Source organism: Nesoenas mayeri (genome assembly GCF_963082525.1).
Source record: "Nesoenas mayeri genome assembly, chromosome: 4".
Classification (NCBI taxonomy): Eukaryota; Metazoa; Chordata; class Aves; order Columbiformes; family Columbidae; genus Nesoenas; species Nesoenas mayeri.
This window is the reverse complement of record NC_137540.1, coordinates 29155958-29300136: the sequence shown is the minus strand read 5'-3', so window position 1 is coordinate 29300136 and position 144179 is coordinate 29155958. Positions and strand designations below refer to the sequence as shown.

General features: G+C 41.7%; 1 protein-coding gene across 1 annotated transcript; it reads left to right on the top strand.

The window, feature by feature from the left end:
• Positions 1-51377: 51377 nt before the first annotated feature.
• Positions 51378-108612, top strand: TECRL (trans-2,3-enoyl-CoA reductase like; the record flags this gene model as incomplete). Its single annotated transcript, XM_080343804.1, has 12 exons — positions 51378-51611; positions 67547-67598; positions 88055-88099; positions 89325-89428; positions 100408-100523; positions 102350-102455; positions 103321-103393; positions 103941-103984; positions 106167-106224; positions 107066-107151; positions 107563-107608; positions 108485-108612. The coding sequence occupies 12 exons, from the start codon at positions 51378-51380 to the stop codon at positions 108610-108612; spliced, it is 1092 nt and encodes a 363-aa protein (XP_080199930.1).
• Positions 108613-144179: the final 35567 nt, after the last annotated feature.

Genomic DNA, 144179 nt, shown 5'->3' with positions numbered 1-144179 from the left:
TCCTAGTGAGTCAATACTCAGGTTATATGCAGTAAATCCCCCAAGTGGTGCCAAATCTGCAACGAGCCAACATGTCTCAGCACACTGCCAAACTCTCCTTACCCTCTCGCACTGGAAACCCACCAAGCTGATGGAGCTAGTGTCACTCAACATCGGCAAACCAGGAGCTGGAAGATGGCTCATTGCAGTCTCTTAAATATCATCATGGGGTATATTGCTTCAGGGGAAAGGTCTAGAAAAAGCAGCACATTCTCTAGACAAGAAAATGGCACCAACAGGTATTTTTGAGAGCTGCAGTGATGCAGGGCACTGTACCAGGCAATATGTTACTCAAACAATGCCCTGTATCAGAACTAATTCAGGAGTCTAGTATAATGACCAGAAAAGAAAATCAAAAAACACACACAACACCACAACACAGTATACAACAGCAGGCAGCCCTGCTGCTCAATACCAAGTAATAAAAATAAATTGAATTATCAATAGGTTACCCTGTCCACCAGGGCTTTGAAGATTCTACTGTCATGCTTTCTGCTCTAATTAGCACTTGATGAACTTGGAACATTTAATGGCTGTGAAATTGCATCCCTATAGAGATAACGGACATCTAGAATAACAGCATGCAATTCAGAGATCTGTGGAGACACACGCCATTAAACACAGAACTTCAAATAGAGTTTTCATGGAGAAAATTGAGCTGGCTCTTTGATGGGCTGACATCAGCTCTGGTCCACTTGTTTCTCAAATCGTGGGTGGAGCGACGAACTTCAAAGAGCTCAGGATATGGTGCAAAGCAACTATGGCATTTGCATGTTTAGCAATGAATGTATTATACTCTTCTGGCAGTAGATTAAGAGAGACAGACCACCTGACCTCAATTTCACCTTCATGCTTAGAATGAAGGCAAAATGAGGTATATAAGAGAAGAAGAAAAAAAAAACCTCAGTGACCCGTCACCCCATTCCAGCTTCAGTATAAAACATATAATGTATGATACAGACTAGAACACAGAACCTTTTGGGGGAAGAAAAAGGAGGAAATGCATTGCATTGTAAACGTGGCTCCAACTGACAGTTTTGCAAAGCTGAGAACGCAATAGCGATGTACAGGAAAGTAAAAGTTTTCTTCTCAAGAATCAGAGTATCTTTTCATCATATGTATTTCTGCCTTGCACACTATATGAAAGCTTGAGCTGGGGGCACATACCTAAAAAGGGAAGTTAAAGTGGCAAAAATTAAACAAAGTGCAAGGAGAGGATGATGTTTTTCCTCCAAAGTTGAGGAGAAACTTGGCTGCAAACTCAATTTAGACTTAATCCATTTGTAGGGCCCAACATTTCTAGCTCAGCTATTCACTACTCATCTCCACAACTACAAACCCCAGAAAAGCAGACCCATTGTATCAGACAGCAATTTCCAAAGCACATACACACAAGACAGATCAGGTGATGTCACCAACCTTGCTGTAAAGGCCAACTGACTAGGAATCCAGAATCCTGGCTTTCTAGTATCATGCTGGGGAGATATTAAAGGAATCTGAGACAGAATCGCAACGAGAATTCTCTCGTTTCATGCTCTATCCTCAACCATGGAATAAAATTCTGTTTTGTCCCCCTACACCTTCCACCATTGACCCCAGAGTCCCAGGTAACACAAATATAAGCTTAAACACTTGTAAATATCATTATTTCCCTCTGACTACATGTGTCTGCACAGAAATTCGATAGGGATTGCTGTTTTAAATGTCATGCCTGATCTCTTCAGTTTTTAAAATACCACTATGGAAGGCTTATTGTGAATTTATTATGAAGAAAAAAGTAAAATTGCTAGCACTATACTACCATTCATCATGTGGACAAGGTTAACACATGGTAAGATTAGGGCTGGATATGAATCTACAAAGCTCGATCTCAGAATTCACACTGAACTGCTTAAAGTTTGGCCTGTGTGAACGCTGACAGAATTAGCCAAGTCACTCTTGTTTTCAGCCTGTAAGGTCAAAAAAGCTAATGGTTCTCTGCCACACAAAAATGTAATGAAGGTCACTGTTGCTGAAACAGAATAGTATATTTAAAGAAACTTGCAAAAATACACATGAATATGATTTTTTTAAAAAATCCCTTAATATATCACATGAGAAGTACCAGTGTGTATTTTCCTTCTGGTTTTGTAAGATGCATGTAGAACCTTTTAAAGCTAGGGGTTAAACATTCAACCTTTACTTTGAGCTTTCCCACCTCTGGAGTGTTTCCATAGATACTTTTATATTAATAAAAGACAACTGGACCTTTGAAGGCTGCTCTGTTGAGTTTTCAAGTATTCTCTGACTGTAACACTTTATCTCGATCCTGTTCTTGGCTTCCGTTTCCTACTAGCAGGATGACTCTACAGTTTTCTTTCTGCAGGGGAAAGGTCTTTGTTTTTTTCTTCAAACTTCAGTAGTGTCACACTGGAGTCAGCCTTTGCCTCACCTGAGTTCTCACAACACAACTACGGCAAAAGCATAAGCACTAGAAAAACTTTGTGAATCCAAGTCCCTACTGTTCTTACATGCTCCCTTTTTTGGTTTTGTTTTGTTTTCCAAAATAAGTTCAGGTGTAATTAGTAGATTTTTCCCGTTTCAGCTGTGACAAACAGCAAGATAGCACATCTTCACTCGGCCATTCCTTAACTTGTTACATGGATAGCAAAGGCCATGCCAAATTCGTACCCTGTTCTAAGAGTATCTCCCATCACACAGCCTGGGACATTAACTACTTATTTACTGCACTTGAGTTATGGTAACCATCTCAAATGACTGGATTTGAGTTTATATTTCAAGGAAATATCCCCAGTTTCAAAAGCTGGAGGAGCTGGGCCACTAACCTCAATGAAGGCATGCTGATTAACATCAGCCAGGCTAGCAACTTGGTGGAGCTTTGCCAATTTAAACCAGTGGAGAATTACCCCCTTATCCCTGGAAATGTTTCACAAAAATACAACATTCCCTCTAGTCCCTGTTGTCGTTCTGTTAAGCAATTACTGCACTACATTCCCAAGAAAGGGTGTAGCTATATGTATTTTAATCTCAAGGTGACTTACTGCCTGTTTTTCCACAGCAAGAGATGACTGCTTTACTCCAATAGCTTTTATTAGTGGCGAAAAAAAGAAAAGGCAGTGATCAGATCTTGTAATTGAAAAGAGAAGGTAATTTACACTCCAGTCTTCTTGGAAATTAGGCTTTTTATTAGAAAAAGGAGAAGGTCTGAAAGGAACAACTCTCTTTCATGCATTGTGGTACATAAAAAAAGCCGGAGTAGCAGTTGCCTGAAGAAGCGGAAAGCCTCAATTTTAAATACAAGTCTTTGATTTTAAAATAGTGTCAAGAACTTCATGAATGAGACTGAAATCAGCAGCCCACAGTGAGCTATGCTTCCACTTGAGCAGAGTGGAAGGTGGTTGAAAGGCCGAAGACTTTTGTTTCACAAAAAAAAAGTAACTATTTTCACACCCTTTGATAAAGCTTATAGATAAAGCAGAAAAGCCTGCTTACAAGTTGAATTTGCATTTCCATTTAATTATGGAATGGCAATTTCTTTTCATTTGCTTACTGGAATCCAGAATGAAACACAAACAGAAGGTGAAAATGCCAACTTTTGGTCTTCAAGAAAAAAATAATAACCAAACTGCAAAAGCTGTTGACAATAAAGACTCCACTGTTAGAAAAAAAATCTGCTCATCTCCTGATTAAGGGACAAAAGTAGGACAAGTCATATTTTTAATAGATTTTTTTTTTTGGTTAAGAAATGGAAATATTGTTTCCTGACTGCATTTTATTCAATAGAATGGATTTTCTTACTGGTTTCACCCCAGACTTTATTCTGCCTGCATGCCATGCCACACACCTGCAAAAAAACCTGATAATGGCACCCATACATAACTAGAGATGAGCTCACTGGATAACAGAGGTGTGAGTGGTTGAACCAGGCTTGACAGGAGCTCAAAAGAAAAGGACTTGTTGCTCAGACATGTATGACATGGTTGTGTAAAATGGGGGTGGCAGGATCAGCTGTGATTTTAGATTTGAATCTGTCACAGGTCTGGAATAATCAGAGACTGTGTGACTGCAGCAGAAAAAACCAAACCAAACCAAATCCCAAACAAACAATAAAAACCCAACAACAACAAAACCTGCAAAACAAAACAGACCACCACACAACTTCTTTAGCAACAACTTCTCATTTAGAAATGCTAGGTCACAACCTCCAGTGAGACAGTGAGGTTCTTGAGATTAACAGAGCCCAAGAACAGGCTGTCTGGACTTTTTGTTCACGTTTTCAGAGCATGGGAAATTCAACAGCAGCAGTCATCAGAGGCTGAGCAAGTATATTTTAAGCATCACTTGTGTGTATGTGAAGTTCTACAGCTCAAAATTGCTTGGGCGATCTTCAAGAGGGGAAGGGAAGATGAACTGTACATTTCAATAAACTGATCTGCTTTTGGTTTCTGCATCTGCTTTAACTGCTGCTAAGTATATGGCAAGAATAAATGAAGACAGATAACTGAGGGGGGAAATTGCAAAAACAGTTCAGCTAAGCTTTATTTTTCAATTGACCAAAGAAGCAGCTTCTTAAACTTAACATGACCTAGAGACTGCACATTCTCCAACAGTCCCAGCAGCCCTAATTAGTTGAAGAAACTGAGCATTTTACTAAATAACCTTCAAATCATTTATTTGAATTCACTCTTTGCCTCTAAACCTCACTGGTTTCCCAAGTGTTTTCTTGTCTAATTTCATACAGCTAATGAAACAACTCAATCAAGGAGCAGGTTTTTATATGGGAGCGGGTTTTTATATGTGAGCAGAATCTGTCAGCATTCTAAAGGGCTGAAATTTGAAATAGATGACCACTCTTTGCTTTGTTCCTTAAAATAAAATCAGTGCCAGCACCAAATCCTCTTTCTGACCCATGAATGGTCAGGTACGTCACACATCCCTACTTAAGAAGAGTACTTCCACATCTCAGAAGGAGATGAGTTTGGGCCCAGAAATCCAAAATGCTTTATTTCCCATATAGAGCTGCTATTTGAAATGTGTGCACTCTCTCCAGCTTTACCTTTTGAGATGGAGTATTTTGCTCTGTACCCTGTGAAAGATCTTGTGAACAGAATGTCGTTTATACTTGTCAAGGCACAGATGTTGCCAGACCTAGCACATATGTATAGAAATAAAATTTTACCCAGGGCAGAGTGGTTCACTGAAGGCCTCTCTTTTTTTTTCCTTCCAACAGCTGTTCAGAAATTGTCTTTCAGTGACCTTTAACCCAACTTCAAGGAACAGATCTCTAACCTAAGACATCTGATCTAAATTGACTCAAGTAGTGTGATCCCATTCCAAAGTCTTGAAAAGTAACTCATATAGTGGAAGTTTGGAATTTATGCAGCATTTCTGGAGCTTATTCTGCCTTTCTCCTTGTTTTCTTTCACTCATTTTCACTATGACTAAGTAGGACAAGTACAGAAGAAATTGCTATTTATTAGTTATTGCCACTGACAAATCCTATACTAGGAGAAGAAACTGCTGGAGTTTAATCCATTTTAATTATCAGTCATGAGAATTCAGATGGTTCAAATGTTTGCACCCTATAGTATCTGATTACATTAAAAATTTGGAGTCTAGGTGGTTCAGTCAGCTACACTAGAATCCTCAACCTCATTGCTGTTTGCCTCTCCTTCTCACTTTGAACTGACGCTAGCTACAAATACACACTCAGTCAAGAGATTTGTAACCTTAGCTAATTAGTGTTCTGAGGACAGCTGGTAAATGAAAGAAAAGTCAACTAAAAGAATTTTTAACACAACTTTTTTTTTTTCTAAAAACATTCCATTACAAGCTTGAATAAAATATAAAAAAAAATATTACTAGGTGTTCAGTTATAAAAAAAATAAATAATCAAAATTTGTTCCTAAAGTTGCAGGTTTTTTTAGAGTAACTTGAAGAACACTGTGTATGTGAAAGTGTTTAAGTGAAAAAATCTGTCCAGCCCTGACAGTGTCCTAGAGAACTCTTCCTTTGTCTTGCTGTTACTCATGTGGAGAAGTACATAATGGGGTAAAGGAATTACTTATCAGCAAAGGCCTGTCTGCTTTCTGAAACAAGCATGATTTGTAGTTTTTATAGTTGTCAAATATACAAGAACACAAGCCCACAGTCTGCAGCACAATGACCCACTAATGCCAAGGCACCATGAAGAGAACCAAGGAAAACAAAAAAAAAAGCTGGCCATAAAAATCTCACCTCAAGGACCAGCTAGGAATTTTCCAGCAGGAGGATGTCCTGATGGAAAACAACTTCCACAAAAAAACAGAAATTGCATTTTTTACAGTAAATACTTCAGCTCCACAGTGGGGAATATTGTAATGAAGCTACCCAATTTCAACAGTTTTCAGCATTTTCAAGTCCTACTTTAGGTCAAAGATAAATGCTCAACAACTGGAATATCCCCTAGGAAAAAAAATAATCAAGACAATGCTCATCCACACACTTTGTCCTTCCTGTGTAAGCTTTTCTTTTGACAACAAAATTCTCAGCAGGTCGAAGAAAACCCAACAGTTCAGTCATTCGGCTCACAGCTTTGACAGCTTCTGGTTTCCTGGATGTTCTTGGAGGAATGTTATTCAGAGGAAGTCGGCTTCAGGTTGCAATTCCTTTCAGATGCATTGCCTTCTCAGATTAACTGGGGATCACAAACAGAAACCACCAATAAACGGCCTACACCTGTTGTTCTGTACCACGTGCTGACGATGGGGTAACAGTTATTTGCTGGATCTGTTCAGTATCACACATCACATAACATTTCATATACCTCTTCTGCTGTAACTGTTATTCCTTGTCTGTAATAAGAGCTGCTCATTTTCTTCATGTGCAAAATTGCACAGCTCCTTCAAAATGTGCTTATCTGTTTCTGACACTGTTTTTGCCTAGTAAGAGATCACCTCACACGACTAGCTTGGAACTTTGTGAAAAATGCAGCTGATTCTGGTTTTGTGTCAAAGTTCAGTAGTATGCACCTTCCACAACCATTATACTGAAGAATTAGAAACAGTAACATCTAGAATTATCAGACACTTTGTTTACATATCTAAGAACCCAGGTCTCTTGGAAACCTAGCTCTAACTATGATGGTTAATTAACAGACCACAAGACATTTCTGCCAGACAATAAACTGATTATGCAACTCCAGTGCTCACCATTCTGTTGCCTGATACCAATATCTTTAAGCAAATCAAAGTATTTCTTTAGACACTGCTTCACTTAGCCTTATGGAAAGTTTCTAACCCATTTAAAAATATATCTGTAGTGTAAAGCATGACCAGTTCAAGGGTACAGAGCAACGCAGCTCTGTTTCTTTCTCAAACCAGTTGGGCTTCACCTACCTGAACTTCCACAAGGCTTGTCCTCACCCTGAATCACCCCATTCCATCTAGGGCTGCGAGCTAGAAGCTGGGTTTTCCCGTGGGCTGGGATAGAAGTGCTGGTGGACTGCTTGCACCACCTAGTGACGGGCTTGCGCAGTTTCTCCTTCCTGCCTGAAGCACTACTGAATCCTGGCTCAGGATGCTGGAGACCTCTTGAGAGAAAAGAAATAAAATAAAAATTACACCATCCCCCCCCAGACAAACACCCCAAACTAAAAACACCACCACCACAAACAACCTCCCTCCCCCCCGCAAACAAACAAACAAAAGCAAAAAAACCCACCAAACACCAAAACTACTTACAACACAAATATTGTGCTCTCCACAGTGTCAACATTTTTTACCTGGCTTTTCCTCTGACACAGCACACTAGGTTAAGTATATCTATAGCATATTTGTATGGATATCAGGTGAACTATGCAGGGTTTACAGGGCACAAGACAGTGGTACTGGATTGGAGAAAGCAGGATGCAATAAGGAGGATCAACAACACTTCCACAGGCATTTTTTTGTAAATGCAAGGTTTTCAGAAAAAAACAAACCAAAACAAAACAAAAACCCCACAAAACCAACCAACCAACCAACCAAAAGAAGAAACAAACACAAAAAAATAACACCTAAGGAGTCATTTATATCCCCCAGAAACAATGCTTTCTGTATTAAAGAAACTGGTTTCTGTGTAAAAATGTTTTCATCTCTTTCTTTATGCTCGTCTATGAAGTGACCTTGGTCTTGAGATTTTCCATGATGCAGCACATTGTGAGGAGGAAGCAACATCTACACAGATATTTGACTCTGCAAAGAGCTAAACTACAGTGGTGTTCAGAGGATAAAAAGTCAACCCCATTGAAGCAAAACCCTGAAGACTTAATTTGGTCCAGGAATTCACATCTATATTTGCTATACACTTCGGCGGGAACAGCAGTATGTTATAAAAGGCAGTTGTTTGGGGTTTTTTTAATTAGAAGTGGGACACAGGAATCACAAGTCTCAGGTTCTGTGCTAGAAATTGCCAAACACTTATTTTAACTTGAACTGTATTGCCTTTTCTCAGTTGACCTTTGTGTAAAATAGGAATAATTCTTACCTGTATTCTCAGAGTGTTTCCAGGCTTTGCTGCTAAGGCTTGAAAAAGATGTAGAAATCTTTGAATGAAAATCCTGTAACACAGAAATTCAGGGTATCAGAATTAAAATGGAACAAGAGAAAAAGCAGATTTGTGTAAATAAACATTTCTCTAGTTCTGCCATGGGGAGCAGGGAAGCTATTAACTTAAAAGTGAGCTTATAGGTTATCAGTGACTTCTCATTCTTATTCTGTCAAGTCAAGTTTGAGGGCAAGAAGGATGGGATGTCAGGAGATGTGAGGTGCACTCCATTTTTCCTGGTACTGTGTTAAAACCCAGGCTGAATTTGTGTTCCCAGAGATTAACTCAAGGACCTACTCACAGTCCAGTCTTTCATTATAGTTCTCCAAAGAGGTCTCACCTCAAGAGTTAAGTTGCTGAGTGACATCTCTATATGAAGTGAGAAATGCACTTCCAGAGTCTGCATTGGTGTAGTAAACAACCACGGAAACTTTTTCACTGAACTTTGGGCTATGAAGATACACATTTCCTTTTCTCTACCCGAGCATTTCTCTGATGACTAGTCACTTAATTCCATTATCAATTAATATTAGGCACTCTCCCATCTGTGGCTGCAAAAATGAAAATTCTCTTACTTCAGGCTGGCCATAGGTAACCAGGCTTGAACAGGAGTCGGGGGAGCATGTGTACATGAAGGTGGATTTTTCTGGTCTTTGTTTTACTTGGTTGTCTTTTCCACTCTTAATTTCTTTGGTTCTGGCATTTAGAAGGGCAAGACTGTTGTGAGTTTTAAATCAAACCTTTTTAATTATTAACTTGCAAATCCATTAAGGATATCATATGTTATTTGCTTTTCAGTGAGGGCATTATTAAGAATTAAACAAAATCTCCAAAAGAGCACACTTTTCAGGATCCTCCAGCAAACACAAAGCCAGACAATACTACTATGCTTCTCTCAATATGAAGTCAATCCACTGCTGCATTTCAAACTAATTGAATGCGTATGTGGAAGCCTCCATTATGCTAATACTGACAGGATCCATCTTGATGCCCTCTTCTACTGAGATGACTCACTTTCATCTAGGTTGTTTGCAGAGCTCCACTGCATAGTAATATGATTTTAATGACAGAAGGCCTCAATTAAATCTCTGAGGTTTCCAGGAACATCTGCAGTTCTTCAAAAAGTTATTATCTCCCAACCACATTTACTGGCCAAAATATTTTAAAGGCAGCCTCCTCCCCTACTTCATTATGAAGGCCTGAGCAAAACTGACATCAAAACAAACAGTGGTTAGTCAATCAGCCTTTTTTGTAGTAACAGCAAGAGTTAGTGGCATCTGGACATCTCAATTTTAACATGTACTTTAAGGTTAATCTTCGTTTTTCTCCTGACTTCACCACTTTGACACTGATCTTCCCTTGCGGTCATTGTATTTGCCTTTCTTCCAAATCTCCATACTCATATAACCACACGGGTGTTCCCACAAAGCACGTACTCCTTCCTGGTACACGTCCTAAGTAGTTTTTGTGCCCTGGAGTAAATGCCTGAGCAAGGTTTGCGGTGACAAAAGAGGGTCCTTGACCCCACTCTTCTTAAGCTCCAGTGTCTGATTACTATACTAATGCCTCCTGCTCTTAATGCTTACCTCTCCGATCCAATGGAACAAGCTGGGGACCTTGAGACCCATCTTCTGCTGGCATAGCTCTTGTGAAGATAGTGGATCTGTGCCAGAAGAAAATTCCAAAAGTATTAAATAGCAGGGAAAATTAGGTCCTTTCATTTCATCTCATTTACAAACTCAAGGACAGAAAAGAGCACAAATATTCCTATTATTTAAGAACACGATTCTCAAACAGACACACACACAATCTGAGGATATCAAGTAATGGAGAAACCCATCAAAGATTCTCATACATTTTCAGTTGTTAATTTGCCTCACTATTAATAGCTGATTCTTATTTTTAAGCTTGTTTTGTGTGTGTGTGGTGTTTTGGGTGTTTTATTTTTTTTCTTTGTTTGTTGGTTTTTGTTTGTTTTCATCTAGAAGTACAGTGTTTTCCTAGCCTAAACAAGGTGCTTCCCCCAATACAGTTATTTCTGCATTATTGCCAAATCACATCCCAATCAGCTTTGTGTTTAGCAGAAAAAATTGCATTCCTTCAGTCTCCCACTTCAATGCCCTATGGATATAATTATAACACGCAAAAATAGTATTCCTTGTTAACATTGCTGTGTCAACAAAACATTGGTGTGCTTGACAACTACTGTGTTCACAACACTTGACAACTACAACAACTGGGATCTGAATCATAGAATGGTTGGGTGGGGGGGGCTATGAAGGGTCCGTGGATTCCCTGACGGAGGGCATGGGAACAGAAATTAGCCTTGAAGATATTAAGGTCTACCCAAGAGAAAGATGCGAGTAAAGAAGTATCCGGAGATACTAAGGTGTACCCGTGAGAGAGAAAGGAGTAAGAGAGTAACATTGATTATAGCAAAATTAGCCAATGAGATGTTACTACTGTAACTTGTAACCAATAGCAAAAATACACATGAACTGGTAAAGACTATATAAAAAAGCATTTGTGGCAATAAATGGAGACTGCTGTTTGTACAGAAGAACTCGGTCTATGTCATTTGTCCGTCTCAACCGCAACAACTGGGGTTGGAAGGGACCTCTGGAGATGATTCAGTCCAACCCACCTGCTAAAGCAGGTTCACCAGAGCAGATCACACAGGAAGGTGTCCAGGTGGGTTTTGAATGTCTCTAGAGAAGGAGACTCCACAACCCCTCTGGGCATCCTGTTCAGGGCTCTGTCACCCTCAAAGTAAAGTTTTTCCTCATATTCAAATGGAACCTCCTATGCTTCAGTCTGTGCCCCTTGCCCCTCATCCTAAAAGGAGTCTGGTCCCATCCTCTTGACATCCACCCTTGAGATATTTATAAACATAAAATCATTTCAGTTGGAAGAGACACTCAGGATCATCGAGTCCAACCATAACCTAACTCTAGTGCTAAATCATGTCCCTAAGAACCTTGTCTAAACACCTTCTAAACACCTTCAGGAATGGTGACTCTACCACTTCCCTGGCCAGCCTGTTCCAATGCCTGACAACCCTTTCCATGAAGAATTTTTTCCCAATATCCAATCTAAACCTCCCCTGGTGCAACTTGAGGCCATTTCCTCTTGTCCTATCACTTGCTACTTCGGAGAAGAGACCAACACCCTCCATGCTACAATCTCATTTCAGCTAGTTGTAGACAGCGATGAGGGGCCCAAAACTGAACACAGTATTCAAGGTGGGGCCTCACCAGTGCCGAGTACAGTGGCACAATCACTTCCCTAGGCCTCCTGGCCACACTATTCCTGATACAAACCAGGGTGCTGTTGGCCTTCTTGGCCACCACAGTACACTGCTGGCTCATATTTAGCCAGCTGTCAATCAACACCCCCAGATCCCTCTCTGCCAGGCATATTTCCAGCCATTCTTCCCTGAGCCTGTAGCACTGCCTGGGGTTGTTGTGACCCAAGTGCAGGACCCAGCACTTCGCCTTGCTGAACCTCATACAATTGGCCTCAGCCAAACAATCCAGCCAGTCCAGATCCCCCTGTATGGCCATCCTACTCTCCAGCAGATCAACACTCCCACCCAATTTGGTGATCATATGGTTCTCTTGTAAGTGCTGTGTGATGTTACTCAAGATCATCTGCTCCATGACCTTGCCCGGCACCAAGGTTAGACTGACAGGTCTGTAGTTCCCCGAATCATCCTCCTGGCCGTTCTTATAGATGGGCGTCACATTAACCAACTTCCAGTCAACTGGGACCTCCCCAGTTAGCCAAGATTACTGGTAGAAAATGAAAAGTGGCTCAGTGATCACCTCCGCCAGCTCCTTCAGCACCCTTGGGCGTATCCCGTCTGGCCCCATAGACTTGTGGGTGTCCAGGTGGTTGTGGCAGAATGTAACCCCCCCCCCCCTCCCCCTATCTGCCTCCACTCTCCCCTTCCCTCCTTCAGTATGGAGGAGTGGGCACATCTCCCCCTCTCCTGGCTTCCGTGGGGCTAACAGCTTCTTTTGTCTGGCCCCAGAGCACCCTGACCAGAGTCATTAGTGACGGTAGGGAGTGCTGAAGCCGCTGGGTGCCCACGCCCAGGGTGGGAGATGTTTTTGGGAGGCTTCCGGGGGCAGAAGAATGCCTACAGTCAGGTCAGGTCAGATAACAAAAAAACGGGATTCTCGTCGAAACTCCGCCCATTGTCACGAGTTTCTCGGAGCACGAGCTTAGCCACTGCCGCCAGGAGCCACAGCTCCCCCAGCTCCCCAGGATGGAGACTCCGCTTGCCTCGCCGCCACGGCTATGAGTAAAACTCTTGCGGGATTGCGAGTATATTTATACTTTTCGTGCACATATGCACGTATAACTTTCCGTGCTCCATATGAGCGCATGTAAAATTAATTCTTGCAGGATTGCGAGTATATTTATACTTTCCGTGCACATATGCGTATGTAACTTTCCGTGCACATTTGCACGCGTACTTTAAATTATTTCCTTGCACAATCGCGAGTGTATTTTCCTCCCGTGCTTCCACATAAGCACGTGTAATATTCCGTGCACATTTGCACATGTAAGTAAATTAACCCTCGCAGGATTGTGAGTGTATTATAAATTTACCTTCGCGGAATCGCGAGTGTACACTTTCCGTACTCACTACGAGTACGTGTATCTCGTTAAAAATAATCCTACTCCGGATCTGGGCAAGTGTGTTCTTCTCCCGGACTCAGGGGCGACTCCGGCATTGTTTTGAGTGAAGCCACGTGCATGCACTCTGTGGACCGCCTGTTGTAGTGGTTGCTGCCCCTAAATAATTTTCCTCAACTGCTATCCGAACCTTTATTTAAGTCACTTTTGGAGTGCTAAAACCCTGTTTCTCACTGGTTTAATAAAAGTTGTTTTGGACCCTGTTGTCCCTTAAAATAACCTCCAGGGTGCATTCCGTGACAGTGGTATAGCAGGTCAATAACCATTTCCCCTTGGATTATTGGGGCTTCATACTGCTCCCCATCCCTGTCTTCTGGCTCAGGGGGCTGGGTACCTGGAGCACAACTGTTCTGACTGTTAAAGACTGAGGCAAATAAGGTATTTAGTACTTCAGCCTTTCCTTCATCCTCTATCACTATGTTTCTTTCTGCATCCATCAGGGGATGGAGATTCTCCTTAGCCCTCCTCTTGTTGCTAATGTATTTCTTGTTGTCTTTCACAGGGGTGGCCAGGCTCAGCTCTAGTTGGGCTTTGGCCCTTTTGATTTTCTCCCTGCATAACCTCCCAGAGTTCTTGTATTCCTCTTAAGTGGCCTGCCCCTCCTTCCAAAGGTTATAAATTCTCTTTTTATTCCTAAGTTCCAGCTGCAGAGCTCTATTCCGCCAGGCCAGCCTTCTTCCCCACGGGCTTGCCTTCCGGCACAAGGGGACAGCCTGCTCTTGTGCCTCGAAGATTACCCTCTGGAAGAGAGACATGGATGAGATCCCCTATCAGCCTTCTCATCTTCAGGTTGAACAGACCCAGCTCTCTCAGTCTCTCCTCGTAAGAAAGATGCATTTTCATGGCCCACCGCTGGACTCCCTCCAGTAATTCGTTGTCCTTCTTAAACTGGGGAGCCCAGAACTTGACACAGTAGTCCAGATGTGGCCTCACCAGGGCAGAGGGGGACAATAAACTCCCTTGACTTGATGGTCACAGTTTTCCTAATGCACACCAGGTACAGGCATTCTTGGCAACAAGGGCACATCGTTGACTCATGAACAACCTGGTTTTGACCAGAACTCGCAAGTCCTTCTCTGCAGTGACGCTTTCCAGCAGGTCTGCCTGTAACCTGTACTGAGACTGCTATACCTGAAGATGAAGCTCGGTGCAATTCCCTCTCAACATTAGTGGGATTTGTCTTGAAGATGAAAAATTCCAAGATGAGCTCTGCTGTCACTGTCCCTACACCTTCTAATGCGACTGCCTGCATTGAAATGCCAAATTGTTTATTACTGTGCTTTGCAACCTGTGGCAGACATGAGAAATTCCACATCAGTCAAGAAAAATATGAATAAATGCCTTGTCACCACTGAAGGTAAAGCCTGATGCATTCAAATTCTTTTTCAAAGGCTAGATTAATGTATAAATCAAATCGAATAAAAGATTTATCACATCTATCTGCATTATACATACATCTTCCAGGAGTTACACTACTTTAAACATATTTGTCGAAGTATTTCTGACATATGCAGGACTTTTATATCAGTAACAATGTCTTAGCAGCATATGTGGCAGCCAGGTAGAGACATGATGGGCTGGGCTTCTGTCAGTCCTTGGGTGGCAACTTGCAGAGAGTCTTCAGATGGCATCCACATATTTACTCAGCTGAGTGGCCCCAGCTCCCCCAGCTACTCTCACAGTTCAATGGCTGTTAAACACAACCTTGCCTTTCCTATACATAGGCAGCGTATATTTTCAGAGCTGCCAGGTTTTGGAGGAGCATCAGGACCAGTACTTAGAGTGCAGGTTTCATGGTTTATATTACCAAGAAGTCTGAGACACAAACCTTAGCAACTGCTCAGTCTGTACAGAAACTTCATTTCTGCATCTCTTGTTTGTCTGCCAGTTGGTTTGCTTTAACATGTGGAAGAAAAGGTCCTCGAACCACAAGTTGTGCAAGCAGTCCAGCAGCAATTCTCAGTAAGCATCTTTGCAGAAGCACTGATCTCTTTTTGCCTTTATGAAGTGGACTGGCAGGGACCTGAGCATGCAGCAGGTCCTGTTTCTTACAGTCTGTTTGAACATGGTTGTGAACTCTTTCAGCACCTTCAAGAGCTCTGAAAGTTTCCAAATCTGTGCCTCTGGAATATTTTAAATTACTATAGCAGTAACAGCTAAAAAAAGTTCTCAGGCCAAAGAGCTGCTAGTTGTCACATGCCCATATTTTTCAAATGGTTCTGGGGACCACTTATGACCAGTGTCTTGCAGTTTGGCATGGACAGCAGACTGCAGTTTGGGAACTACTGCATCTATGCCAACAGGCATTGGTTGGCTCCTCCATTATTTCAGCACAGATACTCTGGTTGAACTGAAGAGCTCAACAATGACAGAAAACAAAGAGCATCATTGTAGTACCCACAGACACGATTGACACCTTTGAAAGAATGACAACCTGACCTTCCCTTATCCTTAGGAAAAGCCATGCTGGAATGCCATTAATCTGTTTCACTAGCAATTTAAAACTGATTCTACATAACCATAAAGTACTCAGCAAGCTGTGAAAGGACAACCGTAAAGCAGGATTGGAGATTTTTGTGCCAAAGCCAAAAATACTTGGTAGCTTTTAAGCCAAGAATTTGACACCTGCTCAAGGTATTCAGTATATTTCTGAGCAGCCTTAAATTCTCCTGTTACCTGCTTGCGTTGCTGCTCCAGGTAGAGACATCAAATACCCTGTGGCACTAAACACAAAACATAAAAATTCCTTCCCAACAAGCTAGGAAGGGCCTACATATCCAGAAGAGTCCCTAAGAAATACAGGTCCTCTCACAGTGACTGAAATTCTGCAGCCCAAAGCAAGCAGCCTTTCTGCAACACTTTCTGAAACTCTGAGACAGCAGCAGATGCCTTAACCGCACTAACCTGCCTTTCAAGAGCCTCTGTGCTGCCAGGGCAACTGGGTATAACTGGTGCAGTTAGCAGCACTCCTTGATTGCAGAAGATAAATCAGTAGTTGTGCCCTGCACCCCCAGAATAGGGAAAAAGGGAGCACACCAACTTTTCAGAGAATCCATCCTTTAGGCATTGGTTAGACATGATTTTTCCCACCCTGAGGATCACAGGACATGCTGATAAGGATGACCTGAAATGATTGTACAAATAACAGACGAGTGATCACAGTAGCTACAGTCCCTTCCCTTGCATGGTTGAATAAAACAAACCAGCAGGCATGCATCTATTGCTGATTAGCACAAAATACTATGTTTTGGAAGTGATATTCTTACGCATTAAGGTACTATTTGGCACATAAGACATCCTGTGGAACAAGACCTGTCTATATACTGCTTTGCTCTACAAGGTAATATAATCCTTTATGATTTGTTCAGTGCTTCTTCCCCACACTCAGACACGTGACTATGTACATAACAGCTTTTTAGATTCTCTAACTAAATCTAATTTCCCCTCCTGATGATTTGTTACACTCGATACCTGCCAGCCAAACAGACAAGCAGTGTTTGATTTTTTTTAAAGCAGCTGGAGTTCTCTCCTTCTGCTTTCTTGCTGCCACATGAACCAAGCTTCTGCTATAACCCCGAATAAGCACAGAGTTATTCAACTGAGATGGAATGAAAACACCAAGTATCTCTGGAGAAAGAGTTTCAGGTGTTTTGTTATCTAGATGTTGACAGCATCCATTCCTTTTAAAAATCACAATATTTATAAAGTAATTTCCAGCCTATAAGCATTCACATGAATGCTTGTAGCATTTTTAGAATCATCAGTTAAAATGCATAACAGCTTTACACATCTTTTCTTCACAAAGAACATAAAAGCAGTTGGGTTACTTGTCTATGGTCAGATAGCAAACCCATATTTGATATGGGAATGGAAAAAGTCTCCATGCTGGGTGATTTTTGCCTTTCTTAAAAACAAAACACAATAACCAGGCCATAAATATCACCAAGGGAAATACAATTGTTCTGGAAACATTTGCTCAGAAGCAGGCCCTCTGGATGAAAGCTTGTCCCAGACCTTTTCTGGTGAACACCACCATCTCCACAACCCACAAGGTCGGGAAGGACTGGCCACCATGACAGCCCCGCTACGTGCTGACCCTGCGCTCCTCTGGAAGCTTCCTGCCGCCCCTCAGGGCTTGGTCTGGCTTGGGGTAGCTGGAGCCGGCAAAGATGCTCTCCGGGGCCCCCTGGACATGGCAGTACAGCTCTCGACATGCAGCTTGAGCTGGTGGCCATGTAAGCTCCTCTCCCTGCGTCCCCCAAGCAACTTGTTCCCCTCTGCCTCATTCGGCATTTTTTATTCCCAGAACAGAATTAACGCCAGGGCTGTAGCACAAGTGTTTTACCCAGCTGTCGCCCCCACAGAGGCTAGAGGTCACCTCAGCCTCATGACAGGGCTGCGACGGGGCTGGAACACAACTGGCTGGCTGCAGCTGGGCACGTGGCAGAGCGGTGGCTATTCTGGGTCTCGGTCCTGAGGGCTGTTGGAGAGCCCAGGGAGAGGGCACTAAGATGGTGACGGAGCCTGGTGACCCCGCGCAGAGGGAACTGAGGCACCTTCAGAAAGGGCCTTTCCTCCTCCATTGCACCTTTGCGCAAGGGCTGTCACAGACCTGAGGCAGTTCAGTGGAATTTATTCCTCTGCTAAATGGAGTTTTCCTTGCTAGGCATGGTACAGCCATCCATGGGAGAGCCAGCACCTAGATCCCAGCTGCTGCCATTTGCATGTCCAAAGGGCATTTGTTTAACAGTGGACTGTAAACTGAAAGGAAGTTTGGGAACTGGATCAAAAAAAAACGCAAAAGGCACTGATCCTTCATTTTTTCTCATCACCACCGAGCTGCCGAGTACTGAGTGCCACTACATCTTGATGTGATTAAGGTAAAATGTTGTAAGCTTAGCATGAGATCAAAGTGACCTAATGTAACAAAGTTTTGTGACAGTATAACAATAAGTTTTTGATCTTCTAAATACCAGAATAGATCCAGATTGACTTCAGTGGAGGACTCCAGACTTCACTGGCAGAAGTGACAATAGAATTTGGCTAAAAAGTTTAATTTCAGTTCCCCATCAGAAGCTGATAAGGGTTTATCACCAAATCCATTAACACTAGGGAATGCATTGTGCTTATTTTTTTCAGTTCTCACTAGTGAGCCAAAGCATGGGGCTCAAGGGAGGCCATGGGAGGAAGAACTGTAGCTTTGACAGGTGCAAGGGAAGTAAATTTGACATTTGGTAATCATGAAACCATCAGAAACAATCACCATTCTTAAAAAAAAATGCCAATGGAGCTACATTTTCCAAACAGAAAATATCCTTCTAAGGTTTCCAACTAGTCAGGATGATGGATATTTTAACATTACTCACAAATAACTGCAGGCCAAGTATTTCCAAACCTTTGCCTCTCAGCCATAAAAATAAAAATAGCCAGTCACGGAAACCACCACATGACTCTGAACAGTTTTTCCAGTTCAGTGTCTTCACTTTCTTCCGAGTGGCTCATGACAAAGTCAAGTTTAAAATGGCAACAAAAAAGATAGAAGTGCAGAACTGACCATAATTCAAAACATGTCACTAAAGATAGACATAGGAGGGACTCTCAAAAGAGACAGTGGCAAAGGACTGCCATTTGTGGTTCCTAGGTTCTCTGTGAAACATTAGGGTACTCTGGATTGGTAGAGACATTACTAATGAAGAGGGAAGAGAAAAAGGTGAAGCCTAGAAACAAAATCTATCAAGGCCAAGGTCATTAAAAGTACAATTGCTCCTCCTTTTGTACTTGGTCTTTCAGAACATTAGCTGTTGCTATTAATTCAATCCAAAATGACATGGTACGTCTCATCAGTCTAATAAAGCAGCAAAATATAAGGAGCCCAAAATATGACTGTGCCTCAGAAGTATTCTAGGGATGGAAATGATAAAACAGGTGCAGAAACAATACATTATAAGGGGAGTTTGTCTACAAAAAGAAGAACAGAAAGAATTATTGCATAATGTGGCTGCTGAACAACAAGGATTTGGGATAGCTGAGCTGGTAAGTCTGTCTCATGAGAAAATTCTGCTTTTATTCTAACTTTATTCCATTTTAGGAGTATTTTAGGATGTGCATAAATGTAGCAAAGTCTTCTCCAATTTCTGGAGCTAGAAAGCTGCCAGGGAGGGGCTAATTAGCAGAGAAAGAGCAGCTGGTTTACTGCAGGTCTCCAAGACCTTTCCAGTGCCTCTTCACTCTTATTTTCTGCAGTATGCTATAATCTTGACTGTTACCAAAAAACCAAACCAACAAACAAAAAAACCAACCCAAGCCACACAAAGCAAACCAAAAAAAACCCCAACCAACCAACAAACCCAAACAAACAAAAAAACACCACCACACCCAGAAGTCACTATCTTAAGATATTGGGTAGGGTTTGAGATGCTTGAAAGGGATGTTCTGCAGACTTTTCAGCATTGGTAGGCTGGCAGCAATCCACACACCCAAGTTTCCACTCCTGTGCTGTGTTGGGACTGCTTTAAAGAGGGAAAAGAGGCTGGAGAATGGAGATATTGAGAATTAGGTTCACACTTTAAAACCAGTCTAGAAAATTTATTATGCTGGACAGTTTGCATTGCTGGCTGGGATGGTCCTTACAACTTCCTTAAGTTGAATACTGATACTTCCATCAAGGAACTTGTATCAGCCTGGAGCTGTAAGGCACATTTCAAAACCATTTTCACTTTTTTTCCTAAAAAAAGTCTTGAAGAGCTCTTGAGTCTCCAATCAATGCAGCAATTTTATTCAACAACACTTTTCAAAAACGTATGAGGTCTACGAAAGGAAGTACAATCCTGACATTTGCCTTTCAAATATTTGGTGAAAATGGAAGCCCATTCTGAAATACCCATAGCCTTGTGATTAAATTCATGGAGTGTGTGGATATATTTTAGATCTGTAGATATTTGCATAATTAGCATAGCTGATAAATAATTACTAAGTTACAGTTAATTGTCCCAATAATTTTGAGAAAATCAGTTTGGAAATTGGAGAAGCCTCACAAGTTGCAATAAGACGACTGAAGAGCAGATAAAAGAAAAAGATAAATTCAATTAAAACCTGATCCAAGTCACCTTAGTATTTTTTAAGGCAGTGAAGACAGGTGGGCAATTTCCATCCTGCTGCTGTGAGATTCTTCTCTGCCATTGAGATCTCTAACACCATTAGCCCTGATCCTCTGAATTTTTGCACAGTAGCTCAGCCTGTTACATAGAGACCATTAGCCTCACTGGACTCTGAGCTATACTTACCCGGAGGAAGGTTCACATACGTAAACAGAGACGCTTGAAAGCTTCTCTGTTTAATAATACATTATTGGGAAGTAGCTTTCTATGATTTGGAGTCTTCATATTTGCAGGCTCAGCAAAGAGCTTAGAGTAAATACAGCCAGAACGTCAGTGTATATGCCATGCTGCCTGTAACACTGCCTTCAACTTCGGTGACCCTTCTTTGACGGATCTGTTAGAAGCAAACTTCAGAGTGACTTCTATAGAAAGTGAGTGCCTGGGCGAATCTGGGTGTATGGGACTGTACATCATGTTATCCACACTTGGGGGAAACAGAAAAACTCATTTAAGGTTTTGTGTTTTGTTTTTTTTTTTTTTTTAAGAGGAAAGAAAAAGTCAGGGTGCTACAACAGAAGAACTGAAGACCAGGAGGTAAATTGCCTTTTGTATGAAGCAGTATTAGAGTCACTCCAGCATTACAAGACAAAAGGATTGCTAACCACAGTAGGGGGGAGGCAGCATCTTGGAGGAGGCTGGGAATTTCTGTTGCTTGCGTTCTTTGAGCACTTTAAAGCATAGCCTCTACTTTTCACATGTGATTTTGCAATTCTCCCATGTTTTAGCCATGTCTTCACCCACCAGCCAGTTTACTTTGCAAACACGAGAGAATAACTGCAGTTTTAATAGAGAATGCTTTCAGATGTGTATTTATTTTCAGTGAACAGTCTGTTCCTCTCTCTTTTCCTTGCTTTCCCAGGTAACTGGGCACACATCTCCTACTACATCACCTTTTATTCTTGGCCATTGTCTTCAGATGAACATTTTTCCCTGTCACTCACACTTGCATGGCAGTTTAGAAGGTCTGCCAGTATGTAATGTGTTTTACTGGTTGTTTTACAATACTAATACTGAAACTCCCTTTTTCTTTCTTTTTTTTTTTTTCTTTTTTTTTTTTTTTTGTACAAATTTCCTGGACTACAAATTAAGTAGCATGCAAATATGGTTACTTATAACCCTTGCAGGTTTTTTTTTCTGATTTTCTGTCTAGTCATCTAACTACTGGAAGCAGACTTCATCTGTTTCACATGGATAGTGTATTCCATTTCCTCTCCTCTTCCTCTGTTTTACTATCCTTTATCTCCAGCTCTGTGTAAATACCAACAGTAAAGAGACTAGAGCTTCTGTATACTTCAGAGCATTGGTATTACAAGTACTCCCCAAGGAGTAAGTTAATGCCCCCTTTATGCTCCTGAGCCTTTTTTTTTTGTACCAGGGGAGGTGGGCTGTGAGTGAAAACACAAATACAGACAGATGTTCCAGCTCAGCTGGCCATGGATAAATGTAGTGAGTCTTCATAATCAGTGAAACAGAGGGAAGCTTGATGTCACCTAGTGCTTTTGACAGTGAGAACAACCTGCTTTGGGAAGGAGCTTTGTTTTGTTAGCTTTTAGAGAATAAACAATTGTGGTCCTGATTCAAATATGTGTGTTGCTAGTCACAAATTACTGATGGTCTCCAAAAAGACTTTCAGTTATTTATTGCTTGTATTGTTTCTCCTTGACATTTTCCTATTCTGTTATTTCAAATGTCCTCAGCACAGCTGTGATTACCTGCTAACCACACACTATTTTGCCTTAAGGAGTTTCACTCTGTGACACAATTGCATTACCTTTTTTCATCAAAGGAAGGAAGTAGTGTTGACATGTGTTTGGCATTGGCCAATATCCAGGGAAAAATTTTAGAGTGAAGTTCAGGGTCACCATAAGAGAAATTCAGCCTGCCTTTGGAAGGTAACTTTGTCTCAGTCATTTTAAGGGATGTTTACCTGAATGTTAGTCAGACTCTTATTCATGGTGCAGGGCTATATTAAAATGCTGAATGCTCGCTCTTAGAGTTTTTCTGTTTCATTCAGCAAATACTGGACAGTTCTAATTAAGATGGAGAAAAAAAGAAACTGGCGAAAATTGTGCTGTATTCATCTCAGCTGCATCAAGCAAATGCTGAAAATCTAGCACAAGTTCAATTGCCAAAAGTAGTTCTGCATAAGGTGATATTTGCTGTTCAGCTCCACCAGAAGTGAAAATGTAGTGCTAACACATAAGTGTTATATAAGAGGTAAAAGTGAGTATATGCCAGGCTAGTCTGAAAACTTTTATGATGCTCTTGGTCTTACCATCCACTAAACCTAAGACTATGGAAACAGTGGGTTTGTATAGTGGCACAGACTTGTTTGCTCTGAGGCATGTTCCTAATGTCATGTTTGTAAAGATATTTAGGGGCAGTTAACTTTTAGTGATTTTGCTGAGTACAGGTGCCTTAGCAGCTCTTAAAGAGTGACCTTTCCACTGTATGTGCTCAAGTTACCTGGATGTAAAAGAAAAACCAACACAACAACAACAAAAAACCCCCAAACACCACCAAAAAAATGGTAAAAGATTTCCTCATAGTAACATAGGTATTGATATATTCAAGTTTGAGGATACTGAGGTAGTTTGGCGATGAAAGATGGAAGATGTCCCTGAGAAGTCCCCAACAGGGATTCTCCATGTGCCTAAATTAATCCCTTCATATCCCTGACCCCAGTCAGACATTTCTGAGCCTAAACTCCTCAGCTCCAGCATGGCTGGAAGCAGCATGAGGAGTAGAATGGAGGATCTTCTGGTGTCCCCACAAAGGATTGTTCAGTATCTGCTGTGTTCTGTAACATGGGACAAGCACCACATGCTGTATAACCAGGGATTTTGGCAGACTTCAAAAACGTTAGGTTTTCATTTAAGCCTTTTATAAGTGGATCAGCTCTTTTCCAAGTTCTTTCTTACTGTACCACTTGATGGCACACTTGCATTAGCACACTGCAGGCTGGAGGCAGGACAAATCAGCAAGCAAATCCTGTCCAGAATTGTTCCACTTAATTTGTTATGCATCATGAATGTACCTGTTTAATTGACTAAAGGAATCTAACAGTGAAGTATTGAGTAGGAATAAGCAGGGCATGCAAAATAATTATACCAAGAAAGCCCTGTGTTTTGCAGTTTTCATTCCAAATATTACCTGGATAATTCATTAGTTTTTCATTGTTTCAGTAAGTTTTGTAAGAAACTTGCCTTTGCCTTACTGAGTCTTTTCTTCCAAGGACAGTAAATTTTCCTTGCACAGTATTTTCCTTTTTATCAGAAAGTTTGTAGCAGGTTTGTTTATTAGATGTGGTCTGCCCAGTTCAGTGGTTTTGTCCTTTCAGTTCAAAAGCAGCAAAACAATAAGTTGCTACTGAAACTTAAAGACATCTTCCATTTGGGTGGACTGTAAATAGAAATTAATGTCATCTGAGTAGTAAAATTGTGATCCACCCTTTTTTTCAGAGGAACATTCTCCAGTGGACTGGATAAGGTTAATAAATGAGTACAAGGTGTTATCACATAAGCCACTTACCTCTAGATAGCTATAAATACATCAGCAAATGCTGCAAATGGTTAAAGGCCACAAGTAGAAACAACTTGCTGGTCTGCTGGATTTCCGACTTCATAAAGAATGTATTAAAACATAGATTAGCTCTTTATATGCAGAATCTTAATGGAAAATATAACTGACCAGGATCTGTAGGTAAAATATTTCAGGAACTGGGGTGAAATATTCAGAGTGTGGCTGCCTGTCATAGGAACATCTGTTCAAGAGCTGGGATAAAACATCTGAAGGAGAACCTTGAGGGGAAAACTGGAAGCATCTCTCAGTACAAATAACTGAGTGCTGGATGACCCTTCAATTTAAAAAAGCCTAAGTCCCACAAAAACACCAAAAAAAAAACCCCAAAACCGCAAACAAAAAACCCCACAGAATCCAAACCAAAACCAGCAAAAAACCCCACACAAACAAAAAACAACCAAAACCACCAAACAAACAAAAAACCTTGCCAGCCAAAAAACCTACAAAAAACCCAAAACTACCTGGTCCAAAGTGCAGTTGCTAACAATCTTCCCTATTCATGACTTGAAGTGTCAAAGTAAGGGATGAGACAGTTATTCAGCTCCCCAGAGGGCTAAATGAGTGAATGCAGACTTCTTGCCTATTTTGTCAGCATCCTTGTTTAACATTTTGGATTTGTTCCCCTCCTTCTTCAAATGCATGGATAAAAGATGGGCTCATGGTTTAAACCAGGGAGAGCTTGTGTGTTTTATTCTGCCTGGAACAATGGAGGAACAGAGTGGGAGCCTCACAAATAAGTATCATGGGTAGGTAGCACCAGAGAGGTTTTGAATAATCTACTGTCCTGACATCCTCCATTACCCACTGAATTGCATTAGCAGTGATAATTGCAGCTTCAGGAAAAATAACTGCTAAACAGTGATAGCAGTAAAGCCCTACAGCCTTTCTCAGTTCTATCAAGTGGAAATTCAGTCCTGGAGTACTACTGTTGAAACTGGCTGAGCAGAATAAGAGCAAGTGCCCTGGTGGATTGGAAGACAGTTTAGGGCAGGAGAAAGACTGCTCAGTTTGCTCTCTGATCAGCCTCTCTGTGCCACACCACCCTCCCACCAAAAAGTCAGTGGCCACCTCTGCCCTGTATCTTATGTTGGCATGAGAATAAAAACAACAGATTGGAAGTTGAATCTGCTCTAATGGAGGCCACATAAGGTGGTGAATTTAGGGGAGGGCTATTGTCATCTCTGTAGCCGTCATTTCTCTTCTGGTTTTACATCAGTAACTTGTCCTTCCACCATCATTCATCTGTCTCAGCCACAACTTCTTGATCTTCAAAGGCTATTTTGGTATTGTTAGTATGTCCTTTCTACCTCATTTATTTTTACCCTTTCTGGTTGTCCTGTTTTTTTTTTAATAGCAGTATCTGCAAACACCTCACATCTACAAACTTTAGTCTTACAAAGTAGAACCCTTTGTCTCTATACATTTCTGTGCTAAGGAGAACTGGAGTCAATTTTGTTAACAAAGGAAATACCTTTACACTGATTCGATATAAACTACCCAAAGTGAAAGAATGAAGCCAAGTAGGAAGTCTTTGTCGTAATAACTCAGTGAATCCAGGAGATTTTTTTCAAAAGGTATCAAAGAGAGCTTTTACTTCAGCCTTCATAAAGGAAGGGGACTCTGCCTTAATGAACATTATTTGGGATAAAGACAGAATAGGAAGGACAGGGTTTTATAGAAAAGAACGGCCCACAAATTGATACAGTCTTTTAACCTTTTTCTGCAGAGCTGAGAAACAATAATTCAAATAAGCAGAAATGTTTATAGCCAACCTTTACATAACAAAACTCTTGAAGAAGTGCTGTCTCAAAGATTCTACTCATCAGTTTATCTATCCAAATTGTTCACAGTGCTTAGAAAAGCTATCTGAAACTTTGGAAACCAGATAGACACAGCACATGGCTCTAACCTAAGAAAAACAGATGCGTTCACCTTTGTCTACCACCCAAAGGTTGTTCAATGAATTGAATTTGCACCAATCCCCCCCCAGAGGTGACTAGGCTCTTCACAGCACTTGGGTCTTGCCTGAGGTTTCCTTTTGCTGTTTCATCATCACTTTTGTGCCCGTTCCCCATTGCTTCTGGTGTATTTTGAGCAGCACTTGACCCCAGTGCTCTGTGACAGGCACTTTATCAGCGTAAAAAAGCATCTTTGGTCTTGTGGGAAACAGAAGTCATCCTCTGTCTGGAAGCAGCCCAGACTTACTACAGGTTGTCAGGCAGAATCAGAGGCTGAGAAAAGAGAACTTGTCAGCTTTCCCTTGATAAGCCTATGAGTGTGAAAGACACGCCACATACAATTTCCATTACAGAGATCACCAGGAGTCCATGAGAAGCAGGAATCAGTGCAAGGAGTCAGGCATGCAGAAAATTATTCAGACCAGAAACCTAAAGTTGTTTCAGGTGCTTTTCCAGGTTTGCATGCCTTCCATAGGAATCAAAGGGTCCTCAAAGTTGTCTTACAATCTCAAGAGAAGATCATCCATTAGAAAGTACACCAAGATAGTAAGGTAACATTTTCAGATTACCCTTCCTATAGTTTCCTGCACCCCCCCGCCCCCTAGCAAAAAAGGTGATAAATTCTCTCACAGTAGGAAAGCAGTTGTAGTGCCATCCAAAGATATTTCAGTGCTTTTCCACTTAGGACCATCTATACACATACCACACTGCTGGCCATGGGACCCCCTGCAACTCAGCAGCCTTCTTGTAGCTGCCACGAGTCCAGCTAGGAGACGAAGGTTCCTCTTCCTGAAGTTGGCTGTTTGGTGTCACCAGGGGTGTAGGGAGGCATCTAGGAAAGCTAAGGCCTCCTTAGAATTAAATCTGGCGAGAGGGGTCAAGGACAGCAGAAAGAGCTTTTTCCAATACGTGGCAGATAAAACTAACACCAGAGGCAATGTAGGCCCACTGGTGAATGAGGTGGGTGCCCTGGTAACAGAAGATACAGAGAAGGCAGAGTTATTGAATGCCGCCTTTGTCTCTGTCTACTCTGCCGAAAGCTGTCCTGAGGAGCCCTGTACCCCTGAGGCCCCAGAGGAAGGCAGGACAATGGAGGAGTTTGCCTCGGTTGATGAGGACTGGGTTAGGGAGCAGTTAACCAATCTAGACATCCATAAAACCATGGGTCCAGATGGGATGCACCTGCAGGTGCTGAGGGAGCTGGCTGAGGTCATTGCTAGACCACTCTCCATAATCTTTGCCTAGTCTTGGGAAATGGGAGAGGTACCTGAGGACTGGAGGAAAGCAAATGTGACTCCAGTCTTCAAAAAGGGCAAGAAGGAGGACCCGAGTAATTATAGACTGGTCAGCCTCACTTCCATCCCTGGGAAGGTGATGGAACGACTTATCCTTGGTGCCATCTCAAAGCATATCAAGGATAAGAGGGTCATTAGGGGCAGTCAACATGGCTTCATCAAGGGGAGATCATGCTTGACCAACCTCATAGCCTTTTATGAGGACATAAGGACGTGGCCAGATGTTGGCAGAGCAGTGGATGTGGTCTACCTTGACTTCGATAAAGCATTTGACAGTCTCCCACAGCATCCTCACAACTAAGCTGAGGAAGTGTGGTTTGGATGATCGGGTAGTGAGGTGGACTGTGAACTGGCTGAAGGAAAGAAGCCAGAGAGTCGTGGTCAATGGGGCAGAGTCTAGTTGGAGGCCTGTATCTAGTGGAGTCTCTTAAGGGTCAGTATTGGGACCAGGATTATTCAATATATTCATCAACGACTTGGATGAGGGAATAGAGTGCCCTGTCAGCAAGTTGGCTGATGACACCAAGCTGGGAGGAGTGGCTGACATGCCAGAAGACTGTGCTGCCATTCAGCGAGACCTGGATAGGCTGGAGAGTTGGGTGGGGAAAACTTTAATGAAATATAACAAGGGCAAGTGTAGAGTCTTGCTTCTGGGCAGGAACAACCCCAGGTTCCAGTATAAGTTGGAGAATGACTTGTTAGAGAGCAGTGTAGGAGAAAGAGACCTGGGGGTCCTGGCAGACAGCAGTCTGACCGTGAGTGAGCACTGTGCCCTTGTGGCCAGGAAGGCCAATGGTATCCTGGGGTGGATTAGAACGGGCGTGGTTAGTAGGTCGAGAGAGGTTCTCCTTCCCCTCTACTCTACCCTGGTGAGACCACATCTGGAATATTGTGTCCAGTTCTGGGCCTCTGAGTTCAAGAAGGACAGGGAACTGCTGGAGAGGGTCCAGCACAGGGCAACTAATATGATGAAGGGAGTGGTGCTTCTCCCGTACGAGGAAAGGCTGAGAGAGCTGGGTCTCTTTAGCTTGGAGAAGAGGAGACTGAGGGGTGACCTCATTAATGTTTATAGATATAGAAAGGGTGAGTGTCATGAGGATGGAGCCAGGCTCTTCTCAGTGACAACCAATGATAGGAAAAGGGGTAATGGGTTCAAACTGGAACACAAGAGGTTCCACTTGAATTCGAGAAGAAACTTTTTCTCAATAAGGGTGACAGAACACTGGAACAGGCTGCCCAGGGACGTTGTGGAGTCTCCTACTCTGGAAATATTCAAAACCCGCCTGGACACCTTCTTGTATAACCTCATCAAGGTGTTCCTGCTCCAGCAGGGGATTGGACTAGATGATCTCTTGAGGTCCCTTCCAATCCCTAACATTCTGTGATTCTGTGAGATGCCAGGAGATGTGCAACTCAAAAGTGTCTTTGTCAGTGGATGAGCTGACCCTGATAAAGGAAGGTGCTTCCTCTGGACCAGGCAAGCTTTGTCTCTCAACAGTGCCACAGGTGCCACCCTGGATTTGGACCAATACCTAAATTAAACAATATAAATGTGCCTAACAGTATGTTTTTGAATAAACCTAGCTGCCTCTTCCCAGAGCATCAGTGCTATGTTTCTGGGCAGCAACTTTGTTTAAAAACTGATTTCAGTTAAGGAAGGAAACAAGCTTTTGTTGCTTACATTCACCCCCTCACACAAAAAGCTTCTGCACCTAGAAGCTGGTAACAGCATAGCATATTTGTGCAAGTTGAAAACACTATTTTACTTAGGAAAAATAAAATGCCTTTGAAAACGGCAATTTCAGACCGACATTATCCCCCGACAAAATGTTTGTTCATCAATACAGTGCTAAAGTAGCATCACTGTAGAAGTTCCCCAGCCTAGTCTCAAGAGCAAAAGTCAGATAATGGTTACTTTTGCAAAACAAGTAGAAACAAAGCTGCTTGTGTCAGTCAGTATGAAAATGTAATTTAATTCAGTGCAACAGAAACCAGTTTTTCTCCTAGAATCTATGATAACTAAATATCACATAGTCAGCTTAATTAGTTTCTGATACTTTTACAACCTCACCTTTAAACTCTAGAAAAAGCACAGTCTGTATGTTGTTTACAGTTCTTTCCTGTTCTGCTTTACTGCTTAGAAAGCTTTACAGGGGCAATAAAATCTTACTCCCATTCAGATGTTCTTGTGGCAAGCAGGAGATGGAATCAAAGATCCATCAGGGCCATCTGATTAGAATCAGAGGAGGCCTCAAGCCTGACGGTATTCAAGAGACTGGACAACGCCCTCAGACACAGGGTGTGAACTGAGGAGTTGTCATATTCAGGGCCAGAACTTGAACTCAATGATCCTTGTGGGTCCCTTCCAACTCAGGACATTCTATGATTCTATGAGTATCACTAAAGCAAGCTCAACAGAGGGGAGAACACAAAACCAGAGGTTCTGAAACCTTTCAAAAAACCCCTTTTCTCATCAGTTGCCTTCCCTAGAGAAGTAGCAGCACATAACAGATGGCACAAATTCAAACTGTTTTCCATTGCCCAAAAAGATATATCTGTCCAAGTCTTTTCAACATCAGTAGCCTCTTTTACAGCGCCTGCTCTGTCAGCCTGCAGTCTGAGGCACCCAGATCCTCAAGTTTGGTCTAGAAGCTCTCACAAAGCAACCGGAATCTCTCTGATGCAAACAAACTATTCAGGGTCCTGTACCTTCATCTTTCCCTGGAGAAGCGGATGAAGGCAGTCGGAGTCTATTAGCACTCTCAGGCCATGCCTGGCTCTCCCCAGACTGCTTTGAATCAACAGTTTTACCTGTGGTCCATGAGACATAGTAGACACTGGTTTTATTTTTTTAATTTGGACTGCATTTCCTAAAGTTAAAAGAATTTTCCTTGTTATAAATGTTTTAATCAGACACATGCACTCACCCCTCATTCAATATGAGGTTTGTAGCGGTTGAACTAAACTGGCTCTTGCACTTGGATTTGCACCTCTAAGCCCAAAAGCAGTGAGATTTCTGAGACCCCTGAGTTGTCTCTTTTCCAGTTTGCCCTGAAACACTCCGCTCTGTGCTTTTCCCCCATACACCCTTCTAGCTCTGTAGTCCTTTTTCAGGCCTATATGTTTGCCATGAGCACTGTCCTTAAAGAACAAAGCCAGATCCGTGAATTTTCATGGACATTCAGAACAGGCATGGTCCTGCTGTGGGAAAGTAATGGAACAACTTATCCTTGGTGCTATCTCAAGGCCTATCAAGGATAAGAAGGTTATTAGGGGCAGTCAGCATGGCTTTACCAAGGGTAAGTCATGCTTGACCAACCTCATAGCCTTTTATGAGAATGTTACAAGGTGGATGGATGATGGCAGAGCCGTGGATGTGGTCTACCTTGACTTCAGTAAAGCCTTTGACACAGTCTCCCACAGCATCCTAGTTGCTAAGTTGCAGAGGTGTGGTCTAGACAATAGAGTAGTGAGGTGGGTTACAAACTGGCTTAAGGAGAGAAGCCAGAGAGTGGTAGTCAATGGTGCGGAGTCTAGTTGGAGACCAGTATCTAGTGGAGTACCTCAGGGGTCAGTACTGGGGCCAGTATTATTCAATATATTCATTAACGACTTAGACGAGGGAATAGAGTGTACTATCAGCAAGTTTGCTGATGACACTAAGCTGGGAGGAGTGGCTGACACGCCAGAAGGCTGTGCTGCCATCCAGCGAGACCTAGACAGGCTGGAGAGTTGGGCGGGGAATAACCTAATGAAATTTAACAAGGAAAAGTGTAGAGTCCTGCATCTGGGCAGGAACAACCCCAGGTTCCAGTATCGGTTGGGAAATTACATATTAGAGAGCAGTGTAGGGGAAAGGGACCTGGGGATCCTGGTGGACAACAGGATGACCATGAGCCAGCACTGTGCCCTTGTGGCCAGGAAGGCCAATGGCATCCTGGGATGTATTAGAAGGGGGGTGGTTAGTAGATCAAGAGAGGTCCTCCTTCCCCTCTACTCTGCCCTGGTGAGACCCCATCTGGAATATTGTGTCCAGTTCTGGGCCCCTCAGTTCAAGAAGGACAAGAAACTGCTGGAGAGGGTCCAGCGTAGGGCAACCAAGATGATTAAGGGAGTGGAGCACCTCCCTTATGAGGAAAGGCTGAGGGAGCTGGGTCTCTTTAGTTTGGAGAAGAGGAGACTGAGGGGTGACCTTATTAATGTTTATAAATATATAAAGGGTGAGTGCCATGAGGATGGAGCCAGGCTCTTCTCGTTGGCAAACAATGATAGGACAAGGGGCAATGGGATCAAGCTGGAACACAAGAGGTTCCACTTAAATTTGAGAAAAAACTTCTTCTCAGTAAGAGTGAAAGAGCACTGGAACAGGCTGCCCAGGGGGGTTGTGGAGTCTCCTTCTCTGGAGACATTCAAGACCCACCTGGACATGTTCCTGTGCAACCTCTCTTAGGCGTTCCTGCTCCAGCAGGGGGATTGGACTAGATGATCTTTTGAGGTCCCTTCCAATCCAGAACATACTGTGATACTGTGATACTGTGCCTGTAACACAACCTGAATGCCCCAAGGTCACACAGGTAGTACGAAGTGCAGATTTCAACCCCCCCCACAATAAGCACTTTTATAAAGCTGTGCTTACTGAAGCGGGCTTCACAGCATACTGGAGCTATCCAGAACTTTCTTGGTAACTGTTGGTTGGAGAGGGGATGTTGCTTGAACTATGTTCTTCTTTAAGTGCAAAGTTGTGATGTGATAAAATGAAAGATGGAAATCTGCATGGCTGTGCAACATGCAGTGATAAAGATGATGATAATAACCTCTCATTCTCTTTAAACTTACCAAGGGTAGTGGGGTGAGAGTTTAGTTAATCTATCCTGAAGAATCCTTCCCTCCTATCTTTCCCATCAGTGAAAGAATGAAAGCACAAATGATGCAGATGATACATACCCAGCAAACAAAGACATGAGAAGCTCAAAGTGCAGTTGGCACAACAGCTTCATTAAAACAAGTGGCAGAGGAGACTGTTGATAATGCTCTCTCAAATCTCTGCTTTCTTGAAGTGGCTTGTAAGGTCTTGAGGTAAAACTGCTCTAAAACTGGAGGCAGAGAGCGTACTTATGTGTCACTGTCTGTCCTGCCCTGAGACTTAATGCATTGAGGCAAAAGGCAGCACCAATATTCCAGGCAAGGGACCTAGATCCAAATTTGTATTGAGATCACTGTGATTTTACCACCTATGTAGCTGCTTGACGCTTTCAGAGGGATAACCTGTGTGAGAAGCTGGTTATTGGCAAAAGCTAGGGGATAGTGTAAAAAACACTATCCTACCCTCAAGAACTCACAATTCAGAGTTTCGTTATTGACTCTTGGATTAGTTATAGGATTGTCGAGGTGAAGATGTTGAGAAAAGAGTGTATATATGTGGACTGATTGTAGAGAGAAAAAGAAGAGCATAAAAATGTTCAGACTGGAAGGGGGAGCAAGTTGGGGTGAGGCCAAGCCTTTGTAGCACATTTGATTGCCAATTATGGCAAGAATTCTATGCATGGTTGAAAGTCCTCATCTCCATATTGCTATTGGAGTTGATGACAACATGTAAAACACATCTTCCTAGAATCAAGGCTACAGTCATCTGCTAAGATAGGCACTACCAATTCTACCAACACTAACATTAAAAATATCATGCATGGGGCTTCAAAGATGAGATAACTACATTTTTTTGTTAATGAATGCTAATACTGTAGCATAACCTCTTTACTCCAAGAAGTGAATCTTTCCAGGAAACCTCAAAAACCTCAAACCTTCAAGGTTCACGCTTAAAACCTCTGCAGATCTGATTTACAATACAGGATGGTTTTGGAGAAAATCAATCCTGTAGCCATAATGGTGTTTGTTACTGCGAGTGGCAGAAATAAAACAAGTGGTGGAAAACAAAGGAAAGATCCCCATCAGGAAGGAATAATTCTCTAACAGAAAACATACTTCATTTTCTCTATATTTCATTAGCTTAAAAATTATCTGACTAGTTTCAAACCACAGCCTTTAAAGTCCACAATAATTTGCAGTGCAGTGCACCCAGCCTATCTGAACTTCCCACTGGAGCTTGGTTCTGGTCTAGGTTTGTCTTTTCAGCCTTATTTGCAACTTTGTTTTCCTGTAAATTGCTGGGAAAACTACTCAAATTTCAACTTTTTTCTATACTGTCTTGGCTTCTATCCTCTTATATAATTTATTTTTCATGTATACCGGGAACTCAGCTGAACTCCAACTGCTAGGTACAACCACCTTTACGGTGCTCAAAGGGCCTGAATTCCAATCACAAATTCTATGTGGATTATCCTTGGGTTGGAAAGAGATCCAAGGGGCTTGCACACTTTTCAGTTGGAGAAAAATAAGATCTATGTGGGGGTGGGAGATGTTCATGTCAAGAACCTGAATTTCTGGATTGCTTGGACTGTACCTGCATTTGGCATAGATCACAGCCAGCCGTTTAGCGGCTGAGGGCAGAACTGATCCTTGATATCACTGATGGGACAAATATGAGCATGCATTGTAATATTACTAGCATCTAATAATGATTCAGAAAAAAATGCAGCCCCTATGGAAGGAAGGTACAGATCATATCTGTCTGAGGTCTGCTGATTTTCTGCACTGCTACTGTCTGTATTAAAATCCCATATGTATGGTATAGCTTAGAGCAACCCTAGAGCAGCTTTAAATGATAAGATGGCCAGGTCTAGTCTTGAGAATCACTGCATTGGAAAGGGCTTTCTTATTGTCTGTGGTTTCTAGCCTGTTAATCAATCTGCTTCAAGATGCTGACAGTGCTCAGTCAGCTGTATTTTAAGGTATTATATAGAACAGGATTTTCTAAAGCAATCATGGTTAATTTTGGTTATTTAACGAGACATAATAAGGAATTTTCTAATTGGCAAATACTTTCTGATACCAAGAATCTGATCCCTTGTCTGATCTTTGGTGAGCATGAAGGGTTGTTTATTGCTAATGTTATTTCCATTGTGTCTGAGAAGACAGTTTTCATTCCATTACCCTGCACATAGGTAATTCTCAGGTAGCCATGCTGTTGTTCCTCTGTGGGGTAGATGTGTATAGCTTGTGGGATGCCAAAAGCATTCAATTTTAGCATGGAAGGGCAAGGAGCAAACTAGTCCTCTTTATAGAAACTGGCAAAGTCACACCACCATCCCTTATGTTGCTGTTCCGAGAGAATGGGTAGAACGTAATTCACTTCATCTCACACAGAAACAACTTGGCTGTACTGACATTTGCAGCTCTCTGGGACAGCCCTAGCTACTGACCTGTTTGCTGAACACTAGTTCAGCTGTGTCAGTTCTGTTGAAAACTATTTCTTGGCATTTGTGTTCAGCTCAGACTATTTTGCAGTACCCCAGCCATGATTGTTTCCTTTCTTAAGGAAAAATGCCTCTCTGCTTAGGCCATTGAAAACCTGGGTGTTCAATGCCTTTCATGTATTTTATCTGCACTGTGCACCTGCCTTCTCTGATGTGAGAATTTGCTGTTCATAATGTGTCCATTTGTTGTGCTTCACATCTACAGACTGTTAGCAGGGTTGCTTCTGGGAAGCTGCATGGCATAAAATGACCCTGCCCCTTTATCCTCGCTGCAGTGAACAGACTGGACTGTGCAACTGCATTTATGCTTAGAAGCAAAACTCAGAAGCACTGTCCCCAGTGCAGCAGAAACAGCAATATCTCCCTTGGTCTGGGAGTAAAGCTGAGCCCTCAGAGGCACAAACACCTGAAGCTGTTTCCTTCTGTCAGTTGTCCGAAGTCACTGTGAAATTACTGAGGACAACACATTTAACTAGAGAGATCAGTTCTGCACATCACGACAAAACTATGCAGTAGTCATAGTTCCTTCAGTAGCAAGCAATTTAAATTACAGGCATACCTGCAATTCTTCCAGTGCACTCACACTGCAAGCAGTGTAGCCAAACTCTAGCTTTCTGTTTGCTTAGCAGCTCTAGCACTGCTAGATAATAATTCACATTGGAGGACAGCACTTCTTCCTTCAGTTCTGTATTGTAAACATCTGTAAGCTCCACAGATGTTCCCCACATCTCTCCTAATGAGCAGGTTTGAATACATATTATGCCATTGCATTTCAGAAGCAGCTAATCCCATACACTTAACTGGCACATGCTCCAATAAGATTCGTTTGGAGCTTATGTTTTTCTCCATGAGATAAACAGATCTGAGATTCTGTGATTCAACAAGAGAGACAAATGCATTGGCTGAGGCAAAATTTACAAAACTATACATGAAAATTACTTAAGTAGCATTAAATTGCATTTTTTTCCTTTTTTTTTTTTTTTTTAAATTGAAAACTTTCACAGGTGTACAACATGGGAAGAAGATACTAAAGGAGACAAAGAGTCTACTGTTCTGATAGTGGACCAGCGTTAGACATTGGTTTGCAAGCCATGTAAAAAAAGCCAGTGGCAATCCAGCCTGCCTGTACAGAAGTACTCATTTCTTGTATGTCCTGTTGAGTCTGGACATTGTGTTATCAGCTGGGAGAGGTCAGAGCTAAAAGAGAAAAAACCATTGAGCAGACCATTGACTTGGAATGAGCAACTCGAACAGTACGAGAAAGATTAAAAGGACTGAAGTGAATTGTACCAGCTGATGATCTGAGCTGGCTAGTTTAGTTTTGGCCACTAGCCAACCTAAAGGTTGAGAACAGAGCTCAGCAGTCTGCAAATAACTGAAGGCTGTTAAATACCAAGGAGGAAATGAAATTATTTAATGAAGCACACAAAGGTGTAACTAGAAGTAGTTGGACTTAATTAAGGAAGGGAAGAATGTAAATGAGTATCTAGAAAGCTTCTTGCTAATGAAATATAATAGTTTGCAAAATCACGTTTGCCTCAGACTTTTAAAACTGGGTGTGACAGAATACAAATGTCCTGCAGGTCAAGAGATGTTGTATGTTTATGGTATATGAATTTACAGTTACCGTGGGGCTGAGCTAGTTGAGGCTTCTCAGTCTTGGGCTCATCATACTTAATATGTCCCAACAGACACACCAGATAATAAAATAATATGCGCATCTTGGCAGATGCACACTATCATGTATGTTTGAGAGCCGCAAGCATATACCCACTATATAATTTTGCTCCTTTAATGTGTGTTTTTATCACTCACTTCTGAATGTGTGTGTGTGTGTCTTCCCAAGCTAGTAAGGCATGCTTAGTAGAAACTGGTTTTATGGTTCAATGGAGAAAAGTGGAGATAACTATGTGGAAGAGTAGCAAGGATAGCCCTTGCCAAAGTTCTCCGATCAAAACTCTTAGAAAATGTCCACCCTGCAGTGAAGCATTTAGGTACTTCTATAATGCAAAGAAGAGGTACAGAGGTATTACTGTTCCCTTGACATTAAAATCAGCAGCAATGGATTGGGGCAGTGACATTTCCACTTGTGAACAAACTGAATCATTAGCTCAGATGTTTGAGAGAGGATGATTGCTCTGAATTTGCTAAAATGGCCAATCTGAATTTATTTCACAGCTCATTAGGGAGCTGTGTATAATAAATTAGCCAGCATGTTACATTCAGCTAACATGCCAGCTCCCTGGTTTGTTTTATGCTCTGGGTTGCTGAGTGTGAATAAGCGAATAGTACCGCTTCAACTGTAGTTTCATTGTGCAAATGACAGTGACTTGACAGAGCTTTTTTTCTTTCCATGGAACATAAAGTGGTCTCTCACGAACCTGAAGCTGCTTTTCTGCATTCTCCAGCCATGAGGCTGTTTCTGCTCTATAAGAAATGACACATTAGCAGAAGGATGGAGCTACCTAAGGGCAGGAGGGTCTATTTTTCTTACTGGTTGGTGCCCACAGGAATGGTTTGGCTCTGCCTCGTAATTTCCACTGCCCAGTGGGCAGGATTTCCAGACAGGCTTGACATGTCTTGTAGACCTCAAGGACATGCTGGCCACAGGCTCAGCCTCCTTATTTTGTTTTTCACTTCGTGCTGTGGTTTCATCTGGCTGCTGCACAGCACTAGGCATAGGGAGAAGGCTTCACCTTAGTTACTGTCTGTAACAGCTATGTGGTTTTTGTTTTTTTTTTTTTTTTTTTTACTTGACTACTCAGTCCCAATTTGCTTTGTGGCCCCACTTTATCATCTGTAGAGTTGTAAGAAGGCACAGTTACTGATGTGGAGAGTGGCAAAGCAGGAAGAGTTCCTGTGTGTATTTTTTTTTAACAATTCAGTTTTTCATGGAAAGGATGATGTTTGGGTTTGTGTGGTGTTTTGTGTGTGTATGTTTCATTATTTGGGGGGGGGGGGGGGAGGGGCGGGGCGCAGCTGGGGGAGGGTATTAGTGTGTGTTTATGCTTTGTTCTTTTCCTTTCAGAATTTGAACCCTCTTGGTGAGATTTTCTTATTTTTACTTAATCTTTTCTTTTCTCTTTTTCTTTTCTCTTTCTCTTTTTCATTTCTCTTTCTCTTTTTCATTTCTCTTTCTCTTTTTCTTTTCTTTTCTTTTCTTTTCTTTTCTTTTCTTTTCTTTTCTTTTCTTTTCTTTTCTTTTCTTTTCTTTTCTTTTCTTTTCTTTTCTTTTCTTTTCTTTTCTTTCTTTCTTTCTTTTCTTTTTTTCTTTTCCTGTCCTAAATAGGAGATGAAAACAACAGACTCTGTGCAACAGAACAGAGGGACTTCCTCTTTCTTTAAACCATACAGTTTACCTTAATTGCTTTCCTGTAATAATATAGTGATATGGTGTCGGCTTTTTATGAATAATTCAGGGCAGTAAAATGATAAAGTTATCAACAAAAGATAGCTTGCAGTGATTCTTTCATGCATTTCATAGATATTTCAAAGACAAAAATATATATCTGCAGGCAGAATGTGGAAAACTACCTTGAGAATGCATACAAATGTATTAACTATTACTGGGGTAGAGGAAAAATAAGTCAACTGAAGACAGTGAATAAAACATTTTCTTATTCCCTCAATGTATGCTATCTTCTTCTATTAAATAATTAACAAAAGATCTTTGCAAAATTCAGATATTCTCTTGTGGAATAGGTACACTTTATTTTACAATAAGGAACAGAAAGACCTGAAGATACAGGGCTCTGTTCTGTTGGGCTGGTTAATAAATGTGGCAGTATGTGTACAGCAGCAATATAGATGGGAACAGATTTTATGTGTAGGCTATACATACAGAGGGTGCTAGGGCTTTACGTTAGAAAACATACCCTGCATACAAAAGCTCTTCTTTCTTCAGCCCACTCCATGCACTGCACAGCCACTGTGAAGATGGCAGCCCACTCCATGCACTGCACAGCCACTGTGAAGATGGAGGATTTGAATTTTTAGGTACAAGTCTCAAGGCACTCTTAAGTTTGGACCACAGCTTGCTTTATGTAAATAATTTATCCATTGCAGTGACGTTATTCATATCCATTAACCCTTGAGAAGTGCGAGCATCAAGCACCACCAGAGATCTGCCCCTGAAATAAGCTTGGAGATTTCTCTTTTATTAAGTAAATTACCTTGTTAACTACATTTTTCCCCCATTCTTCCCCATTTAAAGCAAGTCAAAGAGGAATCTTCACTCTTTGGTGTCAGACAAAAGTATCTTTTTCCTCCATTCTATTCCCCTTTAAACTGTTCATTTACCTGTTCACTATTAAAATAACTATCTGATGGTGGCATTACTTGATATAGAGGTATGCTAAGTGGAGTGTGACAGATGAATTCCATAATTTGAAAACCTACTAGCTATAAGGTAGCAAGCACTGCGTTTTTCTGTCTTTATTGGCTATTAAAGCTCCACTTTGCAGCACATACTGTTCCAGTGACATGGCTTTCCATGCAAAAAGTTGTGTTTGATTGTTTGTTTTTCTGAAACCAAAAAGCTTCCCTTTTGAGGTCAGGTGGGCTGTGTAATTTTGAGGACATTTATTCAGCCCTGAGAAAATACTTCTTTTTAGTTAATAACATGGCTTTCCATTAGATTCCTAGAATGTACATTTTAAATAGGTAAATTAAAACCTTGCTTATTAAATGCAGTGCATGCGTTGGCATTTTTTCTGTATAGCCATGCCAAAGCAGTTGATGGCCAGGATGTGGCCCAGCAAAGGGAGAGATCTGAGGTTGTATGGATCCATCTGGTCTGAGTGATCCTGATGGGAGATTTGACCACAAATCCCTTTCTGTTATTGCTTTCTGCTCTAATTGTTTTGTGAAAAGACACAATGATTGTCCTTTTGATAAGATGACAAACTTTTTAGATTGAAACTGTACAGTGTTTTCCTTTGGTGGAAGCTTCCACTTTAACAGGCTAGGAGTGCTTACAAACTCAGCTTAATCTCATTTTGGTTCAGTTCAGTTCAGCAACAAACAGCTGAAGAGTATCTTCATTAAACATGGGCTTTGTGGCAGGGGAGCATTGCCAAAATCTGTACTTACTGTGAAGTATGTCATTTTGAAGAGGGAAAGCTAGGATTTCATTATGCATTCATTCCTATAGCAAAGATAATTGTATTTGTCTCTCATATAACAACTTTCATCGACTTTATTAAACATGAGTTAAACCTAACCTAACCCTTTACTCTACAAACAAAATGATAAACAGCCATCCTTAAAAATCAGCTCTCAAAAATAGGCTTTGATATTTGTATCTCTTCATTGGACTGTGTGCTGAAAATGAAAGGCCAGATCTTGATCTTGGTTACCCACTAGGGAGTGACAACAGACATGCTGGGGGCTAACAGAGATTTATGCAGGTGTTTTCGTATTAAAAACCTTGTCTGCAAGTGGTAGCTTTGGAATAGTCTTGGCTCTCTGGTGACAGGTGTGCACATGCACTGCTCTGAGAATGGGGCAGTAACTTAAGTCTATTGGGAGTTCTGTGTTACTGGAAGTTTTTTTGTAGCTGGGATCTAAGGTGTGATTTCTGATTACCTACCTTTTTTGAGAAGTCTGCTAATCCCAAAATTTAGACCATGCCATGACTCAAGTGGATCAGAAAGCCAAGCTCTAATTCTGTGGGAGTTTCTGATGGTGGACATCCAGAGGGCTATTTGGAGAGCTAAACCTTAGGCACACAACTCCACAGAAAAGGGGCTGCGTTTTTCCCAGGCCTGATTTATGTGCCTTGATTTACCTTCCGTCCACTGACTATGTATGTAGGAAGGGTACAAAAAGTAGTTTCCTGTGCTGGAAGGTGTGAATGACCGTATTTCATTCATTTCTTGGCTAAAAACATCTGAACGAGACAACAGCTAAATTGAATTGTCTCTAAACCTTTTATCCCATAAAATGTTACTACCTTTTTTCATTTTAAAAATATTTCATTTTTAAGTGCTTCCTTCACATATTTATCAAGGACACAAACATGCTGATGTTATTCAACCAAAACCAAGTTTCTTCTTGCTGCTGCAAAGAGTTTTTGTTTTAGTTTGTTTCTGAGCTCAGCCTCCAGGTCACAGGCTGCTGAGCCCCCCAAGGTTTTTGGTTTTCTGGTTTCTACCCAGACACCTAGTCCACGCTAATGCACTTGCTCTGATTTTCAGAATTCTGCTAGATGGTCTTTTCCTCTGGAATAGTTTGCGATGCTGAATCTCCCATTCTCCTCATGGGAGAAATATATAATTTAGTTTGTGGGGTTTAGTAGTCCTACTAATGACTTTCTGCTTGTGTCATTGTTTTTGAGTAGTTACAGATGCTTCACTGGCACTTTTATATTGTCCTATATTGTTTCCATCAGTTGCTGGATTTCAGGAGGGAGAGATGTAACCTGTACTTCAGCTTCTTGGAGACAAAGCTGACAGAGCTATTGAAAATGAGGCATATTCTGCTGTTGGAGATTTTGACTTTTTGGATTTTATTTTGCAAGAGAGAGCTGGAAAAGTATTCCCATGTGAGAAACTACTGATACTGGAATGCTTGTGCACAGTCTAAAGAGCATCAAGTAGGAAAATATTAACTTTGGGCTCAGAACTTGCCCTTTAGCAATACACAGAACATTATTAAAACAACCTTTAAGGATTTTGCTGTTGAAGATGCCTGGCAACTTGTTTATCAGCATCTCAGCAGTGCTAACTTAAGGCATGAGGCTAAGGAGGTTGGTCTCTTCTGATCTGAGAGGTTCACAGCCTGTGCATCTGCTGGGCTGTGTGTGTGGGATTCCTGAGGCCTCTACTGTTCTTAAAAGAACCTCTCATATTGTTTAGGAGTGTTTTAAAAAGGTGTACTGCAGAAGTTAGCATATAATAACAAAAAAAAGATACAGGCAGAAACTATTTCATCCTTGTGGTAAGCCATGGAGAAACAAGATAGAAGGTTGATAGCTTCATGCTCTGATGAAGATTCTTTTTTATCCTGGAGTGCATCTCATAGTGCTACAGCTAGCTGGAAACAGAAATATTTTCTGGAAGCTTCAACAGAAACTCCTTTTTTTGGCCCTCTTCATGAAAGCTGTATTTTTATTCTGGCTGAAGAACCAAGTATTTAAGTTTAAACGGGTGTTAGTCTGCTAAGGAACTGTCCTGAAAGAAATAATCTGAGATGCAGTTTGCGGTTCCGTGTCCTGTTCTTAGCTTACAACAAGCTGACACCAGTGGTCAGTCTGCTTTACTCTAGATTCTGTGAATTCAAATGTTCATTAGAAACCTGAGGCTTTTCAATATGTCCCTTTTTTTTTTTTTAATTGCGTAAACTGCATATACTAACAGTTCATGTGGCAGCTGGGTGCTCTGTGATAGCTAAACCTACAAAGAAAAACTGCAACAAAGAGTGATCCAGTCTCTACTAATTATTTTCTGTGTCTATTCTTGGCTGTCATGCTTTTGCATCCAAAATCAGCTTTTTTGAGAACAGCATGAAACTCCCAATTCCTCTGTATAAAGAGCAGCAACAGCAAAGCAGGTTATCTGTAAAGAGACTGGCAGGTACAGCCAGTTCCTCTGGGGGCTGAAACAATGCCAAGAGCTCTGGCACAGAGACTGCTAAACAGAATAGACTCAGATACAGCATCTGCAGCGCTTGCATGAGGTTTGCTCTCAGTGGAAAGTTGCAGTAGAAAGAAATATGGAGCAAGGTCTTTAGTATGATGGTGAAGGCCATAGTTGTCTGCAGCTCTGGAAATAGACAGAGACTATGAAGGTTGTCACGTGTGTGCAGTGAGTAACCCTGGCCAGCTCACCAGTCAACACCAGAGAGCAGTGCACAAGGATTATGTCTAAGTACATCTGCAGCAGTACATGGTTTGCCAAATGTCTGGCAGCTTGAGGTCCTGGGAATCAGGGAAAAATAGCTGATGGTCAGGAAAGGAAAAGCAAAGCTATACCTCATTGCTTTTTAGACAGGACACAGGACCAATTATTTACTAAGGCTGTATAGGATGTCTGGCAGCTTGACTGACCTTTCAAATGCAAACAGATACTCCAGTCTCCTGCTGTAAGACAGCAGAAGTAAGCCAGAGTTTCCTTATTTGTGGAAAAAAAACAAAATAAAACAAAACATATATATATATCTCATCAACTTGTGGAACTAGTGATAATTACATCAGGTCCTGCTATGCAACTGTGGATTTCCCATTCCACTGGTAAATTTCTAGCCCTAGAAGATTGAAAATGTGATGCTGAATCTTCCTTCATGTCACCCTTATATACGGGCATGATGCTTCAGTTTGAGAGCACTTCTTACAATCAGGTATAGAGGGAGGACATTTATTCTACTCAGAGCCTTTATTTTATAGCATTTTTGAAGCTGTCTATGGATCTGAGTCGCTTTCTGCAACAGGAGGTCCTGGCAAAGTGTGCTGATACCTTACCTGTAATTCTCCAGTGCTGCTTCCCAGTGTGTTAAATACCACAGCTCTCCTTGTCACATCTATCTGTATGACCTTGCCCCCAGGATGGCTACAGAAATTGCAGGAATGCTTTGCAGAAACATTTGCCAGCCTGCAAGCAGCATCAGCATTTTTTTTTTTTTTTTAAAGCAAAGATAATTCTGACAGCTGGATGTAACCACACGGTAGTGGTCCTGACTTTGTTTGCAAGCTGGTCAAAGTAATTCCTGACTACGAGCTGTTAAAGTGGAAATCAGACTCCAGAGGTGTTGAGTGACATGCCGTTGTCTTAATGTGTCAACCAACAAGTGCTATCTTTTGGCAGCCAGAGCTTACATATTGTCTCCTGTCAAGGTTTTAGAGTCTACTGTGGCAACCATCTTCTCTGGCTTTGCTTGTGCTCAGAGCCAACTCAAAACTACTCACCACCATGTTGTTACATACAAGCAGCAAACCTCTCTCCTTTCTGATCTGCTACAGGACCAGGGAAGTCTGTGCATTGCAAACTTCACACAAATTATTGCACTCTTCCATGCCAACTGTGCCACACAGAAGCACATTTTTTTTACTTTAAAATGTTTCTGTGCCAATGTTGGTTGTGATAAAACAAAGCATGAATAAGTTAGGATGAGAGGCAACAGAGAGCCAGGTGGAAAATGCTTTCTTCACTAGGAATGCAAGTGTTTCACAAGAAACGACAAAAGCATTTTTTGAGCTAATAACACCATTTTTCCTTGGAGCTCAAGGCACTAACCCAGGACAATACCCGTGTTTGGGTAGGGTCACTTTTTAATCGTGGTCTGGGGGCAGAAGATTTTACTGTATAAGCAGAAGAGTCTAAACGGGAGAAAGAACCAGAAATAAATAAGAGTATTTCAGCCTGATGAGCATGCTTGTGTTTGTTTTTTTATTTTTGCTGCATGGAAGTGGTTTGTTTTTTTTCAAACATTTCAAGCTTGAAAAAAACCTGGCACTGATCAACAGTTCTAATGAAATAATTAAAATCTTTTGTTCACTTATCTAATTCCAAGTTAGGAATTGTGCTGTTTCTCACAATCATTCTGTTTTGAGAGAAAAATGCCACAAGAATATTTTTTAGTCAGAAAATGAATGTGAAAGTAAAGGACTGAACATTTTTCAGCTCAAGAACAATTTTCAGGCTGAGCCTGAATATTAAAAATGTCATAGCAAATGGCAACTTTTCTGAAAACTTGAAAGTTTGTGAAAGGAGGAGGTTATGCTGACAGATGTTTCAGAAACCTAATTAATGAAGCTCTGAAATGAAAAAGACTGAGAACAATTTGACTTCTTTTATGAGAAGAAATAACATAACATTTTGAAAGTAAAAAAAGACCAATCACCCCAAGAACTTCAGACAAAAAAGGAGGATTATAAAACAGGAGGGTTTTTTTTTTTTTTGCCATTGTAAACTTTTAAACATATCTGTGGATAGAACTGTCTGAAAGACCATAATTATATTTTGTGACAAATATCAGGTTTCAGGATTTTTATACATTGTACATCAGCAAACAAAAAGTTTTGAATGTTTTTATGTTGAAATAGCTCTTTCAGGAATCTGTAGGTGTTCTAATCAAGGTTGTTCTTCTCTCCTACTGGTCAGAAATTATTAGAGAGATGATACTGTTCTGAACCTCAAGATCTTTTCATTCAAATGAGTAAATCTTTATTGGTGCTTCAGTGTCAATGAGAACTGCATATTTGAAAAACATTTTGTTTTCCTGAAATTATTCCAAGTGATTCCAGCTTCATGTTGCACGTAATAGTTTTGCATAAAGATGCATTTAATCTCAGCTCTAAGAACATGGATTTGCCAGTTCTTTATTGCTGCTGTTTGTGAAAAATAGCTTTGCCTTACTGTATTTCTTTTCATCATCCTTACTCAGTGGTTGATCAGCTTCCGATAATGTGTCTACTTGATCTTACACTGTGAAATTACAATCCATTATCTCGTCAGCATATGTTCTAGGAGGGGGATTAAAAAAATGCTGTCAGTAATACATATACTCAGTTGAAATTAAATGAGGACATAAAGTAAGGTTGCACTGCTGCAAAGTCCAGGGTATCAGCAACTGTCCTTCATTAATCCCCTCAGTCCTCTCTCATTACACTGTGGAGTGGCATTGAGAACATAAAGTCACAACGAAACGCGTGGAAACCTTCTGTCTGTCTGTCCTTTGAGGACTCTCATCCATGGAGATGCTGTCTTGTTTCTTGCTCTGCCACTGGGCACATGATGGTGAAACCCTGAAATGAAGCCAAACATTTGGAAGCAAATTTCTAACCTTTGTTAACCGAGATACTATTTCATGAGGTGGAATTGACAATGCCATAAGAGGACATCACACCATATTAAGACCAATGTATGGAAACACTTACTGAAAGGAAAAGGCAGTTTAAGGAGATGGTACAGGGTGAGTGTGATGCTGTAGGAAAAATTCTGCAGGTAAAAGTCCGTGGGATTTTCCTTAAAAGTATTTCTTAGACAACTTTGGGTGACATTTCTTTTGTCTTCCAATACTGCTTTCTAATCTTTGCCTCAAAGATTAGAAAACAACGGGGTATAAAGCATATTGACCATGTAAGGACTCAAACATGAATATCGTTGATCTCCCTATCTGACTGCCTCTTAAAAGCCAAGACTGGCTTTAAAATTGTAAACTTTGTTTGAAGGGTAGGGAGTATCTTTGTTTCTAGACCTTTTGAGGTCAAGTTTTCAGACATTCTTATATGCTTCTAAGGGCTACAGATTTACCTGAGTGAAAAAGAATAACAAAATGTATAAGTAAAACAACTAACCAGAAAAGACATCTCACATAGCACTTCACAGTCATATACTTCGAAATGCTGTGTATTTAGTGAAAAAAAAAATCACATGCCTCAAAATAATGAGTTAATAACGTGAAGAACAGCAAGTTCTGCAGTGATTAATTTAAACAAGGATTGAAAATTCTCAGCTGCACAGCTGTAAATATGCTATCTTTTGTCAGTAACATTTTAATTAATCTAGCAGGTAGCCTACAAAGATTTCTTTGGGCCTCTTTATCGCCAGGACCATCTATCTCCCCAGGCTGCTTCTGTGCTCCAGTCCGACAGCTGTTTTTTCCAATATATCCTGACTGCCATCAGATTTGAGCTCTGTATCAGGCTGTACTTAACTTTGGTAGAAAAGCAGGTGTGTGTTTGTGTGCAATGGGCTAGGGGTAGAAGTTTCACTTTGTACTTCTTGCAGGTGAAATTCCTGGGCCTGTCTGTTGTCTTTGCTTACTTCTTTTACGCCTCTTGGGTCTATCTGTGGGGTATAAAATAAGCCCTGGCTTTGCATTTGATTCATGCTGTGAATTTGCTTCTAATTGGCACCACCCACACTAAGGCTTAAAGTTACCATGTTTAATTTTCAAGCCAGAAGGGTAAAGCCGGGCTACTGGAATGAGATTTTAAACAGCTGACAAAAGGCCATTGCGGGGACACTCAGTGGTAAAAATTTCTCCTCCAGAGCCAAGGTGGGCACTAGAGGTGACTGGGTGCTCTCTCCTTCTGTGCCTTCCTATGCTGACCATTACTTCCTTGTTAAGAGATTTAGCTTCAGGAGAGAATATTGAAGGACCAAGTAGTTTTAGTAGTAACACTGCGGAGCTTCTTCTAAGTGGTTTTTTTTTGTGTGTGTATACACATAGGTAGAACACTTTAAATTGATTTTGAGGCTGCTGAGGTGGGCCTGTGCAGGCAAAGAAATCCCAGAGGTTCCTGCAGGTGCTTTTTTTCGTTTGTTTGTTTGGTTGGTTGTTTGGTTTGGGGTTTTTTGTGTTTGTTTGGTGTGGGGTTTTTTTTCTTTTTTTGGGGGGGGTGGTGGTGTTTGTTTGTTTGTTTGATTTTGTTTGGTTTGGTTTGGTTTTTAACTACACAGCCTTTAAAAACTGTACATGTGACTAACAGTATCAGACTTCACATACAGTATCCTGCAATCTTAGATATATGTTCCTTATTTCTAACAGCTGGGCTCACATGCTTAAATTCCTACTCTGCTTCACGAGTGCATTCTAGTTGTTACTAATATGATAGAGATAACAAAAGAAAACCAAATATTTAAAAGCATTAGCATCCAAAATAATCCTGTAAACCTATTCCTTAAATCTAAGGCAGATGAAGCCAGAAGCCAGAAAAATGACTGTTTTTCCAAATATGAGTACATTGTATCACGTTCTTCAATCCTTCCTTGGACAGCTCAGTAAAAAGAGGCTGAAAGCAAAGCTACGCTCCTGCCTGGTTCTGAAATCATTAAGCCCGAGATCGTGATGGGGAGATGCAAAGCAATGCTGATTAGATCAAGTGTGGTGCCAGGCATATGGGCTGTACAGCCACTAAATGAGGGTGGGGAGGCCACGAGGCATGGTGTGTATCCTGGGGATGTATTGGCTCAGCACTCCTTTAGCAAGGGGATCTCGCTGCTTGTTTGCAGTAGTCAAGCGCTTGCTCCCAGTGTCTCCTTCCCCAGCAAAATGAATGGTAGAATCTCCAAAAAAGGACACTGAAGTATGACGTGACCTCGGGAATCTGCTTTGCCTTAGGCCATGTCACTTGCAGTACCAAACTCCACCTCTGGAGTCTTGTGTCTTGCGGGTGTTGTTCAGTTCTTTGGCATCACAAACCTGATGGGAAAGGAATAATCCAGCTTCCACTATGCATTTGGAATGCATGCGATAAAAAAGTGATGTGTGAGGGGCTGTTGACAAGCATCTGGAGTGACAGAACTGACTTAACAGTTGACATTTTGCAGACTGAGAGGAGATCACCAGTTCTCTGGAGAAGGAGTACTAAACATGACCAAAGATGAAAAGTTGAAAGATGAAAAAAAAACTTCAGAAGCACCTTCAGGCCCAGGCTGAGACCTTGTGAAATCCCTTTGTGCAGAGGCACAGTGCAAGGAGAGCCTCTCACAGAGAAGGAACGGGGAGGGAAAGCAGAAGAAACAGCAGTTCCCTAACAACTCACAGGCTCATAAGCAGGAATTGAAAGCTAAGTCTTAGCCTCTGCCCAGCGCTTTTTTACCTGTTTTGTCGTTGCCTGCACAGGTTGATGCTTGTTTCCAGACATCATATTAGAAGGCTGCAAAAAGTCTGCTACAGGTGTTGACTTTGTTGTGAAATACCAGCATTCAGTAAACCTGAAATGATGGCGCTGCTGCATGCCTTGGGGGCTGGTACCCCTCCCTCCTGGAAGAATAGTCTTTCAGAGGGATGGCTTAACAAAATGCTTGCCCATGTGCAAAATGGCTCATGTCAGCCAAGTGCCAAGTGAGGAGGAGGTACAGCCACAGTTAGAGAAGTGTTACACCCATCTTCATGGCCCCTCGAACATATCAGTCCTTATATGGCAGGAAATCCAGTGCGAGTTGAAGATGTCAGAATGATTTAATTCTTGCTGAGTGCTCTTTGACTCCTCTCAGAGTCCTAGAATGAAGCTGAGGTCAGGAACTTGGTGACTGTTGGTTACTAGCCCTGCCATGGCTCTGAGACAGTTCTGTGCCAGCAGCTCATACCTATCTGACATGAATCAATAAATCTCACCATGGGACTGAGTGCTTGTCTCCATGTGTTGGGACTCCCCATCTCCAGCGTCAGGGGCTGAGACAAGGTACTTATAACTGCACTGAATGTGAAGATGTGCCTTTTGTGCTGTAATTAATGTTTCCCTTCTGTGTGCACTTCTACACAGAATGGGCTGATCTCACATCGAGCCAGAACATCCAAACCCATTGATGACATTTTAAGTGAGTGCAGCACTTGTGACATTAATGACAACATCTCCACTGCTTTTATGCATCTCCCTTTTAGAGCTTAGGTTATCAGTGGTAACTCTATCCCTGATTATTTTTGGTAGAGTAACTCTCATCAACCTTATATGCAAGTAATATGTTTGCTATAGACATGATGCTGCAATCTAATCCTAGACCCATAATTTAATACAACGAAGAAAGGGCCAATCACCTTGAGGAAAGCCCTACTAGTTTATGTCAGCTAAGTATTTGGCCCTGTAAAGATTGTTTTTATCAAAATATTGCAATTGCATATGAATAGCTTAGATGGAAAAAAAAATTGTAGGTGTTTTCCTGGAATTGTTTCACATACCCAAGTGTTCATTAGTCAGTAACAAAAATCTGATCATTTAAGCAAATCATATGGTATCTTTTTTTCAAAATCAGCAGATTACATGTTATAATTCTAAATAATATAGTAAACATACCCACAGTAATAACCACAACATCATTTCCTTATATAAGCAGAAATTAGCCATGATTATCAATATTAGTCTTTATTGCTTTTTAATTGAAATAAATTTAGAATTTTATGAATATATGCTGTTATAGCTCACTGATTAATAGATTTTACAGCTAAAAGCGGATATTATATCAGTTTACATCATCTCTTGTACAGCAGTTTATACAGTTTCCTTATGGTTCAAATAATTGTATTTACACTTGGAATTTGGGATCTGTGTGAGCTGTGGTGTTTAACTGGCTGGTTTTAGTAAGCCTGTTATAGTCAACCAAAAATTTCTCAATCTTCACATTCTGACCAGTTGATACCAACATTTCTGCAAATTAGTTCTGCTTGCGATACTGACTCCACTTGTGTGATGGTTCCTTGCGCACTTCATCTATCCTTGGAGACAGGTGTACTTCTTTGATCACAATATAATCTTGTTCAAGTCTAACAACAATTCTTGTCTTTAGGGGCTGACTTGTTTTGCCTCAATGGCAAGACATTGATTGATTTCATTACACTTTTTTGTGTCATATAGATATAAAGCATCTCAGTTACAAGCTGGGTTTAGCCTTTTTAGTCAGAACAACTGGCTAAAGAATCATGAAGAATTTTGCTAGGAGAGGAGCTTTAGTTTGGAAATTGCATTCCTTGGGGGGGTCTCCTCTCATTTTTAATTCTTGCAAAAATGTATCAATTAGTTTATCTGTTATTTCATAGATCTTCTTGTCCTGTCACTAGACAAGATGTGGTGACCAGTAAATTTTCTGGAAGTAATAAAAGAGTCAAAGAAGAGACCTGTGCTTTGTTCCTACCCTGCCTCCCAGAGAGGGTATTAGCTGTGTTGTCACTTTTATCTTGTTGAAGGTTTTTTTCACTTCATTAAATTTCCTTAGTGTCATGAAATTATATGGTTTCTGTATTAGTGATCACAGGTTCACTGACGTTTTACCATGTGTTCAGAACTTACTCTGTGTCTCCAGCTGTCTGCAGAAATCTGTGGTACCCTCTAACACTGTAATCCTTGGCAGTCCAGAGAAATTGAGGCAGAAATCTCAGGATGGAAAAGTGCCACCAGTTCTAGTAAATCATATTAAGAAGTCATACAAGGAAAAACTAAGTTTAAACAAGGCTTGGGGAAGCCCTTGGGGAAGAGAAAATTTGCTGTTGTAAGTAAGCCTTATTTTTACTATTAAGGCTACTTTCGTTTTGCTACTGATTTGCATTGTGAAAATTAATTGTCAGGAAATAAAATGAGTAAAATGACTGAAACTCTGAATTAGTGCCTTTATGATTATAATTTCCTTTACTTCAGTTGAGTTTCCCTGGCAAAGCCGTAAGGAAACCCATGCCCTATTAAATAACAGAGTTCATAGTACTAAATACAAGTAGGTACAAGATCCTCTCTATATTTGCAAGTTACCCCTAAATTTTGCTGAAGAAATCTTGGCATTTTTTTTAGTAAATACTTCTAGAATAGATGACATCCAGTGTGATTTTTCAGAGATAGATTAAGGCTGCATCACATGCACATAACATATATATATCTGTATGTACCTGTACCTATACATATCCATAGATTTAAACATCCGTCTCAATAGATAACAGTGGAATTTGCTTTATTCATTCCTGTTTCCTTCAAGGGTCTGGAATTTCAGAATCTGACTTCTAGTAGGGAATCTCTAGATGTGGCATTTCAAATGTTGGTTTAAATAAAAATAATAATAAAGCAGCAGTAGCACAACATAGCACAATAGCAGGTTAAATATAGACATGGATTACAGAGCCATTGTTTTCACTCCTCCTAAATAAGACAGTACTCTTAAAATGGAACGCCACTTGACCTTTAGTGTCTCATCAGTCTGTGATTGTATTTAACTGATGCAGAGAGGAAACATTTTACCCTGGAACTGTCCCCTGACATGACGATCGCTCCTGCTGGGTCACACCATGCACAGAAGGCAGAAACCCGGAGCTCCGGAACACAAGAGGGACCTTGCAGCTCACAGAGGAGCTCTATCCATGTCTCACAACGACACACGCTCTTTTTTCAACTTGTCTCAGCTTGTGCTCTCAGCTGGCCAGCTCAAATCACCACCTGTGCTCAAACATTCCAAAATCACTTACTTTGAAGTGGAAATTCTTGATGTGCAAAGTAAGAAGCAGATCTGCATTGTGGACAAGGTGAGTGTATTATTCCAGGATGCAGAGGATGTGCCTCGTTCACAAGATGCCACATCAGGGATACTGTTTTCACTCTGTTGTGGTCCTGTTCTGTAATATAAATGCTTCCATTCTTTTCACTGGGAGATAACCAGAACTTCTTGTTAGCCACAAGCCTTGGCTGTGTTACTCTTGGATTTTTACAGATAATCCAGCACTGGTTTCTTCTAGACATCCTAGCTACTCTGTGGACTCAAAATACATCCTTAGGCTGTCTCTTGACACTTAGATTAGAGTGTATATTTCAGAGCACAATACTTTAATGTCTACATTGGATTGTATATTCAGTTTTAATACATTAATAAAGCTTAGCATCCCTGCAATGCTTTGGGTTCTTCGTATCTAAACATATTCAGCTGTGCTCTACTTATCCGATGGAGCAGAAACCTGACAATATTTAAATTTGTATTTTTAAACAAACAGTCTTACCTAAGAGAAGTGCTTTTAATAAAGTAAATTAAAAAATACAAACTGCAGTCAAGTTGTATAAGTAGGAGGAAAGGACTGGGTAGGAAGGAAGTTTACAACATAGTAAACAAAAGCTGAAAAAATACTTCATAATTATTTTCATCACAGTTTTTGTGGTTCATTGTCCCTCAGCAGAAGAGCTAGTCTCTTGCACACCATGAAAATGGGAATCTGTTTAGACAAGAGAAATTTTCTGTAACATATTAAAGTTTTGAAACTTACTGTTTTGCTAGAAGAAGAAAATAAAAACAACACCTCACCTTATATTCACTGGCAACAGCTGGAACTGGTGGATAAGTTTGCTTCATAATGTTCAATTTAATGCCTTTGATATATGCGGGATGGAATACCACCAGATTTCTCACGTTCCTCGTTGTTTAAAGGGTGTTTTTGCAATTTGTATGCCTAGTTAAAGGCAAATGTCTCCTTTTTTCATTCTTAATGGGCAAAATGGTTTTTGAGATTTTTTTAAATCTAGTCAAAGGGGAAACATGTAAAAAATGACCAAACAAATATGACGACTATTAATACTAGTTCTAATGATAGTGTTTGCATTATTTAATTTATTGAGTGATATTTACACAGTTATTAAAAAGGTTATCTAAATACTATGCTGAATAAGGTTTTGATCCAAAAGAAACGACATCAGTCTGTTTCTTATATTAAGCTTTCCTATAATTAAAAGAAATATATTGAGGTCCCTTCCAATCCCTAACTGTGATATTAAGAGAAACAGAACTAGACCATGGGCCACATTTCAGGAATCCTTCCGTGATGTGTGGAAGAACTGTAGTCTGCTGGGACAATCACAGACCTGCATTTTAATCTTTATTCTGAATTTTGATGAGCCTTAACATTTTTTACACTGTCCCCAAACCACGGACTCTGCCCTTTGTAGTGATGGAAAGTGAGTTACGGGTGGTGACAGCAAAGTACTCTCTAAATAGAGGTAAAATACATATGGAGGAGTAATAGCAACTGTAAACTGAAAGCGTCTGCTCAGGAATCTATGTTCAATTTACAAGGCCATTGCCAGCAGTGCGGACCCTTTTAATTTTATTTTTTATTTTGGCTCAGTACCAAGGAATTAGTGCAAGCATGGTGCAAGGCTGAGTTTTCCAAGATGGCCTAAAGCACTTGGATTTTGAATGCACATTCACCTGGCTGTCCAAGTCCCTTAATTTCCTTTGAAAACCCCTTCCTAAGGCGACCCTGAAAGCACAGAAGTTGAGTTCCTTGCTTCCGTGAACATTTGTTAATATTGCTGAACTTCATTTTACTTGATTATGCATAGTCTTCTGCTTAATTAAATACAATATTGTTACAGACCCAGCATGACACTTCTAATGCCTGTTTCCTGTTTGTAAGATAATTATTATTAGCTTAATTTCTTGGGGTTGCATGTAATTATTACTTGTTAGGATTTATAATAGGAGAGAATAGAAACCATAGATTTTACAATGTATGTATTTACTGTCTTGCTGTCTATTGTTAGTAGTTCAGACTATTCTCATTTAGCAAATGCATTTTCAATATTCACAGATTAATAAATCTAAAGGGACAATACTATAATGGCAGAAAGAAAACCCCTTTCTTTCTCTGCCTAATGGAAACTCAGACAGAGTGATCAGATGATTAATGCTGTGTAGTTAAATACCAGTCACTGCTTCCAGAGGGTTAGTTTTTGTGAGGCTCTTGCATCAAAATCCTGTTCAGATTAGTGGGGACTCTGTAAAGCCTGCAGAGTGATGATACATCTAACTAGTTTTGGTATTTTGAAGGAAAAAAGGTCCCGTGCTCAGTGCAGTGTCAGGGACTTAGCAGAGGTGTGCTCTCGAGCAATCGGTTGACATCAGTAGGCTTGGAACTAGTCATAAGTAACTGGGAATCAATTCTCCATCTTTTAAATGAAAATAACATTATCTGCTTTGGCTTTCTTACCCATCTTACACTTTGGGGAAGGATCAGTCACTTAATATATGTAAGTGTGGTGAGTGGTCACTATAAGATCTTTAAGATTGACTTAAAGAACAGAATAAATACATATTTACCTGTTTTTTAAGCCCATAATTTGCATCATACTGCGGGCTTTTCCATAGTCAGAAAAGGCAGAAAAAAATACTGAAAGGAAGTAGCAGAAAACTCCAGACATACCATCATCCCCTCCCAGGAGCTGGGTCTTGAAGAAAAATACCTAATCTTGCAAAACTTGAAGTAAATTCACAAGAGTCAGCAACAGTGGCTGTTTAGTTTGTACATACACACTTCAAACATATTTTTTTTTATAAAAGTATAATTTCTTTAATATTGTCAACCTGCCCTGGAGACTTCCTCTGCTATGGATGTGAAATTATGCAAGTAGTTTGGTGCACACAAGCTTTTCTGGCAAGTTCCTTAAAGAATTTAAAAGAGAAATAATAACAACATGAGATATTTTTCCCCAGATTTGCTCTTGGTACAGAAATTAATTCTGAAGAGAGATATTAGGGAGAAGAGGTTCCAGATTTTGATGCTGGGGATAAAAGGGAGGAAACAGAAAGGTGTTTACTCAAGTAGGAAAAGGCCTTACAACAGCTGGTGGCTGAAAGCCTCAGTTAGGCAAATTTAGCCAAGAAATTTGGCCCAGATTTTGACAGTTAAATAAAGGAGAGACATGTAAGAGTTGGGCATCTTCGGTCACTTCAACATGGAAACGGATGCTGCATTTTAAAAACATGTTCTGTAGTCAAAACATGAGTCCTACAGGTTTCTGGCTCAAGGAGTAAAAAAAATATTTGGAAAAGAATAAATCTCTTTTTTGAGCAGTGTAAAAACATCAGGTGAGCCTAGATCATCACAAGTCCCTTTTTTTGAATGAAATTCCTTTCTGTGAAAAGGAGAGGGCATGTAATTAGTGATGACTAATATTCTGGTATGAAATACTTTCATACTTTCAAAAGGAGTCGTAAAATGTCTAAGGAATTTGTCTCCCATTTAATTCCAAAAAGCTATAGAAAACATCAGAACATACAGAGTTCATGAAGTGTTAAAAATAAAAGAAGATAATCACTTTTCCTGTTTTTTAACAAATAATACACATTTCTCAGCCTCAGACACAACTTGTGAAAGATACATGGCTACTTAAAAACTGGTTTACATAATTCCAAAAGCCTGATGTAGGTTAGTTTTAAAGTTACTGCTGTGCAGCTATTTGATTTGTAAATGCTGTTAAGGCAACTCATAACTATTGCTGTTATAGCATTCATTGCATAGTATTTTTTTTCTTCAAATTAACTCATAAAATGTATTTTCTTACAAATGTAGTGCAATGTAATTAATTTTGCATGAGTTGCTTTTAAGGCAGAAAGCCTTACACAATATAGGTTTTACAGAATAAATCACTTTTGGGGAAAACAGCAGAGAAAGCTTTTTGCCATCAAAAGCCTCAGAGCACCGTAGTTTCATGCTTCACAATTTTGCTGGCTAACCTGTAAGTAGATGGGTAAACTCTGGTTTTAGCAGAGCCTCTTTTCTTGGTGTGCTGCAAAGATGATGGAGGCTTCCTTCTTCCTTTTTATACATTTCAAGCACAGCACTGTCACCTCTTGCAATTTTACAACAACTCACGTTTAAAAAAAAAAAAAAAATTAAATCACCACCTTTAGCAATCATGAACCTTCCAACTTTGATTATTTAGTTCTCTAAGTACACTTCATCTTCCTACTGTGACCCTTGGACACTCAGAAAACTGAAGGCAGATCAAAGGACCTCGTGATTTCTTTCTGTGTTTCTCACTCATGGTTTAAAAGTTTGTGACCCAGATTGCAGACTTTGGAAAACCCAGTTACTAATAGTTACATGTTTGTGGTTGATAATATATAGTGTAGGAACATTTAATGGTATGTTTGTGAGTGCAGACATGTTGTGCAATGCATACAGTGAAAGTGAAGTGAACATTTTTATTTCTGTAAATTAAAGGACCTTTGCATATTGCCGGTCCTTTAGTTACGCATTTTTGTCAGGCCCAACATACTATACTTCTATATATACAACTCTCCTTGATGTTTAATATTACACAATACATGTATACCTACACCTTTGGCTAAAAAGACAAATTAGGGCTTATTCTGACTGCTCTGAAAGGATTGTATGCCTCTGTCTTTATATCTGCCCACCATGGCTTAACAAGAAAATGGATTTACACTGGCATGCCAACAAAACCAGATACAGGCAGAAATGGTTCAACAGTGTCAGAAATCTCTAATTCTCTCCTGTGGGCTGCAGCTCTGTCACAGAACGTGAGCAGCCAGGAACAGCTGTCACCAGCTCTTGTGCATAGTCATCTCTAACAAATAAAAATAACTTCTTGCATCATGAATTGGAGATTAGACATACTACATTGATTTTTGGTGAGCAAATGCAATTATTCAAGTAGGTAATAAAATGCTGCAAAGAAACTCTTTTTTAGTACCAGGACATGGCCTTCTTCATCAGATTCTAGGGAAGTATAGTAAAGAAGTCCTTTCTCAGGAAAGAGATTAGGGTTTTTTACTTCCATTTGGAAAGAGGATTTTTGGTGTCCTTGTCTTTCACTAAACGTTTTCACAGCATCCAGCACAATGGGAATCTGGTCCCTGCTGAGAGGCACTGCAAGAAAATACATTACATTTACAAACATGTTATAAAGCCTGTGTGTTTTCTTGCCTGTAAGAATTGAATCTTATACCTACTCCCCAATGCTGAGGTGATGACAGTGGTATTTTTTTCCTCAGTTATTGGTTACACTTGGCAAAGTAGGTAAACATTCCAATCCTATTGATGCAATGCATTACACTCATTTCTTCCTGCTCTACTAGAAATTCACATTATTTTAATGTCAATATAGCTACAGATAGTTTCAGATGAAGACACAATTTCTGCTTGCTCTTTGCTGTTACCATTCTTTTTTTTCAATACAGCTTTTTAAATAGAACACCTGTAGAAATGGCCTTTGATTTATCTGGAAGAGAGAGACTGGGGAGCAGAGAAGCTGGTAACTTCAGAGCATTTAGCGTTTGTAAAGGGATAATTTAAAGAATTACAGAAGGATAATGCTTCAGCTGAGATTAATTTTCAAAGCTTAGAAGTGCCTTTAAATGGCAGGTTTTATACATCTCTTATTTTACATAGAGAAGTCTAAGCCTGGGGGGAAGAAAGAGTGAAATGTATAAATGATAAAAAAAAAATAAAAAAAATTAAAGTTGCTTCAAAGTTCAGCAAAAACAAGAGAATGAATTCTTGAGACACCAGTGGTGCTCCATCTCTTCATGATCATGAGATGTTTGTTCTGACCAACGCTAGAAGTCAGCTATGCCACTAGAGCAGTGAATATTGCCAAAAGTGTCTCTGTAGTGTGATAATGTCCTCTTCTCAATAAAGTTCTGATATTTTACCCCAGCTGCACATTTGCCTTCTTGCATCAAAGATAATTCACGGATTATTGCAAATTATTAATGTATTGGAGCTATATAAGACCATAGGGAGCTGTAGGAGTTTTATTAGGTTAATAGTTAGTCAGCACAACCCATTATTGAAATTTAGGTGTGTAATGGCAACTCATACAGGCACTGGAGCATTGAAGTACTCCTGCCCATGATTTATTGGTTCATCAGAACATGCTTCAGCCTCTTTCCAAAATGTTAGTCCTGTGATTCTTCACAAAACACCTGAGCCCTGTAGCAATGAATCTATAAATATCTAACAGTATATATTAATGCTATCATTGTACTGTATCTGTCTACGTTTAAACAATTGTGGCTTTTAAAAAGTCCTTAAAATGCAAGCTTTCCTTTTCTAATATATACAGCCCTTGTGCTACAAGAGAACAAGTTGTGGCAGTAAAACAGCCCCACTTTATTGTCCAGTGGACACATTGTTGGAGCCAGGGAAGAGCTATGGGGTGGCTGGAAAAGGCTTTGGAGTCCCTTATATACTATATATATATATACGTATACATATAAAAGAAGATATGGCTTTAGTAGCCCTGCTACTTGTAGAACCACTTGTTTTACTAATACATGTTCTCCTGTGAATTTTTAGTTGGTTTATCTTGCTCTTGCTTTTTGTTTTCATACAGTCCCCTAAATAGTTTGTGACCATCCTGTGCCACGTATTGGTTTCTTGGGTGTGCTCCTTGATTTTAAATGTTATCAATCTGCATAGGTGTAAAAGAACAAGCAAAAGCCTCTACAGCCATTTGATAGAAGAGAGAAGGCAAATTCAGAGAGATCTCACAGCTAAGCTATATGCTTAATCTGTTCTAGGACTTGCAATTGAAATCCAAACAAAACCCTACACCACCTTCTTCCTGAGAAGAACTGGTCAAAGTTTTGGTTTTGTTTTTTAAAAGAAACCACTCCATATCCCAAATATTGTTTTCTTTGCAATTTAGAGTGAAAACAAATGAGTCTTGAATTTTTGATGAGGTAGAATTTGTGAAAGATTGCTTTACAAATTAACTTTGCAATATTTCAATCTCTTACGACACAATAAAAATTTAATTTCCAGCGCAATTTGTTTTACAATTTAATAGTGCATTTATTTGATTATTATTTCATATTGGGTTATTTTCCATGACTTGAAAGCCATGTGTTATATTATTTTACACTATCATGATTGATATGTCATAAAATAATGCAAAAGAAATAAAAGTGCCATGCCAATAAGAAATAAGAAGAAATGAAAACAACACAATGAAATGAATTTTCAGCATGTTCTTGAAAAAGGATTAAAAAAAAAGTTTTCTATTTTGTTTTAAAAATTCAAAGTCAATACAAATTTACATATCCAGAGTTCTGCTAGAACAATTCCATTTTCTGAGTAGAAAAGCGTTGTGACAGAATCTTCCTGACTAGTTCTGCTGTTGAGCTCTTAAGATGATTACAGCAACCTCTCTCACTCCTCTTGCACAAAAGGTTAGAAGACAGAGAGGCATACCAGTTCTGTTTGGATTTGCTCAGCAATAGCTGAATGTTCTGAATTTTGTAAATTCAGGGATGGCCTGCATGCCACCTGTCTGCTAAAGGTTTGCATTCTCTTCCCTTCTTGTCTTTAGCAGAGAGAGAAAAAGCTCTGACAGATTTAAGGAATATCAACAGTTTCTGGAAAGACTGGTTTGAGATCAGAGCTAGCTCTTTAGTTTTCACTGAATTCCACATAAAGCCTTTGTGTAGTTGCTGACAACACTTGTCTGTGTGTACAGCATTTCCACGATGGGCTCATCTACTGACAGGTCTTTGGACATGATCAGTGCACTGGTTCGCCAGGCTAATGAGTGCAGTGAGGGAAGTTACAGTAAAACAGTAGCCATTTTTAATACTGTCTTTGAAATATAACAATAAGAAAAAATAATCAGATATAGAAGCCAAAAAACCCACAGAGATCAATTAGAACAGGTGTTTATCTGATAAACTTTCTGTGAAAAAATGCTGCTTATTTCTAATAATACAGGATGTTCCCCAAGCAAGGACAGGATGCAAAAGCAGCAACGATGAAGTATTTGCAGTATTGAAAAGTATTTGTTGAGTGCTGAATTTGAAAATTACCTGGCTTTCTCATTATTATCTGTTTTGGGGTCAGATCCTCAGCTGCAATAAGCTGACATCACCTTTTTGAACAGATTTACCTTGGCTCATGATGGAGTCATCTGTGGTTTAATAGGTAGCTGCAATGGCAGAATTTCTGAATTTCTGCAGTTATGGAGAATGAATGCCTGTTGGAAAGTAGGTGACTAAGAAGTGCAGTGGTACTGACACATCACAAAGGGAAACGTTGCATGAAAGATCACCTATCTGGTAAAATTATTCAATTATTCAATTATTCAAATTCATATTGATATTCTGCTAACCTCTAACCCCTCAAATAATTCTTTAGTGCAAGAAGTGTGTGATGCAATTACATACAGATCGCCAGATTTGTTATAATTCCTTGACTTATAAATGTGAAAGAGGTATGAAAGTGGATAACTACCTGATTAGCTTTCAGTCACAAAATGTAGTATTAAGTTCCCATAATATCTTCCACTTAGGGCTCTTCCTTGAGTCATAGCCTAGGTTACTAATATTGTATTTTAAGTCTTAAAAATAAATGTGAAGCTTTGTTCATTGCTGCATAAAGGAAGTCTAGAACTGGAACGGATGAACCAGAAGGTCCTTTCATTCTTGAATTCCTAAAAAATGAAAAGTTGCCTCAAATGGAAAAGTAAAAGGATTTTTTCCTTTGAAGGTACAGGAAAAAAAGGATTTGAGGTTTTAAAATCATCCTTTTGTGAATGAAAAGTGTAATGAATGCAACCCACACCTGTAAAATACAAATTTTTCCTAATATGTTTTTATGAAGCAAATGTAGTCTCAAACCTTAACACATGATAGCAACATATCTGAAAGTTACTTTATTTAAAATCTGGTATTAGACTACAAGTTAAGAAATTGCATGGAAAGCTGGCTTGCCTGTCAGAGAAAAGATAGGTACCAAGTAAGAGATGTTTTTACAATGAAGTCCATCTTGTTGTAAATGAACCAAGGGTGGTCTTTCACTCTGTTTTCCCTTTGTGTATTTGAAAAGTGCTAAAATAGAGAAAAGGGAAGGTTTATAACACTTTCAGAAATCATTTAAAAGAATAAAAGGAGAGTAAAACTAATAATTACAGTGAAATGTTCTAGGGTGTTTTATTCAGTTAGCTCAAAGGGTAGTAAGAGAAGGTGCTCTTCCAGTCCTTACAATTCTTTAGCTCTTATTGATGTACAATGAAAAGAACAAAAGATAATTAATGGTCTACAAAGAGGACAGTCTTAGTAGTAAGCTGATGTCTCAGCATCCATCTTCACATTGATCGATATTAGAATCCATAACTTCATCGGTTGTTTTATGAGGTCTTTAAAAAAGTGACACAGAATTACCAAGAACATAAGAAAATTTATTTCATTCTTTTGTGACTATAGTCTCGTTATTCTGCCTGGGAAGGGACACTGCGACTCCTCTGTGTCACAGCCCTGTCTGAAGAGGAAGATATTTGTGTAATTTTTCAACTTGCTGTCTCTGGAGTGTGTCTCAAACCAGCTAGCCCATAAAACAAGTATCTGCCCTCCTGGCTGAGCCTGCGCTCCTGGTGCCAAACAGAGCTGCCAGGCTGTGAATAACCACCCAAGAAAACCATTTAAACCAGTTCTAGCCTAAACTAGCTGGACTATCTTCAGGCACAGCAGTGGTCTGGCAATTGAGCTACTGAGAAAGGCTTCTCATAGGTGTCCTGTGGAGCACAGTCCAGCTGCAGCTATGTGGTCTCAGCACTGGCTTGGGATGTAGGGCAGAGAATATGTGATGGTTCATGTCACACCGCATGGACATGATCATGGGTTCATAGAATCATAGAATCATTTGGATGGTGAATCCACCACTGCCCTGGACAGCCTGTTCCACTGCTTCATGACCCTTTCTGCAAACACATTTTTCCTAATATCCAATCTGAACCATCTTTGGCGCAACTCAAGGCCATTTCCTCTTGTCCTCTTGCTTGCCTCTTTGGAGAAGAGACCACCACCCTACATGCTCCAGCCTCTTTTCGGGCAGTTGTAGAGAGTGAGGTCTCCCCTCAGCCTCGTTTTCTCTAGGCTGAACAAATTGGGTTCCTCTGCTGGGAGCACAGAACCTGGCAGGCACTTTGTAACTTTTAAACAGCTAAGGCATGTGAATTGCTCTATGAGTAGAGCAAAACCACAAGTTTAGGCTAATATTCGGCTAAAGTTAGGCAATATGAACCCCATGGCTGGTATAGCAGGGTTTGGAGGGCAGCAAGTACTGGAAGCTTCAGGCTGAAAAATGAGGGATGTAAAGGTAAAGTTGCTAAGAAGGGCTGGACTAGAAATTCTGCACTGAATGAACGCAGCTCTGCCCTGAACCTGGCACATACTCAGCTGGTGCAGATGGTGGAGACCATGGGCTCGGTTTTGAGCTAGATCAGCTCTGTAAGTGTGCTCAGCTTAGCAGCCTTTCAGCTCCACCTGATTGACTCAGCTGATCGGCCCTCCAGGGCAGGGGCTGGCCCTGGCTGCTCTTTCCCATAACCTGACATGGTAAAATGCTGATCCCCTGTGGGGATGCAAGTGCTGCAGTTATGTGGCTTATTGCATTTAAAAGTCCAGAGGGTTCTCCATCACATTGGAAAAGACCAGCCCCTTCCTCGAGCCAGCACTGCCAGCTCTGGTGCACCCAACAGATTACTATGCACTGCTGATCTTCCAGACAGATGGGGAGGAAGCTGCATCCCACAGTCTGAGGGGATTGAAGAAAGATTTCAAGGCCTTGGGATGGATGGTGAAAGAGTCTGGAGCTCAAGTGATTTTCTCTTCCCTTCTTCCAGTTTTGCATGACGACGGGAATAGAAAAATTCAGTCCATAAATTATTGAATACAAGACTGGTGCTACAGGCAGGGCTTTTGATTCTTTGATAAGAGATGATTTTATAAGATACCAGTGCGGACAGTGATACGTGGGATAGGTTTATCTCGCAGGGGCAAAAAGATGCTGGGACAGGAATTAGCAGGGCTCATTTGGAGAGCTTTAAACTAGATTTGAAGGGGGAGGGGGTTTTAGCTGGGCTTGCATCAGTGGGCCAGCACTCTAGAATTGAAGACTGGGAGGCTTCCCATACCCTTAGGGTGAAATCTCTGTGCTCAGCTCACTCCCTGAAATGCCTGTACACCGATGCACGCAGCATGGGGAATAAGCAGGAGGAGTTAGAAACCTGTGTTCGGGCAGGAGATTATGATCTGGTGGCAGTTACAGAGACATGGTGGGACAGATCACAGGACTGGAATGTGGTCATGGATGGCTATGTCCTTTTCAGGAAAGACAGGCCAGCCAGGCGTGGTGGTCGAGTTGCTCTTTATGTGAGAGAGCAACTACAATGTATTGAGTACTGTCCAGGCACGGATGAGGAACAAGTTGAGAGTCTATGGGTGAGAATTAAGGGGCAGGCTGGCAGGGGCGATACAGTTGTGAGTGTCTATTACAGGCCACCAGATCAGGGAAAGGAAGTTGATGAGGCCTTCTACAGGCAGCTGAGAGCAGCCTCACAGTCACAGGCCCTGATTGTCGTGGGAGATTTTAACTTCCCTGATGTTTGCTGGAAGGACTACTCTGCCAGCCAGCCACAGTCCAGGAGGTTCCTCCAGTGCATCGACGATAACTTTCTGATGCAACTGGTGGAGAAACCGACTAGGAGAGGAGCACTGCTGGATCTCATCCTCACTAACAAGGAGGGTCTGGTTGAAGCAATAAAGGTTGAGGGCTGTCTTGGTCGCAGCGACCATGAAATGGTGGAGTTCAGGATCTTGTGTGGCAGGAACAGAATAGCAAGCAGAATCACAACTCTGGACTTCAGCAGGGCAAACTTTGGCCTTTCCAGACAATTGCTAGGGGAAATCCCATAGGCAAGGCTGCTTGAAGGTAAAGAGGCCGAAGATAGTTGGTTAGTGTTCAGGGACTGCTTCTACCAAGCTCCAGATCAGAGCATCCCGACATGTAGGAAGTCAAGGAAGGGAGCCAGGAGACCTGTGTGGTTAAACAGGGAACTCCTGGGTAAGCTCAAGTGGAAGAGGAGAGTTTATCGATCATGGAAGGAGGGGTTGGCTACTTGGGAAGAATATAAGGCTGCTGTCAGAGGATGTAGGGAAGCAAACAGGAAAGCTAAGGCTTCCTTAGAATTAAACCTGGCGAGGGGGGTCAAGGACAACAGAAAGATCTTTTTCAAATACATGGCAGATTAATACCAGAGGCAATGTAGGCCCATTGATGAACAAGGTGAGTGCCCTGGTGACAAAAGATACAGAGAAGGCAGAGTTACTGAATGCCGCCTTTGTCTCTGTCTACTCTGACGGAGGCTGTCCTGAGGAGCCCCGTACCCCTGAGGCCTCAGAGGAAGTCAGGACAATGGAGGAGTTTGCCTTAGTTGATGAGGACTGGGTTAGGGAGCAGGTAACCAATCTGGACATAATCTCTCCATAATCTTTGCCAAGTCTTGGGAAATGGGAGAGGTGCCTGAGGACTGGAGGAAAGCAAATGTGACTCCAGCCTTCAAAAACGGCAAGGAGGAGGACTCGGGTAACTATAGACTAGTCAGCCTCACCTCCATCCCTAGGAAAATGATGGAATAATTTATCCTTGGTGCCATTTCAAGGCATATCAAGGATAAGAGGGTCATTAGGGGCAGTCAACATGGCTTCACCAAGGGAAAGTCATGCTTGACCAACCTCATAGCCTTTTATGAGGACATAACAAGGTGGATAGATAATGGCAGAGCGGTGGATGTGATCTACCTTGACTTCAGTAAAGCATTTGACAGAGTCTCCCACAGCATCCTCACAGCTAAACTGAGGAAGTGTGGTCTGGATGATCGGGTAGTGAGGTGGACTGTGAACTGGCTGAAGGAAAGAAGCCAGAGAGTCGTGGTCAATGGGGCAGCATCTTGTTGGAGGCTTGTATCTAGTGGAGTGCCACAAGGGTCAGTACTGGGGCCAGTATTATTCAATATATTCATCAATGACTTAGATGAGGGAATAGAGTGTACTATCAGCAAGTTTGCTGATGACACCAAGCTGGGAGGTGTGGCTGACATGCCAGAAGGCTGTGCTGCCATCCAGCAAGACCTGGACAGGCTGGAGAGTTGGGTGGGGAAAACTTTAATGAAATATAACAAGGGCAAGTGTAGAGTCTTGCTTCTGGGCAGGAACAATCCTGGGTTCCAGTATAAGTTGGAGAATGACTTGTTAGAGAGCAGTGTAGGGGAAAGAGACCTGGGGGTCCTGGCAGACAGCAGTCTGACCATGAGTGAGCACTGTGCCCTTGTGGCCAGGAAGGCCAATGGCATCCTGGGGTGGATTAGAAGCGGGGTGGTTAGTAGGTCAAGAGAGGTTCTCCTTCCCCTCTACTCTGCCCTGGTGAGACCACATCTGGAATATTGTGTCCAGTTCTGGGCCCCTGAGTTCAAGAAGGACAGGGAACTGCTGGAGAGGGTCCAGCACAGGGCAACTAATATGATGAAGGGAGTGGCGCATCTCCCGTACGAGGAAAGGCTGAGGGAGCTGGGTCTCTTTAGCTTGGAGAAGAGGAGACTGAGGGGTGACCTCATTAATGTTTACAGATATAGAAAGGGTGAGTGTCATGAAGATGAAGCCAGGCTCTTCTCAGTGACAACCAACGGTAGGACAAGGGGTAATGGGTTCAAACCAGAACACAAGAGGTTCCACTTAAATTTGAGAAGAAACTTCTTCTCAGTGAAGGTAATAGAGCACTAGAACAGGCTGCCCAGGGACGTTGTGGAGTCTCCTACTCTGGAGACAATTCAAAACCCACCTGGACACATTTCTGTGTAACCTCATCAAGGTGTTCCTGCTCTGGCAGGGGGATTGGACTAGATGATCTTTTGAGGTCGCTTCCAAACCCTAACAGGTTTCTGTGAAAACCTGCACATCCGCCCTACGCTAGGAGATGTGACAGATTTTGATTTGCAGTCTTGCATGCTGTAGGGTTGTTGCTACCTAACAGCACTTGCATCTATATCTGATTCTGGGCTACAGACCTCACAGATGGGAGAAAGCAACAGATATTTTTAGAGGTTTTGAAAACATAAAGCCCTCCCATTCCCCTACTCAACTCCACAGTGCTCATATACATCACAAGAAAAGGCACATGTATACTATGGGAGATGTGCTGTTCTACTGGAAGTTGCATGGAATGGCTTAAGTATAATGAACAAAATCTGAACTTCATGTACTGCTTAGCACAGGTATCATTTTATAGCTTTAAATCACTGAAAACTGTATTGAGCTCTGTGCCTGTTCATATTATTATCAGCAAGAAGCTGGCTTACTCCTATGCACTAATGGCATGTATATTGTGTATTTGTGTGGGGTGTCAAATTATATAAGAGCAAAAGTTTTCTTTCTGTACTGATTTGTTGCTTTTGAGTCAGCAATTCTATTTCCTTATATCAGTGTTTTTCCAGACTCAGTCTTTTCAGCAAAACAACCTATGTTAAAGTTCTGACTGATCTCTACTAGCAGAATTTCCTTGATTATTCTCTATTTTTTATGCATGATTATTGTCACAATTCACTAATATGACAAGTAAGTAAAATAAATAAATAGATAACTATCATTTATCACATTTTGAAGAAGTGGGGCTGAAGATGGTGCAAAGATCTAAGCAAGGCTGAGTAAGCTGATTAATGCTTGAGTGTATGAGCTCTAGCTAATGCAGTGAAAAACGAATTGTATTGTTTAGGTGGGAAAAGAGTGACAAGCTTTTGCAGAGGAGAACTGTTGGGTTCCTGTGTAACTGCTGAGGAGGCTCCATCAGGAACCTGACGTGTTCTGGTTAGACTGGGGGAAGCTGGAAATGGGGTGAGCCAGGTGAGGAGTTCCCATCCAGGGAAAATGGTGCCTTGTCTGTTTCTCTACCTCAGAAATTCTCTACCAAAAAAATTCTGCTGCTGCTCCTCGACCTCAACCTCCACCACTTACATTGCACAGGTGCCTAAAGTCTCCAGGAAAGGTGGTTTTCTGCATTCTGCTGTCTTGACTGCAGCAATGAGGTCTCTCGCTAGAGACAAAGCAGATGCCCATGGTTAAGACACAGTTCAATTTACTTCTCAGTCTCTGTGCTTAAATGAACAATATAGAATATTAACTCAGTGTCAACTGTGAAGGCATGATCTTGTTAAGACCAGACCCTTGCCTCTTGACACCTCCATCTCTAGATGAAGGTACTACATCCTGAGGTTGTCCATTCCCTTTCCTTGTAAATGCAAGGTCCTTCTAAGTCTTTCACTGTAGCAACTTCAGTATTTCTCAGGCACTTTGTACAAAGTGTATTAAGAAATAAATATACATAATAAAATAGAGCCTAACAGGCCTCCAGACTACCATCTAACACTGTGACACCCAAATTGCTTCAGTGCACATGAACAACAGCATACATAAGCCAACTCATTTCAGACAGAAAAGACAGAACCTGCTACCTTTGTGACTGGCCCCTCAAGGAAGACACCTTCAAGTCTTTTTATATGAGACACCTAATGCTTAAACCTGACTTTAGAGCTACCCCTTTATGTTGTCCCATTGGTATGATCTTGGAGGCAGCTACTGCCTCAAGCAGGGCCAGAACCTTCCCTCTTGACCCTTGGGATTTTAGTCTTCCAGTGACCAAGCAGAGGTGGCCCAGATCATGTGTAAATCAAATACAGACAATGCTTAATAACATATCAAGATGTGAGAGCAAATTGGCTGATTTGCTTCATTATTGCCTAAGGAACTTGCAGACTAATTGAATCATTTCTCCATAGAGGAGAGAAGGGTTCCCAGACTGAAGATGATAGAAAAACTAATCTGCATGCATTTTATTTTCTTTTCCAGGTACCTCCATCATCTACCCTTCTTGATGTGAAACACAAATTTCACAAAGCCTGTAAGTACTATGGATAGCAGGCTGAAGGCATAGTTAGAGGCCTTTCAGCTTAGAGAAATTGTCAAATTTATTTTTCATTAAATCTCACACAAAAGTTGAGTGGCTTGACAGCTCCAGTGCTAAATTAGAGCAGTATTTGGACTAAGGTTCTACTGTAGCTATCACAGATGCAAGAGGCTGGAAGGAGAGAACTGCATAATTTGCCAGCCCATGAGGAGCAAGACTTTTCTATCTTCTTTTTAACATCACAGTGTCAATTCAAGACCATGACTGCATTTGCCCTTCCAGTGTTATATGAGATAAGCTTCGATAACATTAGATGGCTTCAAACTGACCATAAACAGATCAGGCAACTACTGTAGTGGGGAACTCAGGCGCAGAGTGATTGAATGACATATCTGGGTCGTGCAGGCACTTGGATGGACTTCTCGACTGACTCAGCCATGTCCAGTTCCCTAATGTTTGGGGCAACCTCCCTTTCTTCTTGTACTGCTTTTTTTTTTTTTTTTTCTTTTTTATTCATGAGGAGGGAAGAAAATGAGGGGGAAGGTAATTTTTGCACATATAGACAACAGATATGGACCTTGTACATGAGATGAGAGCAATCATACTTGAAAATCCCTCTTGCTGCCAGAGAACAGAGCCATTTTGCTGGATTCTTCCTTTCTGTTTCATCCTGGCCACATATCTCCAGCCCCTTCTTACAGGGAGCTGGATGGAAAGCTGGGAGAAAAAGTGATGAAGGTAGCGAGCACCAAAGTTTGGTGGCATTTACTTTTATCCACTGATTGCTGGGTCAGGATTTTAGGGAGTAGGGCTAAATACACCTGAAACCTTCAAGATGTTTATGTATGTATAGTGTGAAATGTTAAAATGCTGCTGTATCTGGTTTATAGAGAGTCTAACTGTGCCACCCTTGCTCCTACACTGAGAAATGTTTCTCCCACTCCTACCTCTGGGAAGTACATTGCTACTTGGGCTGAGGACTGGTAACCTTGAGCGTCACTCATATTTGAGATGTGCAGGTCTGTGAAAGGCCTGTTAACTTGAGCTGGACTTCTTAGAACTGATTTAGTTGAGTAGAAAATGTGCCAAAAGAACTGAGGGCTGGAAGTGAAGGCCATAGAAACTCAAAATAGGAATGAGGTATTTGGTTTCAAGAGGCAGGATGGTTTACTGTTGGAGTAAGCATCTTAGATGATGGGCTTTCATTATTTTCATTATTTTTACAAAAAAGGTTACATTTAACCTTTTTTTTTTTTAAAAAAAAAAAAAAAAGCTTTAGTCAAGAGACAGAGCTCAGAGTAGGTTAAGGAAAAGAAGTATTATGCTTCTCCTCTGTCCTTAAAATTTTATTAAACTCTAAAGCTTGAGGCTCCTGTGGTTGCACAAAGGCTCAGTTGATGAAGCAAAAGGCTGTTAACTGCTCCAAAACTATTTGTTTTCACTCCCTGTATGGGCTTGTAAAATGCAGAAGGGTAAAGTCCAAAAACTGCACAGCTGAATATGAAAAGGCCTGAGTGCATAAGATTTAATATTTCAATAAGAGTATGTCCTCCCATCGGTTTGTGAAATGCAGTGCATTTCTGCCTAAACTCTCTTAAATCAATTTAAACTGGGTTTATATTGATGCAGCTTGAAGATCACTGGCACAGAGGTTTATGCCAATATAACTGTAATGAGGTTTTAAATGGATTTGGGATACAATGGTGTGAGTCTGTGTATAAGCCATTTTAATGGCACCAGTTTTCATATTTAGAGGTACCTCACTGCTCCACAGGTATTCCCAGTGATGCCAGTGGAGCTGACTATAAAGACAGACAGTAAAATACAACAAAGCACCATACAAATCCTGACTGGAAACTCTGACAGTATGGAGCTTTACAGCACATGGAATGGTTGTCATGTGCCTTCAGTGCTTTTTCAGTTCTCAGTTCAATTCCATCATTTTGGGAGCACACCACGTCAGTGGCTTGTGTCCTTTTTTCCCATTCCATTTCTTTTCCAGTTCCACCTGGATGTTGTTGCCTCTTGAGGTTCCCCCTCCTCCTCCTTTCCCTCTTGCAAAGAACTAACCTTCATTTTTCTCTCTTCATATGGTTTGCAGGATGACAGCTTACAGAATCCAATTCTTTTAGGCAAGAGCTGAGAAGGGACTGAAGCTGATCTGTGGGTGCCTTTGGTTAGCATGCTATTCCATACTAGCTCATGAATTCATTTCTGTCATTTTGTGTGTGCCAGGCTCACAGGTTCCCTATAATCTCATGCTAAAACACACTCCCACACACACTATCTTACACTCTCCCTGTCTACATCCGTTCTCTTTTGATCACCCATGCAATTAAGCTTTCTCCTCAGCTGGTATCTTGTCAGCCCTTCAGTGAGAGGAACCCCTGTGCAGCAATTCCACAACCATCATCTCTGTCACTGATCAGTTTTTGCTGACTGATTCAAGAAAGGAGGAAAAAGATTGAATTATGAATTGCAGCACAGGAGGCTGTTAATCATTAAAATAAAATAAATGGGTTGCATGTAACATGTTACTGCTCAGTAGTATCTACGTCACTCAAACACTAGTTTGCATCTGTGCAAAAGGCAGAACGTGGGTGTAGAAGTCCAGGAACAAATGCTGAAATACTCTTCAGCCCTCACTGCAGCAAAACTGTCTCTACTGAAACAACCCCAGCAAAGCCTAACCCTGTGTTTTTTATGGCACTGAGTTCAGGGGGGCAGTCCCAGTTTTATCACTGGAGATCCAGGGATCTGTGAGCTCTTAGTGAAGAATAACCATTGAGGACAAACTGCCATTTCCTTTGAAATTAAGGGCTTTCTCCAGACTGAAGATGGATGTTTGGAATCAGCTCGTGGTCACCATAGCCACTGTCCCTGCACTAGGTGTCTTTACTACTATTTTCCTCCTTCCGTTGGCTTGCTGGCAGAGGTGAAACCAAGCTAAAAACACTGTATAAACAGGAAGCCTCTTGTCTCATTTTCTCAGTTGCTTATAATGAGTTAGGTACTTGCCATTTTCTTTATATAAAGATGAGGGTTTCAATGAGGAAAGAAATACATTTTAGGCTAAACTTTGCGAGCTTTCATCCTTGGCAATAACTCTTCAATTTAATTTATTTTTATATTTGCAAAATGTATTGGACTGGTGGGGAAGAAATCTTACTGATAAAAAATGAAAAGCTGTAATAATAATGCTAATTCAAGTATCATATAACTAAAATAAAATTCCTCTAGAACAGGTAATACAGTGGAGTCAGTGATCACTAAATATTTTCAAGGTTACTGCACAAGAGTAGCTGAAAAAGCTAGAACAGAAGGTGGAGGCAGAATAAGATCTCAGCAATACGGTAACAAACTCCTGGATGCAACCTCCTGCACAAGGAGCTAGAGTGACTAGAACTACTCTTTGAAGTCAGAAAGGAAAGCCTAGGGAGGCCAGAAATTGCCCTTTATGCAGAAGGAGCAGGTGGGGAAGGAAGGACAGATGAGAGGAAGCCTGGCAATGGGTGGAAGGAAAAAGGGAAGTTGAAGAGAGAACTGAGAACTTCACATGCAAAGTATCCCAGTCTGCAGAGGGGAATGAGATACTCAAGGAACATTACAAACTGCCAGCTGTCCCAATAAAATATTATCTCCTAATCCTTCAGCTCCAAAATTGTAGCTCCCCCATCTAAGCTAACAGATGTTACATAGGGTATTTAAAATAAGCAATGTCAATGAAAGTAAATAATTAAGAAATTGTCAGTAGATGGCACTCAAGAATAAACAGCATAATTTCTCAACACTGTGCAACCTCAGAAGTCTGCTATATGATCTTACAACTGCTTCTTACAGGTAGTTCTAAGGCTATTCTAAGAGCCATGTTCCCTGGAAAACCACTCAGATATTTTCTGTTGCTTTCCTCTAGGGACAGGAGAAAAACAGTGCAATTCCTTCTTCTCAGTGGGGACCAATCTCTCTTGTCGCCTCCTCCTTCCTGGCTGCAGGGCAGTGTGTTGGAGTGCATTCATCTGCCAGCTTTCACCTACTGCTCTTCCTCCCACTCGTTCCCTAGAAGCCACAGCAGAACAGGCAGCCCCATCGATGCTGTCACCCCCTGGTCAGAGTGTATCCTGACCAACACCATGTGCAAAAGCAGCATCAAGGGCTCCTGTGCAGCCCCTTCCAACATGCCATTTCACCAAGACTATCAAACACTTGCCCTGAACTTCCAAGTGAGATTCCATACCGTCCGAGAGGACAAATGTAAGCACAAGTACCAGATCACACAACTCTTCTCCAGCTGCATGGGGAGGCCTGTGCATGGTCCCGCTCCTTCCCATCTCCAAATGAGCTGTGACTGCCTCCAGCTCTCCTCTTCCCCTGCTGTCTCTCAGTCATGCTCAGGTCAGACAGTGTTGAGCAGCTGGAAGGACAGCAGCATTTTAAACCCAACAGGTGCACCCAAAGCCCCGAAGCAGATCTTCAGAACACAGAGCAGTGGAAGCCAAGCTGGCCCAGTGAAGAGCAAGGAAAAGAATCTCGCATTGCTTAGAAATCACAAGGCAGGACTTGTGAGAGGAGCACGAGGTACTGAAATTAATCCTCTGGCAGAGGAGGTCCTCTTTTGTTTTCTCCTTTCAAAAAAGCCTGCTCTGAATCTGCAGTTTACCTATTTTTAATGGCATCTCAGAGCTAGTAGCATGAGTACAAGAGCAAGGCTTTAAGGAATAACTCCATATTTTGCAACAAAAGCTGGATGCATAGCTGTTGCTGGAAAGGATGACTATTCTTACTGCATCACATCATTCCCTCTCAGAGGCTGCCTGTGATGTTAAACTGCAAGGCTCAGAGAGGTAAGAAACGATGCTGTGGGGATTAGTCATTAAGAGCAGTACCAGGGATAACAGTGACTGCTTAGCCAGTGCCTCACCTGTATCATCAGGACTGTCTGATGACACAGTCTCGCTGAGAACCAGCAGTTCGCTCTGATTTTTCCACAGTGTCTATTACAGCTGGATTCTCAGGTTGAAGAAAGTTAATGAAATCTGTCAATTTTGATGCCTGGAGAGAGACTCATGTGCCTGATGAACACACTTGCTGGGGACTCAGAGAAGCTGAATTATGCTATTTATGGCTCTCACAAGCTGACCTCCTAGTCTTCTCCTGTCAATCAACCACGAGCCCTTCATGTGTTTCACACACTGAAGAGACACAAAGAAGTTATATCTAGGGCACAGAGCCTTCCAGATGGGTCTTTTTTCTGCCCTATATTAGGAGATCAGTCTTTGAAAAAGCCAAAATATTGGAAAGAGGGTCACGATCTGACCCTGGCATGAGTCGCCTGGAGCTGGATGCACTCCCCAGACAGAAAGGCAGCTGCAAAGTGTATGTTTTTTGACAAATCTCAGTCTCCTTCCTCCCCGTTCTTATCCTGGGCAGTTCAGGCTAGCCTACAGTCACAGCTCAAATCGATATATGAAGTTTTCATACATGTTTTCATCTATGTTTTCAAAGGAAAAGGCAGCAAACTGCTGTCCAGGCTGGCTGACTGCAGAGCTCATTGGCCCAGTTTTACATTCTCAGTGCAAACATGCAGAGCGCATTGGCTTGACAGTCACATCCAGCAATTGTTTTCAATAAATTTCCCCTTTCTGTCTTCATAACAAATCAATTGGAAGTGAACAGTGAAGGCGAATCACTGGGGGCGGGCAGTTATTGCAAATGGGTGCTATGAAGTACAGTGATTTCATCTGGGTAAATCACTCATTCATCTGTGTTGACTTTGTAAATGAAAATGACTAGATTAGACGGAAACACAAAGAGATTTATTTCCTATTATAGTTATAATTTATTTTTCTTTTGTTTTAGTCTCAGAGCAGATAGCAATAGAAGTGTATGATGAATTTCAGTATCCCTCAAATGACAGTTCTAAGCTCTTTTGACTCCTCTATGCCTGTCAACACATTTCAGTTTACTAGGAGCTCCTTGAATTCCTTATTACTGACGCAGTGAGGCTCATATATACTTAAAATCTTTACTTCTTATTTTGCAAGGCTAAGTAAAGCTCCTGCTACAAAACTCAAACTGGTTGCTACCATCTTCTTCCCCACCTCATAGTTGGAGATCTAATCCATGAGTTAAGTTGCTTCCTGCCTCTCCAGAGCATGCATGCCAGAAGAGAGCTAAATCCTTGCCTTTGCATGCTGCTTTGGCCACAAGGCCAGCCTCTCCAGGAGCCTTCACATCTGATACACACAGGAACAAGTTTCAGGAGGATGACCCCCTCTCAGCTTCCCTGTGGCACATCTGTGCCAATCTCTCTATACAAAATACAAGAGTCTGTCTGCTGGTAGTTTTGTGTAACTTGAATTTACAGCTTAGCTGTCAAAATAGTTGAAGTGCACCTATGAGAGCTGGGAATACTTAAATTTCTTTTGCAATAGCCAGCCAGGAATGGCATCACTGACCTAACACACGTAAAAGACAGAAGACGCCAAGCTGAGTTAGCCTCATCATTGTCATTGTAGGAAAGAATTATTTTGCAAATATAATAGGCTCAGGCAGGATCTCTCAGCAAAGCAATTTTTTTTAATAACGATATTGCAACACCAGGTGTTCTACATAAAGGTAGGCACACATAATAGGGCAAGAAGCCCCTGCTTATATCCCCCAAATATCCCAGCCACGATTTCCCTCCCCTGTTCCCCATTGGTTGGGTACTTCAGGGTTTATAGACTATCCTGACACTTGCCTCAGTTTACATATAATACCTTTCCTCCTATATTAACTTGTAAATACAGGTATCAGTATGTATACAGGTATCAGTATATATTCCAGGAAGAGACTGTGTTTTACATTAAGGATTCATAGTCCAATGTCTCTCGGTCCTTCCACCTAAATTAACTTGTAAATACGGGTATCAGTATGTACACAGGTATCAGTACATATTCTGGGAAAAGACTGTGTTTTACATTAAGGATTCATAGTCCAATGTCTCTTGGTCCTTCCCCCTGCTAGGGTCAGGCACCAGGTCCTCAGTTATGTAAAAACAACATTTTGTTCCTTACAATTTTCCTCCTCTTTTTCTTTTACTTTTGTTGTTTTTCCATTATCTTATGATACAGTCTAGTAGGTGGTTTCAAGCTGAGACAACATAATTTCACATTTTTCTTCAGGAGTTATGCATTTAGCATTGTTTCTTTTTTCTTGTTCTTTTAGCAGCATCATTTTACCAGAGTACAGCAGTGGCCCTCTGTGCAAGCATTGTTTGACAATAACAAAAACATCTCTGTATTATCAACACTGTTTTTAGTATAAATCCAAAATATAGTCCCATACTAGCTACCATAAAGAAAATTAACTCCACCCCAGCCAAAACCAACACAAACTTCCAGGTAATATAATAGCTTTCATATTTTCTCCTTGTCACCCCCCCAGGCAGTAACTGTGTTTCCGCACTCAAAGCCTGTAAAAGATTTCTCTCTAATAAATAAGCTGGGGAATCTTCCACTAATATAAACCTTCCCCATACACTTTTAATTCCTATAGCCACAAATAGGTGTTTATTAATAATTCTCTCTCCTTTCCCCTGCTACCTTGTTTATTACAACTGTATCTTCGGTCTAAGCTCTTTTTAGAGTGAAATATAAAAGGGACAGGGTAGCTTCCATTTCTAGTAAAAGCTCGATGTCACGACCTCCTGCTTTATCAAATATTATATTATATTATATTATATTATATTATATTATATTATATTATATTATATTAATTTTCTCCCATTCTTTTACTTGTATCACCAACTTCAGTCTAAATCCTCTGTGGTTTTTCCCCTTCCAATCTTTATCTTTTACTTGCAAATCCCTAGTTAAAGCTGCTGCTAACATAATCTTCAAAGTGACTAAAAATTTACCTTATACTTAGACCCCAAACTCTCGTTGCTTGCTGTCCCCATGTTGGAACAACAGAAAACCAACTCTGGCCCTGCAGTTCACTTTTGCTGAGCACTTGAATCTCATTCAGTATTGTGGAGAAAGATACTAGATCAGCCTGAAAAGCATCTGATCAGATAACCCTGGAGTTTTGGTTTTGGAAGTGTACATGTGGTAGTAAAGAATATTTTCATTGTGTACTGAATTAGGAAATTATGGCTGAGGCTTGGCTCACCTAGAAGCAGTTCACTTAGTAACATAGGACCTTAAAAACCACTTTTAGGATCAGATTTTTAAAGCACTAGAAGATAGCAATAAAAGCCAGATGGCTAACTGGGATTTTTGAAGTCTCCCAGTTCACATGGAAATGAATGTGAAGTTCAAGATTTCAGTCGTTGAGACTTGATTCAGAACCAGTGGGAGCTGCACTACTGACCTGGGTGAGCTGTGTGCTAGACACTTTCTTCCTTTTGAGCAGCATTTTCTCATCTATAAAGTAAGAATAATTAACCTGCCTTTCATCCACCTTGTGATCTTTTGTCTGTTTTGGCTGTGATCCCATAAGAAACATTTGGGACAAAGAGTGACTTAAATGTATGCCTAATGACCTATTGAACCGGAGGGAGTGAGGTGTCTACAACACAAAAGCCAGGCTATCCATTAAATGCTCAGAGGAATAAGATGACCTTCAGGAAAAAACAGGAATATTTAAGCCAGCAATAGAAAAAGTGAAGATCAACTCAAAAACTTTAATGGAAAGTCACATTATTTCTCTTTTTTTTTTGGCAGCTGCTACATCTGATGTTATTGCATTTCATTAAGAGGATTACAGATATCATTTCAGATGAGTAATATAATAAAAGGAAAGGCAGTGAATCTATTGAGATGTAGCTTGAAGCAGAACTGGCCCTCTGCTTTCTGGGATATTGTTCCCAGCTGAGATTTCCGGGTCTCTAACAATGCATCACAAATGACATACTATGTAAACAATCAGAGAACAAATGTGAGATGCTGTTTAAATGCCTCATTGAGAAAATGAAATGTCATAGCTAGAGTCGTTACTTTCCTTGCCTTTGCAGTAGGTTTAATTGACAGACCTAGTTGAGAAACAACAGAATTTGTTTATCAGAATTATCTATTATTAGTTACAATGGGTCTAATATTAGTGCCTGTGGCTCTACTGAGAAAAGGACAGTGTGAGGCCCTGTAGAAGTAATCCAAGCCCTGAAGAATATCTAGTTTCAGACAAAACAAAGAACTGAAGCCTACTGAACTGTTAACAGCAGATGACAAGGTAGTTATTGGTTTTAAACAGCTCCTACGTCAATTTAAACTCAGGTATTATTTTTTTGTCTGAAGAACAGATAGAATTCCAGTGTTAACCTGGCCTTCACCACCAGATTCATGTGAGCTTAATGTTCATTCAAGGAATTCAAGATACTTTGTACTCTACCCATCAAAATCTGATTGAAACTAATTCCTATCCCCACCAGTTAGTCTCAAATTTTTCTGTGAAGGACTCAAACACCTCATCATATCTAGTTGTTGCTGGTACTATGATGTATATTTGCTGTGGGTTTCATGCTGCAATCTAGACACTTGCCTGTTTTCAGTGCACACGTGCATTCTGACTTGCTTTCTGGGTAATACGGCTCATACTTTTTATTTCCCATCATAATGAAAGTAGGAGGCACCGTGTTTTCCAATCAACATTTTGCCACAGAAAGCTAAGTCGTGCCTAGACTGGATGTTCTGTTAAAGAGACTGGATGTTCTCCTCAAGGCAGGCAAACTTAACTTCATAATTACCAACCAGAAGTTACTAAAACTTTAGACAAAGAAAAAGAAATGTATGGTCTAAATTATTCCATAAATGTGGTTAGAAAAAAAAATCTGGAGGTAGAAAGAGGAAAAAGAGAACTGTACATGGCAAATCAGACACTGAAAAAGAACCAGTAAGCCAGTCATCAAATATGAGATCGGGGTTTTTTTTCTGGGTTTGAAATAGAAAACCTCACTTTCTCCATGAAAAGCTGAATTCTTGGAAAAAAAGCCATGCTTTAACAACTGCAAAAATATTTTTGAACACTTTGACCTAATTCTGCCTGCAAATGGGAAGGTCAGCTCAAAAAACTGTTACCTAATGGCACAGAAATGGAACACACAGGATGTTGGTGGTTTATTTGCTTTGAACAATCTGTGTTGCTCTGGTTTAAACTCTCCAGTGAGAATTTAATTGGCACTAAGGAAGAAAGCATGTAAATTCAAATGTGGTCAGTTAATTGCTGCCATCAGTGTAGCCATTAGATTAAAAACGAACAAACAAACAAACAAACAACAACAAAAAAACCCCAAAAGACAAACAAACAAAAAAACCCAAACCCCAAACCAGTCAAATATTGAAAGAAAATTGTGCTTCATTAGCATATTTCATTAGGTAATTGAGTAAGGAATGCTTTTAAAGAAAGAAGGCTGGGGTAGGACTCTGCCCAGTGTTTGAGCAGTTAAGGATTCAGATAGCAACTGATTTCATAGGCCACCAAACATAAAGCTGCATTTTTTGAAATTCCATGTTAGAATATAGACAGGCAGCAGGAGAACGAAGGATATTTTAGGTCCCTGAAACACACTGTAAAATATATATGCAGTTTCTCATGGTAGGGTCACCCTTTGTATGAAGGCTTCACTGATAGAGTTTATATTAAGGAAGAGAATCCTGCTTGAGTTCTTGCATCTCCCTGGTATCTCGGCAGCTATCTTTGTTACCCTTTCCAAACTTGTAAAGACAGGAGAATCAAAGCTAATTGCCAGAATGCAGATCCCAAATCAGCTTAAAATACTGCATTGCTCTTTTAATTGAGGTTGGCATTTCAGAGCCAGGACACAAGTGTCTGCAAATGTTGCATCCAGCACCTGCTCAACTCCTCACACTCCCCTGACATCGCTTGCAGATCCAGGATTGTCAGGGTATCAGTTTTGTTGTTTCTCTGGATTCTGCTCTGTGGTTCTTATTAATGAAATAAAAGGTGAGCTTCATTCCCTTCCCCATGCACATGAATTTAAATACAAATCCACACAGAAAGATCAAAATTATTCACACCTTCTGCAGCAGGCTACATGGAAAATTGAAATACACAGGACTGGATTTTCCTTTTCATTTTTCTCTTTTTTTTTTTTTTTAAGTAGAAAGGAGAAACAATGTAGCAACAATATTAAAATACCCATACTTGTTTGCTTTTAATTTCTGATGCTTTGCTTGTTTGAATTTCCACAGCTGCTTTCCATGTCTAGATGTTGAAGAAGGAAAAGTGGAAGCTTAATCTGCTAGTGACATAAATTGATCTTTAAATGATGAATAATATCCTGTTTACCACTAATAACAACTGATCTTCATTAAGAAAACCTATGCTGACTCTTAAGAAATATGTCTGCTATTACTCAATCAGAATATAGCTGAAGTATGAGATTGGTTTTTTTCAGGGAGAAAGAAGTGGGGGGATGCTTATGGTCAAATTGCTTCTTTTTCAAATTCCATGTGTCATGAAAAAAGTGGTTATTTGTGTCCCTATAGCAACTAAAGGTTAAGGTGCCTTTGTAAAATACATGGCCAAACATCTTCCCTGGAAATCTTACAAATTAAACAAAGTAGAGAAAATACTCAAAGAAAAAAAAAAAAACAAGAAAAGGGATTTATCCTTGGCTACACAGCCATTAAACACAACGTCCATTTCAGTACCAGCTGAGATTTTCCTGAAGAGGGCACACTGGGTCTGCTCTTTCACAGAATCACAGAATCGACTGGGTTGGAAAAGACCTCAGAGATCATCGAGTCCAGCCCTTGGTCCAACTCTAGTCTGTTTACTAGATCATGGCACTAAGTGCCATGTCCAATCTCAGTTTAAAAACCTCCAGGGACGGCGAGCCCACCACCTCCCTGGGCAGGCCATTCCAATGCCTGACCACTCTCTCTGTAAAGAATTTCTTTCTAATATCCAGCCTAAATTTCCCCTGGCAGAGTTTAAGCCCATGCCCCCTTGTCCTATTGCTGACTGCCTGGGAGAAGAGACCAATCCCCACCTGGCTATAACTTCCCTTCAGGTAGTTATAGAGAGTGATGAGGTCACCTCTAAGCCCCCTCTTCTCCAGACTAAATAACCCCCGCTCCCTCAGCCTCTCCCCATAGGTCTTATGTTCAAGTCCCTTCACCAGTCGTATTGCTCTTCTCTGGACCCGCTCCAGCACTTCAATGTCTTTCCTGAACTGAGGGGCCAAGAACTGAACCCAATACTCCAGGTGTGGCCTCACCAATGCAGAGTACAGGGGAAGGATCACTTCCCTTGTCCTGATGACCACGCTGTTTTTGATACAGGACAGGATACCTGTATCCTGGGCACACTGATGGCTCATGTTGAGCTTCCTGTCAACTAGTACCCCCAGGTCCTTTTCTGCCTGACTGCTCTCCAGCCACTCTGTGCCCAGCCTGTAGCGCTGCAGGGGGTTGTTGTGACCAAAGTGCAGCACCCAGCACTTGGCCTTATTGAACTTCATCCCATTGGAATCAGCCCATTTTTCCAGTCTATCCAGATCCCTCTGCAGAGCCCTCCTGCCTTCCAGCAGGTCGACACTCCCTCCCAACTCGGTGTCATCAGCAAATTTGCTGATGACGGTCTCAATCCCCTCATCTAAATCGTCAATAAAGATGTTAAACAGGACTGGACCCAACACTGACCCCTGGGGAACACCACTAGTGACTGGCCGCCAGCTAGATGCAGCCCCATTCACCAGCACTCTCTGGGCCCGGCCCTCCAGCCAGTCCTTAACCCAGCGTAGAGTACACTTGTCCAAGCCGTGGGCTACCAGGTTTTGCAGGAGTATATTATGGGAGACAGTGTCAAAGGCCTTGCTGAAGTCCAGATAGACCACATCCACGGCTTTCCCCTCATCCATCAGGTGAGTCACCTGATCATAAAAGGAGATCAGGTTGGTCAGACAGGACCTGCCCCTCCTAAACCCATGCTGGCTGGGTCTGATCCCTTGTCCATCCTGAAGGTGCTGTGTGATTGCATTCAGGATGATCTGCTCCATAACCCTGCCAGGCACCGAGGTCAGGCTGACAGGCCTATAGTTGCCAGGGTCAGCTTTGCAGCCCTTTTTGTGGACTGGGGTAACATTGGCCAATTTCCAATCATATGGGACCTCCCCAGTGAGCCAGGACTGTTGGAAGATGATGGAGAGCGGCTTGGCAAGTTCTTCTGCTAGCTCCCTCATCACCCTAGGATGGATCCCATCTGGTCCCATAGACTTGTGAGGATCCAGATGGCTCAGTAAATCACCAACTATTTCCTCCTGGAATACAAGGGGCCTATTTGGCTTCCTATCTCTGTCAACCACCTCCAGAGATGAGTCATCCTGAGGGCCACCTGTCTTACTGGTAAAAACTGAGGCAAAGTAGGTATTAAGTACCTCAGCTTTCTCCTCATCTTTGTTAACTATATTTCCCTCAAAGTCCAACAGAGAATGGAGGTTTTCCTTGCCCCTCCTTTTGTTATTAACATATTTGAAGAAGGACTTTTTATTATCCCTGACAGAATTAGCCAAATTAACTTCAAATTGCACTTTTGTTTCCCTGATTTTTTTTCTGCATGATCTAGCTATTTCCATAAATTCTTCATAAGTAGCCAGTCCTTTTTTCCACAGTCGGTAAACTCTCTTTTTATTTCTGACTTCATTCAGAATCTCCCTGTTTAGCCAAGCTGGTTGTCTTCCCCACCGGCTAGCCTTTTGGCACACTGGTATAGCCTGTTCCTGTGCACTCAAAACCTCCTGCTTGAAGCATGTCCAACCCTCCTGGGCCCCCTTGTTTTTAAGCATTGTTTCCCAGGGTATGCTCTGAACTAGACTTCTGAATAGGCAAAAATCTGCCCTCCGGAAGTCCAGTGTAGAGGTTTTGTTAATGGTTCTCCCTGCATCTCTGAGTATTGAAAATTCTATTATTTCATGGTCGCTATGCCCCAGGCGGCCTCCAACCACTACATCACCCACCAGCCCTTCTCTGTTTGTAAACAGTAGGTCTAGCGGGGTCTTGCCCCTGGTAGGCTCATTTACCAGCTGATGAAGGAAATTGTCCTCTATACACTCTAGGAACTTCCTAGATTGCCTCTTCTGTGCAGTATGGAGCTCCCAGCAGATATCCGGCAGGTTAAAGTCACCCACAAGAACAAGGGCCGTTGATTTTGAGACATCTGCCAGCTGCTTGTAGAATAATTCATCTCCTTCATCATGCTGGTTGGGCGGGCTATAATAGACACCCATGAGGATGTCAGCCTTGTTGAACTTCCCTCTGATTCTGGTCCACAGGCACTCAACCTTGTCACTGCTGACCTCAAGTTTAACAGAGTCGAGTGACTCTCTAACATATAAAGCCACCCCTCCACCTCTCCTACCCTGCCTGTCTTTTCTGAAGAGCTCGTAGCCACACATAGCAGCACTCCAGTCATATGAGTCATCCCACCATGTTTCTGTGATGGCAACTATGTCATAGCTTTCCTGCTGCACGATAGCTTCCAGCTCCTCTTGTTTGTTGCCCATACTGCGTGCATTAGTGTACATGCACTTCAAGTGGGCTGCTGATTTCACTCTTAATTTGGGCTTTCCATCCTTAGGCTGATCTTTGGAGAGCCCAGTTTCAATCCCTTCCCCCTTCAAACTTAGTTTAAAGCCCTCCTGATCAGCCCTGCCAACTTATGGGCTATAGTCCTCTTGCTCTCCCTAGAAGGATGAAGCCCATCTGATTTGATGAGACTAGGTACCATGGAGTTTGCCCCATGGTCAAAAAAATCAAAATTTTGATGGTGACACCAATCCTTAAGCCACCTGTTGATGAGATGGGCTCTTCTACTCTCTTTATTTAGCTCCTCATCCATTCCAGATAGCACAGGAACTGAGGCAAATATCACTTGTGCTCCTGTCCCATGAACTGACCGACCCAGTGCTCTAAAGTCTTTTTTAATTATCTTGGTACTTCTTCTGTTGATGTCCTCGCTGCCAGCTTGGACTACTAACAGGGGATAGTAGTCTGAGGGCTGAATTAGCTCCGGAAGTCTTCTATCAATGTCCCTCACCCTGGCCCCAGGAAGGCAGCAGACCTCCCTGTGGGATGGGTCTGGGCGACATATAGGGCCCTCTGTTCCCCTCAGAAGGGAGTCGCTGACTACTACCACTCTTTTTTTTTTTTTTTCTTCTTACAGCTGCAGTTGTAATCCTTTTTGTAGATGAGGTCCATCCAGGGGGCTCTCCAGGTGGAACTTCTTGGCTGTCCTCTGCCTGATTTTCAGGGTACAGGGCCTCATATCTATTTGTTAAGGGCACCAAGGGTGGTGATGGGGTTCGAGAGAGGGTTCTTTTACCTCTCCGATCAGGGACTTGTTTCCATTCCCCCCCATCAATTAGATCTGCTCTATCTGCCTTATGGCAGGAGGGACAAGACTTTGCCATCTCCTGTTGCACACCCTTAGGAGTCAAAAGAGTTTGACCCTACCAGTCAATTTCTTCTTCACTCTCCCTCATGCTCCTTAGTCTCTCCACCTCTTCCTTAAGCTCTGCCACTAGGCACAGTAAGTCATTGACCTGGTCACATCGTACACAGGTGCCTCCCATACCATTCTCTGGTACTAATGGCAGGCACAGACACTCTGCACAGCCAGAAGCCTGGGTGGCTGCATCCTTCTTGGCAGGTAGTGTCTGTGTAGACACATTCTTTGTATTAATGGCAGCAACAGCTTTCCTTTTTCTAGAAACCATTACTACCCTTAAATTGGGGACAAGAAAACAAAATGAAACCCCAGACAAACTCACCTACAAGAGCTAGTTTTGTCCAATCTACTTGCCCTGCCACACCCCAGTCTGTGTCACCAGCAACAAGTGAGATGTCTAACAGCAAGGGGTGACAGAACCTCTGAACCCTACTGCACAAGCAGCCCCAGTCGCTGCTGCAGCACAGTGTGGGTGGTGCTCACCTGCCTCACAAGCACGGTCACCTCCCAGCGCCTAATGGGCAGAGACGCCTCGCTGCCCTCCCGGAGGCTTTTTCAAAGCAAGAAGGAGGGGGTGTGACCCCCCTCACCGTGGTAACGGCCGCGCCACGTCAGCCGGCTCCGCAAGGGCTGCCGGGGACTCCCTGGGTAGCAAATCGAAAACACGACTAGAAACCCCTCTCTTTACCCTCTCTTACCTCTGTAGCTTCGAGATTTCGCTCACGGCTCCGGCCGAGCTGGCTTCAGTCAGCTGATCCGAGGAACTGACTCCATATAAAAACACAGATCTACTTTTAGTAGATCTACTTTAAATATTCTGATATATCATGCTGAAGGTGTTTTTACAAAGAAAACCATGGTCTAGCTGAACCATCGCAAGGCCAGGACTGGGCCCCGCAAGTCCAGCTGGGCTCAGGAGCTCAGCACGGTGCTGGGCCAGCACAGCAGGCATGGCTAGAGCCGGTCTCTCTGCACTAGTCCCCCAAAACATAGAAGACCCAGGTGTGATTGTGCCTGCATTTAGCAGGTCAAAGCAACAAAACATCCTTTGGTTTGTGGCCAAAGAGGACATTTTGAGTGGGACCATGTGGAGGGACACTGGTAATAGAATGCATTTCAACTGTGCTCAGTTCAGGTAGGTGCTGTTACATTTCTCAGCTAACATGTAACATTTTGTGATCATGTAAGAAGTATTGGTGGTCCCCAGAATTTCCTATATTTCTGCAAATTTAAACAATGTGCTGCTGTTGATTGATGATAGCAATTTTGTTGTTCATATCATCCTATTCATATCACAGCAGGTATTGCTTGCAATTATTAAGCCTATTTGTTATTAGAGATGTGTGGGTGGTGAAATCCAATGAGAAACAAATAAGTTAAATGATAATAAAAATTAGCTGTTCATGGAAAGTCAGTCTGCTAATTATTTCCAGACGGTGTCCGTCAGCTCTGTTGTGCATTTGTTAGACTCCTTGCTCCCCAGTGGCACACAGGGCTGTGTTCTAAGGAACGCACTGAATTTCCCCAGCAAGAGTTCTTTGTCATGGTGTACCTTTGCTCTCATGTAGGTCCACATAACTCCATAAATACTTCGGGAAAAATAGGCATTTCATTGTGTAATTTACTGCAGAACAGGCAGCACACTAGAGATTTTTTTATGGAAGGATCTTTATGAAACTTTAAAAAATTAGACTGACCCCTTCACTTTCATAACTATTGGAAAAGTACCTAGTTTTCTGTGCATCTTTGCATTGCAGTATTGTCAATGATGTTGACGACACTTAAAATCAAGGAACTTTCAAATATTCTTTCAGCTAAGGAAGGGGAAAAGCTGCCGGGTGCCCATGTGCCTGCAGCTGGGGGAGATGGTTTTAAAGATCAAGACAAACATCCTTCCAGAGAAAGGTAAGTCAGGAGGGCAGAAATAATTAAACAGGAGATGGGTGTCCTGGTTTTGTTAAAAACAAAACCATTTTGTCTTTTAGTGAATTTTCCTTTCAGCTAAGTTCTTCTAAGTAACTGCATTTTTCTGAATTTGGCTGTATGTTTTTCGTTCTGGAGCTGATAAGGGTAGCAATGGTATGGCAGAAGAGGCCCAGGTCTAGATTTATTGCTATATGGCAGCCAAGGTTACTGATAAAATTTCGCATGTCCCGTAAGTTGCAAGGAGGGGCAAACAGAAGAGGTGACTAAAATTGACCAACTGAGTATTCCATCCCATACACGTCATGCACCCTATAAAAGTGGGAGATCACAAGGGTCTCACTCTCTTCGACCATAGCCAGCATCTGAAGAGGACCCTGCCTGTCATGCCTGTGATACAAGGCCTGGTTCCAGACCTTGCATCCCTGAATCCAGTTCCAGTTAACTGTGAGGTCCAGCCCAGGACTTCTGGGTGCCTGCCCTGCAGCTGCTGGATCCCTGCCAGCTGCCCCAGGAAATTCAGGATTGGTTTTGTATATTTTGTATAATTTTCTGTATTTATTAGCAGTATTAGTAAAGCATTTTTAACTTTTCCAACTTGCAAGTCTCTCTCCCGTTTCCTCCTATTAACTTTCCTTAGTGGGGAGGGCGGGGCGTTAACAGAGAGCATCTACCATGGTTTATTGTCGCCCTGCAGTAAACGGTGACAATGGGAAACCAGGAAGACATTTCAATAGCTGTTCAAATGCGCTGCAAAGAAAGGAACCAAACTTGTTCTATACAAATGCTAGAAATCTGAGAAATGTGACTGTGGAACCACAATGTCGGCTAAATATCAGAGAATGTAATATTGGCTAAACAGACCTGTGGTTTGAACTATTTTATTTTTTGGTCAGCCTATCTCTGCTTTATCAAGTCAAAACTGGTCTGGGATCTATATACACACCCTTAAGATTTAGTCTAAAACCAACCTACTTACAAGTAGAGATGGGTTTGGACTTTGTCCCGCACTCCCTTTGCATCACATTTCCACTTGACGTTATCTAGTGGCCCTTCACTAGATATTAAGAGCTGGAGAGGAACATCCCAACAGCTAATTCAGGTCCCTCCACAAAATATACACAGCACCCCACGTATGGGCTGGAAAACAGAGCCACTCATATCAGGGTGATATCAGGGTCACTGCAGCAAGGGCATGCTTCCATCTGTCTAAATCTTTGAGCATGTTAAACATCACAGCATATTGAGGCTACAGGACTGGAAATGTGGGATGACATGCTTAAAGGCACAACCTCTGTTTGCCCTTGCAAAGATGCTGAGCCATACCTAAAAGCGCATTGCCACAGGATCACATAAATTGGCTTTTATTGAAACATTCTGTAATGCGAGGCAGGGGAGTGCTTGGGAGGAAGATTCCAATTTAACCCACAGACATTGCATTTCAGGCTCCCAAATAAGTATTGATATCTGCTGTCCTGGAGCAAATCATATCTTCCTTGACAAGTCAGACAGCTGCTCTTTCTCTATCTTCCTTTTGTTATCTTTAATAGCCGGGAATGATTGTGGTACCTTGAAAAAAAGTTTGCCACTTACTTGATGGATGTCTCACCTCCTGCTATTAGCCCTGGTTCCTGTGTTCATCTAATGCTTGTTCTTGCCTACAGAACTCAAACTTGGACCAAGTACTTTGGGAATGAGGGTGTGCCAGGTCCCCCTGCATGGTGGGTGAAGTGCACACCAGGTACAGTTCCCCTTCCGCACCTAGTAGCAGCTGCTGGGGTGGACAAGTTCTGCTGCTCATCCTAAACTACTGTTCAGGTGGAAGCCACCTCTGGAGTTCATATGGGCCAGGCTTCTGCACAGAGCAGGGCCAGCTTTCAAGTGATGTGAGATCTTTCAGGATCTTTCCTAGTTGCAGTCTGTCTGTCTCCAGGGAAGTCAATCCCAGAGTTTCTTTCCTATGTTTGATCACAGTCATTGTGAAGAATTTTTTTCTGCTTGCTTAAGGTACTGGTATCTTAAAAACAGGAATACTAACAATTGTAAGACAGGTCTAAAGAAAACCATGGCTATATTTGACCAATTTCACCCAGACTTTGAATTGAAAAGACAAAGCAAATCTCTTTCAGACTACTTACTATCCTGAGGTGTGTCAAAGGAAATAAATGCGGTAGTGATGGCTGGGGATGCAGCTGTTCCCTTGCTTTCATTTATCAGAATTTGCTGCACCTAAACTCCACCAATACCATGGACTGTGTGAGGTCTCCTCAAGCTGCTCCAATGACAAATGTGCCAGGTCAGCCCAAAAAGCTTTCAACAGTAAAGCAGCTAAATTATGTGGTTTTGCAGTGCTCACAGCAGCAAGGCAGCCAGCAGAGCTGTGGTGGCACAGCCTCCTACGTGCAGTCTCTACAGAGAGCTGGACAAGGTGACAAATTGGACAGCCACCAGCCCTTCTGCAGGCTTTGTGGCACTGACCCAATTGCTCTGACACTGGGAGAAACAAATAGAGCTGGAGACTTGTACCTGTTTGAACTAACAGTCATATGTAGCCCTGTATTAGCTACCTAGATGCCTCTGCTTTTTGTATCTCTACCTGACTAATGGGATTTCTGTGATTAAGAACTGGTGCTCGCTGCATGTCCTGAGTCAGATTTTATATTCTTGAACGGGGAAAAAACAATCCCTTTGGACCAGACTGCAGAACAGGCATCATTTTGGAGGGAAGGGCAAGACAGATACATTTAATATGGAGGTTTGACAAATACAGTAGTAAACAGGATCCTCTTCCTAATTGCCAGTGGTGTACATGCTGCCATTTTTTGTGCACTGGTGGAACGTTCAGCAGTGAAGTTGGCCCTTCCAGCACTCAAGTGGGGAAAAGAGATTTCTGCTCTAATACACATAATGTGTGCTTCTTCTAGCTCACTTACATTCTCCTTGTATAGCTGAGACCTAAAGAGAGGATTTTTTCCCCTCACATTTGTAGCTATCAGCTTTTAGAATACTGTCAATAACAGAATGAGAAATTTAGATCCTCCACTATGAAATTAAACAGCCATGTTTTTGGATTTCAACAGGTCCCCAGTGGTACCCTTCCCGTGTTGGCCTGCAACTAGAACGTAGTGAGTATTCACAGGGTTGAGTACAGGCACCTAACATATTCCTAATCCTTTGGCAAGTTCTCCTCTTAACAGCATTGCTCTCTCTATATGTGTTATTGGGTGAACTGTTAGCACTTTCTCATTAATTGACATCAAAGCTTAACTTACTAGCTTTCTCATTAATAAAGGAATCTAATGGTTTTCATAGCCATTGCAGAAAAATGTTTCAGAACACAGTATATGATCAAATAATGGAGACAAGGTAGTTTTAAAACCATTCACTCCCCTCACTCACTGCATTATCAGTTGTAATACTTGCTCACAGCCTCCTTGGAAGATACAACTGGCTGCAGGAGACAACCTCTTTTTTTGAGGCAGGGCCAGTACAGCAGATCTTAGTGGACATGGCAGTGGGAGATGCAGCTGCTACTGGCCGTGTCACATTTGGTCTGTGGACACGCAGCATTGCAGAGCCCTAGAAAATGAAGGCTCGGCACCTGGTGGAATTTAGCACCCTCACAGACTTAAACAGTCAATAAATGTTTATTGGGAGACACAATACATAAAGTCGAAAAGAGAAAAGCATTGCAGCCACAGCAGCACCGCATGCCAGTGGCTGCTGGGGTTTCCTAATGTCCATCTCACTGTCTCGACAAAATAAAAGAAAACCAGATACTGACATTTTATATTTCTGCTTGTATACTCCGGGTTCATCAGGACTGGAAGCAGAGTAATACTGAGATAGACCCAGGCTGGCTAGGTCACACAAGCTTACAAAAAAATCCTGATTGTGGGCCTTTGCCCAAGAAGTTGCATTCATCCTGATGGTGCCACCTGCTGTAAAATAGCCTGAGAATGTAAATGCTTCAGCAAAAGTTATCAGAGAGGAAGACGTAACATCGACTTTACCATTAGTCTTGCAAGACAGAATAAAAAAGTGCTCTATGACACCATCTGTGTGATTGCATGATGTGTCTCTGAGAGCATAGATGAACAGAGAGCATAGTGGGAGCTGTGGCACATTGCTGCTCAGCATCATGTCAGCCAAATGCTTTTTGTTCAAATGAGAGAAAAACTCCTCTTGTAGAAAGGTTTTGAGCTGCTAACCTGGGGAATAAGTATGAAGTCACCAAAATAAATCTGTATACAAGTTGAGCCTACACCTTGAACACCAGCAGAGCAGCCTATGCTGAGACTCTGCAAGGATGCCTGTTGTTCATGCCATTTATTCTTTTTGTTCTTACAGATGGGCCCTATTTGAAGGATTCCATTAACATTCAAAGTCTGGCCGTTTCCTCCATCATCACACTGTATTTCACAGACCTGGGTCAGCAGGTTGGCTGGACCACAGTAAGTATGTCCTTGTAACAATTAACGTGATACATCTTAATGTACTTAAGGTATTGCAACTTCCTCAGCCTGTCCTTCTACATGTCAAATGGTGTTATTCCTTTATCAGCAGTCAAAACAAAATTAAACTGATGGTGAGCCAAGTTACCAACATGCTAACTCTGACATCCAGTTAAAGGTTAGAAGGTGGACATAGCAATATTGCCTGAGAAAAGAAAATATTTTTAAAAGCAGTTTTAGCTAATGTAGGGTTTATATGCATATGCAGGAGCTGTACTCAAATACATCCATTTGCTGCAAGGCTCCTCAGCTTTGCAAGTGGAAGGATATTAAAAGAGAAAAAAAATGTTTTTCTGCTAATGCTGTCACTAAAGCAGAAAAGTTGTTGGATGGGAATTAGTTAAACTTTGTTCACCTAAAGAACAGTTCCAGGAGTGTGGCACAGTCAAGGATTCTGGGCAGAAGATGCCCAGCCAGGCTTAGGAGTCACAAAACTTTAAAATCTCTTTGTAAAACAAAAGCATTCACCATGAGCAACAATACCTGTATTACGCTGTTGGTTGAACCATCGTCTGTTTTTACTGCTAGTCTTGGTTCAACTGGTTATTTCCTGTAAGCACTTGTTGGAAGGTCTGGGTGGTGGGGGAGAGGCGTGCCATGAAGGCTGCAATGAAAGTATTCATAGCAATGGAAAACAGTCAATTGCCTGCAATTCTTTTAATAAGGCAAATGAATTTTTGTTAATTGTCATTGTTGGCTGTAGGGCAAGTTATTAATTAGATTCTGGCCTCAGGCAGCCCACAGATCCCTCGCTGCTCCCGTGGGGCAACCACAAGGCCCACAGACAAGCCACTGGCCTTTCTTGGCTGTGCCTCTATGGATGGAGCTTGTGAGTTTTCAGCTCATGGTACTGGTTCCTCTTTCCAGCAGCTCACAGGCTAGGAGGCTTTACTATGAGATGCCTAGAGCAAAGTTGCTATTTTATAGCCCTTTTTCTCTTAAACAGTATGCTCAAGGTGGATGTTACTGCCAGAGCTGCTGCTGACTTTGGGAAGAGCTAGCATCTGTGATAGCACCGTCAGGTCACATATCCATCTGACCTGCTCGAGCTCACGTGCATTCCCCATTCTTCAGGGAAGCAGCACAAACTTGGGGACATTTTAGCCCCTATGAACAAGAACATGACCTATATCTGTCTTACTGGTTAATGCGAGTTGGGCTTCTGTTTCCCCAAAACCCATCTCACAACGTCTTAACCGTGGAATTGCCTCAGAAAGCAACATTTTGAGCAGTGCAGCCTCCTGTTTGCTACAACTAAGTAATCTGCAAGAACCTTATTTATTTTCTCCTTTTCTGGTGGTTTATGTAGCCTAAGACAGTAACATAACTAAAGCTTAATATCCCATTATAAATAGTGCAGTTATGACTAGGCATTGATACTGCAGACAGTGTCATTTTTTAATGAATCTGTGTGTGCAGAAAATGGATTCCATGAGTTTCTAAATACTCATCGTATCCCATTCTGTTCCATATTCTGAACTGTCTCCGTTATCACTGGGAGTGAAGAGATTTTTTTATTATAGCCAGTATGTAGCAATAGAGAAAAAGTTTTTAGAAGATAGTATTCTAACAATAGTAATTAAGAAAGTATTTGTACACAGGAAATATTGTTTTACTGCCATTTTTACTGTGCATAGAGCTCCCATTCAAACGCCCTCGATGCTCTATCAGATTTATGCAGAGTGAGAGATGCTTCTGATTTATAGAGCTGACATTTAAATAAACCAGGCACAGAATAAAAATATTCCAATCTTGTCAGCAAAGTGATAGCTGAGGTACAAAGGGCCACATTAAGGTCTAGACTCCAAAAATAAACATGAAGGCACATGGAGATCTGTTGGTTCTCCAAAGGTCAATCTCTTGGGTGTGGATCTGTCTAGGGGAAAACTAAGCACAGAGGTGGAGCTTCTTTACCTCTCTTGAGGACCAAAACCACCGAGATCTGCAATCCTGAGGATTTCCACCACGAAAAGAAACTCATGGCTGTTTGAAAAGGGTAAGTGGTACCCACTCTGCTGCCTGGGAGTAGTACCCCCTCCAGGTACATTGTAAAATAAAATACTATGCTTTTGTCTGTTCCCAAATAAACCATTTGGGTCCCTAAGTCTAGAAGCATATTTCTGAATTGAGAAACCTCAGCTTCCCATTTGGTGCATGTGTCGTCTCTGATTTACAGTCCTTGTCAGACTGCACCTTGGTAGCTCAAGTGTTTACCTGCTCCTGTTGCCTACTCAGTCCTTCTTTGTAGGAAAGATGTCTCCTCAGCCTTCTTACAACATGGTTCCCAGTGAACCCTGGTTTGGGGTTTTGTGCGGTTATGAGCAGGTATCCCCTAGGCTCGGGTTGTACCATGGCTCTGAGTTTGATTGCCTGGATTTCAACAAATTCTAGAGGCTGGCTTGCTCTGGAGAAGGAAGGACAAACTGGGTTGAGGGATATGCAGTTGTCCTCCACTGGAGCACTGAGCTTTTGAGAACTCTTTTGAGAATGAGGCCTTTTCCTGGGACAACATGGGTAGAAATCCAACCTCAGCTGACTCTTCTGAAAGAATGGAGGCCCTCAAGGCTCATCTCCAGGAAACAACTGAGGGAGAAAACAAAACCTGTTTCTTAGCATCAGGGATTTTGTTATAACTCTGCCTTCTTTTTTATAAAACAATATTACCTGAAACACGTAATTTACTTCTGGGCGAGATTTACCAAGTCCTTTACCCTATATCTGGGGCGGGGGAAGGGGGGTACTTGAGGTTTGCTGACTGGTGCTGCAGAGATACCAATGGGAGTTGAGCTTACAGATATTTACTACATTCTTCCTGCAAAGATTGTGCCTCCAGGGATGTTTGAAATACCCACCACTGAAGGGATAGTGTTTTATTTTTAATCTATGTCCAATTTTGGGCCTAAGCATGTTTGATAGAGACCTCTTTTTATATATGGCAGTGCAGCATGTGACTTTTTGAAACGTGGTTGGCATTTTACTGCTAAGAACATGTACTGCTGCTGTAGTCGAAAGGAAAACCATTCTTCCTGCACAAGTCCAGACTTCTGTTAAATCTTTCCTCTTCTGAGAAGTGATTGCAATTTCTGATTTATCAGCTTCTGCTATCTAGTTGCTATCCAGGCAGGCTAGCAGAAGGATAAAAATAGAACTGGAAAAACAGTGTTGAACTGTGAAAAGTACATTTTACCTCCAAGTCTCTGAATTTTGAATATAAGCCTTGAAACACAGTGCTTCAGTAAATATTTTCTGTAACAGTGAGGTAAATTAGGGACTGCTCAAATACTTTGACTCGTGAGAGCCTTAAAATACTGAGACTGGCAGCAGAACTGCTCCATTTCCTTACGTTGTACTTTTTTTTTTTTTGCTTTGTGTTTGTACAGCCCCCCCCCCCAATATAAACCCTTCCTATATGACTCTGATTCCACACAGCTCTGTAATACAAACAAATAATCACAGAGAAAACCTTTGATAGTCTGTGATCTGACTTATGGCTACAATAGACTTCTGGTGGTGTAAATCAGAGCTGGCTGAAAAAATGGAACTATATTTAATAGGTGTAAGATTATATTATATATCATTTTTCTGGAACAATTTCAAATGAGAAAAGACAAGATCTGAACAATTTGGAGGAGTGAGAGCGCTGGGAGTCTCAGCAAACTAGTGGGTCAGTTAAGAAAACTTATGTTTTGACACAGTCTCCCACAGCATCCTCACAGCTAAACTGAGGGAGTGCAGTCTGGACAATCGGGTAGTGAGGTGGACTGCGAACTGGCTGAAGGGAAGAAGCCAGAGAGTTGTGGTCAACGGGTGGAGTCCAGTTGGAGGCCTGTATCTAGTGGAGTGCCACAAGGGTCAGTACTGGGGCCGGTATTATTCAATATATTCATCAATGACTTAGATGAGGAATAGAGTGTACTATCAGCAAGTTTGCTGATGACACCAAGCTGGGAGGAGTGGCTGATATGCCAGAAGGCTGTGCTGCCATCCAGCGAGACCTGGACAGGCTGGAGAGTTGGGTGGGGAAAAATTTAATGAAATATAACAAGAGCAAGTGTAGAGTCTTGCATCTGGGCAGGAACAACCCCAGGTTCCAGTATAAGTTGGGAAATGACCTATTAGAGAGCAGTGTAGGGGAAAGGGACCTGGGGGTCCTGGTGGACAGCAGGATGACCATGAGTGAGCACTGTGCCCTTGTGGCCAGGAAGGCCAATGGCATCCTGGGGTGGATTAGAAGGGGGGTGGTTAGTAGGTTGAGAGAGGTTCTCCTTCCCCTCTACTCTGCCCTGGTGAGACTGCATCTGGAATATTGTGTCCAGTTCTGGGCCCCTGAGTTCAAGAAGGACAGGGAACTGCTGGAGAGAGTCCAGCACAGGGCAATGAAGATGATTAAGGGAGTGGAGCATCTCCCATATGAAGAAAGGCTGAGGGAGCTGGGTCTCTTTAGCTTGGAGAAGAGGAGACTGAGGGGTGACCTCATTAATGTTTACAGATATATAAAGGGTGAGTGTCATAAGGATGAAGCCAGGCTCTTTTCGGTGACAACCAATGATAGGACAAGGGGTAATGGGTTCAAACCGGAACACAAGAGGTTTCCACTTAAATTTGAGAAGAAACTTCTTCTCAAGTGAGGGTGACAGAACACTGGAACAGGCTGCCCAGGGACGTTGTGAAGTCTCCTACTCTGGAGACAATTCAAAACCCACCTGGACACATTCCTGTGTAGCCTCATCTAAGTGTTCCTGCTCCAGCAGGGGGATTGGACTAGATGATCTCTTGAGGTCCCTTCCAATCCCTAACATTCTGTGATTCTGTTACTCTGTGATTCTGTGATTACTTAGGAAGGAATGTGAGAACAAGGTATGAGAGTGAGCTGAGGATCTATAGGATGTATCAGTGGAGAATGTCACTGAATATATTTCTTAGTGGATACATATCAGAGCTTGCCAGTTCAAACACAATTAGTTGTGGGACAGGACCCTCCAAATTGAATGATGCTTTCAGGGAGTTGTGGGTACCTTGAAAATTTTGCAGCAGTGCCAAAGAAACAGAATGTGTGATTCTGTTGAACTCTTATGAGTGGCTTAAGGATGACTACAACACAGGTGCCAGAGAGAGATCCCAAAACATACTTTCATTGCTACATTTCTTGGATAATTTGATCATAGAAGAGGATCTCCAGGAAACAAAAAAAGTCAGTTGCCTCTACAGGCCCTTTTCCAGCTATAATTATTTGTAACACAAAGCACCTCCATTTTACAGCTAAGGGTTTGTATTTGGCAGAGGTTTCTGCCTGAACACATAATGTTATACACAGAAAGTGTCACTCTGCCTTGGTACAAACGGCCTCAAGGCTTAAGCTGATACCAGTCACAGGCTGGGAACCCTCAGAATGCTCTGACTTTTCACAAAGGCAAACCACACATGCAAGATTTGTCTTATTTTTCATTTAATTAAGTCTAACAGTTCTCAACCTCCAGAGTTATCAGAAGAGAAGAGCTTCCATTTGCCTGATTTCATTACATTGTTTGTGCCTTTCCTTGGGCCACACATATTCTTGGCTTTTTGTTTCTGCCTAGTGGCAGCATGAAGTCAAGTGATAAGGGATGTGGAGCCCTCAGAAACTGCCCAACTGGCTGCTTGGGATCCCTCAGACACTGCTTCTCATGAGGCAGACAGTGGTATAATAATTCCTCTTGGTCTCAGCAACAAATGCCACAAGCTCAGGATGAACCATGCCAGCATGTCAATTTTTCAGGTGTCAGCGGGATTTAGGGAGCTACTAGGAAAAATAATTCCAATGAGTGAATGTTCTAGTTGCTGTTCAGCACAGTACAGGTTGCACAACCTATGCATAAGTGTTTACAGTAATACCCTTGAGTTTTTAATGCTTCAAGAGCAAAAAGAAGGTAGAGGGAATTCAATAAACAGAGCAAGCTCTTTCTTTCAGTTATACACAAATTTATCTTTAAACCAGTCCTGCTACTTACAGAACAAATAGCTACTCAAAGTATGGTGCTGATAAGCGTAGAACCTTTCCTGTTTGTATTCACGGTATCTAGGGAGATGGACAATTTGTCAGTCTAGGCAAATTGGGGAAGTTTTAGTCCCTCTAGAATGCATAAGCCTAGCAAAATTATTTTCTATGGGGAATTTTTGCCCAACCCCATATTTGGGGTAAGAAGAGCACAGAGAAGAGAGTGAACCAGTGTTTGGGAGAGTGAGGTTCTTTGCCCACCTTGTCTGGTGAGCTTGACAAGTCCCTGAATTTCTCTGTATCTCAGTTTCCAGGTTTGGAGCAAGAAAATAAGAGTATTTTCCTCTTTTGCAAAGTGCTTTGAGGCTTCTAGACAAAAAGTGCTGTGGAAGAGCTGGTTGAGGTTATTAGTAACAGTCAGGTGTTTAAAAGCATGACTTCATTTAGGTATCTGCAGAGCAGGTGGTGGATATACATTTTAAAATGATACACATCATAGCACAGATTGCAAAATGCTGTCAAAGCCCTGTAAAGATTTGGCAGCAAATGTGAGCTCACCTTGGTCTTTAGTTACAAACAGAACTTAAGGGCTTCACTGAGTGTGCATAGGTACAAATATATATAGCATGCACACACGTGTGTGTGAGAGCATTTGTTAATTTGCAGTAATTTAACATTTTGAATATGAACACGCAAAGGCTCGTGCTCTCAGGGTATGAAGAGGTCTGAATCCAAACCCCGTTGTGTTAGCTCAGTCTCAAAAGAAGAGACAGGAGGAAAACTGGGATTTCCCCTCCTTTTTCTCTCTGGCCTGGCTAGGGGAGAAGCAGCATCTATCACTGTTTGCTCCCTGGCTGCAAGAGCTGGCCTGAGTCAGCTGGAATTTGCCTATAAAATCCTACAGCAAATCCATCCCTATCTCTGGTGTTTGCAGTAAATATTGAGATGCAGCCTGAAATACACTGAAAAACACCGAGTCACCGCAAAATCTGCCCAGACAGGGGACTTTCAGGTGCCCCCTCTGTACTCTATTTAAGTTTTACAGACTGGATCAACCAATTTCATGAGAACTTGAACAAAAATCATTGAATATTCAAGGAGCCATTAAGAATTTTACCATCCGATGCAAAACTGCTGCTGAGGATTTTTGCAAACATGAAAATACAAAAAAAAATATTTAAAAGGTGAAGATTCAAAGATGCTGCTAAGATGATGCCATTATCATCCCTAGGTAACTATATGGCCTTTAATGAGGTAGCAAAGCATATGAAGTAAGAATTAGTCCAGAAATTAATGATGTTTCTTAATGATCATTAGCTCAAGAGTAATTAGGTCTGGGATTGTAAAAGGAGTCTAAGATAGCTAGATGCTACATTCAGTGTGATTTGGGGACTCAGGGATGATTCAGCTGCCTGTTTCTCCAGGGTGTACCAGAAACCCCAGCTGTTCTCTGTCCCCTCGCACACAGCAACGTGTCTGGTATCAGCACATCCTCTGGTTGACCTGCAGCTACTTCTTTTGCCTCACATTTATCAGAGAAACAGAGCTCTATCCATTAGATAATTTATATACTGCAGCTGCTTTTTCTGTTCGAGTTACCCAGGACACACTTGAGCTATTTTGTGTCTTTTGCTGAGCTGAGAGCATCTGGCAGCAATCCAGTGTTGTTGTCCCATCTGCAGGTATTATCTTTTCCCAGATTCAACTCAGCCATCCTGCTGGCAGAAGGGAAGCTGTTGCAACCAGCACTGAGGAACCAGGGAACTGCCCCTACATGGCATGGAAAGCACTGTGGGTTGGGATCAGCCTGGAAAGGCTGTACGGCCTCTGCTCTGCAGCTTGCCCTCAGTGAGATATGGCGTGAGGCTGTGCCAAAAGGCAACATGATCCCAGAGAGGGTGGCAGTGTGGTATTACTGAAAGGGCATGTCCTGAATGCTGGAGAGAGGAATGAGCTGATGCCCTCATGTAAAGATATTGCTAATTTGGGCAATGTTTGTTTTTAAAGGTCCTGATGGACTTTTTTCAGGCTTCCTCACTCCACACTCTGTTCATAGCTTCCTTCTATCCTTTTATGCCTTTTCCCAACCAGGACACACGTCAGAAACCTTCCATTCCCTGTCTCAGCCCTGCTGGGATAGTGTCAGGCACATCAGCTGCCCCTACTAGCCAGAAAATTCATGTCCTGTCCCTTAGAGTTACTAACAACAGATAACTGTAAAGAGTTTGTTTCACCTCTGGGGCATTCCTGTCTCCCTGAATAGACACTCTGCCTCCTGAGGTCTGGGATTATAATTCCTGACCAAGTTGTTACTCAGTTCAGCAAGGTGTTACTGGCATCATAATATGAACCGAGATTAAATTCTGTTGAGCTGTGCACATTGTAAGAAATGCAATGCTCCTCCAGGAAAAAAAAAAAAAAAAATTATATTTACTGTGGCCATATCTGCCACATCTGGCTGCACCAAATCTAGGTAGGCCCACAAGATGGTAAATAAAAAGCAATTTTCTTCTAAATATTGGATGTTTTTGACATTTCTGAAGATAAACGCTCTGTGTTTTAAACAACCATTTTTTTTGTTTTTTTTACAAAATTATATTTCTTTTGTCCAGAAGCTACAAGCTGCAATGTTATTATTTTTAGGGTTTTGTTTGTTTTGATTTTTTTTTTTTTTTGCAGGATATGTCAGAAGAAACTAGTATCTTAGTAATTTTGTAGATTTTTTGAGTATCTGTAAAAATAAGAAGTTGAACTGATCCTTAACACCATTTCCCAGGCCCAGGAAACAGTCAGCTGTAGGATGAGTTATGAAGACAGTAGGCTTAATTGCATATATTCATCGAGAATCCATAGTGCTTGCCTTAGCTGATGATTAGAACCAATTGTAATTTTTTGTTAATTTAAGACTACTTTCCCCTGCAGCTGCGTGAACCTGTGAGATTTTCAGCAGCATTTCTCTGCCTTTCTCATTTCTGGTACATTTAAAGCTGGTGGGCCAGAGGAGGAGAGCAGAGGTTTGAGCATGGGAGATGCAACAGGAGGACACAGACCAAAACCCACCCAAAATGCCACAAAAAGCATGGCAGCAAATCAAACCTCCTCATCCATTCAGGTGTCAGCTTTGGCTGCTAAATAGAGACCAGATTACTTTTTATTTTTCTTTACGAAGTCCTGAAGCTTCTCCTTTCAGCATCTGAAATCAGCTGGGGGCAAAAAGGGAGCACTTGGTGCAGTGACAAGTAATCACAACTTGGTGCCAAGTCCTGCCAAACTTTTCTTGGCAGCTTTGTCCTATAGTCATGCCAAACAGGTGAGAAAAGCTGGCGGTTACTGGGTGTGACTGGGAGGAAAAGCTACACCAAAGCAAACAGCTCATTCCATGCTCTTATACTGACCTGTCCAGGGCATGTTCTCTGCACCTCTGTTTCCTGTCCCATCATTGTCTATATTTAGTGTATTGCTTTTAATAGAATAGCAGGGGTCATGTCATACAGAGTTTCCAGAGTGCCCAACACAGCGGGCTCACAAACAGTTAGGAACAGACCCACACAACTGCTTCGAGGACAAAACTCCGATAATCTCTTGGCTGCAGTGTGTTTCACAACCACGTGGGCTCTTAAACACTCCTCAATCAAATGTTTCCATACACAGAGGCACGACTGCTTTTGGGATCATGCAGGGTCTAAATGGAGCACAGAAATCATGGTGTCATGGGAAAAAAAAGAGAACTTGACATTTCCCTGATAGAGAACACCAAAGTCTCTCTCCTTTGGAGACAGTCCTGCTATGAAAGGTTGAAATTTCCAATGTTTCTCCCTGTAACAGACAAAAATAAGTACTACAGGGGTGGTTCCAAAAGAGGGAAGCCTAATTATGGAATATTTCTGCAGGAAAACCTTTGTTTCAAAGCTTCCTTCTTTAGAGGAGCAGCACACTGAGGCTTGAAGTGCCTGCCACATACCACTTTTGAAAATTGTAGTCTAAATTCAACGTTACCTCCTTAAGCCACATGTATTTATCCATTACAGTTCTATAGCAGTGCAAATAGCCACCTTAAAGTCAACCAGTCCATTATTAATGAATCTGTACCCCTTAAGTAACACTATGCGTTTGAATTACAAGTTGCCAGTTGCTGGCCCTTGTAAGCCATTTCCATTTTATTCTGAGATTTCATTCCAGTGATCAAATCCTGACCTCATATCACTCTTAACCACATTTTACTTCTTCCAGCTGTTTGTAGCTTCAGAGTGTATCCTGACAAAAGTACCAAACCAAAGCCAGAACTTTGACCTGAGGATGGCTTTCAGCAGTCTGTGGCTCACAGGGATCGTGGTGGGGAGGTGACATTATTTCTGTTTTACAGGGTAACTTGTCCCATCTACCCACCACAGGCTACTTCTGCCCTGGAAGGAGTCTCCCCCTGTCCCTGAACAAAGGCTCAAAGCCCCAAACACCAAGCAGACAGGTTGTGATCTTCCTCCCACTGCCACATTTTAGGCCATGATCCCTCCCCTCCAGACGATTCTGCTCACCACCAGGATTCAAAGCTACGTTTGTTGGCTTTTAACTGATGTGCAAAAAACACTGGCAGAAAGCAAGCTGCCTTCTGCTTTTGGACCTTGATTTTTAGTGTTATTTAGATTCCAAATAGGCACCTGATGGCACAGCCAAAAGTATAAAGAGGAGATAACTGATTTTGACCACCTTCCACAAAGCCTTCCTGACTGGGTTTGTGTTCTGCACAGAAACCTCTCTCATCTTCTAGATGGATTTTACTCCTAAAGAGACAGCAGGAAAACAACTACATGTAATTTAAGTCCTCAAAATAAAGCCAAAATGACATTTAAAGGATGAAAAGGTGTTGTGGATAGGGTTATTCTTTTTCTCATGCCTTTATTGGTAAAATTTTCTCCTCTGATACAGCTATTTTCTTTCTCATTTCTAGTTTTTTCTAACCGAATACACTGGGCCTCTTCTAATATATCTGCTCTTTTACATTCGCCTCTCGAGTATTTATGATAAAGTGGAAAGTATGAAGAACTTCCGCCACCCAGTGGTACAGTAAGTGAGGGTTGTGGGACCTGTTTCCTGGAGGGACGGAGACTGCATTGCCAGGCCAGAGGAGGTTCCAGGGGTCTCAGATTATTCTTATCAATAGCAGCACTCATAAGCCTGACCAAAAATGAGATCTCAGTTCAATGGTCTCTGTGCCTCTGTGCCTCTGTGTTGTATTTGACCCAAGTGGTTTGCACTCTAGACGTGCATCCTGAACAGAAGATGACATAATAAACACAGCGGGTAGTCACCCAAAATCTTGAGAGAAGAGGACAAGACTTCAGGTGTCCTACTCCCAGTCTCTTCACAGCACATTCCCACTCATAAGTAGCATCCTCATCCAGCACAGAAGATAAATGCTCCACCCACTGGCAGCTCTCCTGTAGGCAACAAGGAGGAATTAATTCTGAGAAGTCTGCGTGTCATAAGTCAGGTCAAGAACTACAGAGAAACTCAAAAGAACCACCCTAAGAATTCAGAACTGGTAATCTGAATTTCAAAACTAACCTCTTCAAATTCTAATTGTTCCCCAGGGCCACACACACAACCACAGAATTCAGATACACAAGATATGTGAGTTCTGAAAGAGCATTAGGAAGTAAAGCACTTAGGTGACAAACTGAAGTAAGAGCTTAGCTGCTATTACAGAAGAGTGAAAAACACAGAACAGTTGAATTCAAACCCAGAGCTGCAAGGCACCTGCCTGCCTTCTTTTGCTTATAAAAGGAGAGAGTTTCTGGTAGCACAGAGGAGCCAGCAGTACCTTTAATTTCTTTTAGCTGGGTAAGGGGTGTGTAGAACCCTTCCAGTGGCCTCTCCTTAATGGGTTCATCTGAGGTCCCCATCCTGAGTCAAATTAATTTTTAATTCCCAGCAAAGCTGAAAGTTTGCTCCAGCCTTCGGATAAATCATTAACTGTTTGAAATTTCCTTAGCTAAATTCTTTCTGGTTTAATTACTTCAAAATTGTTTAATCTTTGGCTATCATACGAGTTGCATAATAAAAATATTTGAGATTTCATGTGCTGAAAAGCACTCTTCATTTATGCCTTATAATTGTTTGCAATGAGACAGGCACTGGCAGTATGGTAAATGTAACAAGATAAAATGCCACCAGGAATCACTCTTGACATTTGTTTCTGAAACTCAAATCTCTGTGACGTGCAACTCATTCTCAGAAGCAAATCAGCAATTCCTCTTATTGGTTCATAATCTTCCTCAAAAGAGAATCAGTGTAATAATTTCTACCACAATTATCTCATTTCTTTGTCATGGGGAACAAAACGGGGGACAAAAAAGCCATCAGAATGGAATAACTTTGCAATAAAATCTCATTTTGCATCCCCAAGGTAACGAAATACAAACTAACTCCATGTAGTTACTTCCGTTGGCAAAGGCCAAGGAAACCATTCCAAACATTTTTAAATGTCAGGCACATCCCACGGGAGCACTAAGGTAGCCTGAAAACATGGGAGATGGCTTTCGGAAAAGCGTGGCAGACGTCTGCTTGGATACACAGCTGCCCTGGTTTAATGTCTTGTCAGGGCTGTGCATCATACCCAGAACTCCAGGAGCTCTTTTTCATTCAAGGCTAAGAAAAATCAGTTTCTTCCCTGCAAAATGAAAGCAACTTTGTACAATACTGAAAATTATTCCATTAATCTTTGGTTCCAGGTGCTTCAATTAAGACAAAATCTTAAATCCCACAATTTCAATGTGACTCGGCAGTTTCGGAACATTAGTCCTTATTCCTTTTGTGACATTAAGCTGTGAAGTCTTAAAAAGCAATCTTTCACTTATGTTAATTTCCTTTTTTTTTTTTTTCCCTTTCAGCTTGGCCTGCTTCTGCCATTGTTTACACTACATCAGGCATCTTCTGGAGACGTTATTTGTTCACAAGTTTTCAGGAGGGCACACTCCTCTAAAAAATATGATAAAGGTGATAATATGTTTATAATTTTGTCTAAGAGAGAATATCCTCATATTAAAGCAGTCCTTGAAAGAACAAAAAATAATCCATTTTCTAGCTTCAGGAGTTATGATTGGTCAAAATACAAATGTAGGAAGAATTTCAGGACCATGTCCCCAAGGATATGAATTTAAATCAATATCCGTTTTAGCTCCTGCATGTCAACTGACTCATCTACCCAAAGAGCTGACTGTAATGTCCAGGATATTTTTCAGACTGAATGCTATTTTATAATGAGATAAGCTGCTGCAACATCTAGCAATCCCGACAGAAATCACACTCTTCTTCCTCGGTGCAATATAAATACAGAGTGAGAGACAGGCCTTGTATTAGGAAGTTAAATCAAATTATGAGTAGGAAAAAAAAAATAAATTGAGGCCTTGGGAAGGAAGATACTGAGCTGGTCAAAAGCCTTTGTCTCCCGAAGCTTCCCAAGCTTCGAATGTGTGTCATTACTCATAGGCTCTCTTTTCTTTTATATCACATATTTATGGTCTAGTACCAGCTCAGCTGTTTTAACCAGTCCGAGACTTTTAATAGTTCAACTCAGAGAAACGTGCCCTTCAGCAGCAGAATGAAATAAGGAAGAAACAAACATCAATCCCTACAAGAGGCATAAACCACATTCAGCACAATAAAAAAAAATATATATACACTATGTGTCCTTTTTGTTTTTATCCTAGTGGCTTCATAGCATCTTAAAAGCTATGTAACTCAGAAAGCCACTGCAAAGTGGCTTCTAGGTTTTGCATTTACCAGAATTTATGAAGTTACAGTTTGTACTTGCTTATCTCCCTTTCCAATAAAAAATAAATGTTTCTTCTGTCCATTTCAGGGCTGTGCCTTTTACTGGGGATTCACATCCTGGATCGCATACTACATCAACCATCCGCGGTACACACCACCATGTACGTATCATTGGAAAGGTTTTGGTGTGCAACCTAAAGTCCTCCAAAATCAAGAAGTCTCATACTGATCAGTGAACTTTGGGGAATAAAGGGTTTTCTTCACCACTTTTAATTACACTCAGTTAAATTTCTAATTCTTTTAAATCAAAAATTTCTTCCACATGGAACTTGCTTTCCTAAAAAGTAGCTTTTGAAGTAGCACAAAAAAAATCTGTTTCAGATCAGTGAAGTGAGGTGCGGACACGCGGTTTGTGTCCCTGAGCCGCAACCCAGGTTTACACGAGAACTGTTGACCTTTGGAGATGAATATGATGGAGCTGACGAATATTAGAAAAAGTCAGGTGAAAGCTGCCTTGAGATTGGTGGTGAGGAGACTGGCATTTCTAGAGTGCTGTTACTATTTGCATTGTGTGTGATAATATCCATTCTTCCTGCAGAGCCTGTCAGGAAAGAAGTATTTCTGCTCCTCAGCACTAGATTAATTTCACCCATTGCAAACCATGTGCATACTGTAAAATGCAATTTATTATTTTCTTCTGTTTTCCAGCATTTGGCCACAGACAAGTTGCTTTTGCTGCCCTTGCTTTTCTGGTATGTACAAAAAATACAAGTTTTATGAAGCATTGCACAATAGGAACTACTTGTAATTTGCAAAAATGCTTTAATGCTGCTCTGCATTTGTGTATATGTATGTTCATTCCCACAACCCTGTGTCCTTTGACTGGATGTAGCAATTATTTACTAAGTCTAAGCCTTAAATTCACCTAGTACTATTTACCTATACAGAGCTTAATGCAAAGCACTGTCCTTGAAAGCCATTAAGAACATCATTAGCATTATTACTACTCGCAATTGTGTAAAGTTGCTAACACTTAGACAAATTGCAATTTTTAAAACACTGAAGAATTCTATCCTAAGCAGACTTTGCAATAGTACTGTGTGCCCTGAATAACTTATCCTTGACAGCTATTAAAACCAAAAATTATTATTATATATTAAAAAAATGCCTGCAAAGTGGAGGAAGCCAAGGGAAAAAGCACAGGTGAAGCAGGATGGCTGGCATTTGTTTTTCAGCCAGTTTAACCTTGCCTTTGTGGAGCTACAGCTAGAAATGCCATTTTTTTCAGAGAATTAAAGCCCTGGGAGTTCCGTGGTGGGTGAGCATGTGGTTTGCTGGGAAAAGAGGAAAATGTATCAGTTCACCTGTTCAGGCATCAAGCAGAGCTGAGTCCTGCTGGGGTGTTTGCTATAAAATACATCACACCCTTCAGATCTGCACCAGCACCTGCTTTGTGCTCTGAATTCTGCAAACTTCCTGACCATGGAAACTTAAAACACCTTTTCCCTTCCAGACCTTGTTCTGGCAGGTTCCCAGACTATGAATTTAAAAGAGTAACGTACACAAGAAAATAATTTGAAGCTGTTTTCACAGGTTTCTAAAACATATGAATGAAGTATTTGGAAGATTTTTTTTCTTCTTTTTAAGGCTTATTACACATCCTGATTTAAGTGTATACAGCTGCAGCTGCTGTAAACAACAGTATTCAGTAATTTGAAAAGTGTCAGCAAGGCCCTTCGGAAATACTGTCATTTTTAGAGAAATTACTCTAAGCTTTGCAGGGATGTTTTTCTCATAGGGTACACATGGAATACAAAGAGGAGGAACAGTATGTAGACTTCAATATTTATCATCAGAAATACGGTAGGCCTTTTTTTCTGCAGTTCTCCACTGCCCCACATTTCATAGTGCTGGACGATGTCTGGCTTGCATTTAGCAGTACTTAGCAATATTTCTATAGAGGGGCATAACAGCTAATTACAGCTAAATGCAGCTGCAGAATCAAGGGTAAACTAATAAAAATCCCTGCAGAAATGCCCTTTGCTTGATTTACTTTGAATTGATTATACAATTAGTAGGTATTAACTACAACATGTGAAACTCTTTTGCTCCACAATGGTGTGGGCATCACACATCTTGGTATGTATAGCATTTCATAAAACCACTTTTAATTTTGAGACTTTTTCTTTAAAATAATAGTAATCAGAAACAATCATGTTCCTACCTCGTAATCGGAAATACATAAATTAAAATTACATCTGTTGCTATGGCTAGAATTGTAGCTTCTGTTATGGTATTTTACAATAGAATTTCCTTTTCTGGCTATTTAGTGTTTTGCATCTGGTGTTTATGATAGGTGACAGCCAGTTAGTTGTAATTAAAAAACATAAAAGGACTGCAGGATTTGACCCATGACTGCATATTCACGCAGAATAACAGCTTTGCTAATAAAATTTAAACTTTCCTAACAAAACACACACTAAACTCTCTGCCAAAAAGGGCAAAATTCTTCAGCAATGCTATCTACAATATTCTGTCAGATAACGGCACATTGCAATATAAAATGAAGTTGCATATTCCTTTCAATTCGTTTTCGTTGAAGTTTGTTACAGCTGACTTTCAGAATTGGCTTTAAAAAAATACAATCATGTTTCTTTTTTTCCATATTAATTTAGTGACTTTACACTTTTAAAGGCTCTGGGTTTTAGCACTCTTCCTTTTTTATTCCAATTTCTTATTTTTTTCCTCAGCTTTGCAAAATTTAGAATTACAAATGATATAAGAAAACTTTTAAAGAACTTTTTGACACTGCATTTTTTCAATTTGAGGAGAAATCAGCATTAGAACCCAGAAATGAATAACGAAGTTCAGCCCAGTCTGAGATTTAAATGCATACAGGCATACAGCTGAAAAGATCTTTTTAATGTCTTGCAGATGTGTGAAGCTGGAAATCACTTTATCAACGTAGCTTTGGCTCACCAAAATCATTCAGGTCTGTCTTTGTTTCTTGTTTGTCTATTTGAGATGGAAGCGTGCTTAACTGATCCGTCTTCTGATGTTACACAGTAATTTATGTATCCACGGAATAAAGATGAAGTAGGTACCATGCTATTGCTATAACGTCTTCAAAATAAATGTGGTGACAGGGAAACATTCACAACACTGTTGTTCCAAAGCTTGCAGCAAATTAATCTTAATTATACAGAATTGCACTTTAAATACAGATTTAAGCATGGAAGTTCTCTACAGCATCCTGTTGATTGACAGTGGAGGACTCCATCTTAAATAAGTTGCAAAAACTTTTAAATTGGGTTGCAGAGTTTTTAGATACGTGCATCTCATGCAGAGATCCATGTGCACACACAAGTGCACAAAGACCGACTCATGAATACTTACACAGACATCCATATATATGTGTTACATAAAAGAGTTATAGTATATACACTTAGAAAGTAAAATATATTTTCAGATAATAATAGTATAATTCTCCACTGGAACACCCAATTCCAGAAAATACTGCACCACGGTACGATCAACTTGCACACTGAAATGAGTTTCCGTTCCAGAAAGCCTCTGATGTGCTCTGGGCAGGCACTTATGTTGTTTGCTGGAAAGGGCCTAATACAATTTAAAAGCAGCATGAGCCAAATAGTTTATCAGCATTCTCCAGTATCAACATCTACGAGTATCATTGCCAGAACATAACATCTTGCATATGTGGCATTTTGTGTGAGTGTTACAGGTGGCTGTAGAAACCTGTGCTCTTGGCTCTGGAGTTGTTCTGGATTTTTCCTTTTCTTTTTTTTCTTTTTTTTTTTTTTCCTTTCATAAAGGAGGCAAAGCCTGTTTTCCAAGTCCAACCTACAACCCATTCACGTGGCTCTTCTTGCTGGTGTCCTGTCCCAACTATACATATGAGGTATGTGACTTTCTCCTGCTTACATGCAAAGGGCAGGTGGTTATGGTGTCTCAGCCTTTGCCCACAGTAGATCTGCAGTTGCTCCACACAGTTCCCTCTGCACATCAGTCACTGCGTTCTCTTTTTCCACCAGACCTTCTCTTCCTCCACATCAGTATTGTGGCTCTGTGTATTCCACTCCAGCATAGACCTCTCAGTGATCCCAGGGTTTACCACGCACCACTTCACCCCTACATGTCCTTTTAGTAATTTTTCCTCTCCTGTTTCCAGTGTTACTGTTACTCTTCTTCCACAAGGAGCTCTCGGGGAAGGGGTTGCTTTTGAAAACCTGCTCTTTTGTTTTACATAACCTATAGCATGAACAATTTTACATAAAGGGCAGCATTAACAGTGCCTCCTTCTTTGTAACAGGTTGGGTCCTGGATTAGTTTCACAGTGATGACACAAACTCTCCCAGGTGAGTTTGAAACAGAATGAAGATAGCCTCTAAAGTGTGGTTTGTAGAGGTGAATTCCGTAAATCTAAAATTTGCCAAAAAATATGCAGCATATGAAATATTGCCATCAAATTCCCCTTGTGATGTGACTGTATGAACTTTTGAAGTGCAACCCTCAGAGGACTGGGCAGAACACAAGCCTTGCTGCACCACCTCCAGTTAACCTCTTTTCAGCAAAACCCGCTCTCCGCTTTTTGTTAAGGATTGTTGTTTTTTCTGTTTCCACAGTGAAAAAAGACTTTGAAATTAAAAAAAAAAAAAAAAAAAAAAAAAAGTCAGTATTCTTCATTTACAGTCAATCATTTCTGATATAGGAAAATTTCTTTTCATTGTAAACCTGGAATAATACTTCCAATAGGGAGAGGAAAACAGATGTACTTAGTACTTTGAAAGACTGAAGACACATGCTCCTGGTAGCATCTCCCCACTTGATTATATTGAGCAAGCAGCTCATAACAGCAGCCAGCTCAGCAGCATTTGCAACTCTTGCTCAGTCCTTTCCTGCACTCTTAGAAACCTGAGTACACAAATGTGGTTCCTGGAACTGAGATTTTCAAGATATTCACTTCATTATTTTGCCATTCCAAAACAGAAACCTATAAAAACTACATGCAAAAATATCCCCATATGGTTTACAAATGAAAAATAAAGGAATTTCAAAAGTTGAATAAACTGCATCATGCAAAAAAATAAAATTAAACTTCTAATTTTGTTTGAAAAGAGAAAACATTTTTGGTCATTAGGCCCTGGTTTGGAAATGACCAGAAAGTTTGGGGATGTTGTAGGGCTGACACTGAAGGAAGACACATGATCTTTTTTTTCTTGTTTTCTTGGTAGTTGGCATTTTTGCTTTCCTGATGGTCATCCAGATGTCTCTGTGGGCCCGCAAGAAGCACAAGCTGTACCTGAAGAGATTTTATCCTGAGGTGCGGAGAAAAGCAGCCATGATTCCCATTATCTTCTAAGCTCTGCACAAGAGTTGCAGCTGAAATTCAACAGCTGACTCAGAGTAAATGAGCCATTTTCACTCAGTAACCACATGGATCTGAGGAAGAGCGACTGAATATCTTTTTCAGAAAATAAACAGATCAAAACAAAGAGTTTTTAATTAAGTGAAAAACCGTAGCTTTCAGATTCTTTGTTTCTGCTACAAGATATGATTTAATTAGATTTTCTTTAAAGGAGATAATGGGGAGCGGACAAGAAAATTGCTTACATTGAATTTTAGGCTAGATATTTAGCTAGTGTAAGTGGGGACAGATGCTTTTAAAATTACCAGAATAGAGCTCATCTGCATATATTCAGGTCTGGTGATTTTAAGGTTCAGTGTTAGACGCTGACAAGTCTTGGATTTTTGCATTAGAAGATGTTTCACGGACTTATTTTTATTAAACTGCATAGAACCAGCAAGTTTTGCCTCAGCTCCTCTAAAGCATCACATCAAAGACAGACCACTATACTGTTAACATAGTTTAGTTCAGCTTTACAAGATTTTTCTTTCCTTTTTTTTTTTTTTTTAATTGAATCTGATATCAAGTTGTTTAACACAAATTGTCTGAAATCGATCACTGCAGATAGGTTCTGGCTCACTTTCACTTTCAGGTAGGCAGATCATCCCCGTGGTCCCAGGACGGGCCTGTTTGTGAAGTGCCTGCCATCTTGCCACTAATTTATGGCATGACCTCAGGTACCTCATTTAAAGTCCCCCCCTTTTGGACACTGAACACTTCTGGAAATAGCATGGGACTTCCTGGACTAACAAGTGTGTTAAGATCCCCTTGTTCAGTGCCTGACTGCATCCGGACGCCATTTGCCTGACTTGTACCAAGAACTGTGACATCCTTGGGTGCGAGGTGAAGCAGAGCACAGCTCCTTCTCAAAAAGAAGAGGAATCCTGCCAGAATAATTTCAGATGAACACTGCCCCATCTGCTTCTCTGCTTTCCAGGACATTATTATTTAAGGGATTCTCTGGCCTTGTTATTCCAGTCCTGAAAACTCTATTTAGCCCCATTTGCAAACAGGCAGCACTTATGTCATGCTGAAGTAAAATTTTTAGAAATTTCAGTTACAGAGAGCAAAAGTACCAGAACTGCTTTAGCAGGTATTAAGATATTGAGAGTTCAGACATTAAGTCCAGTGTTCATTCTGTTTCTTTTGCACCTGTATTGATGAAAAAGCTTGTCTGAAGACCTTTGATCATTAGAGGAACATCAGAGTACACCAGCAAGGCAGGCAGTTTCTGTCTCCTAAAGGCACTGTTATCTTTGTGCCAGCTCAAGTGTTCTAACAGAGTTATTTTGACCAGTAAATTGGGTTCATATTCCCTCCTCTAATGTTTAACTCACAATATTTATCCTTTTAGCTGCAGTTAATCTGTTTCATCTTGGGAATATGAATTAATTGCTTTCCTTATTTTTCCACTTGGAACCTGTGAACACCTAGAATTTCTTATTCCTCTCAGTAGAAAACCTGAGTCACAGTGAACACTCAATTCTCTCTACCCAGACTGCTAATTAAGTTTTGATTCAGGTTTATTAAATGTCTCATTTTTAGCAATCGTCAAGTTTAAAATAGTTCATGTGGGAGTGTAGTTTGCCAAAATTATTCACTTAGCTGTTAGTCACTTGATTGTAAGGGCTGCAGCTTTAAGTCTGTCCATGGCATGTTTCCAGAGTGATTCCAACTGCTAGGAGCAGGTTCCTACTTCAAAGTAGGTGCTTAGGAATTGTTTCTCTCCCTGATTATTAATTGGTCATTCAGTCTATGGGGAGGTTGAGAGGGGGGAAGAAGCGGCTTGGCTCCTGTAGTAAATGACTGAAGTTTTACAACAGAGGTGAGACCAAACACGAAGAACAAATAAAGATCTCTTACAGAAGGCTGTCTCGAATAAGCAAAGCAGATAATTTTGGAATTCACCAACAGAGTGTTGAGTAGGTAAAACTCCTCTGAACAGCAAACAATGGCTTAAAAAATAGCAATAAATCCAGTTTTGTGCAACTTCACAGATTTTTCTGCATTAATCTGTCCTCTGTGTGATTAGAACAGGTCAGTTAACTTCCTGGCATGAAGGGCATGCTTTGCTTCAGAATGAAGTGTATAAAAATGGTCAGTCTTTATTTTGATAAATGTTTTGCACATATTAAAACAAAGAGGGGAGGAGGGAGAAGCATTGTTATAAAAAGCTGTGATCATCACCACAAGCACCATACACCTTTTGAACCCCAAAGAATTGTCACCACACAAACATTTTTATTGGAAAGTTTGCCATGACTCTGCTAATTACCTGAGAAAAAGAATGCCTTATCAAGCCCTAAATATGCCAGTATTTTTTTTTATTTGGCCTGCTGAGAATTTTTTTTTTAAAAATAACAAATTAAAAATCCCTTTGGCAATATTTTCTCTTAAGCACAGCCCTAGCTTTTCAGAGTTGTCAGTGGATGGAATGCACGAGCAAGGCCCTCCCAGAACATCACCATGGCTCTGGGTCAACATGAGCTGTCACCTGGAGCTCAGGTAGTCGCCCCTCGCTATCTGGTTCCCCAGTTTGATCCCCTTAAGACCCAGTCTGAATTCCCTTAAGACCCAGCCACATACGTGTCTTATAAGATGGTACCACATCATCTCAGCAGACAGGACTAAAAATAATCTCAGTGATTTCATCTTTCCATAGGGAAAGGACACTGGAAGTGGGAGAAGTGAATCAAGGCAGATGGTGGTCCTTTTTTGAAGATGTTCTAATCATCAAGATATCTTATACTTGGTATTGTTTTGAATAAAGTGACTGGCTTTTATCACACTAGGAATTGAGACAAAGCAACCTGATAACAAAGTAGTTCTCTTCAGAGCCTGCAGTGATAGCTAAACATAATAAAATAAAAATCACGGAATGGGAAGACTTCTAAAGCACACTATAAGAGGAAGAAAGCAATAGGAAAGCAAGAGACTATTTATCTATTTATAGTTTTAACAAGTGCTGCTGAAGTAAAAATTAATTCAAACCATAAAAGAGTTTTCCAGCGAGCTACTATTTTCCACATGTTGCTTTATGAGCTTCCCTTTTCTGTATTTTCCTATGCCCAAGTTTTGTCTTCAAGCTATACTCCCTGTCATTGAAATTCAGGAAAGCTTTTAGAGAAATACACTCTATGCCTGCTGCAGTCTACTACATATGAACACCTCCACAGTACCCAGGCTTCTAATGTAGATCTGCTTTTATCTGACTTCTAAAGCCTTTGAAGATGGAGAAACCAAGTAAGAAGAAATCATATATAGTTAAATATGATAAGAGTATTCAACAATACTAATGAATTCCTATTTAAAAAAGCAAACTTCACATCTTTTGTCAAATCTGATTGTTAGCCAGTATTATTCCTGTGAATAAGTAATACAGCTCTACCAGCAGTCCCTGGTACTATTCCAGGTACCTGACCATACTCAGTAAGGAAGGCTTTTGTTTTAAAATTACAGGTTTCACTACATGGGGGCTCTTCTAAAGCACCACAGGACTGGCTCCAGATAAAACATGCCACATCAACCATCGTTCTTATTCACAGTGAAAAGTGGATGAGTTTTCAGGTGACTGGTGAAACACTGTGACACTAAGTTAACAAAACAAACAAATATTTAAAACATTCCTCTCCTCAAGACCAGAAAAGAAAAAAAAAAACCCACACTTTTTGTCTAGGACTTCTGTTAATAGGCCATTTCCTAGGATTAGTGGCATCCTTGCAGAAAGAAACACTGATTAGAAAAAGAGAAATAGAATGTGGGCACAGCGTGCTTTTAGGGATGAGCAGCTATGTCTTTTTGGAAAGAAATTTCACTCTTTCTGACAACTGAGCTTGACAGAAATGGATTGGAGATGACACACCTCCAATGTTGTATCTCATGAAAAACAAAGTGCCTATTCTTGAACCAACAGGCAAAATTTGTCACAGGAACAGACATTGTGTTCTTCTACCATCTGGCTGACATCATCTCTTCATGTTTGAACTTGCACACCTTTCGTTCGAACTCTTACTTATCTGTTAGAGCTCTGATATACAGACTGATGCCAGAGGGAAACCAACTGTTGATTTCAAAACACCAAGGAAGAAGAATCTCTTTGCGGACTGTTGATCGATTTCAGCCCTGTTGCCCCACACACACCTGATGATTTTGCTGCTGTGTTTAGACACAGTTCCAACAGCCCTATGAAGCATAATGCCTTGTTCAGAGATGTGCCAAACCCTGACCTTCACCCAGCTACAGAGCACAGAGCTCCAGCTCAAAGCAGTGAATTGCAATCCGCCGCGCTGCCCCAGCCCTGACAAAGCAAAACTCGTGGGTTGGGATAAGAGCAGTTTAATGGAACAGCAAAGAAAAAAATGAACAAACAGTAATGACAACAGTAATGAATGTACAAAGCGATGGATACGCAATCTCGCCATGTGGCAGTTGCAAAGCTGCAGCTCGCCTCCTCCAAAGCAGCAAGTGGATTCCCGACCACAGCCCACGCTGATACCTGGACCTCATCCCAGACAGCAGCTCACACCCGAAACACAAAAGCACTGAACCACATGGTCCAGAGAGAACTGAGACTGTCCTGGACTGCTCCACTCCCGGCAGTGAGAGAGAGTGAGGCTGCCCCCCACCCAACCTCCTTTGTAACTGAGCATGGCCTTACATGGTATTGAATCTCACTTGGGCAGGTTTTGGGTCAACTGGCAGGTGGTGGGCATGCCAGTGCTGGGGCTGTCAGCAGCAGAATGGTGTAGAGATGGCGGTCCTAGGGGTGTTGGTTCCAGGTTAGGGCAATGCTGTTTCCAGGGCAGTGGTTCCTTTAGTTAATTGCAAGGTGCCAGGCAGGGCCATGGCCTCTTCTCCTGGGCTGGGGTTGGCAGGATTGCCAGGTGAAGGCAGCAGAACCGGAAGTGGTGCTTGGCAGGCCTGGGGTTGTCATGGCAGGCAGAGGGGGCTCCCACATACTGCAGTAGTTGGTTGGGCCACCTGGTGCACCATCATCTTCTTCTCTTTCTCCTTGGTGGAATGTTGTCTTGGGGAGAGGTCTCACAAATCTTGGGGATGCTGGCTGGCACAGGGGGCCTGGCCTTGGTGCAACCTGCCTTTCCCAATCTGGGCAGCACCCGTCAGAAAATGATGCCCAGCAGCAGTGACACGGAGATCAGAAGCACCCGGAGCTGCCTGCACTGCACCTCCTCCCCAAGTTGGGCCATGGGGGGTGGATGACACTGGGGGGCAGCGAGGGGCCTGGCCAGGAGACTCAACAGTGGGATGTGCAGGGGCTGAGCAGAGGACTCTTCAGAGGGTACTTCAGAGGATCCTTCCAGGGACTCACTACAGGACTGTCCACTGATGTCTCCTCAGAGCCCTCTGGAAAGCTCTGCTCAAGTGGGGGATGCTGCGGACATCGGGGATGTTGTCCTCACCATCTGTCAGCCCCACCGCCACCACTAGCTCCTTGGGACAGCTGCCCTCTGCCATGTACTTGGAGAGATCAGGGAGCTCAGTGAGGACCTCAGCAGTCAAACTGGTGCCGCTAGTGCTCAAGCTGGTATCCTTGCTGTCCCCTAGCCATCCCACCAGCACTTGGTCCTGGAGGCAGGTGCTCTCTGCCACTTCCTCCAAGAGATTGTGGAGCTTATTGAGGCTGTTGTGGAAATTATGGACATCAGGGATGGTGTCCTTGCTGTCCCCCAGCCCCACCTTGGTCTTGGTGCCACCTGCCTTTCCCAGTCTGGGCTTTGGGGCAGTCTTTGGGGCAGCCACCCTCCACCACTTACTCCGAGAGGTCAGGGAGCTGGCTGATGAAGTTGGGAGAGTTGGGGACATCACTGACGACCTCGCTGTCCTCCAGCCCCACCACAACCACGTGGGACTGGTGTCCTCTGTCATGTACTCAGAGGTTGAGGAGCTTGTTGAGGCAAGTGGTCAAGTTGGGGGTGTCAGGGACATCAGGGCTGGTGTTCTCACTGTCCCCCAGCCCCATTGCCACTGCTTTCTGCTTTAGGCAGCCGCCCTGTGCCACGTACTCAGAGGTCAGGGAGCTCATTGAGGAAGGTTGCCAAGCTGGGGCTGCTGGGGACATCAGGGAGTGTCCTCATAGTCCATGGTGTCAAGACAGGCAGCTGGTCCCCGCTGGGCAGATCCACTGGCCTCCCCAGGGCTGCCTGGGTGGTCACCACTGCTGACAAAGCAAACAAAGCCAACCCAGCCAAGGGTGATGCAAGCTGTCCTCAGTCTTATACTGTTTTCTTCAAAGAAAAAACACTGCTTTAAAAAATTGCTATAAATAGACTGAAGGCCCACACAGGGAAAGATACAGGTCCTACAATGCCCCTCACAACTTGGAAAATGCTTGAAATTGCTTGAAAATTGAAATTGCTTGAAAATGCTTGGGGCTCTTCCACCCCAAAAATTCACCTGTGGGCTTCACAGTGGTTCTGCCAGCTGGTGGAGCCAGGCTGGCAGCAGAAACACTAACCTCCATGGCCACTCCAGCCTTGTTGGATGTCTCTAATGGCTCCTGGGTGCTGCCGGGCAGCGTATGGAGCACAGGAGGGCCCTGCACCTCTGAGCTGTGTGGCCATGGGGTGGTGGGGGGCCAGGGTGGGCAGGGACTGACAGCTGGCAGGAGTCTGTTGGGTTACAGGGGCTGCACCTGGGCCACCGCCCCAGTCCCATTGGCTGGTGTGGCACCAGCATACCTGTTATCGCCTGCTGTCCCCCACCGTAGGATGAGGGACAAGGAGCAGGGAGATAGGGGAGCTGCATCCCTTGGGGAAGCTGCACCCCTTGGGAGACCTGCACCCCGTGGGGAAGCTGCTCCAGGGTCCCCAGCACGCCATGCCAGACACTGGTCTGTGTCAGCCGGTAGGTGACAGGATGGACCTGGGCAGCCTGGAACGACACCAGCAGCTTTGGGACAGAGGGCAGCACACAGGCAGTGAGCGGTGGTGTCATGGCCGGGGCAGTGAAGGTCACGCTTGGCACCTGCAATGCCATTGGCAGCTGGAGAGGGAACCTTTCTGTTGGGGGAAGCATAGCAGCGTGGTGGGGTTAGATACTGGTGGACAGAGCCAGTTGGGAGTAACCTGGAGAGCAGGAGGAGGAGGAGCTGCTGCTGTACCTGCCTTGGTGGTTGGTCAGTGTGGGTTTCATTGGGGCCAACCACCTCCATCCCTGTGGCCATGATTCTGCCAGCACCTGCCTCAGCGTTGTGAGGGGTTGAGTTTTCATACCATAACTTCCCATCTCAGTGATTTCCTGTCCTGCTGATGACTGCCTGGCCTGGCATGAATGATGGCTTCCCATCTTGATGATGGTTTCCCAGTAATGATTTCTCAGCCCCACAATGGTTTCCCATCCTGACTCTCAAACCACTTTTTCTGTTCTTGGGTCAGTTGCTGAGCACACGCATTTCCTGTTCCTCCATTCTTTCACCTCTCCTCTCTTACTGAGTAAAATACATTTGCATATGAAATAAAAAAAAGAAAAAAAAAAAAAAAAAAAAAAAAAAAAAAAGTATGGTCCTGTAAATTATTTCAAGTGAAGACAGCTGTTCCTGTGGATGAGCACTGCTTGTGTCAGTACAAGTCTGGTACCTTGCATCTGTGCTTCCTCACCTCTATTTCAGTTTTTCATCCTTGAACACATGGTTCATGTTTGCTTCTCATCCCCTGGGCAGCTCTTGTAGCCTCCCAGCCCAGGCTCTGCTGAGGCACATTTTTGACTCTGTCACAGTGGCAGAGAACCGCACAGACCTGCAAAGGTGAGCACAGCAGGCACTGCTATCAAACACTTAGAAAAATGACTGTTTTTATTTACTGGCAAACCATTTATGTAAGAGCACTAAATCTGGGCATGTGCAACAGGCAGTATGGGGCAATTGCGCCTGCTGCAGTTCTGTAGCCTCAGACTGCAGGTGCATGTATCATCTGAAGGGATCATCTAAGCAAGCAAAAGGGAATATCTCCTGTAATCACATTGTCATCTTGCCATTCTACGTGAATAATGTGTCATAAAACATGTTGATGAGACCCGCACTCTCAGCAGCCCTTCGAGCAGTCATTTTTCAGCTATCGAGCAAGTAGAAGTAAAACTAAATCGTTCAGTGCCCACAAATGTACCGTTGACATATACAATCAATAGGCAGTTACAAAGAGAGAAAAACTGCAGGAGTTTTCTTATTGGAGATAAGGAGTACGGGGAGAAACTTTGTTGTCATCTCCCCCTTCAGCAAAGAAAATAAAATTGATTCATTGGTTACAATGTAAGGAGATGAGCATCTCCAGCAGAAATTACAGACACAAACAAGGTCATGATACATAAAAATTTCAAGCAGCAGCAGCAGCAGACAGGACTGGCTAAACTGACTTCCGTTTTAACTGCAATTGTCAATAAAATGGTCACATTAAGAGGCAGACTGAAGGACAGTTAAAAAGGTTAAGCCAGGTGGGCTCAACAAGAGTGTCATCAACCATGACAAATGTCTGCATCCAGGGCTTCTCCTGCTGCTGTCCTGAAAGGGAGAAGGATGAAACACTCAGAGCGAACAGGGTCCAAATGCCCCCATCTCAGACCAGTCCTGGGTTCCAGGACTGGAGCATCCCCCACCTCTCTGGGCAATCTGGGCCAGGGTCTCACCACCCTCATGGGGAAGAATTTCTTTCTTATATCTAATTGAAATCCACCCTCTTTCAGTTTGAAGCCATCACCCCTTGTCCTTGTAAAAAGTCCCTCACCAGCTTTCCTGTAGGTCCCCCTTAGGCACTGGAGGCTGACAGAAGGTCTCCCCAGAGCCTTCTCCTTTCCAGCCTGAACAAACCAAATCTCTCAGCCTGTCTTCGGACCACTCTATACATGGGAGTCTGGCATAGTCTGAATGGCAAGTGGCCTAAACATCTGATGTTTCAGACCACCAAGATGTCCAAAGCAGCAGCAGACACATCCACGTGCTGCCACGGGGAAAACAAATGCATCTAGAAAGCTCTGACCTTTTCTTTAGAAATGGCGTGTAAGAGTATGAGGGGAAGGCAGCTGGACCGTAACCAATACTGAAAGTATACCCAAATTTTTGCTCTAAAAATGGGCAACTTGAAGTGGGTGTGTGGATGCAGGGCCATCAGCCAGCTCATTCCATCCATAGGATGGATGTGGGAGAACAGGCTGCACCTCTCCTCACCACCAGATCATGTGATGGAGTTGGCTGCTGCCCCGGCCTCGGGAGGAAGCTGATGGAGCAGAGCAGACCCACTGACCCCAATATCCTTGAAGCTCTGCCCTGTCCCTCATGTCCCCCTGTCCTTGACGGTGCCAGAGCACATGCCTCCACCAGGAAAGCTGCCCACAGATGCCGATGGCCACCGTGATCTTCCCGAGTGACAGAAATAAAGCTCATGGATGTGAGCAGACTTATTATCATCTACTCTGGGACACTTGGTTCTGATGCTTTGAAAAGAACAGCCGGTTGTCAGCAACATATTTACCAGGAATTTAAAAGGCCACAACAGCCATATAATCCAGAGGATTTAATGACAGAGTGGAATGAGTGCTGAATAAATGTTCTTTTTGATAAACTCACAAACATTTGGGGGAATGCAATAGTGATTGATATTCTTCTGGGAGAAATAAACAAATTAAGGATTTCACGGCCTTGTGGAGACCAGATTTTGTGAACGTGTATCTTTCAGAGTAACCTTTTCTCTCTTGGTATTAGAGGGAAACAAAATATTGAATTTTCAACTTACAAGAAGCTCCAAATTTTTGCTATGCAGCTTGCTTGTTATTCTGTCCTACCTAAATCAAGCAAGAAAAATTTGTTGCACACTCAAAATAATGGAACAGAAATACAAGCCTGGTCTACAGTGAAGCCACAAAATGACCATACCAAAATTTAGTCCTTGTGACTGTCAAAATGTTTGAATAAAAAGTCAAGTCTTCATTGTGTTAAAATGTTTCCTTGCATCATGGTAGAATCACTGCAATTCAGTGATGCATAACTCTAAGCAAATCCTAAGCCCCATACGAATCAACATTAACACCAGAAGCAAAGATCAAGGCATCGTTGTGCTAGATACTGCAAGCAAAATAAAAAGGAAACCAACCCTTGCTTCCACCTGAGCATGAGGGGAGGCAACAAATACAACCAGGTACTAGGGCGATACGTCTTGAGTTACAGGGGATGATGTGGGGGAAAAAAAAACCCTTCTAGATTTTCATTATCAAACTCATTTGAGATAAACTGCAAGAACAATAATTTTGTGGAGGAGAAATTAACTTTATACAGTCTGTGCTGCCAAAGGCAAAAGATAAGAACGACCTCTGCTTTTAATGTATTTGTCTTTCCATAACATCCACAGTGAGCCCAGCCTATTAGCACCACTGGGCTAATGCTAAAAGTCAATTTGATTTAACCACACTTGCTGGCACTGCAGTCTGCCTGCCTATCACTCAGTTAGAAAAGAGACATTAGCTCAGGTGTTGCCTAGAATCCAGATGCCCCCTTGCCTTCGTAATGTACCTGGGATTCTGCTTTAATTCAATGTTCTGTAATCACCAGGGTTTAAATCAATCCAGGGCTGTCAAAAGCATATGGGATCAAATGAAAATGTGCAATTTAAAATATAAATAATCACTGAAGGTAGGTTTTAACTGCTAATGCTGTATCATTACAGCAAAGCTGTTATCATTTACAGCAACGTTAAAGCAAGTGTTATTAAGAGAAAATGAGACATTTGTCAATGAGCATTTTTAGAGTCATTGAAGGTCTCGGAATTAACAGGTTTGCAATATTATGACTAGAGCAAGCTCATTCAAAGGCTTTTCCTAGCACATTAGCATCTCATTAGATTTTGAAGGTGTTTCAGATCTTTCTTCCTTTGCTAGTAAAGGGAGAGATCAAATTCCAGTAAGAACAGTGCAGAAATATGAAGTGTATTATCTGCTCTTGTGTGGACATTTTGTGGACATTTTCTGAACAGAAAGACCAGCCTTTTTGCCAGAAAGTATAAAACTTCATTTCCATGGTTCTGAAAGGAAATATGAGCCAAATTCTCATATCCTCAGCCTTTACTGAGGAATTTTTGATTATATTAATTACCCATTACCTTTTATAGGGCTATTTCTTCCCTGAGAATGCACCCACTGAGATTAGAGGTCTGTCTCCAGCATCATAAAGCAAGCTGCTAGGGAATATCATAAATGGGTAATACACTTAATTTTGAGAGCCTTTTTCGAATATTCAATTGTAGAGGGAAACTTCTGAAAACCAACCCGAGTTGTTTGCAGAGCCCTTAAAAAATGTATTCCTCCCGTGTCTTCTCCTCTAAACACCTATAGTGTCTTGTACATACACATATCTTGTTACAGAAACGCGTATGGGAAATAGCACCTACTGTGCGCTGTGCCAGGGAGGGGACACAGTCTGATTCGAACTGTTTCCTGGACAGTATCCTGACCAGTCAAGACTTATCAGAGACGTTTTGCTACCCCAAATTTCTCCCTGCATGGCCAGGCACCCAGATTTGCTCCCAAATCCTGGTGCATTGCAGGAACCCTTCTCAGAACCTTCCTGTTTTCTTCTCTACTGCCTCGCAGCCCAGATCCTTGCCTTTCACACCCTCTTTAACACAACACATCTGGGCAGAGCTGCATCAAAAAGACAACATTCCAGCAGTGCACTTTCTTACACAAGTTTAAAAATTAATGTTTCGTTCTGGCCACTCACCTTTGGGTGCTCCTAACAAAAATCCATGTTACACATTACAGAGCTGTAGAGAACAAAGGTTCAAGAAGTTTTGAGTAACAAGAAAAAATGCTCTAAGGTGTAAGAGACCATGATATAACTACAACAGTGCTGAAACAACAAGCAGGCAAGTGCTATCCCTTTCAGCCAGGGAAGCTCTGGCGCTCTGGCTTATTGCTCAATTATAAAGTTAATCAGAGAACTAATTGAGCTTGGTCAGCTTTGTCTTTGGAGTCTTTTCTCCCAGATTAAATTTTATTAGAGCTAGCAGAGGACATGAGGAAGGCTATAAAGGGCAAGGAGATGGTATGCCCAGTATGTGAGGGAAATGTTATATGGTGTATTTGTGCAGACAAAATTGAGTTCCAGGAAGGAATATGACAGAGCCATGTGCCTTTTAAAGCCCTCCATCCTGCATGGCATTCAAAATCTTTCTTATGCTCTTTTGTCATCTCTGCTGTGCATTTCTCGAACTATATGTCTTGCTTTTCTAACTTGTTTGCAGCAAACCAGTGCCCCGTGCAAATGAGATGCTGTGTCTGTCTGTAACTGACACTAAAGGCTGTAACTTTTTTCCTAGAACAAAATGATCACAAGGAAAAAAAATAGGTAACCGTGGATATTAAGAATATGCACACATAATATCATTTATGTGAAGAAAAAGTATTACAGAAAGAGCCCAGCAATAAGAAGGTTGTGCAAAGGAAAGGTGTTTTATTAAAGATGCTGTTAAAAGTGAACTTGTGTTATTGGATGTGGGCTTCGAAATTAAAGCACACGATTCCATTATGTGGAAAAATGATGAGTTACCGTTCCTGATGCTTTCCTGCTATTTCCTCTGAGACGGATATGAAGAAAAAGAGCCCAATCATTCTATACTTCAGCGCAATTAGAATATTTTCTCTTTTAAATCTGTTTTGAAGAACACACTTTCTTGGCTCATGCTGGATAATGATGAGCAAGCCAAACAGAATTTAGTGCTTTCTAAAATGTAAATACAAGGAGGGATTCTTTTCTCTCTGCTACAATTGCCTTCCTTTGGGCTGTCTAAATAATACTCTTTTGATAAAAAGGAAAGCGCTCATGGGAACTCCCACATTATTTAACACACGGCAGGCGGGATTCAAAGGGAAAATATCCAATTTTACTGTGTTCCCTGGCTGTAGGATTTTTGCTGATCTCTGGTATGAGAGAAGAGCTGCTGACCAGGAAATACATGGCCAGGGTAAAGTTCGGAGGTAGGTGTTGAGGTTCACACATTCACTTCTGAAAACTGAAGCAAAATGGGGCACTTCGGTGACTCCCGTTCCCTCCTCCCAGGAGAGAAGAGCATAAATCCTCACAAAAATCCTGGGTAGACCTTGGCTGAAGCTCAAGGGACATTTCTCACCATCTCTGGGCAAAAATATGAACCCAATGGGGCAGAGGTGCAGGATGATCAAAAATGATGAATTTGTCTCTTGAGAGTGAATAAGGGTGTTTATCTTACTTAGCTTAGCAAAGTGGAGGCTGAGACTGGGCTCTATAAATACATTGGGGTGAGCATCAGGGAGCCAGAAGAGCAATTCAAGCTGAAGAACAATGTTGGCACAAGAACAAATGAGCATTAATTGACACGAATAAATTTTGGCTGGAAAGCTGAGCGTGATTTCTAGCTATTTGAGGGGCGATTGCCTGGAACAGACTTCCAGTGGAGGTAGAGAAAGCAAAAATAAACAACAAAAAAAGCAACAAAAAGCAAACATAAAGGAGATTTAAGGTGTTTTTTCCACGTTTATTGTTTTGGTGGGATTACCATTGACAGAAACGACTCTGCTTTGCAGTTTGGGATGTTACTTGATGCTTTCAAAGACACGCGGATGCCCCTGGAGTGCAGATGCTTGCCTTGGTGATACAAAGCCTCTGGATTTTGGACCAAATCAGATGTTCCTGCACCGTCTGAGCGTCTGCCTACCACAGCTAAATCTCTACCTGTACAAACCAGTGGTCCCCAGAGAAGCAGAAACCTACAGTAGAAAGGAGAGCCTTTTATTCTTTAATTAACTCCTATGTTTCTTCAGCCATGTTGTACATCAAACCAGGCCATAAAAATGGCAATTTTATACTGTGTAAAAAATAATAAAATTATTCAGAGAGATTGAAGATACATTTACAGGAAATGAATATGTCTTTCTGAGTACAACAGATTCCAAACAGATACATTACTGTCACCCAGAAAACTGCTTTGGTAACTTATTTTCTGTAACTTTGGGTGACACTGTCATAATAGTTCTGTAAGATCCATAGGTGCATCAGGTTATCATCATATTGTTCTTGAAGGGATGTTTTTTGTCAGATATGTGATGTTGGTGTGCAGCAAATGGCCAATGCGATGGCCTGATGTCCATTATTTTGTCTATATATTGTTAGCATATAAAATGGGTGGATGAACATCAGAATAATCTGGACAGTTTAAGCCAAAACTAATTAGAACATTTCTCACCTAAACTTTTTACCCTGAAGACTTGAAAGACAAGATTTAATGTAACATAAATGTGACCAATTTAAAAAAAAAAAAAAAGAGAGAGAGAAAAAAGAAAAAAAAAAAACATTTAAAATTAAGATACAAATAAGGACTTGAGTGCTGTCGTCTCTGAAGAGAATCAGCAATCAAAATCTAGTATCCTCATTTGTGCCAGATAATGAAACACTAAACTGGAGATAATAAGATTTCTTTCCACAGGATAGTCTTCAGCATAGTTAAACCTATGAATGAACAGCTGAAGTGGTTTATATATGCAAAAGTTTATACATCAAGGATTCTGAAGGGTGAAAAGAAATACCAGCCCATTTACTTTAAACTAGGTTAAACTCACATCGCTCATTCTCTTGTCAAATTGTACCATAATTAAACGCATTTTACAAAAGACAGCTTCACCAGTGCACACTGCTGGGGACTGGGGATGTATTGGGGCATGTTTTACCTGGCTTCCCTCAGGAAATAACATCTAAGTAATTGTGCTGTATGTATACATACATCTTCACCATCATCCTCCTCAGCAAACTCAAATATTTCCATCAAATTTGACAAAAAGGCAGGGATCTCAAAGTCAGTAAATTCCTAAAAGCAGGTCACCTGCTGCTCTGGTACATCCATCCTGCCGGTGACAAGCAGCCACTGCACCTAACACCTGACCAACGGGTCCCCCTCCTGTCTAACGGCTTTAATACCTTTCTTCCGCCCCGCTCCTTCTTTTTTGGCAGATGTTTGCTCACTTTTACAAACCTGCAGAGATGTTTTACCAGTTTTCAAAACCACTTTTGAAACAATGAATCACTAACGCTATAATATCACACGCCACAGCAGCAACTTGCTCCAGAATAGATGGACACATTTTTCATGCAATTTTCTAAATGTATTCAACTGCTAACACAGTGTTTTCTCACACAAGGGTTTTTGAATGGATGCTCCCTTTTAAATGTTTACAAATGTTCCTGTTCTCTTTATCACAGATCTTCACAGAACATCTCTGCTTTACCTCAGTTTACAAAACCCCCTCAAGTAATCTCTTGCCTTCATCTGCATTTGGGCACAATTCCTTTTGTAGACAAATTGTGGAGAGGCAAAGTCTCGTCAGATAACCAACATCAAAGTCAGGGGTCAGGGACAAAAGGAGCTTGGTGAAAAAAAATATGGAGATCATGCAAGCTTGGTGAGGCAGCATCAGTTTGGGAAGTGCTGGGTTTCTTTTTTTGTTGTGTGGTTTATTTGTTTTGTTTTGTTTTGTTTTTTGTGAAGCAGAATCTTCCCGAAGTACTATTCCTTAACACATTAGGAAAATCGCTGTAGCAAATGTGCACAGAGAATGTGAATTTCCACGTGCAGCTGAACTACCTTTCCAGCAAAGGCAAAGCTTCTCTTGGGAGCATGTTTGGTCTTTGCAAACAGGAAATATGTCAGGGTTTTTCTTCTTTTTCTAAAATAAACCACAGTACTGCACAAAGAAGGTGGTAGATGGTCTGCACGTGAAATATCTTCCAATTACAGAATTTATTGCTTAATGTCTCAAAGTCTGTATTAACTACACACATTAACAGAGACACAGCATTGAGAATGACTGGATCTGGTTGCAAGGCTTCAGCATGGAGTTTAACTCTTGTTCCTCATAAAGCAGGTGAAAAGCTCCAATAAAGAAATCTGGACAGATAGCAGCTGATAACACAACATGTTGTGTTGCTTTTTCTGCTGCCAACTGCCAGGGGACAAACTCACTAGTGGGTTTAAGGATTGGGGATTTTTTTTAAGCACAGGATAGAAATCTTGGTGGCTTTTCAGGTGACAACATGGTCCACACTAAGTATATTGTGAGACTTCCAAGTAAGTCACTGAACTGCAAGAAAATATATTTTTGATACGCACATTCAGGAATCAGATTAATTACACATTCACACCCTTGTGAAGATTGTCCTGGTTTTGTTAAAAAACAAGTTTCTCTTTCAGTGAATTTTGCCTGTCAGCTAAAGCCTTCATATTAACTGCATTTTCCTGGAGAACCAGACACATGTTTTGGTAAAACCTAGCAATGGAATGCAAACTTATTGATAAGCATGGATGGACATCTCGCGAGAGGGGCGACGAGGAACAACTGACCAACTGTGTATAACATTCCATTCACGTGAATACTTCATATAAAATGGGAGATCACGAGGATCTCGTCCCTTTTTTTTTTTTTTCTTATAGCTGACATTAGGAGAGGACCTTGCTAGTCGTCCCTGCGAACTGAGGCCTAGTGAGAGACTGAATCCAGCTCTGGTTGGCTGCAGAGTCCAATCCAGGACTTTGGGTGCCGGCTCTGCAGTGCTGAGACTTTCAAGATTGGTTTTGTATATTTTGTACTATTTTCTCTATTCTTATTAGTAGCATTAGTAAAACATCTTTAATTTTTTTAACTCTCTTCTCTCTGTTCTTCTTTTTCTCTCCCGATCACCTGTCCTGAGTGGAAGGGGGGAGAGGGAGGGACAAAAGGGGGGTGTGGGGGGGAAGAGGGAGTTAACAATACATCTGCCAGGGTTTTATTGTCACCCCGCAATCTTAACCCTCGACAGATAATTGGCGCCCAACGTGGGGCTCGAGAAAGGGGTAAATCCGGAGATTTTTGGCTTTTCTACTGCTCTGACGTACCTTTCAATTTTCTTGGCACGGTGCCAACTCAGAGTTGTGATACTCGCGCATCTGTTTGCTTCGGATATTATTTAGTGGTATTAAGGCAAAGTGATTTCCACTGATTTAAAGATGTTATGGCTTAAGTTGTATCAGTTTTTTTCTATATTGTGCTCACTGATTCCATATCTGTGTTGGGCTTTCTTTTTAAATCGAAGTATTCATTATATAACAACAAGGAACTGGACAATGCTCATGATGATACTGTGTGGTTTGTCACTGGTTTATTTCATTATACTGCAGCCGCTAATGAATTTCTACTCACTTCTGCTTTACCTTGAAAAGCCTCCAGGAGAGATTAAAGAGCAGTATGGCTCTGTGTTTGCTAATTGGTCAAGCGAACCTTTAGAAAGGCTGACTAACAATACTTTCATTTTTTCGCTAGGACAGTTCGCAAATGTTTTAGAGAACTTTGAATATCCTTGGAGTTTTGATAGAACTGTGATGGTGTTATCTGGTTTGCTGAATGTTTGTCAGTTTGTGCTTCTGTTAAGAGAAATGGCATTTAACAGGAGGTTTGCATCTCTTTGTTGTCCTGAGATTTGCGGTGCGTCTTCAGAAGCTTTAGCAAAAAGCACTCCTGGCCGCTCGAGAAAGAGCAAAACAGTGAAAGCTGCCGTTGCAGCTGCTGCCCCCGCCACGGCGCCTTCGCAGGCTGAAGGTACAGCTCCTCCGCAGAGTTCTGCCAAGGTCACTTCTGATAACACTGATTCTGCAGCCTTAAAGGCAGTCCCCCCTTCTTCACACACTGGGCACTGTTGCCGCTGTAACCATAGCGATCACTGTGACAGTCATTCAGACTCTGGAAATGAATCAAATGATGGAAAACCCATATCAGCATCAGTTGCTGGTTGTAAGAAAGTCACTAGAAAGACTACCTGTGCAGCAGATGATGGCACAGGGCCAACATCAACCCAAGGGGCACCATGAGGACAGGGAGGAGATGAAGTGACCACCACTCGGTCCTTTTCTCCAGGTGAGCTGAGAGATCTGCGAAAAGACTTTAGTCGTCGTGAAGGAGAGAATATTTTAACCTGGTTGCTCCGATGCTGGGACAATGGGGCAGATACAATTGAACTGGAAGGTGGTGAAGCCAGGCAGCTGGGATCTCTGTCAAGAGATTCCACCATTGATAGGGCAATTTCAAGAGAGTCTAATGCCACTACTCTCTGGACCCGACTCCTGGCAGCCATGAAAGTAAGATTTCCCTACAAGGAAGATTGTATATCCAAGTTAGGGAAATGGAATACTATGGAGAAAGGTATTCAGTTCCTGAGAGAATTAGCTGTGCGAGAGATCATCTATTTTGGACCAAACAGCCAAGAGGGAACAAACCTAGATAGAATCAATTGTTCACGACCTCTGTGGTGCAGATTTGTACAAAGTGCATCACCTGCATATGCTAAGTCATTGGCAGGAATGCTCTGGTCATCTAGAGTTGGACAAGATATTACTGAAGTGATTGAGCACCTCCGTGAATTTGAGGACAGCCTTGCTGGTTCTCTACGGGCTTGTGTCTCTGCTGTAGAGAGACTGTGTGAAAAATCTGATGACCGGTTTGAAAAGCTATTGCAAGAAATCAAAGAACTCAGAGAAGACACATACCATTCACGACCTGCACAAATCTATGTTTCAGCTGTTAGGAAAAGGCGTTTCCAATCTCGAGAGAGAGGACCGAGGCAGCCCACAAAAAGGGGTTCACTGTGGTTCTTCCTACATGAGCAGGGAGAAAACATGAATAAGTGGCATGGGAGACCTACCTCAGAACTTCAAGAATGAGTACGTGAGATAAAAGGAAAAACTCCTAGGAAGGTGGCTGCTCCAGTTTACAAAAGGAGCAGAAGAGATTCTGATGCTCTTGAAGGAACCTCTAATTCACACCCAGAGACTGTGCAAAACAGAAATTAGAGGTGCCCTGCCTCCAACCAGGTGGAGGAAAGGGATAACAGAGTTTATTGGACTGTACAAATACGATGGCTTGGTACAACACACCGCCAGGAGTACAAAGCTTTAGTGGACACTGGTGCACAGTGCACAATAATTCCTTCTAATTATAAAGGAACACAATCCATCAATATTGTTGGAGTGACTGGGGGATCCCAGGAACTAACTGTTGTAGAGGCTGAAATGAGCCTAACTGGAAAAAACTGGCAAAAGCATCCCATTGCGACTGGTCCAGATGCTCTGTGCATCCTTGGCATAGACTACCTCAAGAGAGGGTATTTTAAGGACCCAAAAGGGTATAGGTGGGCATTTGGTATAGCAGCTGTGGACACTGAGAAAATTGAACAGCTGTCTGATTTGCCTGGTCTTTCAGATGATCCTTCTGTTGTAGGACTGCTGATGGTTGACGATCAGCAGGTGCCAATTGCTACCACGACAGTGCATCGCCGGCAATATCGCACCAATCGAGACTCTTTGATTCCTATCCAGAAGTTGATGCGTCAATTGGAAAGCCAGGGTGTGATCAGTAAGACTCGCTCACCTTTTAACAGCCCAGTTTGGCCAGTGCGTAAGTCTAGTGATGAGTGGAGACTAACTGTGGACTATCGTGGCCTGAATGAAGTTACACCACCACTGAATGCTGCTGTGCCTGACATGCTAGAACTGCAATTTGAACTGGAGTCAAAGGCAGCTAAGTGGTATGCTACAATTGACATTGCTAATGCATTTTTCTCTATTCCTGTAGCAGCAGAGTGCAGGCCGCAGTTTGCTTTCACCTGGAGAGGCATCCAGTACACGTGGAATCGCTTGCCCCAGGGGTGGAAACACAGTCCTACCATTTGCCATGGACTGATCTAGACCACGCTGGAGCAAGGTAAAGCTCCAGAACACTTGCAGTATATTGATGACATCATCGTATGGGGCAACACAGCGAAAGAAGTCTTCGAGAAAGGTGAGAGAATAATTCAGATTCTTTTGGATGCTGGTTTTGCCATAAAACGAAGCAAGGTCAAGGGACCTGCATGAGAGATCCAGCTTTTAGGAATAAAATGGCAAGATGGCCGTCGTCAGATCCCAATGGATGTGATCAACAAAATTGCAGCAATGTCTCCACCTACTAATAAAAAGGAGACACAGACTTTCTTGGGCATTGTAGGTTTTTGGAGAATGCATATTCCTGACTACAGCCAGATTGTGAGCCCTCTCTATCGAGTGACTCGTAAAAAGAACCAATTTGAGTGGGGCCCTGAACAACGACAAGCCTTTGAACAAATCAAGCGTGAGATAACTCATGCGGTGGCCCTTGGACCAGTTTGGACTGGACTAGATGTTAAAAATGTGCTCTACACCGCAGCCGGAGATAATGGACTTTCCTGGAGCCTCTGGCAGAAAGCACCAGGAGAAACCCGAGGTCGACCCTTAGGTTTTTGGAGTCGAGGATACAAAGGATCTGAGGCCAACTATACTCCAACTGAAAAAGAGATACTAGCAGCATACGAAGGAGTTTGAGCTGCTTCAGAAGTGATCGGTACTGAAGCACAGCTCCTCCTAGCGCCTCGACTGCCGGTGCTGAGCTGGATGTTCAAAGGGACGGTTCCCTCTCCACATCATGCGACTGAAGTTACGTGGAGTAAATGGATTGCATTGATCACACAACGAGCTCGAATTGGAAGTCCCAACCGTCCAGGAATCTTAGAAGTGGTTACAGACTGGCCAGAAAGCAAAGACTTTGGGATGTCTCCAGGTGAGGAGGAAGTAAAATGTGCTGAAGAAGCACCACCGTATAATACTCTTTCAGAGACTGATAAGCAGTATGCACTGTTCACAGATGGATCCTGTCGTCTTGTAGGAAAACATCGAAGGTGGAAAGCTGCTGTGTGGAGTCCCACACGACAAGTTACAGAAGCCACTGAAGGACAAGGTGAGTCTAGCCAGTTTGCAGAAGTGAAAGCCATCCAGCTGGCTTTGGACATTGCTGAACGAGAGAAGTGGCCAATACTTTATACTGACTCATGGATGGTAGCAAATGCCTTGTGGGGGTGGCTACAGCAATGGAAGAAAAGTGACTGGCAGCGCAGAGGTAAACCCATTTGGGCTGCCACACTGTGGCAAGACATTGCTGCTCGGCTAGAGAGCCTGCCTGTGAAAGTTCGTCATGTAGATGCTCATGTGCCTAAAAGTCGAGCCACCGAGGAACATCTAAACAACCAACAAGCAGATCAAGCTGCTAAAATTAAAGAAGCTGAGGTGGACTTGGACTGGCAACATAAAGGTGAACTTTTCCTAGCTCAGTGGGCCCATGATGCTTCAGGGCATCAAGGTAGAGATGCGACATATAAATGGGCTCGCGATGGAGGGGTGGATTTAACTATGGACACTATTTCACAGGTTCTTCATGAATGTGAAACTTGCGCCGAAATCAAACAAGCGAAACGGTTAAAGCCTGTATGGTATGGGGGGCGATGGTTAAAGTATAAGTGTGGAGAAGCTTGGCAAATTGATTATATTACACTTCCACAAACACATCAAGGTAAGCGTTATGTACTTACAATGGTGGAAGCAACCACTGGATGGTTGGAAACATATGCTGTACCTCATGCTACAGCCTGAAATACTATCTTGGGCCTTGAAAAGCAAGTCCTTTGGCGACATGGTACACCAGAAAGAATTGAATCAGACAATGATACTCGTTTCAAAAACAGTCTTATAGACAATTGGGCCAAAGAACATGGTATTGAGTGGGTATATCATATTCCATATCATGCACCAGCCTCTGGGAAAATTGAAAGGTACAATGGTTTGCTAAAAACTACACTAAAGGCACTTGGTGGTGGAACCTTTAAAAACTGGGATTCACATTTAGCAAAAGCCACTTGGTTGGTCAACACCAGGGAATCAACCAATCGAGCCGGGCCTGCCCAATCAGAAATTCTACGGACTGTAGAAGGAGATAAAGTCCCTGTAGTACACATGAAAAACATGTTAGGAAAGGCAGTCCGGGTTACTCCTGCCTCAGGCAAAGGCAAGCCCATTCGTGGGATTGTTTTTGCCCAGGGACCTGGCAGCACCTGGTGGGTGACGCTTAAGGATGGAGAAGTTCGGTGTGTACCTCAAGGGTATTTGAGTTTAGGTGAAAATATTCAATACTGAACTGCATGATGTGAATTGTCATACTAACAGTATTTAATAAGTGTCTTTCAGGTCAAGACAGTGATGATGAAACAAGAGCTAGCTTCTTCGAGTGGCGCCTGACTTCTTCGAAGTTGATGTCTTTAACCCACAAACAGTGGTCATGAAATGCATTTGTACCATTTTTCCTGCCCTGGGAGACTGTTGTGACAAAATGAACTTAATGAACTTTTTAAAGGATGGTCCACTGATTAAGATTAATTACTCCTGGGTATATATGTACATATGTGTGTATATATATATATATAGTAGTAGTGATTAATTATATTGTATTGATAGATTGTATTGATAAGGTTAAGCATTCAGTGAATGGCATATTATAAGGGGTGGAATGTCCTGGTTTTGTTAAAAAACAAGTTTCTCTTTCAGTGAATTTTGCCTGTCAGCTAAAGCCTTCATATTAACTGCATTTTCCTGGAGAACCAGACACATGTTTTGGTAAAACCTAGCAATGGAATGCAAACTTATTGATAAGCATGGATGGACATCTCGCGAGAGGGGCGACGAGGAACAACTGACCAACTGTGTATAACATTCCATTCACGTGAATACTTCATATAAAATGGGAGATCACGAGGATCTCGACCCTTTTTTTTTTTTTTTCTTATGGCCGACATTAGGAGAGGACCTTGCTAGTCGTCCCTGCGAACTGAGGCCTAGTGAGAGACTGAATCCAGCTCTGGTTGGCTGCAGAGTCCAATCCAGGACTTTGGGTGCCGGCTCTGCAGTGCTGAGACTTTCAAGATTGGTTTTGTATATTTTGTACTATTTTCTCTATTCTTATTAGTAGCATTAGTAAAACATCTTTAATTTTTTTAACTCTCTTCTCTCTGTTCTTCTTTTTCTCTCCCGATCACCTGTCCTGAGTGGAAGGGGGGAGAGGGAGGGACAAAAGGGGGGTGTAGGGGGGAAGAGGGGGTTAACAATACATCTGCCAGGGTTTTATTGTCACCCCGCAATCTTAACCCTCGACAAGCTACAAACCTGCAATAAAGGCTATTTTATGATGCTGAAAGGAAGAAAAAATACCATGGCAACTTTTCTGTGCTATGTAATCACATTTACTGAAATTTTATTAGGTGCTTTTGAAGTAAAATGGAAATAAATAATCTATAAAAAATAATGTGATTTTAAACACAAAGGCCTTGAATTTGAGTGTATAAAAACCAAACCTATACAAAACTTATACAAAAAACAAAACTCTAATTTAGTGGAACCAGTAAGAATAACATTAATTACATTTGTAAAATGAACATCTGGAGAAAATGAAAGATTAATGCGCTTAGTAATAACATCCATCTAATTTGCAAAACGAGCATATTCATTTAAAGCCATGTTTCCATTCAAAGTATGAGTAGATTAAAAAGAAATCACTCAGAGTCATTAGCATCATCTACCTGTATTTACACCAGCATCCCTATTCTGAGTACAACGTGGTTTTATGGCCCTGCCATTCAGTCTTTACAAAAAAGCAAAAGTGACAACTTCTAATTAAATTTTTTTAATTTATAAACTCACATACATTACATGAAACATTAATTGTGGCAAATCAAAAGAAATACTAGACATTTCAATACTGATTGCTTGCCATGTCAGCAAAAGCACAGAAGTTAGCAATCTATCTGGGTGTAAATTAATATTCATTAGAGCTCTATTAACTTTCCCTGATAAGAACCTTGGAAAATACTATTTTGCCTTTCTCTGTGTGGTTTTAATGTTAGGCTGGCAGTTTAATTTTAGCTGTTCATTGCATTTCAAGTCCAATTCAAGAGATGTTCCACAGAAAATCTGAACCTCATTGATATTACCTCCTCTAATGTAGTGGTTAGTTAGCATAACGTAATTTCCCTGCACTCCCTAAAGATTTTTGAGCAAAATCTGTTTTTCATTTGCTGCCTAAATGAATGAAGAGGAAAAGAAACTAGTCCACATTCAGTTCAATGTACTGTAAGGCACCAAAAAAAAAGAGAATTCCATTCCCAGTTCTCATTAAAAAAAAAAAAAATTGACAGGAATTTAAAAAAAACTAAAATAAGGTACTTCCCACAAACTTTCTCTAAATGTGTCACATTCTGTTTTCTGAATGTTCAATAACATTTTCAAGCTGGCAGACTTGTTAAATGTGACAAGGACACTGAATTTCTCCTGCGCCTCTAGCCTTGTCTATGCCAGAAAAGTTTAAGTGTTTTTTATCTTGGCTGACTGAGTTGCTCATAACCTTCTGTCCTCTCAGCACCAAAAGAACCGAACGCATACAAGAAAGCTGCAAAAACATAATCCGATATTTTATGTGGTAGATGCCCAAGGTGAAGCGTGCAAAAATCCCTTCATCTGAGTGATGCATTGACTGAAAATTAATGAGGCTGTTAAATGTTAAGAGGAGCTTTAGTCATGTTATTGTGCTCAGCGCCAGGGCATGGAGGTGAGATGCTACAGAGGTCAAAGCAGATGGTCGAACGTGTCCTCTTGGCCTGAAAATTTATGAAAATGAATAAAGCCTGAACTTAAACTCTCATTTTAGTATTAACATGCCTTCTCCAGTTTAATTCAAAGTTGCATGGAAATATTGCTAAACTTATATGAAATAAGAAGGCCCAAATTCCTGCAGTAGTCCCTAAAATTTCTTCTCCTTTTCTTCCCATTATCCTTTCACAAAGGAGAAGGAAAAAATTCTAACCCTCCATCTTAGCTTCTGCCATTTTTTCATGAGTATTGTTCCCTTTAAGAAAAAAAAAGCCAGCCAGGTTGGGAAATGAGACTGTCATTTCTAAGGTAAGACAAGGAAGAATCTGTTATGACCACTATTCAATTGATCAGGGATAATATCAACAACCTCATTCTGTCAGAAAATATGTACAACAGTGATCTCCTCCTTTACTGGGAGCAATGGGATACAACAGCACAGCCATTATTTCTGTGTAGATAGGAGCATCCCCCCATCAGTGATACACACCTGTGGCTTTCCCTAATGTCTTACATTTCTCACCGCTGGCATATTTGGATTCTGATACTAATAATTGATTTGAATACCCTTGTAATGATTTGCAGCAGTGCCTCACTAATGAGAATTAAGTGGGGGATATGATGTTGATTTGGGGGTGCTGGCAGCCCAGTGCAGTTAGGGGAGGACAGATGGAATAATAAATTTAATAATAATTTTTAAGCCATTTTAATAAATTTGCAAGGACCACTGTAATTTAACAGATTTCTGCTATACAGGCAGTCAGGCCAAAGATCAATACCAAATAATCTCTGCATCGACCCTATAATTCCTGACCAAGCACTAGCAGTTGCTTTAGAGAGATGTCATGGGAACAGATGGATCATTCACCCCAACTTGAGGTTAGTTACTCCTTCCTTGTTAAACATTTCTACTTTACTTATAGACTCATTTTGGCCAGCTTCATTTTTCCAGACAATTACCTTAATGATTTTTTTTTTCCCCTAAACATTTCTAGTACCAAAAATCCCTGCTGCACTTCCCCTAAATCTAAAGCCCTTCTGTGGTCCCTATTTCTGAGAAGCTGGGTGGCAAAGACATCATGTGAAATCAATGAAGGCCAGAATCTGGGAAAATGAATGCAAAATTGCCTTTTTTTAAAATCTCTAGCAGATAGGAAAAGAAGTGGAAGGTTGAGAAGCCAGAGGCATGTGCAAAGAATCCCTTCATGGTTTTAAAACTGAATTCCTTACTGCCATTGTCATTAAAAAGTTTTTCCTGCCAAACACTGTTAGCTTATGCCTTCAAACTGCCTGCATTAATGATGAGTAAACTCTTCTGCAAGGCATTTACGTGTTGTCTTGTCACTGCCACAGACAGCGATTTTATAAAGGGTGAGAGAAAGAAAGAGGGGAAACTTGGGGAGTGAATTCTGTGATATCGCAGGACAAATACCTTCAGCACATACAGCATCCCTGGCACAGGCAGGTTTTGCAGGAGTCACCAAATCACGTTCTGTTGATAACTTCTCTTGCGACACTCAATTCCCTTCCTTAGACACCATTTTCTGAGACACTCATGGCCATCTAGTCAACATGAACTACAATATGTGTTTCTGGGTACATAATCGTTTGCTGAGTGTGCTATAGTTCAAGTGAAGCAATCTTGCTCCATATAACTTGATTATCCCTATTGCTATTTTTCACTCTACTAATTCTATTTTTTTTTTTCTTTCAGCAAAGTCTGGACAGTATCTTGCAGACCGCAGGAACAGAAAATGAAGTCTCCAAGATCAGTCCAAACAGGTTCCTGGGGTACCAGTCAGATCTGTGACCCTTTTGTTGCCAACTTCCTGCTTGCTAATTCTTTTGTGTAAACACTTTATAAGACTGCAAAGAGACAAAAAGGACATCTACTGGTCAATTTGGGTCTTGACTGACCCTGAAGTCCTGCCCAGAGAGAGGATAAACTGTCAGTCACTTGTTAAATGAAAGATGCAGGTTCAATCTCACCTGGTTACACTCTGCCTTTACTTGATATTAAATGTCTGCTGAGTAAGCTACACAAAATTAAGCACCACTTAAGACCACACAGGAACTGGAGAAAACAAAGTCACTACAGAAGCCAAAATCAGTTTCCTTCACACCAATCATAAAGCTCCACACCATTGTGCATAACAACAGGTTACTCATATTTAAACACTAGGCAGGAATTAAGGATATATATTTTACAAAAAAAAAACGAAAACAAATCAACAACAAAAAAATGGAATGGTGAATACACAGGCTGGCCCAGTGTGTTACTGGCACAGCTTGCTTTAGCAATGTAATAGGAGTAGTTGTGGCAGCTGCCGTGGTCCCTGCTGATCTGAAAATACATGAATCAATCAACCAAATACCTGCCCAGTGCTGCTTTGGTTATTGCACTACGGGTGCAACTTCAATACATGGGACCTGCCTGCGCACACACCCTACGCAACGTAAGCAGGGAAAAATGAGACAGATTTAGAAGCAGCAGCAGAAACACTATAGACAGATTTTCAGACTTGATGGCAGTACCAACACTTTTCAAGATGATATGGACTATCCCTGCAGGGTGCTGCACAGCAATGCCAGTGTACTCAGAGCTTCAGCAGGTTTGCAATACGCTCCGCTGAGTACACACCTACTCAGGGTAGATGCAACCCCTCTCCTGGGAAAAGCAAGGGTAGATGAAAAGCTGGATGGGCATACAAATGAGAAACCTGGCTGGAGGGTGAGTACATTTGTACATATGTTACTAATTTTACTGCTACCCTTGAACCCAAGTACATTTGGAATACCAGCTATGTATCACCAAAAGCTATGTGGAGTAAATTCTGAAGAAATGAATTAAAAATGCAGTTAATTTTTCCATGGGTTTGAGCTAGATTTTTACTTGCTATACAGATTCCCCAAGAGACTCATTTGAGAGAACTAATGAAACATTAATGCCAGCAAAAGATTTTTAAATTGGTACTTTAGGAACTATTTGGCTTTGATGAAAGGTTTAACTGCCTGATAACCCAAGAGCCTGCAGTTACAGTACAATATTTATAAATGGAAGAGACATTTACAGCCTCATAAAAGCTTCTGTTTATTGTTATCAAATTGCAGCGTTGCACCAAAACATTAATATGGAGCTTAACCTGTTTCTTGTAGCTTTGTTATGAGAACAGATTAAGTAGCAGAACAGTCATAATGGGCAAGGAAACTGGCAAATGCCAAGTTATTGCCTCACGTTATCCCTGTCACTTGGTCAACTGCTGCTACCAAACCTGTGTCCTGCCCTTAGCTCTGGAGGTCTCCAGTGTCTTGGGAATGCAGAAAACAGCACAGCAGGACAGTGGAAGGAATTGAGGATATATACTGGATATAAACTTGTGTTTTCTCTGTTCCACCTGGTTAAGTAGCACATTTGACAGAACAGCTGCTTCTGATGCTCTGTAGCACTGCTGGTGCATCAAAAATAGCGTGATACTTTGTTTTCTTCTCTGATGGCTGTATACCCATGGCAGTTACTCAACAAATGTATTTCAATTTAAAACATGATGACTTCAAAAAGAGTTGCAGAACTGACATTGATGCTTTTTTATTGTCAAATCAGTTCAGCGTATAACCTCTCTCCTTTGAGGAAAGTCTTGAACAAACAGACCTTGCAATGTGATGGGGAGGTGAATGAATGTAGTCCTCATCTGGCTCAAACTGGCAGAAAAACTCTACAGTGGTTGCATCCTCCTTTGAAATCTCCAAGTGGTGGAAGTTGTAGTTCTTTGCACTAGTTATATCTCAAGCCTCTAGTACAAAGTACATCTTCCCTAAGTAGGTGCTGTTTGGTAGCAGGTACAGTTTGATTACATATATTTTAGCAGAGTGTCTATTTGGAAACACCAGTACTGCAGGAGATCCTGTGCAGATGAGACCATAACCTCTTATTGAACATAAAGAGGTGAGCAAAGTCATCGTAGAAAACTGTATGCCTCAAATTCTCCTACAAGCTAATGGCAAGAAAATAATGAACCAGAGAAGTCATTAAAACAAAAAACCAGACAACTCAGTTGAAAAATTCCCTTTTCTTTATGGAAGGACAGAGGTTCTAGGAAAACCATGAATACACATGAATGTATAAAGCTAACTGCTGAGCTGCCTATTCTGGGGTTAAACCCCTTCCTTAGGAATCTAAGGACTTAATATGAGCCCCCTCCACCCCCCCCCGAAAAAGGAATAAGTTCTTTTGGCAAAGGTAGTGCAGACATATAAATCTTAACTGCTTTTTCAATTCACGTACTACATCCTTTCAGAGGCACTCCCTGCTGAAACCAGCGTGATAGCTGCAAATTTAAAATTGGTTCTTAATTTGAAGACCTTAGAGTTTTGATACTCCAGACTTGCATTTTCAAACCTCGTGACATTTATAGCAAGGCACCAGGGTTATTTGAGCTTATTTTTCATTATCAGTAAAAGAGCCTGCAATATATTATGTCATGATTAATTTGAACACAAGTCCCCGAAACGAAAAGCAAGGACAATGCTTCCACTCTCAAGTTTTAGTACTAAGCAGTTTTTTGTAATGGAAGCATCCTACCTTTTCTCGAGAATTTTAGGAAGATAGAGTTGAAGCTCTTTATGTCTTTATCCATTGTCCTGGTCTTGTTAAAAAACAAATTTCTCTTTTAGTGAATTTTCCTGTCAGTTAAAGTCTCCTTACTAACTACACTTTTCTGAAAGCTAGATACACGTTTTGATAGACGTAGCAATGGCATGCAAGGTCGCTGATAAGGATGCACATCCCACGAGAGCAGTGAACTGAAACTGGTGACCAAAAACTGACCAACTAAGTATTCCATCCCATTCACATGATACTTCATAAAAAAGTGGGAGATCATGAGGATCTCATGCCTTTTTCTTATGGCCAACATTAGGAAAGGACCTTGTGAACTGTCCCTCCGAACTGAGGCCTAGTGAGGAGATTGAATCCAGCTCCAGTTGGCTGCAGAGCCCAATCCAGGACTTCAGGTGCCGGCTCTGCAGTTGCTGAGACTTTCAAGATTGGTTTTGTATATTTTGTATTATTTTCTCTATTTTATTAGTAGCATTAGTAAAACATTTTTTATTTTTTTCCAACTCTCTTCTCTCTGTCCTCCTTTCCCTCGCAGTCGCCTGTCCTTAGTGGGAAGGGGGGCGGGCGAGGAGGCTAAAGGGAGGAATGGTTTATTGTCACCCTGCAATCAAACCTTGACATCTATTAACAAGTTCCTCTGATCATCTCAAATAAACCACAAAAGGTTGGATTACTTCATTTCCTAGTGGTCAAAACACTACAAAGCAAAAGTGTTACTCATGTGACACTGTCACCCCATTTCAATGCTGATATGACTGCTCAAAACAGTTTCCAAAGATAAAACACATAAAAATTACTTCTTGCTGTAAGTACCATTTCCATCTGGTGTATACAACAACAAATTTTCTAAGACTACAGTCAGAAATTCCATTATTTCCCCTTCAAAACTCCTAAATTTTTAGGTAGGCTGGTTCCCTCCTTTCTCCTGACATTCAACACGTCACTAAGGAACTTCTTTGAGGACAGAAACACATTCCAGTGGCTGTCATTTTGTCAGACTGACTTTACTCTCAACTCATGTCTTGCCGTTCACGATCAAGTGCTGCTCTTCTTCCTCAACGTCATGGCAACATCAAGAAAAACAGGATGTCCCACATTTTAATTCAGGTTTTCTTTAAGAGGAGGAGGATGATAGATATGTTTATCTTCTAATGGCCTGTTTTGTTCAAAAGGCAGCTAGGTTTGTCCAAAATTACCTATTGTAATGGGAGGGATTGGAATAGGCTCCACCCCAGAAATTCCTCCAGGAGAAGTTGGCAAACAATTAGTGCAATTTACAGCTGCCAGCCCAAACCATAATTAATGTGCCATTACAGCCAGACAATCATCTTAAGGGAGAACGTAGTCTACTTAGCTCACTTATCCGGAGTAAAAAGAACTTTATTTTTAGGGATCACTGCTAATGGCAGCTTCTTGGGAGCCATCAGGACATCAGCAGATTGTGGGAGCAGATGGCAGGACAATAATGCTTTTCTGGATGATTGACTAATACCTTTTGCCAAATGCCAGTGGTAATAAAGATATTTTGCCCATCTTGATCAAGTGACAAGGAGTTTTCATCCTGAGAGTTGAGTTTTAATTTTCCTTTTGTGTTCGTAAGTACCCCTTAATTGTACCCGGCAACACTTTTGCCTTCTTTCCCTCCATCAAAGAAATTGCAGTTCTATATATTTTGAAAAGATAATACAAATATTTAACCAGTTTTGTCATGTCTTGATTCTGTTGAAAGGAGGATAACATATATACTAAAGCAAGGGAATAAAACCTGTCTGGCAGAAGGGAAAATGAATGGCTGCAATTTTGTAGAGGGCTCCCTATGATGCAGTAAACTGCAAGAATGAAGCATGAAGAGTTTATTAAAGCCGTAAGAATCCTGAGATGAGATTACAGTCTTTATACTTTGCCATGCTCCAGATCTGATAATGTACATCTCCCACCCACCCCTTCCCAGCTCTCCCAGAAAGGCAGAGAGAGGAAAAAAAAACCACAGCAGACTGATTTTGATTTCACATGTAGCATTCTCATTAATTTTCAAGACATCAACTCATGGAGATCAAAGTGGCAGAAGATGCTGATATCAACTTTCATGTGGGAGAGCTTATCACTCCCTGCTGATAAAATTGCAGGATTATCAAGGAGTGCATCTGCAAGTCTATAGCTACTGTAAAAAGCACTGTGACATGTAAATGCACAATGTGACACCATTACTGTATCATCTTTACTGGAACACTTAGAAAACATTTTCAGTGTCACCAAATGACAGTCAGGCCTTTGATTTTATTTCACAGTTTTGTCACTGTGGAAACGATAATGTGGGGGGCAGCACATTTCTTTTTTTGCTTTGTCGTGGCTGCCCCCACGTGACCATCTGCAATGGAAAATGTTCCAGAAAAAACCTGGACCAGCATGGCCAAGGAATCCATCACCTATTTCAAAGCTGCTGATGGAATGTCACTGTGACACCAAATAGTCCCTTAACACTGCCATTAAAAATGCTTATCATTCTATTTTTTTTTTAACCCTTGGTTTTGCTCCTGTGCAGAAACTCAGGAGTAAAAGGTGCAGTGTTCCCTGGACTTGGTTGTACAAGCTATTGCCCTCTTTTTTTGCGTGTTTTATTAGCAGGGGAGACAAGTCAGAGAAAAAAAAAAACAACAACATATCTTTCCTTAGTCTTCCTCCTGACATAGTCCTCAGAGCTCTTAGGGCATTCAGTGAATGGGAAAGTTAATTCCCAGTAACCACGGAGTGTAATATCCCTGGCAGTTGACTTTTGACAGCAGAGAGGTGAGCTGCAAATTCTCTATTATGCAGGGATAGCAGTTATCATAGTTATAAATTCACAAGAACATTCCTTCCTTCTTCTATACCCTGTCATTTGTCCTGGTTTTGTTAAAAACAAGTTTCTCTTCTAGTGAATCTGCCTGTCAGCTAAAGCTTTCGTATTAACTGCATTTTCCTGGAGAACCAGACACATGTTTTGGTGAACCTAGCAATAGAATGAAAACTTATTGATAAGCACAGATGGACATCTCGTGAGAGGGGCGATGAGAAACAAGTGACCAAGAAACTGATCAACTGTGTATAACATTCCATTCACATGAATACTTCATATAAAAGTGGGAGATCACGAGGATCTCAGCCCCTTTTTGCCTTTTCCCTTCTGCTTATGGCTGACATTAGGAGAGGACCTTGCTAGTTGTCCCTGTGAACTGAGGCCTAGTGACAGACTGAATCCAGATCTGGTCGGCTGCAGAGTCTAATCCAGGAGTTTGGGTGTCGGCTCTGCAGTTGCTGAGACTTTCAAGATCGGTTTTATATATTTTGTATTATTTTCTCTATTCTTATTAGTAGCATTAGTAAAACATCTTTAATTTTTTCCAACTCTCTTCTCTCTGTCCTTCTTTCCCTCCTGATCTCCTGTTCTTAGTGGGAAGGGGGGAGAGGGAGGGGCAAAAGGGGGAAGTGGCGGGGAGAGGAGGTTAACAATACATCTGCCAGGGTTTTATTGTCACCCCGCAATCTAAACCCTCGACAGATAATTGACACCCAACGTGGGGCAAGAGAAAGGGGTAAAGTTGAAGATTTTTGGCTTTCTACTGCTCTGACGCGCCTTTCAATTTTCTTGGCATGGTGCCAACTCATAGAGTTGTGATACTCGCGCGTCTTGTTTGCTTCGGACATTATTTAGTGGTATTAAGGTAAAGTGAATTACATTGATTTAAAGATGTTATGGCATAAGTTGTATCAGTTATTTTCTACATTGTGCTCACTGATTCCATATCTGTGTTGGGCCTTCTTTTTAAAGCAAAGTATTCATTATATAACAACAAGGAACTGGACAATGGTCATGATGATGTTGTGTGGTTTGTCACTGGTTTACTTAATTATATTGCAGCCGCTAATGAATTTCTACTCGCTTCTGCTTTACCTTGAAAAGCCTCCAGGAGAGATTAAAGAGCAGTACGGCTCTGTGTTTGCTAATTGGTCAAGCGAATCTTTAGAAAGGCTGACTAACAATACTTTTGTTTTTTCGCTAGGACAGTTCGCAAATGTTTTAGAGAACTTTGAATATCGTTGGAGCTTTGACAGAACTGTGATAGTGTTATCTGGTTTGCTGAATGTGTGTCAGTTTGTACTACTGTTAAGAGAAATGCGGTTCAATAGGAGGTTTGCGTCTCTTTTTAGTCCTGAGATTTGTGGTGCGTCTTCAGAAGCTTTAGCAAAAAGCACTCCTGGCTGCTCGGGAAAGAGCAAAACAGCGAAAGCTGCTGCTGTAGCCGCTGCCCCCCCAACTGCAGCTTCACAGGCTGAAGCTACAGCTCCTACGCAGAGTTCCTCTGCCAAGGTCGCTGCTGATAACATTACTTCTCCAGCCTCAAAGGCTAACAAGGCAGCCCCCCCTTCCTCACACACTGGGCACTGTTGCTGCTGTAACCACAGCAATCACTGTGACAGCCATTCAGACTCTGGAAATGAATCAAATGATGGAAAACCCATATCAGCATCAGTTGCTGGTTGTAAGAAAGTAACTAGAAAGACTATCTGTGCAGCAGATGATGGCACAGGGCCAACATCGACCCAAGGGGCATCATCAGCGCAGGGAGGAGATGAAGTGACCACCACTTGGTCCTTTTCTCCAGGTGAGCTGAGAGATCTGCGAAAAGACTTTAGTCGTCGTGAAGGAGAGAATATTTTAACCTGACTGTTCCGATGCTGGGACAATGGGGCAGAAACAATTGAATTGGAAGGTGGTGAAGCCAGGCAGCTGGGATCTCTGTCAAAAGATTCCACCATTGATAGGGCAATTTCAAGAGAGTCTAATGCCACTACTCTCTGGACCCGACTCCTGGCAGCCATGAAAGTAAGATTTCCCTACAAGGAAGACTGTATATTCAAGTTAGGGAAATGGAATACTATGGAGAGAGATATTCAGTTCCTGAGAGAATTAGCTGTGCGAGAGATCATCTATTTTGGACCAAACAGCCAAGAGGGGACAGACCCAGATAGAATCAATTGTACATGGCTTCTGTGGCGCAGATTTGTACAAAGTGCACCGACTGCATATGCTAAGACATTGGCAGGAATGGTCTGGTCAGCTAGAGGTGTACAAGATATTACTGAAGTGATTGAGCAGCTCTGGGACTTTGAGGACAGCCTTGCTGGTTCTCTACGGGCTTGTGTCTCTGCTGTGGAGAAATTGTGTGAAAAATCTGATGACCGGTTTGAAAAGCTGTTGCAAGAAATCAAAGAACCCAGAGAAGACACGTACCATTCACGACCTGCACAAACCTATGTTTCAGCTATTAGGAAAAGGCGTTTCCAATCTCGAGAGGGAGGACCGAGGCAGCCCACAAAAAGAGGTTCACTGTGGTTCTTCTGACATGAGCAAGGAGAAAACATGAATAAGTGGCATGGGAGACCTACCTCAGAACTTCAAGAACGAGTACGTGAGATAAAAGGAAAAACTCCTAGGAAGGTGGCTGCTCCAGTTTACAAAAGGAGCAGAAGAGATTCTGATGCTCTTGAAGGAACCTCTAATTCACACCCAGAGACTGTGCAAAACAGAAATTAGAGGTGCCCTGCCTCCAACCAGGTAGAGGAAAGGGATAACAGAGTTTATTGGACTGTACAAATACGATGGCTTGGTACAACACACTCCCAGGAGTACAAAGCTTTAGTGGACACTGGTGCACAGTGCACAATAATTCCTTCTAATTATAAAGGAACACAATCCATCAATATTGTTGGTGTGACTGGGGGATCCCAGGAACTGACTGTTGTAGAAGCTGAAATGAGCCTAACTGGAAAAAACTGGCAAAAGCATCCCATTGTGACTGGTCCAGATGCTCTGTGCATCCTTGGCATAGACTACCTCAAGAGAGGGTATTTTAAGGACCCAAAAGGGTATAGGTTGGCATTTGGTATAGCAGCTGTGGACACTGAGAAAACTGAACAGCTGTCTGATTTGCCTGATCTTTCAGATGACCCCTCTGTTGTAGGACTGCTGATGGTTGACGATCAGCAGGTGCCAACTGCTACCACAACAGTGCATCGCCGGCAATATCGCACCAATCGAGACTCTTTGATTCCTATTCAGAAGTTGATCCGTCAATTGGAAAGCCAGGGTGTGATCAGTAAGACTTGCTCACCTTTTAACAGCCCAGTTTGGCCAGTGCGTAAGTCTAGTGATGAGTGGAGACTAACTGTGGACTATCGTGGCCTGAATGAAGTTACACCACCATTGAGTGCTGCTGTGCCTGACATGCTAGAACTGCAATTTGAACTGGAGTCAAAGGCAGCTAAGTGGTATGCTACAATTGACATTGCTAATGCATTTTTCTCTATTCCTGTAGCAGCAGAGTACAGGCCAC